At 42.3% G+C, this 141,558-nt stretch overlaps 9 protein-coding genes and 2 long non-coding RNA genes across 16 annotated transcripts in view; 6 read left to right on the forward strand and 5 right to left on the reverse strand.

Annotated features, from left to right (window-relative positions):
* Positions 1-706: 706 nt before the first annotated feature.
* tfap2e (transcription factor AP-2 epsilon) lies at positions 707-15,832 on the forward strand. Its single transcript, XM_037093216.1, has 7 exons — positions 707-991; positions 2,318-2,761; positions 4,896-4,950; positions 9,843-10,074; positions 12,428-12,546; positions 12,981-13,119; positions 14,862-15,832. The coding sequence occupies exons 1-7, from the start codon at positions 965-967 to the stop codon at positions 15,121-15,123; spliced, it is 1,278 nt and encodes a 425-aa protein (XP_036949111.1). The 5' UTR covers positions 707-964; the 3' UTR covers positions 15,124-15,832.
* A 4,479-nt stretch (positions 15,833-20,311) lies between these two features.
* psmb2 (proteasome 20S subunit beta 2) lies at positions 20,312-32,602 on the reverse strand. The gene is made up of 6 exons (XM_037093062.1): positions 32,472-32,602; positions 31,772-31,894; positions 31,562-31,632; positions 21,631-21,793; positions 21,163-21,212; positions 20,312-20,563 (listed from the first exon to the last, which is right to left on the reverse strand). The coding sequence occupies exons 1-6, from the start codon at positions 32,560-32,562 to the stop codon at positions 20,462-20,464; spliced, it is 600 nt and encodes a 199-aa protein (XP_036948957.1). The 5' UTR covers positions 32,563-32,602; the 3' UTR covers positions 20,312-20,461.
* An 85-nt stretch (positions 32,603-32,687) lies between these two features.
* On the forward strand, positions 32,688-34,390 carry cdca5 (cell division cycle associated 5). The gene has a single exon (XM_037093061.1). The coding sequence runs from the start codon at positions 32,836-32,838 to the stop codon at positions 33,622-33,624; it is 789 nt and encodes a 262-aa protein (XP_036948956.1). The 5' UTR covers positions 32,688-32,835; the 3' UTR covers positions 33,625-34,390.
* Positions 34,391-49,207: 14,817 nt separating this feature from the next.
* On the reverse strand, positions 49,208-53,134 carry LOC119016802 (UPF0500 protein C1orf216 homolog). 2 transcript variants are annotated; one of them, XM_037093060.1, is made up of 2 exons: positions 53,001-53,134; positions 49,208-50,550 (listed from the first exon to the last, which is right to left on the reverse strand). In XM_037093060.1, the coding sequence occupies exons 1-2, from the start codon at positions 53,003-53,005 to the stop codon at positions 49,470-49,472; spliced, it is 1,086 nt and encodes a 361-aa protein (XP_036948955.1). In that variant the 5' UTR covers positions 53,006-53,134; the 3' UTR covers positions 49,208-49,469. The 2 variants fall into 2 exon arrangements, with proteins under 2 accessions (XP_036948955.1, XP_036948954.1); XM_037093059.1 differs by lacking the exon at positions 53,001-53,134 and adding an exon at positions 52,695-52,969.
* A 16-nt stretch (positions 53,135-53,150) lies between these two features.
* LOC119016806 lies at positions 53,151-54,090 on the reverse strand. The gene is made up of 3 exons (XR_005074257.1): positions 53,654-54,090; positions 53,443-53,512; positions 53,151-53,346 (listed from the first exon to the last, which is right to left on the reverse strand). It is a non-coding gene; the product is annotated as an uncharacterized LOC119016806 (long non-coding RNA).
* A 4,970-nt stretch (positions 54,091-59,060) lies between these two features.
* Positions 59,061-71,355, reverse strand: LOC119017159 (claspin). The gene is made up of 24 exons (XM_037093636.1): positions 71,051-71,355; positions 70,049-70,166; positions 69,214-69,626; positions 68,925-69,077; positions 68,605-68,673; positions 68,433-68,505; positions 68,162-68,264; positions 67,438-68,024; positions 67,135-67,323; positions 66,870-67,033; positions 66,593-66,774; positions 66,417-66,469; positions 66,040-66,233; positions 65,414-65,951; positions 64,919-64,952; positions 64,676-64,757; positions 64,431-64,573; positions 64,180-64,341; positions 63,710-63,831; positions 63,375-63,502; positions 63,066-63,186; positions 61,847-61,926; positions 60,961-61,122; positions 59,061-59,596 (listed from the first exon to the last, which is right to left on the reverse strand). The coding sequence occupies exons 1-24, from the start codon at positions 71,075-71,077 to the stop codon at positions 59,468-59,470; spliced, it is 4,026 nt and encodes a 1,341-aa protein (XP_036949531.1). The 5' UTR covers positions 71,078-71,355; the 3' UTR covers positions 59,061-59,467.
* Positions 71,356-72,500: 1,145 nt separating this feature from the next.
* On the forward strand, positions 72,501-98,481 carry ago4 (argonaute RISC component 4). 5 transcript variants are annotated; one of them, XM_037092438.1, is made up of 20 exons: positions 72,729-72,746; positions 72,844-72,915; positions 80,951-81,122; positions 81,268-81,388; positions 81,738-81,919; positions 82,752-82,888; positions 83,835-83,969; positions 85,078-85,165; positions 85,347-85,494; positions 85,646-85,765; positions 86,595-86,756; positions 89,757-89,905; positions 91,053-91,237; positions 91,380-91,539; positions 91,819-92,002; positions 92,351-92,494; positions 92,760-92,894; positions 92,998-93,099; positions 93,857-94,056; positions 95,513-98,481. In XM_037092438.1, exons 2-20 carry the CDS (start codon positions 72,897-72,899, stop codon positions 95,619-95,621), a joined length of 2,652 nt encoding a protein of 883 aa, XP_036948333.1. In that variant the 5' UTR covers positions 72,729-72,746; positions 72,844-72,896; the 3' UTR covers positions 95,622-98,481. The 5 variants fall into 5 exon arrangements, with proteins under 5 accessions (XP_036948330.1, XP_036948329.1, XP_036948332.1 ...); XM_037092435.1 differs by having other exon boundaries at positions 72,501-72,915; positions 91,819-91,990; XM_037092434.1 differs by having other exon boundaries at positions 72,503-72,915.
* Positions 98,482-98,617: 136 nt separating this feature from the next.
* LOC119016543 (claudin-4) lies at positions 98,618-103,677 on the forward strand. Its single transcript, XM_037092440.1, has one exon. The coding sequence runs from the start codon at positions 102,959-102,961 to the stop codon at positions 103,646-103,648; it is 690 nt and encodes a 229-aa protein (XP_036948335.1). The 5' UTR covers positions 98,618-102,958; the 3' UTR covers positions 103,649-103,677.
* Positions 103,678-104,282: 605 nt separating this feature from the next.
* On the reverse strand, positions 104,283-106,138 carry c19h1orf109 (c19h1orf109 homolog (H. sapiens)). The gene is made up of 4 exons (XM_037092442.1): positions 105,665-106,138; positions 105,254-105,433; positions 105,056-105,174; positions 104,283-104,419 (listed from the first exon to the last, which is right to left on the reverse strand). Exons 1-4 carry the CDS (start codon positions 105,931-105,933, stop codon positions 104,379-104,381), a joined length of 609 nt encoding a protein of 202 aa, XP_036948337.1. The 5' UTR covers positions 105,934-106,138; the 3' UTR covers positions 104,283-104,378.
* Positions 106,139-106,179: 41 nt separating this feature from the next.
* cdca8 (cell division cycle associated 8) lies at positions 106,180-111,455 on the forward strand. Its single transcript, XM_037092439.1, has 11 exons — positions 106,180-106,316; positions 106,646-106,735; positions 107,856-107,984; positions 108,212-108,252; positions 108,359-108,434; positions 108,581-108,654; positions 108,737-108,819; positions 108,916-109,011; positions 109,951-110,080; positions 110,350-110,436; positions 110,563-111,455. Exons 2-11 carry the CDS (start codon positions 106,648-106,650, stop codon positions 110,590-110,592), a joined length of 834 nt encoding a protein of 277 aa, XP_036948334.1. The 5' UTR covers positions 106,180-106,316; positions 106,646-106,647; the 3' UTR covers positions 110,593-111,455.
* An 18,840-nt stretch (positions 111,456-130,295) lies between these two features.
* Positions 130,296-141,558, forward strand: part of LOC119016767 — a 52,880-nt gene continuing 41,617 nt past the window's right edge. Inside the window, exons 1-2 of the long non-coding RNA XR_005074251.1 lie at positions 130,296-130,372; positions 130,455-130,645. This is a non-coding gene — a long non-coding RNA (uncharacterized LOC119016767). The remainder of the gene's footprint in view (positions 130,373-130,454; positions 130,646-141,558) is intronic.

Genomic DNA, 141,558 nt, shown 5'->3' on the forward strand with positions numbered 1-141,558 from the left:
CCCCGTCTCCTCTCCATCCAGCACCGTCACATTAACCCCCTCAGCTGCAGCTTGACACCCGGCACCGACACCTCCACCTTCGCCATCATGCTCTGGAAATCTCGATCCAAGACCGACGGCTTGCAGGTAAAAGAAACATTACAGAGTTTTCTGTCCGCATTTTTGTATGTGTATGTTTTTTCCTCCTACGTCTACGTAGAAAGCAGTTTTCTGTGCGTAAAATGCTGCACATGGGGGGCCTGTTGCCTCAGAAAATCCTCTTGCCGGTTGTTAAACGTGTGGAGGGACTCGGCGTGCGTAAAATGTGTGGAGGGAAATTAAATTACTGGATAAACACCAGCGATTTTGTCACGAGGGGACACTGGAGATCCGTGCGTAAAAAGTGACTTAACTTGGACACCAAAATCAGAGACCAAGCGATTGCCTCGTTTATTTGTGATTCGTGTCAAGTAAACATATCAGATCGCTGATGTTTTATGATCTCCATCTGTAACAGAAAATCCCCCCAAAAAAGTTGCCATTTATTTTAAACGAATCAAGCAGTAAATGTGAAAGTGCGGCAGCCTGTGTGAGCCAACAGCCGGTAATTGAATGAAAATATCTCTTTAAGAGAAGTGGACCCTGTCGACCCCTCCCCTCATTCTGCCGGGTGCGCGCAAAACCTATAAGTAGTGCGCTCATGGAGAGACTGGAGGAGTCTGTACGTGTGCTGTTGCGCGCTTGTGTGTGTGCGTGTGTGTGTGTGTACCGGCAGCAGCAGCAGCTTTTCATCTGCGCGTAAAGAGCTCCGTCAGACAGAGAGATAAAGGAAAAGTAAATAACACCCCTTTGAATTTAATGGAGCGTTAAACAAGCCTGGATTACATCTCCGGAGAATTTTGGTGACATCTCTCGAGTCGTTGGAAGCCCGAGCGCGTCCTGTTGAGTTCTACAGTACAGGGGGGGACATTCAAGAGCGGTCCAGATGTTAATCCACACATATTCGGCTATGGTGAGTTTTGATTGAGAGTCTTGTTTTGAGATTTATTAATTTTTTTATTTTGGATGCTGATGTTTGTTTATAATTGATCGAGTGAACTCGATTTTAAGAAGAAGTTTATTTTCTGCACCGAGGAAACATGAAAGCAGATGCGAACAGTGCGCAAAATAAATGCAGCTAATTGCGATTCAATTAGGAAGAAAAGGGGAGAAAAAAGATTTAGGATTTGACTTTTTTATCCGTGTGGTGTCAGCTGACGGCTAAGAAGAGATATCTTTCTTTTGGGGATGAGAAATAAAAGCGAGTTTGGCGAATGTTTGGTCTCCGTCCTCTCCGCTGAACACATCCTGACACTTGGAGTGTTGCGGCGCGGCGCATCTGTCCGCGGAGATGCTCTTTGTCTGCGCGGTGTCACAGCGAGTGAGACCGGCTGACAGTGAAGGCGTCCATCCGCCGCAGAAACCGACAGAGGAACTGCGCGTCTCTCTGCGCTCTTTTCTTTCTTTTCTTTTCTTTTCTTTTTTTCTTTTTTTATTTACGGCTTCGAGTTTAAACTTTTTCTCGGACTGAAACGCTGAGCTGAGCGCGCAGCAGTGACTTTTATCGGTGCTTTTAACTTTGGCTCCTGCCTGACAGATTAATGGACACTGTTCCATCACAACAGCAGCATCGATCCGGGTGACCCAGCTTCGACCAACAACAACGAAAAAAAAAAAAAAAAAGAAAGAAAGAAAAAAAGAAAAAAAAAATCCAATTTTCCCAGGAAGTGTGTGAGCACAAATGTAGGCTAGTGGACTACATGTTATTCATACTGTTGCACGCAGGAGCTGAACTTGTGAAGTGAAAACAAAAATCATTTTCCTGCTGGATGAAGTTGCTCTGCTCTCCAGTTTCCAGTCCCGGGGTCAGTTGTGCTTTTGTTGACACGGTGGCAGATTATTTGCCCCCCTCCCCTCCCGGAGCAGCGTGCTGTTGGTGTGTGTTGTTGTGTGTTACCTGTCCTTTGTGCGCCTTCTTGGTGGCCGTGACCTTTCTGACACTGTTCAGCAGCGATGCCAAGGGCGCCTGCTGCCACCGCGCATCACTTCAAGCGCGGCTGCTGCTGCTATTTCTAACCAGCTGATAAAAATGGAAACACACTAATTCGTGTTTTTTTTTTTCTTTTTGCAGTTTTGTGTCACAATAAAATCGTTTTTGTATTTTTTTCTCTCTAGCTGTGCACATTCAGCCGTTGGATTTAAGCGTCAGGTTTAGAAATAACGAGCTCAGAACTGAATCTATCTTGACTTTTTTTTGGATGAAAATTTGTTTTGAGCGAACTTGTTTAATTCTCTGCAGGACCGCGCAGACGGACTAAGCGGCTCTTCGCCGAGTGGGCGCCTCTCCCAGCTGTCCTCCCTGAACCAGGCCGCCTACTCCTCGGCTCCCCCGCTCTGCCACACTCCGGCCTCTGACTTCCAGCCTCCGTACTTCCCCCCTCCTTACCCCCAGTCCTCCCTGCCATACTCCCAGAGCCAGGACTCAGCGTATTCCCACCTGTCAGACCCCTACCCCTCCATCAACTCCATCCATCAGCATCAGCAAGCGGCATGGCACTCGCAGAGGTCGCGCTCCGAAGAGGGGGGGCTGCTGTCACAGTCGCACCGGGCTCTGAGCCTCGACCCCCGGCGGGAGTACCCAGCTGTCCCTCGGCTGCTGCACGGGCTCGGGGAAGGCGCCGCCGCTCTCGGGGACGGTCCTCTCGGGATGCATCTGGGACATCACGGCCTGGAGGATCTTCAGGTGACTGTGTTTGTTTGTTTATTTTTGGGTTTTCCAGCCTTTGCGTTGCCGCTGCGCACCGGGAAGACCGTGCGTAAAAGTCGGGATCAGTGCGCACGAACATGAACGAAATCTCCTCTGAGCTTCTTTGATTTTATATTTTTATGACAACATAAATAAAATCTAAATAAGTGCAACCTTATCTTGTAATCTTGTGAAGGCCTTTTTTAAAAATCCGTGGATGTTGGCGGCAGGAAGGCCTTCAGGCAATTTATCCTCCATTTCTTATTTCTCCTTCAATCGACGCAATTTATAATGAAATCCTTTTTTAATAAACACCTTTTATTATCCCCTCATTATATTTTTTTTAATTTAGCAATTTTCGCCTGATATTTGATTTTATTTATGATGTTTTGAAAAACCTCCTGCAGACCTGAAGCCTATTTTATGTGACTTTCTCCTCCCCAAAAAAGTCTCAGGAGCTGTTTCAGTGTCTGATATAAAAAAACAAAAAGGAAAACAGTGATGCGTCGCTTCCTCCAGACTAAAGACAAAAAACAAAACAAAACAAAACAATCTTGTGAACTGTTGGAGAATAATGCCAGGATTTATATATTAATTTCTGAAAGAATATTAGAGGATTATTTTTATTTTCTCTTAAATTTCGTTCGTAAATTGGTAGATTATAATATTTTTGGATAAATATTCTCAATGTTCTCAAGTGTGGATTTTTGAATCCGTTTGTTTCTCACACTATGTGTCGTTTTTAAGAGTTTCTGATCCAGACTTCTCTCGAATCCATCTAGAATTTCATGCTTAAATTAAGATTAATGACTGGAATTTGTATTCTAGATGGACAACAAGTCTCTTCGGAAGTGTTATAGACGATATAAAATAAATATTCTATACCTCTGCATTTTTATTTATTTATTTTTTTTAAAGATTTTTGTTCTCAGGGTTGACACTCGCCACATGCACGCAGCATTATATTATCCGCTGTCTGTCACAGAGACAAAGTCTTTCTGCGGCCCCTTTTTTTGTCCTGTGCAGGTTTTTTTTTTCTGGGAGAAGAATAGTTTCTATGGTTTATTGAGCAGTCAGCTTCCCTGCAGCAGGTGCAGCTGCAGACGCTGTTTGTTGCCTCCTCGCAGAAAAAGAAAACACACCGAGACCAATTGATCTGCACGGTCATTAATAGAAAAGAAACGTTTGAGAGCAGCGCCAAGGCGAAGGAGTCAAACCCGGGCGTGTTGCTGTTTAAACGCTCCCCACTCGACAAGGACCTTTTATTTGATTAATGGATTATATCCTCCGCGTTTGAATCCTCTTATAAATTCAGCACAAAGGAGACATCCGAGGATCGCCCTGCAAGACAATTTCTTTTTTTTTTTTTTATCCTCAATGAGTGAAAAGATCAAATAAACTGCAGAAGCTTTCAATTACTCTGAGGACTGGCGAGCTACGGTGGCTGCTGACGACCATTTCTGTGAATCATTTATTTCGTTTTTACGCACATTTGAAAGAAGAATAAAAAGAAATATTCACATTTGATGGAAATTGATGGAAATTATTATTTTTTAAATTTCTATTTGAAAATAGTTTATATAAATAACCTGCTCTGATTAGAAACAGTGTCAGATATGACATAAATTGTTTAATTTTACTGTATTTTTAGTAAATAAGCAGATTTGTTGCACTGAAAAATTAAAGGAGGCAACTGTTCTTTATTTCAGAACCAAACATGAAGCTTATATATGACATAAAAATCAATATTTACTAGATTCCTTCAAATCCAAAACACCCAAGTGGCCAGAAATCATTCATCCGAGCTGCATGAATGTGAATAATCTGTTAAAAATGTCAGGAATGTTTCACCTGCTCTCCATTTTTGCACAAAGAGTCTCGACACTAAATGGAAACGAGAGCAGCAGACTGTTTCATTCACTCTGATACAGATCGTGTTCATATGTGCTGCCAAAGCAAGATGGAGGGTCCGTCTTGCTTTGGCCTGAGAGACACAAGCTGTGTGTGTGTGTGTGTGTGTGTGTGTGTGTGTGTCTATAAATGTATGTGTGTTTGTGTGTGTTTCTAAAAGTGTGTGTTGGCTGTGAGGCCGGTGGATAAATGATAGTGACTGTCTGTCTGTCTGACACAGGGAATGGAGGAAGGATCAGCCCTGGGCATCCTCGACCACTCTGTCATTAAAAAAGGTAAGAGGTGGGAGAGCTCCGTGTGTGTGTGTGTGTGTGTGTGTGTGTGTGTGTGTGACAGAGAGAGAGAGAGAGAAGAGAGAGATTGTGTGTGTGTGTGTGTGTGTGTGTGCATTTGTGTGTGCACCTATATAATTGTGCTATACGTGCTGAAGGCAGTTTTGTGTTTAGGGGCACTCCAACACCAGTCGCTCTCTCTCTCTCTCACACACACACACACACACACACACACACACACACACACACACACACACACACACTATAAATAATTCTGTTTTGCTATTTCATTTGAAGTCAAGAAGTCCTCTAATACTCAGCTGCAGACTTCACCCCAAAGGCACACATTCTTAATGAACTGTTCATGGTCATATGAGAGAGAGAGAGTGTGTGTGTGTGTGTGTGTGTGAGAGAGAGAGAGAGAGAGAGAGGGATTAGAGGGAAGAGGAGAGAGAAGTGGGGCAAAGAAGGGGAAAAAAAGGAGGGGAACGTGATAAAAGAGGAGTTGTGGGGAAATTTGCAGAGTATGATCACTCTAATATTACCGACTCGGAGTTGCAGGAGACACAGGGGCACGATTAGAAAATTCAAGTTGGATTTGTTGCTGGTGGAGTGCGATACTGTGAAAACCTCGCTCAGCCAAAAGGCATAAAAAAAAAAAATGGATAGATGCGGCTTGTTTGGATGTGTAGCGCTGTGATGAAAAAAAATTGAAGGTTTGCTAAGAAACAAGCGAAAACACTGTGTTGTAAAAATGGCTGGAAAATAAGTGGGGTTTGGTTGACAGAATCACACTTTTTATGTAAAGACAATAACACTTTGCAACAACCATAATTAATAAATAGTGCGTTTATAGATAATTCAACATGTTTGGCTGTGTAGTGCACCGGAACAAGCTCAGGACGGGTCGTAAAAATGACTGAAAATTAGATGGGGTTTGGTTGACAGAGCCACACTCAGAGTATGACTTGTATTTTAGGGAATTTCTTTTTATATAAAGACAATGATGCTTCATAACAACATTCATTAATGCATAGTGCATCAATAGTTAGCTGAACTTGTTTGGGTGCATAATGCTGCAATAAATAAGTCAAGGTTTGCCCCGAAACAAGCTAAAAACATAGCTACTGTGTTGAAAAATGGCTGGAAATTAAATGGGGTTTGGTTGACAGAATCACACTTGGATCTATGATTCATATTTAATCAATTTCCTTTTATATGAAGACAAAAATAGTGAAATCATAGTTAATGAGACTTAAGTTAATGTTATTTTACAGTTAACAAACAATGAAATGCTTTACAAACCATTTATTAATCAACTGTAAAAGCTTATAAACATCAGCATCATCTTTATAATGGCCATCCAGATGTTTGCAGATTAACTACGCAGTATTTAAAAACCATTTACAAGGTATTATATACATGAATAGCAACTTTAAATCGTGAATTTGTTATGTATTAATGATGGTTACCATAAAGACTTACATTTAATCCTTAAATCCTTAAAATATAAACCATCTTCTAGGTGCGGTTCTTCCTGCTAAACCCCATTCACTTTTCAGTCATTTTAACAGGACAGTAGGTGTCATCTTCAACTTGTTTTAAAGCACTAGTCTTAATGTTTTTTTTTTCCTTTTCTTGGTGATTAAATGCTTCATTTTAAACACTAACAGCAGCCGCTCACATACTGAATATATTTTGGCCTCCTGATTCTAAATATTTCAGTCAGCCAACCCCCTCACCGGCATGAACCTTTTCCCTGCTGCAAAGTTTTCACAAAAACAAGGATGTAATTCTCCAAATCAGGTCCCTGAAGAGGAACAGGAGGCTCACACTGCAAAATGTCTGGCGCGATCCCAAACTGCTGCCGTGTTGCTGCTGTGAACTAGCAGTCATTTGATGAAGTGACAGTGATTCCACTTGTTTGCCAAACGCTAAGAATCGATCAATTACCGCAGAGAGACGGCACTTAGAGCCGATAGCGGAGCAAACCTAAAGCCCTCATGAATACGAAAATCCAATAGGGAGAAGAGAGCGAGACAGGGTGTGGAGGAAAGAAAAAAAAAAGAAGACAAGGGAAAGGGGGGGGAGAATAAAGAGTGGGAGGCACAAGAAAGAGTTGAGAAAGATGATAAGAGAAAGAGAGAGAGAGAGGGAGGGGCAGGCGGATGACAAAGGAGAAAGAGAAAGAGAGAAAGAGAGAGAGAGGGAGCTGCTCTGTGGCCTCGCCGGCTGGATGATCTGGCTGCTTGTGAATGAGAGGATTTTAAGAGATTTCTTCAGTCCGGGGGAATCTGTGCTGCTCAGCAGGGCGTCACAAGGAGGCCACCAGTGTGTGAGAGGGGCCGAGAGTGGACAGTCGTACTGATAACATTTCATTTAAAACGAGGGACCGAGAGAAAGATTCCAGTGCCGTCAGGAATGCAGACAATGTTTGTGTATGTGGGACGCATGTTGCATATTCTTCCTAACATGGTGCTAAAATTTGACGCAGCAATCGTGAATTACTGATGTTTAAAATAATAATTTGCCTGGTGCAGATGTCTGCGTGTGCTGATTGTAATTACTCCACGAAACAACCCTTTAATATAACCTCCTTTCCCATGAAAAAGAAAAGCCGCACAAAGTGACGGCAGCGACTTCACGAGCCAGTATCTCATGAACTGATGATGCAGGATACAAAAAACATCATCCACTGCTGTAATTGAATGTTCACGTATTTGCAGATGGACAGATAGCAGTCAGCACAGCAAATACTGACCACTAATGACGTGCTCACATACTTGGTTTCTTCTCAAAAACAGAATGATAAATAATCTGCTCCTTAGTTATTTAAAAACAGTGTAAATTATGATTTTAGTTGTTGATTTTAGCTGTATTTCTAGTGAATAAGCTCATGTATCGGTGCATTCCTTCGCTTTGCTGTAAATGCAATCACCTTTATTGGGTTGATTATTTAAGTTAAAGGGCTGGTTCGTGTTTTCAGGAGGATCTTTGTTCCGTGTCGTCCTCATCTCTCTCCTCAGTACTCCTCTCCGCTGTCGATTTACAAATAAAGGCATAAAATAACCCCAAGAACACATTTAAAAAATGTCTATAAATAATTTGTTGATTTCTAAAAGGGGTGATGGATCCTGGTTGTTTAATTCTCTCTCTTGATATCTTTCTGAGCCGTGGTCGAGACTATAGACACTAACTCACACAAACCTCGGTCAGATAATTGATCACTGCGTCAGACTAGACTAACACATTCAACTAAAGAGCCACTCAGTCTCTACACTCTCTCTTCTACTTCATTTGAAAGGTGGGATGCATTTAGAGGCATCATGAGGCGTTCCCCCTCAATTCACCAACTGGATATCGCGATAACATCATTATCGAGAACAGTCCTGCTCCACACCAATGAAAATGACTGGAATTTTTGTTTCACACTATTGAAAAAGTGACCAACTACACCAATTCCAACAATAAAAACTGTTCTCAGAGAGTTTTGTGGATAGTTTAAATGTGATTTGTCAAAACAGAACAGTCCAAACAGAATAAAAATGACTCGTATAAACGATATGGACCATATGGACCGACGATTGGCCTCAGACTGCTGATTAAAAAAAACTAAAATACTAAAATAGACGTAGTGGAGAGGAAGTAGCAGAAAAATGGAAATATTCAAGTAAAAAACCTCGCAGTTGTACGTGAGAACAGTAGTGGAGTAAATTGTGCTTTATTTCATAGCTGGTTGTTCGAAATTTTGACCCAAATATTTAGATTTTTGTCATTCTTTTAGTCTCCTTGATCTCTAATCATTGGTAATATCAAAAATTTTAAAAAATACGGTGAACTGGTCCACTGTGGAGGGTTAATTTTTAATACAAACGCACCCAAGATTAGATAAAATGTCCGACGAGGAAGAGGAATGCGTGAAGTAACACCACTTTTGCGCATTTCACACAGCACTTCAGATTAAATCATCTGTTGTGGCATGAAAGACCCAGACCAAGTAATCACATCCCATGTAAACATTCAAGCTCAAATCTTCAATCCAAATAAAGAAAAGTTTTCCATTTAAACAAAAATACCAATCACCTCCTTTGTACTGACGTGGAGGCAGACGTGTGTCTCAAAAACATGGCCACCAAATGTATCTGCATGGCTGCCTATCATTAAATACAGATGAGAAATTATTTTGGTGCCTTAAAGGTTAAAAAAAAAAAAAAAAAAGTGCAATAAGGCACAAATGAATCTTTGTGTCCCCGTAAGTAAATTCGGTCCCCATACGGAGAGTGGCAGGTGGGGTTGGTTCGTTTTTCTTTCTTCTGTATTCAGAGGATTTCTGCCCACACAACGGCAGATTTAGCGGATTTAGGATTTAAGACCCCCAAAGCTAATTGAGTCGACAACAGTTAACACCTTAAAGGACGACGTCAGGACTGAGAAGAAAAGCCGAACAGACGTTGGTCTCAGTGCCAACATGAATCATCAGTCAGCGCCGCAACAGGCCTCATCGCTCCCAGATTTTGACTTCAGATGATTGACAGAAAAGTCGTGGAAAGTTTACCGCAGTGCAGAAAAGTGAGTGTGAACTGAGCTCCTCGAGGTGCGAAGTGGAGCTATTTGAGAATGCGCAGATGAAATGTAACCACCTGCAGTTCAAACAGCCCGAATCAACAAGCCGCGCGCCAGAATTAGAGCTGTCGACGCAGGGGAGAACATTACGCTGAATAGATTAATCAGTCGTTCTCGCAACACTTACTGTCACTTCACAAGACATGTTCAGATCCGTGTGTTTACTCGTCCTTCGTCTGGTTTTTGTCTTTGCATCAAGTTTAATGTTCCTCTCGATCCTCCAGGAAACAAATCATGTGAATTTTGTTGTTTTTCCGTCATTTCTCCCGCAGTTCCGATTCCATCCAAGCTGAACGGCTCGTCCCTCTCCGCCTTGTCCATCGGCAAGGAGGGTCTCGGCATGGGAGCCGTGTCCAACCCGGCCGAGGTCTTCTGTTCGGTCCCGGGTCGCCTCTCGCTGCTCAGCTCCACCTCCAAGTACAAGGTGACGGTCGGGGAGGTGCAGCGACGCCTCTCCCCGCCCGAGTGCCTCAACGCCTCTCTGCTGGGTGGAGTCCTCCGCAGGTGAGCGGAAGACGGGAGAATCAGAAGTCTAGACTAAAAGACAAAAACACACTTTAAATCAGTTATTCACAGACTTTATTTTGAAAGAGTTTTACCTCATTATGTCTCTAAAAAGATGTTAAAATAGAAAAGCATGAGAAGTTGACTCTTCATTTATTAACATGAACGCAAAGAACAGCAGCAAATCCTCACGTTTCAGACGCTGCAACCAGCAAATGTTTGAAATCTTTGTTTGAAAAACGATTAAGGGTTAATTGATAGATGGGAAACTGTTTTGCACATCAATGTTTCGCTGACATTTAATTTGTAATGTGGTTTTATGTTGTAACCACACGTTAAGTTATTTGTAGAGTGAACTAGATGAGTTAAAAAAAAGGTGATTTATTAACAGTAACAAGTAAGATAAAACAACATTTGTTGTGGTTTTATGGCGTCTAGAACAAAATCAGTTTGTAAACAGTCAACATGTTGATTTAAAAGTTCAGTTTGTAAGATAGTTGATTGTTGACTCTTATTCTCAACTTGGCAAAGTACTGACACTGTGGGTCAGTTGGTCGGCACGTCAGAGTTCAACAGTGAAAGCAATGAAATACAACTTGTCTTCATCTGAGTGTCAGAGTTATTCAGGGACACAGTAAATCTGAGGGGACCATGAGCACATGATTGACCGCGCTCTGGATGTTGTTGAAAGTCACTCTGGGAATTGGAGGAAATCAGTCACAAAAAAACAGCTGGAATCAAGCGGCTGATGTGATGCAGATCCAAAGACCGACTGACCTCGAGCGATCGTGTCATAACTTCATCACCGCACAAAACAGGAGAGCTCTGCAGTCCTTCCAGCGAAAATGGGTCCATACAAAACGCTTTAAACACATGACGGGCGCTCTGACAAACGATGACCTCTATCTTTTTTCCTGAGTCTTGACCACTCTTAACTTTAACTACACAGCTGATGACCCAAAAATGGGTCATGGGACTAAATCACAAGAGTAGCAATGTGGTTTAATGAACCACGGCCTCGGGGCAAGAGAGCAACTTTATGATTCGGGTCTCGGGCTGAAATACTTAAAAAGGGCATCATTAAAAGATCTGAGGAGTCTTTAATATCCAGTTCCTGCTCACCAGAGAGACACAGCGACCACACTCATAACAATACGTGCATTTAACTTAAGTATTTCTATTTTACTTTATACTTTATGCAACTTTTTAAAAGGGAAAATATCCCCTTTTTACTCCAATACAAGTAATTAACAGCTAGACGCACTGGTTACTTTGAAAATGAAGATTTTATAATGAAATAAATGGCATGTTCAAAGAAAATAAACCACCCAAATGTATATAAAGTAGATACAATTATCTGTAAAATGCCGTTTTCACTGTAAAGTATCTCTATAATGTGTCTGACAGGTAAAAAAAACAAAAAACAAGTAAAATAACCAAATTAAAGTCATTAAAATGGCACCTGCTCCTTCTCCCTCATTAAAATTACCAGGATTGGCTTCTAAACTGTTGTGATGTCACAAATCCTGCTGGTAGCTCCGCCTCTTTAAATTCTATTTTTTTTATTTTTATTTTATGAGCACAGAGAAATGTTCAGCTCTGATGCTGATGCAAAGTTTCTGGAGCTTCATAGTAACTTTGCAGCACTGACAGAAAATATGAAATGGCTCCATACAGCTTGTCCGGTGTAGTCCAAGTCTCTGGAAGCCCTTAGATCCCAAATTGATTAAAAAAAGGCGTTATTTACAGACTTTTTTAATCCTCACTGTAGCTGCTTAGCTAAAACCATTACTGCTCGCTAAGTGAGCGCAGAACTTCTTTTCAGATCAATTTGGGATCCCTCCAATCTGAGATCACGCTGGGCGTTTTTCTTTAGGAGAGCGCTGCAACGCTATTTTGTTTGCAAAGCTCCAGAAATGTTTTGTGGACCACAGAAATCAGCCCGACTTTAGTGTGTAGAAATTGACTCCATGTCCATTTCTGGGTGAACTTTTCCTCCAAGTAAATGGTGTGACTACTTCTTCTGCCACTGCTGCCTGTCGTGTAAAAAAACTGTGAAATATTAACACACAAATCAAAACATTCTTAAATTTACAAATGTAAACAAAGAAAGACAAAAGAACAGGCGAAAGGAAAGTAAAGCAAAAACTTAAGTATAGAAAGCAAAATAAATAAATAAAAAACACAGATAATACAAGACACTAGCAGTGTTGACAGGGAACAGACTGTACTCACAGGCACACCACAATACAGCTCATAAAGACAAACACACACACACACACACACACACACACACACACACACACAAGGACCCCCTCCTAAAAAACTGCTCTCTCTCTCCGTCCCCCCTCAGGGCGAAGTCAAAGAATGGTGGCCGCTGTCTGAGAGAGCGTCTGGAGAAGATTGGCCTCAACCTGCCCGCCGGGCGACGCAAGGCAGCCAACGTCACTCTGCTAACATCTCTAGTGGAGGGTAGGGAAAACACACACACACACACACACACACACACACACACACACACACACACACACACATACATACAGTGACCTGCATACACGCTGACAGAAAGAGACACATATTCACATAGAAATATTCTCGCATGAGCAGGCATGAATAAACAGTCATAACATGGGTGGCTGCATGCGTGCGTGTCCACACACACACACACACACACACACGTTGCAGAGTGTCGTTTGAAAAGCTGGAAGAAAAGCCAAAAAATGGGGTGAACTGTTTGAGCAGTGAAAGTGAGAAAAACGACTGCGTGACCCGACCCGACCCGTCCGGTGGATTGTGAATCGCTGAAACGCGGTTGTATGCAGCTGCATTCTTTTTCAGCGGACTATCCCTTTAAAGCTGTGCTAGTTTGAAGCTCAGTTTTTTCACTCTTCCTCCTCTTCCTCCAGGTGAAGCCGTCCATCTGGCGCGAGACTTCGGTTACGTGTGCGAGACAGAGTTTCCAGCCAGAGCCACAGCCGAGTATCTGTGCAGGCAGAGCGAGCCGGACCAGCTCCCGACACGGCGCAGCATGCTGCTCGCCACCAAGTGAGTGTTTCACCCTCGCCGCCGCACAGCTAAAGGAGCATTCTGCTGATTTCACATGTCAAAAATCTATTTCAAAATGTGTTGTGAGGCTCTGAGGAGTTTTGTTAAATCTGTGAAAATTCAAGTGGCATGAAGAAGAAAGGAACAGGGAGCTCGAAAGATGGATGCAGGCTTACAAAAGATGATATTAAGTTGCATTATGGGAAATGTAGGATTCAGTATTTGGGTGAGATGATGGAGTAACAGCCTCTACTGCATCAATTGATCATCCTGTTTTAGACTTTTGTTTGTTTGTCAGAACTTAAAAGAATGATAAAACTAGACTGTTAGGGTTATTAACAAGTCTATTCGTGCCATTTATTTCTTTATTTGGTAGCAAAGAGTCCAAGTTTAAGGTGTGTTTTTTCCAGATTATCATTTTATTACATGAAGAAAGTGCACTGCAAGAAAAAAAAAACACATTTGACCTTATTCAGTTCTGATTAATAGAATGTGGAGCAACAGCCTACATTATTCTGCGAGCGAGAACCAAGATTAGGTGATTTCAGAGTCACAAGGGACGAGACAAAGAACTGACAAAGCTGATTAAATCTGCTTCATAAGAATCGGATGAAGCTTTACATAAACAAATAACTGAATGCACATTATATTATATTGCATTATGGCAAACCAACACAGCAGTTTTGAACTCTTACAAGTTGAAGATGTTGTAGCTTTCATAGGCGCTTTTGAACACTTTCAATACAAACTGTTAGATTTCTAAATGTTTTATGCTCAATTTTAGGTTCATACATTTATCTAAGGTTACTACTCAAATAGATTTACTTGATTTAATGCTCAGAAAAACACATCAGTCTTATTATTCTGTCCCGTGTTGCAGCACTTTATATTCTCCCTCTGTCTGAAATGCTCCTGTCTCTTTAAGGCTCCGCCTCCTGACTACCCCGTCTGCTCTGATTGGCCAGCTGACACATGCCCGAGCCGGCGCAACAGAGCAGCTAAGCTAAACAAATTCTGACATGCCAAATTAGCCACTGGGCGTAAATGTGTGACATAGTGACAAAGTGTGATGTCACAAGTTCATAGAATTAAAAGGCGGGGCAACTGACGAGGCGTTTGAGGAGCAGAGTTTTCTGTGGGAGAGAGGAACTTCTGTTGGTGTGGAGTTTAGGCTTCTTAATTTTCAAGATCTTTTACACGCGCGAGAACTGAGGGAAAGGAAAGAAGCAAAAAAAAAAAAAAAAGCATACTAGGTCTCCTTAAATTCAAAATTGTTAAATGGAAAATTTAATTCAAATTAAATTAAATTGTCGGCCCCCTCATGGCCCCTCATATTCCAATGAAATTTTGTTTTGGGTGATAAAATCAGACAATTTGAGGGAACGTGATGACTGGTTCGCCTACCTAACAGAGTGTTGATTAAAAAATGGTGTCGGATGCTCTTGGAAAATGGGAAAAAGAGTGTTTAGTACTTAGCAAGTCAAAGGAGGAAGGAGGTCTCTGATTGGCTGTTGCTCCAATGTTGTGCTGTTTGTTGTTTAAATCACTGACAGAACTTTTTAAAAAATGATTTGAGCCACTATAATAAAGGCTTTTTAATATTTTTCCTCCCTATTTGACACATTTTCCTCATATATTCAAAAAAACAAGAAGACCAACTTATTGACAACTAGTTTATGGTTGCAGAATAACTCTCAGGGTTTCTTAGCAACAAGCTAACGCCTCGTCTCTTCTCCACTCAGGGAGGTCTGTAAGGAGTTCATGGACCTCATGTCCCAGGACCGCTCTCCACTGGGTGGCAGTCGGCCCACCCCCTGCCTGGAGCCTGGCGTCCAGGGCAGCCTCACCCACTTCAGCCTGCTCACCCACGGCTTCGGCACTCCCGCCATCTGCGCCGCGCTCTCCGCCTTCCAGAGCTACCTGATGGAGGCGATCAAAATGCTGGACAAAGGAGAGGGTGGAGGGAAGAGCCACCACGACAAGGAGATGAAGCACCGCAAATGAAGGGGGAGGACCGGACGGACAGACGTGTTAAAAAAGGTGGATGGATGAGAGGCAGGAAGGAAGAGAGAAAGAGGGGAGAAAAGGACTGACAGCTGCCCCTCTGTGTCTTTACCTTCGCCCTCAGGATAACAAAACTGAGACTTTTACCTCCCAGAATCCCCTGCGGCCCCTCCTGTCGTGGAGGAGGTTGGGGTTCATGATGATATCTGTACTGTAATGTGTGTCCACAACCACCTCACTCAAAAATGACGCATGGACCTCTCTTCTCAGTAGCTGGTTTGTGTCATGATGGCGTCTACGAAACATCTCTTCAGGATGAGTTCCCACTTTAATTTATCTCCCCCCCTCCCCCCTTCCTCGTTGATTTTATTGAACATGTCGCCTTTATCCGTGTTTCCATCTCATACTCACCTCACACACACACACACACACACACACACCTTTTGTTTTTGTTAGTTTTTTGGACTGAACTCATCTGGGAAGTGTTGCAAAGCCATATCCGAGACAACGACCCGCTCTTTTGCTCCTCTGGACCTCTAGGAGACTTTTAGCTCCGCTCTGATTGGACGAGCTGCAGCTTCCATATGTAGTTCTGCTTAACTGGTGGTCATGGGAAATTGAGTTTTCTGGGTGAGGCGGGTGAGGAGGAGTCAAAGGCAGCTAAAGGAGAATTGTTTTCTTTTATTTTGAAGTACTGCGTGTTGGTGACTTAAGAAAAATAACACAAATCATTTTGTACTTTCTGTGTATGTTTATTATTAATGTTATTACTGTTGTTATTATTATTGTATTACGGCATAAATGTAATATATTATTAAACAATTAAGAGCTGATCGGTCGAGTTTCACGAGTGTGTTTTTATGTTTGATCTCTTATATCGGGACAATAAACAGTAATGGTCCCTTCAGGTACTTTTAAATGCAACAGCCCACTTTAACGTATAGTTTTAAATCCAGAGGTGACAGTGGGCTTTTATTGTGCTCTTATTGTAAATGCTTCTGCCGTCTCTTTGTCTCAATAATGACAATTTTTAATGGTCCCCCAAGGCAAAGGTCTAATGTGACTTTACCAGGACAGTCACAGCGAGGGCTGCAATGCACATTTAATGTCATCACTGATTGATCTGTCAATTTCTTGGTTGTTTAGTCTATAAAATGTCAAAAAAGAAAGTGTACACAGGCTGACCACAGTGTCTTCTGCAGTCCAAAACCAAAAGATATTCCATTTGCACCGATATTAAACTGAAAAAAATGGCTAAAAAAAACAGTAAATGTTTGGCATTTTCAGCTGCGCTCTATGGATGGTCATGTTGATCCTTCCTCCACACTTTGTCCCAACTGAAATATCTCAACAAAGTCTAGGTTGATTAAAATTTTGTACACACATTAATGATTCAAAGAGGATGAATCCTACTCAGCCATCAGCACGTCAAAGTTTTTACTTACCCAGTAAAACTGAAACAAAATCTTTCTGGTTCCCTGACAGAGTATCCTCATGGTTTTGATGATTCTCTGACTTTTCCACTAGCAAGCGCCGTAATTATGAAAACTGTAAATAATATTTCAACAATAACATGAATAAATTGCATTCACTTCCCCCTCTTGATGAACTGTAGTAACTTGTTTATCTGACCAAACCATCAGGTCAAACTCTTGATTTGTCCAAAACTTAAAAATAGCAACATCGCCATCATCCAATGGCAACTGACGCAAATTAGCTGCTGGTTAACTCTGGTGCAGTTACTTTGAATTGTGTGCAGTCTGCGCAAAAATAAAATGAAATACAAATAATGAAAAATCCTCAGCTGTGTTTTGAGATGTGTGCTAATGAGCAAATGAGAGCATGCTAATGCACAAGATGGTAAATGTGGTGAATGTTAGCACGTTAGCATCGTCATTGTGAGCATATTAGCTCTTGTAGCATTCTAATTTACTTAAACTATACTTCTATTCATAAAACTATTGATTAATTTTCTGTCAGTCTATTTAAAGATAAATCAAAAAACTGCTTTTAGCCTTTGACTAGCCTAGTCTAGGTTTGAATGAGTTTAAAGGGACAGTTCATCCCAAAATCAAAAATAGTGGCCTACATATACAGTTATGTGTGTTTACAGAAAGATAGCACAAGTTTACATGGATAGTCAGCGTGGATCCACTCATGGACAAAAGGCTAGCAAGCTAAGCTGACTAAGCTAAGCTAACTAAGCTAAGCTAACTAAGCTTGATAACGTTACCGCTGAGTTGAGGACATCCAGCACATTCACTGGGTACAAAATGATCTGGATCTAAGCCAAACCTGCGCTAGTGTCAATTTATCATTAAATAGATCCAAAGAAAGTTAATCAACAAAATTTTTAATTTATTAAGCTTCAAAACAATAGGCTACAGTCATGCTAGCAGATATGTGAAAGGTAGGCTTTGAGCTAAATGTAAACATAGCTTAGTCAGCTATCTGCTTCCTTTTGTTGGCGGCGTATGGTCAAAAGAAAGTCGCTCCTACATCAGACTGCACACAACAAGGTCTGTGGAGTATATATATGTTTTTGGTGCCATCTAGTTCCTTTATATTCAAGAAAAGACATGCGCTATCTCTAAAACCCTGTGAGTCACACACAAAACACTAAAGGTAAGAGACAAATATGCGTCTTTGGGGCCACATGCGTCGTGCTCAGAATGATTTTTTTTGCGTTCACCTCAAGGGCCCCCTCCGTGCATGTAGGGGCCCCGGTTAGTCGTCGGTGTCACAGCTGCAGCCCTGAAACACTGTACCTGAGGAGAACGGAGAGGCAGCGGTGCGACACACACACACACACACACACACACACACACCTCAGCTCCCCTTCCCAGCCCATCTGTTTCTGCCTCTCTCTCTCTCCAGCCGACCACCCTCACCTCGCCTGCACAGTCCTTCACTTTATCTACTCAACACAATCACTGCTTTCCAGGGACGGCAACACAGACACGTGTCGCCTGCTCCTACACTCTCAAACATCACTCGTTTTCTACCTGCCGTATGTCCCTCTCTCTCTCTCTCTCTCTCTCTCCTCCCATCTCATTACCCTCCTGTGTCAATTCCCCCCTCATCCCTGCATCTCCCTCTCTTGTAACCTAACTCCCCTCCTCCTCCTCCTCCTCCTCCTCCTCCACCTCCCTCCCTCCCTCCCTCTCTCCCCCCTATTCTCTCCCTCTATCTGACACTCAGCGGGGCCGCTCTCCATCTCTCTCTGTGCCTCCAGGCAAACATATGCTGCTCTTCCCGTCAGATTCCGGTGTGTTTGAGAGAGGAGGGATTGTTTAATGTTTATTAATCACCTGTCTGTGGTGGAGAGAGGAGACGATGATAGAGCCACACACACACACACACACACACACACACACACACACACACACACACACACACAAACACACACTCACCCGGGTGTGATGTTACTGACTTGGCCTGGTTTTTCCATTTTACAGCTCCACATAAGTGGCGCTCATTTACTGTAACGCTGCCTCCACACAGTCAAAACACATTTTTATTTCAGCGGCTCCTTTTCAGCGAATCATTGTGGGTTGAAGTTTTTATTTATTTATTTTTTTTAAAGAAGATCATCCTCCTACAGGCCCCAAACCTACTTCAGTTACAAGTGAAATATTAAATTCGTGCACACATCTACAAACATTTTTTTTTAGACAATTCTTGTAATCAGCAACGTTTTCCATGGAATTACAAAAAGCTTGGACTTTATAATTACATTCATTCATAAAGAACATTCAAATATAGTTAATCAAATATTTATTTCATTGTAAACAAACAATTAATGTCTGTTATGTAAGTGTATGTATATGTAAAGGTAAATAAACAGCAGTTGTAAAACAGCCATCCACATGTTTACAGATGAGCTACTTTCTAAGTGATAAATACTGTGATTTATTAACTACTTTAGTAGTATTTTAAACAACAATCGGAACTGTTCGATAAATAACTGCTTAATAAACAGTTTATGAAGCATGTCTGTTAACAGTGACATCACTGTGAACTCAAGATAAATAATTATAAATTCACCATTTATTAATTGATTGGATATGTAATAAAGTAAACCTTCACAGTGTAACTATACATTTGTCTTGTTTTGAGGCACTTGCATCTCAACGCTGAGCTGTGACCAGCAAAGTTTGAAAATACTATTTTTCTTTATAGTATGATTACTGACATGTCGGGTGGCTTTAATGAAAAAACTAGTAGTAGTATATTATTTTGGCTAGTTTTGTTCTTCTAAGTGCCATGAGGGGACTTTTGTTATAAATTATATCATTCTCGTTAGAAAAGAGAAAACTGAGGAGCCTCCTTTAGCTGATGAAAACAGAGGGATGTGGGTGAAATCCCGTGAGAAAGCTGGTAAGTGGACCTTGAGTCGGGATTATTAAAACAGTTAAACACATGAAAGTAGAATTATGTTGCATCTATTTGTCTCTGGTCTTCCCGCTGATGGAACAAGCATGAACTCTGGTACATATCTAAATGTTTTGGAGTTGGGGTCGTGTGTTGGGTTTATGGCTCAAATTTAATCAAAATCAAGGTGTTGTGTGTGTGTGTGTGTTGGTGGTAAAAAAAAAAGTACATAGTTAAAGAACATGTTTCCCTGAAGCAAGGCTGGGTTTGTCTGACAACCCTGCTGCGCTGCATCACAACCCGAACACCTGTACAACGTAACCTGAGCAGTTGGCAGTCGATGCCAACTTTGCGCAGGTGATGTTTATTCATTTACTGACGCTGCATCCGAGAGATGTTGATACAACTCATACCAAGTTTTTTTTTTTCCAGGAGATATTTTGTTGTGTTTTAATTGACTATGTGCACACTTTTATATTATTCTGAAACAAATTCCCTTGAACACTGAATTAAATCAGCTTGTGAGCACTTTTGGTTAAAAAACAGAACCGAAACAGAACCGAAGACGATTACAACTTTATAGTAAAACCTTTGAATATTTAAATGTAGCTGGGTAAAATATGTTAAAAACTACTAAAACCATATGTGCATGCATGTTTTTATTACACGTGTTCAAGCATGAGCAAGTGTACATTACCCACACGAACACTCACCGAGTACAAGTGCAAAAGTACACAGCCAGAAGGCTGTTCTCTTTCTATGTGCAGATGAGTCGACTGGAGAGCAATGAGAAAGCACCACAGGGACAAAGAGCTTGTATCTCAACTGTGTGTCACTTTTTATTGGAACAGAAAGAGCAAGGAGGTCAACGGTACAAAAAAAAAAAAAAGAGGAGAGAGAGAGAGAGAGAGAGAGAGAGAGAGAGAAACGAGGGCGTCAGGGTTGGTGGTTGAGCAGTGAGCGGTCACTTGGCGCCAGAGGTGAGCTTCTCCAGGTCATGGATGCCCTCCTTGTCAATCAAACGCACGGTGAAGGAGGGAAGGTTCAGGATGAAGCGCTTGTTGAGCTGGAGGACAATGTTTAAATAAGGGCACAAATATAGATAAGATTGAAACAAAAGCAGAAGCCAGATTTAAAACCTACAGTGGGAAAATGATTTGATCAAAGAAATGTTTTAGATTTGATTCCCATTCAACGTCACTTTAAATCAAACTCCATGACACCCCAGGACTGCTCATTCTATGTATACTGTAATATATAATCACTCATATCCTGCTGTTCATGTGTCTAATAATTAACAGTATCTGATAAGTTCTACCAATAAATGAAACAATGCTGATTTCTTTCTGTTGAAAGGCATGAAGATGAATTTGTTCTGCTGTCAGTCAGTCTGATGACAGTTTGTCCGGCAGCTGTCCTCTCGTCACCTGAGGCCGGACGGAGGTCTGAGTCAGCGTGGACCAAACACACACTTACAGTAAATACTGCTCACGTTCTGCTCACATCTCGCTTTTGATGTAGATTCAAAGTAATAAGACTCGAGAGCCAAATTAGAGTGAGAACTTCACTGTGCCACTGAAAAACATTGGAGGCCACTTCTGCAGAGCATCACAATAAACAATTAAACGAGATTCTAATTATTTAAATTAAATATCTCGGACTCACCTCCTCAATGCACTTCTTCAGCAGATCCACCGCCTCCTCTCTGGTCAGATCTAGAAGAAATGATTTTAAAAAAAAAGGGAAGAGAAAACATTATTGACACAGAAATTAAAAGGATGTCAGAGTGTGGTGCTGAGGAGCAAAGGGATCATGTGGTGAGGAATAAAGAGACAAGAACAACAATCTAGTTTGTCAGACTTATCAGGGATAATTCACTATTAAACCACGGCAGAATTAACATACAAATTGGTGTCTTGTTCCTACTGTAATTATTTGCCATTAGGTTAAACAGCTACTTAACAACATCCCTCAGAAGGGCAGTTAGTGTACAACGTGACCAAAGTGCGAACCAACTCCATAACCTTGAATCGTATTCTTTACTGCTCTCTCTCGTCTTTCCAGTCGGTCTCTTGGGATCAATAAAGAGGGAAAAAAACCCCAAACATGCGTGGGGCATTTCTCTGTGCTGACCTGGTCTGTAGTGCCGGTCGAGGATGGAGAGAGTGAGGAAGGCTCCGTAGCCGTGGGCAGCGAAGGGGGCCTTGGCCAGTGAAGACAGGTAGTCCATGTAGTAGAGACCCGGGCCGTCTGTGTCATCGTAGCCCGCCAGCAACAGGTTCACATGATATGGAGTCTGGATACAGAGGAGAGAGAGAGAGTGGATTAACATTCAGCTATATCAATAAAAAGTTTTTTTTACAAAGTATTACTCAAAAGCCGATACAAAACTGCTCTGGGAAAAATGTTTGGGTAAGAATCAGAAAAGCAGCGACAGGTTGACATTAAACAAACAAGCCCACGTAGGAATTATGCAGTGTCGACAAAAAACATACAGATAAACAGAAAAATTGGAAATATCAGCCAAGATGATCAGCCACACCGTAATTAATCTATTCCTACTCTTTATGATCTAAAGGCTACCTGCCTGTATATTGAATATACTCGATATACTGAAGCTAGTTCCACATTGTTGTAAAACACTGTTGTGAACATCAAGTACACCTTTTTTTCTATCTGACTCACTTTTCAATATTGTGTCTTTCAGTCTTATTCGGGCCCAGCAGGGTGCCGCTAAGCCTTGCTTCCAATCTGGCCTGGTGGACACTCGCGGTATTGCAGCAAATCTTAAAAACTGTTGACGGGACATCGAGGACCGCAAACAAGGTCGACTTTCTAATATGATTTTTTTTTGCGGGGGAAACTTTATTCAATGGGCCACAAATCCAGGAAGTAAATGTGGAAGCCAGAAAAAAACTTTGCGCCAGGCGAGCACTTCTTTGGTATAAATCTATGATCGTACTGCTCCCTTCCTCTCACCACTACGTTTGGTTTTAGGGCGAGGAGAACTTCATGAATAAAATGGGTGGAGCGCTCCTTTACCAGCAGCAGGATCTGAAGATATGTAGACTCACCGAGCATCACACAGAACTGGATTTGTAAACAAGAATATGCTGTTTGTAGTTTACAGTCAGGTGGCACGACTTTCTACATTCTTCTCTCTAATTAGAAGCGCCAACTTTGCCATAAGCGTGTGTACCGAATCTCAACTAATTGTTCCTCTAAATAGTTTAATCATAGCAGCACAAACAAAAGGTGAGGGAGCACACGAGGGAGCGATGGAGGGAGACGAAAGGTGAAAGGGGCGACACAGGACAGAGGAGGTGAATGCCTGTTCGAGGGGGGAACCAGAGTGTCACTGGCAGTGTGACATCTGCTGGGAGTCAGCACCCCTGTTGCTCCCTCCATCGCGCCTTCCCTCCCTCTTCATCCCTTCTTTAACTCCCCCCCTCCTCCTCCCCTCTCCGCCGCCTTCACCCCGTGCCCTGGAGTAGCGCCAGGGCTCATTAAAAACTTCTGAAGTCGTTTCTCTTGCCTCTTCTTCCCCCCCTTCTCTCTTTTTAAATTACATCTTTTACGCTCCCAGCCTCTTCTCCCTTCTCTTCCTCCAAAACACTAATTTTCTCTCTCATCGTTGTTGCGAGCCACTGTACCATATTTTTTTTAAAATCCCTTTAAAGCTAGACAATTTCGGGGGATTTCAAAACAACTTATGGCCTAAATTCCTGACGAGGTGGAAGCAGCAGCAGTGTTTTTTTTTTTCTTTTTGATTAAAATGCAACAAGAAAAATATGATATTTCGTTCTCCGTTGTGCGGCGAGGCAAATATGATTCATATGACGCCGGGCGAGTTGAGATCTACACACCTGCCCTCTCATTTCAATTTATCTCACAGCCGACCTGCTTATTTCTCTGACTTGTGTGTTAGCGTTACGTTTGCCACAAGGGCAATGATGATCGCTCCCTGTGGAGTCAGCTTTAGTCTGTGTGTTAACGATGGTTGTGAGCGCGAACACACACACACACCTGAGGAAAGAGAAGCTGTGTGTTTGCGAGTGTGCACAACGGGCGTGAATCTCAGGGTGAATATCTTTGTGCGTGTGCGTGCATGTGTGTGTGTTTTAACTCCTCCGTGAGACTGCGAACGCCCCAGTGGCGTCACCCCCACCCACCAGACACCTGTCTCACTGGTTACAATGTAACAATAATATGGACTTGGCATCAAAATAACCTTCCCATGTCACCTTGGAGGGAACCAGGCACCTTGTTAACCCAGCCACCTGAACTCACACCCAGGCTCACATGCAAACAATACACATATGTTTTATCCCCCCCGCCGATGCCGCTCATCTCGCTCTCAGCCAAACAAGGCGACCGCCGCGCCACGAGACAAAAGCTTCACCTGTGAGCCGCGATACGAACCCGCTCCACTTGGTTATAAAGGAATAGTTTCAAAATACACTGGTTTCCTTTTTGAGTTAGATGAGAAGATCCTTACTGCTCTAAATGATTGTCTGTAACTGGCTAGCTGCTTAGCTTAGCACAGAGAAGTGGAAACTGTTAGCGTCAATATGTCTAAGACATAGTTATAATATATAACTATGATATAATGTAATATCTACACATCACATTTCAACATTTACTAGAGTCTTTCTGCTGTTCTGTTTCAGCTGCAACTAGCCAAGAACATAAACAAGTTGTCCCTTGTCATATTTTAGCCTGGTTCTAATTCTCTTTTCACAAAAATCCAAAAGTTTTATGCCTCTATGTTGTGTTGATAATTCAATGTGGTATCGAAAAAACATGGTATCAAAAATCAAAATAGGTTTTAAGGTTCTTTATCCAAGTGAGAAATTCCAGTATGGTGACAACATTACTGTGGATTAAAACAAACAAGACAGAAGTTGTTATTTCAACTTGCAGCTGCCAGTTATTTTCTTGATTAATCTTTAAACTGCCTGGTCCATAAAACATAAGAAAACTGTAGCCGGGTGTCTATTTTTCTTCAAACAACAGTCAGAAAGACAAATGTGTTTCATTAACAATGAAAAAAAAAAAAAATCCCAAATTACACAGCGACTTGTCACCACAGACAAACGTGCTTTGGGCAACCGGCCACCATTCACCAATTGTTATGTATTCAATAAAAAGGCAGTGTCATTCTTGCACTGTGCAGAAAACATGTCAACTTCTAAAAACTGCTTGAAACTTTCGAAGCCATGCAAAATAAATAAATAAATAAATAAATAAACAAACAAACAAATAAATAAACTCTGATGGGTTTCATACTTTATAATGCAGAAAAAGATACTTGGCGTTTTTCCATTTATCAACAAAAATGGAGTTTACATTTTCAGTGCACTGCTGTCACTTTAGATAATTAAGTTTATTGTTCAGATGCAGAAGCCTGTTTTCATTACATGTCTTTGTCACAAGTGTTTGATAACCACATTTGGGGGATTGATTGACCCCAAAAAATGTAGTATCGGTCAGGCTTGGTATCAATCTTTTCATCTGAATGTAGCAAAGAACTGAACAAGCATCTTTCCAAAAATGTTTAATGGTTCCTTTAAGACATCAGCAGAGTATGATTAAGAACAAAAAACGCTTCAGTTGTGACATAAATTAAGGTCAAAATCCTCACAAACTCATCCCCAAACTCCCCTCTATCACGTTCCAACACTCCCCCCCTTCCTTTCCTGCCTCCCTTCCTCCCTCCCCCTATTTTTGCACCCTGCCCCGGGGCTTGTTCTCTTTATTGGCATTTCTCCTCAATCTGCTGTATTAATTGTTCATCTGTGCAGGAGCAGGGGAGCCTCGTGCAATATGGCGCCAGTAATTATTTGTGCCCATTGTGTGCCCGCGCTAAAAAATATCTTACAAACCCATATGGGGCCAGCTGTAGATCAGCACGGAGGCTAACTGTTGCTGCCGTGGCCTTACAAAAAAAAAAAAAAAACTGAAAAAACACAGCTCAAACTTTACACTGACTGATCTGTATTTTTACAGCATAACAAACACTAATAAACAAAAACTGAGGACTGTAAGGCTTCTACTTTATCCCCCCCACCAAAAAAATTCCCATCTGCCCGCCACCCCTGAGCTTTGCTGCATCACTTTAACCTCACATCTCAGGCCTCCTACACCTACACAACTTTGACCAACAACATTGCTCTACCTGTCAATTCAAAATCAATTGAATTCACAAAATATTACAGCTCATCAGACAAGAAACTAAAACTTTGCAGTTGTTGTGCTTCATGGTGAATTTCATGTGTATCATTACTGATATGCATGCAGCAGAATCGAGGGCCTCAGGTGATTATGCTTACCGCTAGTTTTTATTTTTTCTCTCTCTTTGTCTCCTCTCTAAAGCTTGAGCGAATGCAGTACTCCAGAGGTTAGCGGAGTTGTTTTTGTGGATGGCGGGCTGGTAAGCACACACAGTCGTATGTGAACTGGGTTTCGCTTCCTTTGCGCCGACATGCTCTGCTGACTTTAGCTAACTACACCTCCCGGAGGTCTGCAGCCACTGGGGTATGACATCTTTCAGACTAAAGGACTCATCTGTAATTTATCCTGCAGAAATACGGCCATCAGAATTAACAATATACCACTGATTAATTTATCAGCCAGTGGATTTTTTAACCTAGGGGTTTGGACATGCCGGCGGGATCACGTGATGATTTTTTTTTTTTTTTTTGAGGGGCTCAGAATGATTTAAGGAAAAAAAGGAGAGATTTGATGTACAAAAGCAGATCATTATCTTTCCTTTCTGCCTGGGCTAAACTTTAATCTGCAATGATTTAATCAGATTAATTAAAATATATTCCAACATATGCAGCCAGATCCCCAGATGAGAACTGAGTGTAGTCTTGGACTACGGGCGCTTTTCAATGATTCCACATAACATTTAGTTTTAGTCAACAAATCTCTCTCTCAGTAAGCAGCTTGTGGTGTCAAAGTTTACCTATTGTATACATGTTTAATGTTGTTTTGTGTTTTAAAGTTGTGGTAATACAAAGATTGGGAATCTGGCTTTTAAATATGGATATATGTGTGGAATCACTTGCAGAGAAGTGTAAAATTTGATTGGCTGTTTTCTTTGTCCATTTAGTTTGTTTTATTTCATGTGTGTTACACATGTTTATTTTATATGTACTGTATTATATTTGTATGTGGTGAACATGTTTTTTTCAAGACAGCCTCATTAAAAAAGAAAGAGCCATCTTAATGGTCCTTCCATGATTAAACTAGAACAACACTCAGTAGAGCGCATACCTCCACCAAGGCCCAACAGGCCCCTTTAAATCAAGCACTCAAATCCAATATTAAATAAAATATTTAAATCAACTAGATCAGGAATTTTTGTTTGGATCCTCAACTTGTGCCACTTGTCACTCATAGACGCCAGTCACCCAAATGTGGCTGATTTTTGTCAACGGGATCAATGCAAGATTCCCTGAGAATTTAACAAAACTGCTGAAAAACGCCCCGTCCTGCAACGTTAAAGAAAGTGGGAAATAATTCCAAGAGCTGTCCCTTTATCGGGATATGCACCAAAAACATATGAGATTTATTCTGGGTGAGACTCGTCCTCCATCCAAGTTATGTAGAAATCTGTTCTGAAGTTATTTTGTAATCCCGACGACAAACTAACCAACGTACATCAGCAAAAACATAACCTCCTTGGTGGAGGGTAATCGTCATGGTCATGGAACTTTTATTTTCAGATCACTAAAAGATTTAATCTGTCTTGAAATGACAGCAGGAGTCGCATCAAAACATGTAGAAAGTAAAACACATTTCTGTAATTTTGATAGCTACAAAACGATACTCTTTGTATTGTTATTCGTTACTGAATAAACAAAACATTTCCAAAAGGTTTGGTGTGTTTTATGCACATTTGTTATACAGAAGGTTGAAGAAGGTCTTAAAGCTGGAGGAAAAAAAAAAGAATTCCAAAACTCACCAAATGAATACTCAAATAGTGAAATATTTGGGTCCAGTCCTACAAACTACTGATTATTGGTCTCGATTAATTAGGGATGCGACAGGGTACTTATTAGATTAAGTCCCCTCAAAGACAACTGATCAGATTCATCCTCATCCAGCACATCTGTTAAAATATCTAATTTCTAGTTGATAAAGCAACACACTCAGTTTCACATCCACACGGACAACACACATTACATATTCTACATACTCAAGATGTTCTGCGGGAAAAACACCATTTAAAAAAAAAAAACCTGTTTATACAACATAATTTGCAAATGTCCGTGTACTCTGGAGGTTGATGAATGTGAGAAGAGCATAGCTTGAGGAAGGTGTGGGCTGCAGAGGAGAAACTGCTACTGCTTCAGTTTCTGAGCACTCCTGAGAACGCAGCATTAGTAAATCCTGCACTCATAAAACCAAATTCATCACCGTGAGGCACAAAAAAAATAACGATACACTCACAGCTTATGGCGAGACATGAATATAAATGTTATCCTCCACAGCATGTGCAACCTTGACAGAATAAAACAATCCTGATCCTATAGGTCCCTCTGTGTGCATACTGCATATTGTATTTGTGTGTACGTTGACTCCTACTCGTTCTCACACTCCGGTCTGTGTAGTGTTGTCTACTGGGCCCGCTTGTTTCCCCCGGGACCCCCGCTCCTCCTCCTCCTCCTGCTCCCGCTCTACCCATATCCCCCGTTCGATGTGTCCCACATTCCCTTCACTGCCACACTAATTGTTTTTTGTAATTATTTTCACCCTTCTGCTATTGTGACAGGCAGCGGCTGCACTACTCTTAACAAATTAGCACAAGCGACACGACGCACTCTTGAACCGCCTTCCTTCTCAAAACACACCATACCAAGTATGACAAGTTAAATTAAATGTAATATGTAGGACTGAAACTATTAGTCAAACATGATCTTGTTCTTGTTTCTTAAAGAGAAGAATTACTGCTTTTCCTGTCCTATTGTGACTTCTCATCTCATTAATATCTTTGAATGCTTTGACAGCTTTGGCATGTTCTTCCCCTTCTACAGTTGCACAGATCTTAAAGACTTGAGCATGTTTCACACAACGGATTATGAGTTGAATTCAAGCACTTTCCAGGGTAACTAAGCTAAAAATGAACCTTCAATGCACACACAAGACTATACCAAAAGCCAGAGGACGCACGCACATTTTACCTTCATGACGCTGGGTTTACACCACACACGGAATAACGGAAAAACACACTTCACATTTTGGCACCCGTGTCAGGAAATCTAGCTACGATTTGCTCCATGTCTGGTGTGAGGTGCCAGGAAACAACAGAAAAGATGGTGACGGGATTGTTTAAGTTCAAATACTAAAAGATTTTTTGTCAACCTTCGTGACTGTGCAGATGAGAACCTTGGCTATGTTGGAAAAATCAAGCATTTTTTCAAGGCTATGGTATTCCCAAACTTGAAAACATAAATTAAGCATTTTTCAAACTTTAGAGTTTGTACTAACCCTGTTTGAGGCAAAATAAATAACATTTACTGGACTTGAAAACATTGATCCCCAAACTAATGTTGCCAAACTTTGCTTAAAAACTTCACCAATCAGCATTTAAGTACAGTGGTATTATAACTAAAACAAAATATGTAAACCAGTACTTTATTCACGGCCTATGTCTCCAAAATTCTCAATAAATACCCCCTAAATCTAGTTCTTGCTTGTGTGTCTTTCTCTGTACTGCTTGGTTTATGAGTGTTATTTTGCTTCTGTGGGGCTCTCAGGTCTCTGCAAGGCCTCAAGGACACATAATAATTTCAAAAAGCGCTGCACTTTTCAAGATGTGTTCAGCATAAATAAACAGGGCAGCTCACAAACATGCAGACAGATAAATTAGCTGGTTAACTTGCCTGGTTGTGGACCCAACCTGAAAATATCTGCACCTTTATGTGCTTTCTGTTTTTGCTTAGTTGTTTTGTCATAAGATGGGCACTGAAGGTCAAAATCATGGTATTCTGATAATATACCCAGAGCAACAGTTAGGGTGGGGGTGGGGACAGTGTTGTGGGCTCAGGTGGTGTCATGAAGTCTCAAAGGGAGAAACCTCTGTCGTCATTCACAACAAGCTGACAAATGTACCTGCCTCTGTCAAAATGCATCTACTAGTTCAGCCTAGATGTCTCTAGCTGATAACCACACGCACGCGCGCGCACACACACACACGTATAATTGCAAGCGACACTCAATTCCCACCTGATCTTCTGAGTAAAACAAAATCACAGCAGAGCCACACCATCAAATAAGCAAGGCCTCTTGTGTTTACCAATTGTAATTTCCCGTTTAAGCCAAAAATAAAAATAACCGTTTTGAGCTGATGTTAAAACACATTTTGATACGGATGAGTAAACTTGCAACATATGGTGACTGTCACTGCCATTTGAAGTGAGATTTACTTGAACTTATGGGAATTAATTTGTGATTGTATCATTTATTCCCTGAAGCAAAATGAGATTGCAAATGCTAAGAGATGGATGTAATTAAGTTAAAATAGAAATGAAAATATTCATAGGTATGTTCACTCATTACTACACAATGAACGCGCTTAATTCAGAGGGTGACCAATGGTACAGGGGATTAATTAGCTACCGAGAAATTATACACCAATACTGCTTTTGAAATCCTTTGTAGTGGGTTTGAAAAACTTAGTTAAAAGTTAAAAGCACACAGGTAAAACAAAACACACGTATAAAAATCCTGAGTATATATATCAGACAACACACAACAACACACACATTAGATTGTTAATTGAAACACCACAAGGACGTTCAGCCTGTTTACTGTGACTGACGATGTCTGGGCTCACCGTCAGCCTTACACAATTATATCTAAAAGTGTAGCACAACTTTTGCTTTATTGTTGCTCTATTTAAAGTTAACTAAATTAGTTACTGCACACTCCATCAACCTAGCTCTATCAATCAAACCCTTTGGTTTAAAGGAGAGTGTGAGCAAATAATATGGTGTGTGAGAAAGTGTTTCCCACACACACAGACTTCACTCAGCTGGGCCAAGCAGGTGTATCTGGTGAACAATACCACTCAGAGAAACACAGAAAGAGAGAGACTGGGGGGGCTTTATAAAACATACTGCTGGCTAAGCAAGTCAATATAGGTATAGAGGAACAGAAAAGGCACAACAGGACAGTGTGTGTGTTTTAAGGTGATTAACTAACACTATGAAATCAAAACTTTTAAAAAGATTCTGAAAATCTTCAGCAACTCAAACGCTGAAATAATCCCTTCATGTGTACGCCTAGTGATGCTCAAAAATGTGGAAAATGTGCCTCCCAACTCCAACAGTTACTGGTTATGATTATAGTCTCGTCCCTCATCAAACTACTCCATAAAACAGACATATTTTCTCAGAGCAGGAGAAAACAATTCTCACAAAGTAATGGTTACTATCGCTGCTTTATTGGACCCAGATGGCTTTTTAAAGGTCTGAGAGCAACGGCCAGTGCCGGCAGGGACAAATGATTTCCAAAAACAATTTCAAGCAAACAGACAAATAAAAAAGTGGACACAATTCTAATGGATGTGCCGAGTAATACAAGCTAAAAACAAATGCATAAAACTTAAACCATCTTACACTCTGTTACGTGGTCATTTTTATGCTTCGGCTACGCAGACTTGGCTGTTTATTTGATAAGTCAAAATGGATCATATCAGTCTAGTGTGTAAACCTCACAGGACTGCTATATCTCAGCAGTTTGAGTGAACATGAACAATTAACTGCATGCTGGATGGCATAGCTTTAAGTGCATTGTCATGACACTGATCTAAATTTGTCAAGTCATAGTTTGAGCTGTATATTCCAGTTTTATTTTAGAGAATTACCAGTAATTATGATGTGTAAACTATCAATAGTCTTCACACAGCTCATTGGTGAAGATCGTCCAGGGTTTTTCACTTGATTTAACTCCAACAACAGTTTAACAGTCTACTTCGTGGTCAAAGGTTTAACACATACTCTCTGTTATAGACAGTACAGGCTGGGTATTTAGCTGGTATCTGGATACTTACCCTGCTTCGAAGGTATTCTGCAAGGTTCTTTCTTGTGAAGTTTGCTGCTGCTGCTGGACTGAGTTCATAACCTGGTGAAATTGGAGGCAAAATATGTCAGCCAAGTGTCAGCAGGTGTGGCATCACTATCCGTGTCAAGACATTATGGAGTTAAACTTGGAGGTGAAGGAAGACCAGTTGACCACATGATCATCCTTTTGAGGTGCTTACCGTTCCTCATTTTGTAGAGCTGAACGTTTTTCTGGATGTACTCTGCGAACTGTACTGTGTCTCCTGCCTCTCCGACACACAGCATCAAGATCTTCTCACTTAGTTTGAACATCTTGTCATAGTCTGAAAAACAAATAACAATGTATTCATTAACCTAGTATTTTCAAGTATGAAGTATTTTAGTTGCTATTTACTAACTACCAGGGTGAGCAACGTTAAATCAGCAATTACTTTCACTTTCAGTGTCAGCAGTCTGCTTGGTCACCTTATGCTAACCTTGCTATCATTTGTTTTCTTTACAAAACTGTGAAACGGATTTAATTTTCGCCACGTATATCAGTGGACTGCATTTATTCTATACATTATGGTGACAGTTTTGGGCAGAAAGCTGTTTAAAAAGATGCCAGAACAGATTGAGAGAGATTAAACCGCAGAACTAACTCAGCTTAGTAGTTAGCTAGGTTTAGCTTTGCTAGCACACTCACTCTCGTTACACTCGCATGCTGTATAACGTTAACCACTAAATAGGAGAAGTTACGCACTACACTTCAGTATAAAGGAGGACAAGCATTACGCACAACATATCAGTAAAGTGACAAGGCATTCATTTCAACAAGAACTATAACAAAACAGCTAAGTTAGCAGGTGTAGCTAGATCAACCGGCTCAATGGCTAAAGCTAAGCTAACGCGTTGTCATACCGTGTTTCATCTGAATGATGCTGCTGGCCGCAACATTATCCGCAGCGACCAGGACGAAATCAGGTCCCTGTATCCCAATTAAATATTCCATTCTGTATAACAGCTACGCGCCGAAAGATTTCTATAAAAATCTGAAAGAGCACTCGTCTCCTTTCCTCGTTTGTGCAGATTACACAGCAAAAGTTTGAGATGAGTGTCGCAGCTTGTTGTCGTCACCGGAAAAAGCTCTTGCGCGCTTCCAACGCGACTCGGGCGGGCAATTTGAGCGGACTGCTGTTGGCGTGTCAGCCGTGTTGTGATACTTCTGTGTCGATTCGGAAATAAATCCAAAAGTAATCGGTGATTTCTCCGGAAAGAGGTCGGTATGAACGAGGGGGTGTCGGACAACATAATGGCGGATTCTAGTAACCTTAACGGCTCTCTGCGAAGACGGTCAGCGCGGTTGAGTTCTCCTCCACAAGCTAACGTTAAAGCTGGCAACAAAATGGCGGTGGCATCTGTTGCTGTTAAACGCTCCATCACGGTGAGAAAAATAGCCCCCAGAAAAACTGTAGCACCGTCGGAGCACAACAAGGAGAACACGCCGAGGCGGTCGGGGTCAGAGGACAGCCACAAGAAGCAGAAGGTCTCCACCCCTGGTCCTGTCCCGGGCCGTGGAGGCTCCTCCTCGGCTAAGAAGAAGAAGAAGGCCACAATGCCCTCACCGATCCTCCCCTCGACACCTCCGCCGGCCTCTCTTGCTCAGCAGCCGGCAGTGGATCCAGCGGACGCGGTGTGGTCCCAGAAGGTGCGCCGGTCCTACAGCAGGCTCAGCGACAGATCCCTCAACAGCCCCGACTCCAGAGACAACTTGTTCGGCTTTGACAAGCTGAACACCCCCGAGGTGGGCCGAAGAGTCAGGCAGTCCAAGACAGCCCTGGAGGTCTCTGGGTCCCTGTCTGGTCTGAACTCATTCACGACTTTGCTTGAGGCAGAAGACGGCGGTTCAGCTTCGCCCGAGCCGGACACAAACATCCCCGGAGTGGCTGTGGTGAAGGAGAAGAGGAGGAGGAGGAAGGTCCAGCAGATAGACGACACAGAGCTGGACGCCATGGCCGCCAAGATGAACGCTGAGTTTGACGAGGCTGAGGTGTTCGAGCTGGTGGTGGAGTGAATATTATGATTCACAGACATTATAAGACTGAAGGGGAATCTCTCCCAGCATGTTGTTTTTGTCACTGACATGCTGAAACACACTGACTCTGAGTGGACAACACTTTTATGTGCGCTTCATACTCGAAACTTCCAAGTTTTTGTATAATTCCAGCTCTAAATATTGTACATTTTCATCTTTTATGTGTTTTGTTGTGCATTTAAATGCTCTTAAAGTGGTTGTTTAGGTCATTATGTGATGGCATAAATGCATAATATCACATTAGTTTTGATTATGACCAGTAGTTGGTTGAGTATAAACCTAAAGCATGTTCTTGAATCTGTTTTTAATGGAACATTTATACAGATCCTGTTCCCTGTGATCATTAACCTTTTTATATTTGGGATATTTGGGAAACGTCCAAATTGCCAAAAGTGTAATGTACAAATTTGTTGTTCAGTGACGTGACAGCTTGATATGGATAATTCTCACGTGTATATAAACTGGTTTGTAAACTTTGAACCATTATTTGCAGGAATGGTCAGATCTGAGAGTAATAATGGGGTTATTTTTCTCTATTGGGGGAAGTTAAGTGGACAGAATTGGCATTTAGTTTTTTATCATTGTTCAGAATGTTTGAATCAAAAACAAAAGCGATGTGGGCAGAAGTTTAGAACCACACTTGAATAAGGTTTTATATCCACATCTAATAGACATAAAATTTCAGAATGACACTGTAAGATACTTGCTTGTAAATGTAAATAAATCCTCATTTAAATGACCAGAATTTCCAGTAGACTTAAAGTTCTTACAGTCACAACACAGTCTTGCACAACACTTTTGATGAACCCTTAAAGAAGGGTACAAATCATAAACTGAACTAATGATGGATGGGTTACTTCACACTTGATGGGTCATCAATTCTGTAATGATAATTCCCAGTTTATTTAACTGATGTGCAGCCAAATCAGCTGGGCTCCTCTTACATAACAGTTTATTTTCAGACTGTGCATTTTTGGGTGATGAAATGAAATCAGTGACAGAATTAACATTCCTAAATCGAGGATCATTTATTAAAGGTTAGCAAAGTCATGATGCATCCCACATCCATTAATGAACTTAATCACTGAGTCATGCAATTATTAAGCATTACTTTGCATATGATTTCTACCCTCATTGTAGTGTTACATAATTGGGCCAGAAAGTATTCCGAGCTGTAAAATGTGACTGCTGGGGAACAACGACACGTGTTCCTGATGATGTTATCATGCGCGGATCTTAATAAGGTAGCCAAACATGTCGGCTAACAACACATTCCTATACGCGGCGCTGGTCTCTGGTGACCATACTGGGGCAGACTGACTGACTGAGCCAGTGAGCGAGTGAGTGAGTGGGCGATCTGTCTGGATTTAATGAGAATGGTGGACAGGTAAACGCTCTCCTCCAGAGTCTCTTAACAGTGTAAGTGGATGTGTTGCATAATTTGCTCTAACAAGAGTGGGGGGGTGTTATCAACCGTCTGACTGTGCAGATTCAGATAAACTGTTTGGGTCTGTTTGGCTTCAGATGACAAAAGACTTTTCATGTGTTTTGCAGCTGACGTACAAACGACCTGAATAACTGATTGGAAAAACAAATACAGGTGCTTCTATACGGGGCAGAGCAGGTCCATGAAACATTTGATGAATATAAAAACAGTTGTTAATCGTGTGCTTTGGCCACCCAGATCGCAACCCAGTTGAACTATGAGAGACTTTGACCTGTTGTGTGAGACGGCGCTCCCAACCGCCATCATCAAAGTGTCGAATAAGGATTGACAATGGCATTAAAGGCGACAGGTTCACCCACAAAATAACAATTTGATCGTTATCTGCTATAAGTTTTGTAGTCCTCTCAACATTTCTGGAGTTTCGGAGCAAAACAGCGTTGCCGCATTCTTCTAAACAACTGAAATAGATGAAGACTCCTTTTAAAAATGTCAATAAAACAACCAAAATATACAGAGAATGGCTCCATACGGCTCATCCAAGACTCCCGGAAGCCCAGAGATCCCACATTGATTTGAAAAGATGTTATTCACACCCTCGATGCGTGCCAACAAGGCTGCTAAATATGGCCGACTGAAATATGAGTCACACCAGTGCACATCTGTAAGGACACCTGCGGACAATTCCAGCGGTTTTTCGTGGGAAGTTGGACCATCTACATCCATTATCATGGTGACTGAAATGGGTATCTAAAGCCAAACCAAGTGGCCTTTTTGTGCCTAAACTTAACCAGGACATGAGCACAGAGTTGTGACAAGAGAGATACAGAAAGACACTCACCTGACATTTATACTTGCGATTGGGTTGCGAGCTCATGCATCCACTACAAACAGGGCGCATGCTACTGCTTTTAGGTTAGCAGCTGATGTATGTATATAAAGGGTGTAAATAATGTCTTTCACATCAGTTTGGGATCTCAGGGTTCCGTTCCCTTTATTTCTTAGTGGTTTAGTTGTTGGTGTGAAGCTCCAGAAATGTTTTGTGGACAACAAATCTTCACCTGACTCTCCATCAGCGTGAGGTTGAGGAGATAACGACTGAATTTTGTAGTTTTGGGTGAACTGTTCCTTTAGCACTTTACATGTCTGCCCTCCTTTATGATATTCCACCAAGTAAAGTGTAGAAAATGCGAGATTTTTACTCTCTTGATCACATGAAAAGCATCACAGCTAAAGGCCAGATGTGGGACACTTGGTTCATGCTGATGTTAAAGGGGCACTACATAGTTTTGGAGAAGACGTTTAAACTCTGAATTTTGATATTTACAATGTTAACTAGGTAATAGGACAAACTCAAAAACAGCTAAATTTTCATTTTTCTTTGTTGGAAGCTAGAACGGTGGCGGGGTCCGCCAAATATAAACTAAGTGAAACAGTATGAAACTGTCCTGAGATGCTCTTAAAGCCCTGAACAGCTACACCTTTTTTCCCAGCAACATACCTGTGCATTAGGTTCACCTGTAATGAATAAATCTTTATTCGAATCTAAATAAGTGATCCACAGTGTTGCAGAGGATGCTGACGAGTATATCTACACCCGTTATACCAACCTTGGAGGAAAACAACTGCCTGAATAAGCTATGAAGTCGGTTATTTACATCTGCCGAGCGCACGTACATCATGCTGGTAGTATTCATGAGTGAGACGGAGACACGCGGAGAGATAATGAGTGTGTGGAGGTGCAGCAGCGAGTAAATCCACAATTTGCTCACGCATTTTAGGGTGCGCAAAGCGTGCTCTTGTTTTCTTCCTCAGGTGCCATTTCATGTTCATGCCCTTCATTTTGGCATTTCAGCTCCCTGGGAGAGGAGAATTTTTTTTGTTATTTTCTTTTTCTTTTGTATATTTTTAACAAGGTGCTCATGTCTGGGCTTGTCACCACGGCTGAGAGTTACAAACAGAGAGAAGTAGCAGGGGTGTTTTATTGTGTGTGTGTGTGTGTGTGTGTGTGTGTGTGTGTGTGTGTGTGTGTGTGTGTGTGTGTGTGTGTGTGTGAGCTGCCACAGCCAGAAACAGTTATTGATTTACAATGCTTCCACTGCCTCTGCTCAGGCTGGCTTTTTTATTTATTTTTTTTGTGCTTTTTTTGCTTTTGAGTCTGTTCATGCTGATTTTTTGGGAGGTTGGATATTTTGCACTCATATTCATGTGTTTTTTTTTTCTCCCCTCTTCTCCTCTGCTTTTTTTTTTCTCCCCCCTCTCCCTCCCTCCCTTCACATTTCACTCACGGCAGTTGTCGCTGGTTCAGCTTGACTGCTTCGTTAGGGCTCATCATTTGCATTCAGATTAATTATCTAATTACCGACAAATGTCCGGCGGCCACCCCACACTCCGGCTCGTCAGCTCTCAGCCTGTAATTATTTTAATCATTTACTTTCATCTGGAGCGTTCCTGCCATACTCCTGTGTTTAGAGGCCATTCTTAATTACCCTGCCAAGACACTCTTTTCATGAGAGGGAGGGGAGGGAGGGAGGAGAGAAGAGGGGTTGGTTTGAGGGGAGAGGAGAGCAATTGGGTGAGGGAACATGTGTGTGTGTGTGTGTGTGTGTGTGTGTGTGTGTGTGTGTGTGTGAGAGAGAAAGACCAATGGGGACATGATCCAGAGGCTTTGACAGCACAGAGGAAGCTCCCTTCTCTGCTGGATGCTCTTTCCTCTCTCTTCTTCTTCTTCTTCTTTTTTCCCCCTTCTCCTCTCCTCTCTCTCTCTCTACACACACCCACCCCCCCTCCCAACCAACTTCCTCATCTCTCCTCTCACCCACCCTTCCCTCCCCCCCATCGCCTCCCCCCTCTACCCTACCCCTCCTCCACGCCCCGCTTCCCCCGTTATACTTCCTCCCTTTTTCCCTTTATCGCAAGCACACACAGGAATCGCCCGTGGGCTTCAGTGCTCTGACTGCTAATACACTGACACACTCTTACACACACACACACATTACACACACTACACACACACTACACACACTACACACACACAGAAACAGGCAGACAAGAGAGTCATGCGCCCTGTTTGTGGCACTCATCAGGATGCACACATCTTTTCCACTATCTGCTTGGAATATCTATACTTCTCCCCTCTCTCTGCTCTGTTTTCCGTCTCCGCACCCTTCAGACCGACATCTATCTGCTGCCTTTCTCCTCCTCCTCTTCCTCCTCCTCTTCTTCTTCTTCTTCTCCTTCTTCCTCCTCCTCTCCCCGTGTATTTGGACGGCCTCTCACATCAGGCCTGCCGCTGCCCGTCCTCGGCAAAAAAGGGTCATCTCTTTCTCCCCCCGTGTGACCGCTCCATAATGATGCTCTCACTCAACCCCTTAAGCCACTCACCCTTCTCTCTCTCCTCCCCCCTCCCCCCTCCTCCCTCCTCCCTCCTCCTGACTGCTCTTGTTAAGAAAAGCGAGAGTGAGGGAGAATGAGAGTGAGAGAGAGGGAGAGATACAAGCTCTGTAATTGGGCTCTTGAATATTTAAGTCACTGGGGATGAAAGTTTAATGAAAAGATGATTATCTACCAGTTTATCACACCACTGTTTCATATTTCATTTTCGTATCCTTCGTTCCGAGCAGCATTGTCCGTCCTGGCAGCTGTGGATACAGAGTTTGTGATCCTGGCGTGTGCTGAAAAATACGGAGAGGAGTTTTTAAAGTCATGACACACAGGAGGCACTTTAGGGGGAATGGTGAGGGATTTTGTCAACACTCAGGCACAAGAGTGTTCATTTTCCCCACTTATATTCTCATTCCTAGTGATCCAGTGTGTGAGAGCAGAAGAGTATTAAAGTCTTGATACATGGGAGATACTTTGAGGATGAAAAGTGGGATATTTTGTCCTTTACTGCTCACTTTTCTTGGATTTAGTCACAGTGACCATCAATTATTTCCCATTTAGGTTCTCATTCCTTGCAGCTTTGTCCACTTGATACTGAGTTACGATCCGGCGTGTGTTTACCTACTATTTACCTACTTTGTCCCATGAATAGTTGTCGTTGATCTGTTACCCTCTTCGACAGCTGTGGACCGGGCTGTGATCCAGTGAATGTTGGAGAAAACAGAGATAAAAGGAGGTAAAGATGCAATGGGGAGACATTTTAAGGCTCTGAGAGGAGACACGTGAGAGATTTTGTCTGTAGTCCCCATTTAGATTCACATCCCTGGTGGCTTTGTCCATTTAATACTGAGTTATGATCCAGTGTGTGTTGCAAATGAGAAATAGTTTGTTTATGATAACGAGGAAACAAACTGAGGAGAACAGTTTGTCAACACGTGACTCTTTATTTGTTGATTTTTGGTTGATTTGTTCTCATGAATTATTTATATTCTTCCACCGACAACACATTAGTTCAGATACACTGTTGCATGAAGAGATGTAATTAATCTATTATCCTATTTGGCAGCTGTGGACCAGGTTATTATCCAGGGAATGTTGGAGAAAGAGTTACGCAGCATTATCTCTCCAAAGTTAGCTAACATTAGCCGCTACAATCAACTGGTAATTGCCTACAAGCAAGTTTGTAGCCCAGTATGACTTCTAAATGACTTTAAAGTCTGCGTTTTATACTGTATAGCCGACATAATTTAACATTAGCACAAGTACAGGGTTGTAAAGTCAGTGAATTAACCTAATAAAGCTAGCTAAGCCTAAAGTTTAAAGTTAGCTATGCCATAATATACTGATCACACCAGTCCAGTGGGGTTGAGGCACTTATAAATGACTAAAAAAAATTCTGAATTACTAAAGTCTGTGTTTTATAATGTTTAACCTAAATAGTATAATATTAGCACAAGAAAAACAGTCATGACTTTAGTGAAATAACTCAGTGGCCTAGGCTAAAGCTAGCTACACAACACTATCTGTCCAAAGTTAGCTAACATTAGCTACCATAATCTAATGGTAAAATCCTACCAGCCTAATGGTTGTAGCCTAGTATAACTTATAAATTATTTAATGTCCTACATAGTTTAACATTACCACTAATAGATAAGAGTCATAAAGTCAGTGAATTAACCCAGTAATACTAGCTAGGCCTAATGTCTAAATTAGCTAACAGTAGCCAACATAATCTACTGATCCCACCGGTCCAACAAGGTTTGAATCAGTAAAACCTCTAAATTACTTGAATTAAAAAAGTACTTTAATGTATATCCTACAAAGTTAAACATCGGCACAAGTACAGGATAGTCATAAGAGTCAATGAATTAACCTGGTAGCCTAGGCTAAAGCTAGTTACACAGCGTTGTCTAAAGTTAGCTAAAATAAGCTCGACCTACAACAGCTAATCTCACCCTCTAAAAAGTTAGCATAGGCTATATAGCATCATTTGAAGGCGCTGAAGACACTTTTTGAAGACAAGAATTACCACCATAAGACAACATATGGTCCTCCAATGCCTCCTGAACAAAAGTCGCTATTTTTTTCCTTTCCTTCCCTTTTTATTTATTCAATTAACAATTCATCTGTACATTTATTACCATACATTGAGATCCATATGACGTTTTCAAAGCTTTCTCCGTACTGCCAGGAATTACGTTTGAGTATAAAAGTACAGGAATGAACATACGAAATATCCTCAATTTGTATTATGTTAACACCAGTATGTTACTCCCATCCAACCAAATCACTTAACCCTTAAATTTAAATAAAATGAAATAGAATAAAATCAGAGACATCAGCCAGTAGTGGAAGCTATACGGCCATGTCGATCAATTGGACATACCGTTTTTTCAATTTAGTCGCATTAATCCGATCTTTGTTGTTTTTCATGGCGTACAAAAACCATGCAGACACAACATTTCTCAGTTCAGACATTAATTAAGAGATAAATTCAGTGCCAATACTTTGGCTTAAAGCATCAGATGGTAACGTAACCCCGCAGATTTCACCCCATTCTGTTGGTTTGTGTCACCTCCATTGACACAGTTCAAAGACAGGCACCAGGACACTCTTTCCTTTATTTAATCGTGTTGGATAAACAGACGGCTGTTTGTTATTCATTCTCATTATTCATAATGGTGGGGACATTAATCCCTTTTTTGCGAGAAGATGGCGTGAAAACGCCGCGCTGTGCCGCTCTGACATGTAGCACTTTTTGCCAAACCCCCAGTGGAATAACAGGCAGGACTGCAGAGTTTTTGAAGGGGATTATGTCGCGGACCGACACATAGCCTCAGGCCAGAGTTTGGAAAAAGGGGACGCAGTTTGGACGGCAGAGATTAGAGCACCAAGGTACGGTGCAAACAGGCCATTTTCCGGGCAAAGACATAGCCTACGCGGGGTCAATACGTGGTGCGACAATCTTCCTTGATAAATAAATCCTGGTAATAATAAGGAGACTTTATTTTGGATGCATGAAAATTAAGATAAGGTGTGATGCTTGCTTCCACAAGAGGACACACACACACACACACACACACACACGACAAAAAAGATTGAATTTTGGTCGGCGTACAATTTGCATTCTTTGTGTTATTTGATTAATTTTTGGCAAAGTTGTGGAGGATAAATTCATGAGATGCATTATTAAACAGCTTCGGTCTGCGCTTCAAAAAAAAAACAAAAACCTGAAATCCAATAACCTGTATGAAAGAGGCCTCTGGGGACTGTAGTGAGACGGAGTTAAAGAGTGTGTTAACCCTGCCTTATGAGTTTACTCGGCATTCATTTAGTCCCATAAAACTCCTTCAAAAAAAAGTGTGGATCTGTATCGCTCCCGCCGCTTATCGGTTTAATCCACAATTTCACGGCGTCGAGGCGGGGGGACGACCCGCGCCGCTTGTCGCTTTTGTGGACGGGGGTGTCACCGTTTAGCCCTATCTCTGCAGCTTGGGGAAAAAACCAGGGGGAGCTCCGTCTCTAGGTTCGGGGGTAAGGAGGGAGGGGAGGATAGTGGGGGGAAAAAAAAGAGCAAGTTAAATGGAAGTGACAATCTGCAAACATTCCTGCCGGCAGCTGCGCAGCATTCTCCATAGTTCACCACCCTCTGCATGGTCACCGGGGCCCCCCCCCCGCCTCCGCGACCCCCCGTGCCTGGCACACGCACCTGCCGCTCCCAGCCGTGCTTTCACCGACAGCCAGATAATCTATGGGCGGGTCCGGGGCCGGGGCTCCCCTCAATGCGCTCTTGAGAAAACCCCTTATGCGTGAAAGAGCCCCCTTTCTCTGCCTTTTGTCCGACACAGTTTTATGGGACAACATTGGGCATTATGAGGTTTGGGGGATTTTCCACGGGACTCTATAGAAGGGTATAATCCTTTCAGGCACGGGACGAATAAAAAAGTTTTAACCTGCTGTTTTCATATTTATTAGCTGGTTATAGCAGGCGAGGCAGCTGAACCATGAGCACACACACAGACACACACCCTCCTCCCTCTGCTCACACACACACACACACACACACAGAAGCTTCAAGTCCTGGAATCAAGCACTGACAAGATGTCTTGAGAGGGCCCCCCCCCCCACCATAATGGACCTGATTGCTTTCACTGAATGAGTCAAGAGAGTCAAGTGGGTGACAAACACTGAGGGTCATCAAGGCATCAAGTGCCGTGTGGTGGTTTTCTGTTTTAGTCAACAGGTTGATTCATCACATTATTAGATTAAAAAAACAAAACAAACATTCACGCTCTGAAGGAGGATGTGACCCGTCTTTGTCGTCTTTGTCGATTAAAGTTTTGACGACGTTTAGCTTGTCAATTCTGGCCTCGAGTTAAGTCAAATTAAGCCGATTGAGAGGCTCGGAGAGCGACTAGAACAATTTGATTTTCTGAATTAGCTGCTGATGAGACTGTGAGTTGTTTAAATTCAATAACAGGGCTCTGTAGGAATGAGCAAAATAACGCAAAATGGTGTTTAATAGTTGATTACAGTGAGGCATTTAATTAAGCAGGTAGATTTCCCTCCTGTGTAATTCATGTGGGAAGTTTCTCCTCAACATATCTTGTGTTATATTATTTGAACTTAATTGCACCAGTGAGGTCTCTTGAGATTAAAATGTTTCACATATTTCAGGAGAGTTTTAGCCAAAATGCTGACTTGTTTTTTATAATATTTAAACTGCAACACTTTTCAATACCCATCATTTCTGAATTGTATATTTATAATTAATGAAAGGCGTTACAAAACATTTATTATGTTGTAAAAATGACAGAATCACACTTAATGCACGGTCTGTATTTTAACATCTTTTCTAAATAATACCTAATAGTTTTTCCACAAAAAAAATAGTGTCATCATTATCAAATTGTACATTACAGTGATTAGTTAATAGTTACTGTTGACTAACAATTAAATGCTTTGTACACCATTTATTAAGCAAATATAAAGGTATATAAACATTAATAACTGGTAAATTACAGTTAAATAAACTTGTTTGGCTGCTGTAAAAAAAAAAGTGGAGATTTGCTCTACAACAACAAGCTAAAGATGACGCCTACTGTGTTGTTAAAATGACTGAAAATTGAATGGGGTTTGGTTGACAGAATCAAACTGGAGTAGGTTTTATAACAACCATCATTAATAAATGATCGTCCAAATGGTTATTTCACTGTTGACAAACAATGAAATGTTTAAGAAACCATTTACAAAGCAACTGTAAAGGTTTATTATAGTCATTCAGATGTTTATGAATGAACCACACAGTATTTGTTAACTATTTGCAAACTATTATAAGCACAAGATGCAACTTTACATCAAATAATTGCTGAGTAAATTGTTTATAAAGCTTATTAACATCTATCTGTCTGTCTATCTATCTATCTATCTATCTATCTATCTATCTATCTATCTATCTATCTATCTATCTATCTATCTATCTATCTATCTATCTATCTATCTATCTATCTATCTATCTATCTATCTATCTGTCTGTCTGTATGTCTGTGTGTGTTGTGTTGTTTCTCCTCTGACGACAGGTCTTTCTATCCAGTTCATCATACACAGGCCTCAGGGCCGCAGCCTCCCTTCCCCTCCTCTCCCCTCCACCCTCACCTCACCCTCACCCTCCCTCTCCCTTCATCCCTCCCTACTCCTCTACCTCCCTCTATCCTCCACCACCACCACCACCACCACCCCCTTTCTGTCAAAGCTGATTGTTTCCACGCCAGCAGAGTGCTGCGGGCGAACACACTGTCACACTACATCAGGCAGAGGGAAGAAGGAGAGAGAGAGAGTATGATAGGGTATATATGTGTTTCTGTGTGCGGGGGGAAAAAAAAAAAGAAGAAGAAGCTCCACGCAACAGCTAAAGCCGAGGCTGCGGCAGGGATTCCCAAAGTTTTTCATGTCAAGGGCGTCCAAATACCACAAAGACCACGGACCTCAGATTTTTGTCCCGAGGAGTCTTAATCTGAAAGGACTTTTTGTGGGACAGATGATATAACTGTCTGAAGCTGCTGCAGACAAGAGAGGAAGAATTAAAGTGTTACATGACATGTGAATGTACAAAATATGGCTTCATTCAGCAAAGAGAGAACTAAATTAACCTTGACTGTTGGTTTACTGTCGGGTTATTTATCCAAACTGGGCTGAATGACAGAGAAATGTGATTTCTCAGACACTATAAAGCAAATTTCTTTGCTTAAAGCTGTCATAAATGTGTCGCAGGTTGTACAAAAGGATGAGAATATGATATTTAAAACTGCAAATGAAGCACATGTTATGAGCAAATAGTAACAAAACAGTGATATATAGGTTAAAGGGCTGGAAGACATTTAGTTTGGGTAAATAATAACTTTAAATCACCAAAAACAACTCACTGACTTTGGTGGTTTTTTTGAACTCATGTTCGGTGGGTGCAGTTAACCCAGTTTTGTGACCCGTTGGATCAATTCTGACCCAATGATTTTTACTGTGTAGCGCAGCCAAATACATCCCAAACACACAGAACTTTACTCTAAATTTGATGGGACGCCCAACATTTTCAGAGATACTAAATATGTTGGGGGTTTCTTTAGGGGAAATGTGTATGAAATGCCAAATATTTCCCCTCAGTGTGAACAGCGTGGCTTCAGTGAACAAGCTGATGTGAAATATAAAGTGTATAATTTCAGAAAGTGAGCTGTAAGAGGATTTCTCCAACTCTGAAGGGTGAAAATTGCCTGTAAAGTGGATCATAAAGGCGCAGCCACACAATATCAGCTCCTGTGTTAAAGCTCCTGTTGGTAAGATACTTGAGTCTTAAGTCTCATTTAGCACGTCGTCAAATACTGATGCTCAAATATCAATCTTTAAAGGAAACTTCCGCACAACCTATGTGAGTATGAGTAAACTCACTCTGGGATTGTAAGGATGGACATTTATTTAAGATGTCTCTAATCTTTTTTGTTTGTTTTTCATTTTGAGCATGTTGGTCCTTTAAAAATGATAATCAACAATCTGAGGAAACAGTAATGAGGTAGATGAACTCACACCAATACATCCTGCAAGACGTATGAATAAAGTCTGTGACGATGACGACAAACTTTATTTATAAAGCACATTTAAACTCAAACTCTCTTTCTTTGTTTCTTTCACCAAAGAAGAGAGTAGTTACTAAACTTGCTATTTAACTTTAACACGTTCACCTTTGTGCTTTTTATCAGTGTTTTCCAACTTTGCTTTGTGAGCCCTTCAAACAAACCAATGTCTGTCACTGCTTGTTAGGTCCACAGATCCTTTTCTTTGTTCTGTCTGTCACAGAAAAAAGTTCAACAAAGATTGAAGGAAGGTCTAAAAAACACGAGTCTTTCCTGCTCTCCCGTCCCGTTAATCATCCAGTGACCCCTCTAGATGTACCCTGGTTGGGAGCTCGTGCATTGTAGCATTCAAACATGTCGTGAAAAACAATCTTCCCAATGGGAATCCTTTCATGGATCCCAGGTGGTCCCCCCTTGTTAAGTGCCCCTCTGCTCGGATGATCCAGGCGCTGTGACCGCTGCTGCCCCCTGGTGTCAGAGCTCAGGAACAGCAGCAGGAGGTGAAGGGCTGATCTGGGTGTCTGTGATGTGGTGTCGCCCCCTGGTGGACACAGTTTACTGCTGCTGTTTTCACAAAGAGGAGTGCGTGCGTGCGTGCGTGCGTGCGTGTGTGTGTGTGTCCATCTGATAAGTTTTCAGCCTTGAAATTTGGGAAAAGATTATTTTGTTATTACAGCGTAATCTGAGGTCAAACCAAGCCGATGAAGCGATGTTGGAAATACTTTTTCCCCGTCACCCTCCTGCCAAACTGATCCTGCTGCAGTACGGTCTAATCAATCACATCAGAGCATCTGTAGCCTCTTTTTTTTCAGTCATTTGTAGCCACATTAGTATTTTGAAGAGCACGTATAGCTCTGACGCTTCACCACAATTTTTTTGTGTTAAAGGGATAATGAACATTTTTGTCTTCATTTAAAGGTGCACTGACAAGGAATTCAAACTCAATAGCGGTGATATTTATTTATTAATAAGGTGATGATACACAGTTACGACCTGACTAAACAAACAAGCCGTCCTCGGGAGAATAAGGTCTCCAGAACAGCTTGACAAGTGTCTATTTCTAAGGATCCTGCAAATGCAAACAAAGTCAAATAATACAAAATTGTGTTTTCATTTTGATTTTCATTCTGATTAAAATGTCTTCCCCAGAACTACATAGTAATATGTGTTGTTTTGTTACGACTGCAGCTTATATTTATGCAGATTTCTACACTGAGGCGATATAAAGTAAAGTATAGAATTTTAATCCTTGATTATTGTAAGTGTTGCTGTGCAGATTTGTTACATATTATCCTTTTTAAATCAGCACAGAGCCTAAATTCAGTCAGTCAGTCAACCAGTTAGATTAGGCTGCTGGTTATTTCTGTAAAGGTGGTGATAAAAAACGATCTTTGATGGCAGAATTATTATCAGTCATGGCTGTATTTTAGTTCAAAAACGACAATATTATATTTTCATTATATGTAATGTTAGAAACAGTTAACACAATTCATATAAATATAATCCTATGAAAAAACATTTCAAACATTTTTTATAATTTGGTCACTGTTTGGAGGTGAAGGTGCGCCAGATCTTCCTCATGACGCTCCACATCTGGACGGGGGTGTCACAGGCCCAGCTGTGCGCACCTCTCCGCTCCCCAAGATGCTGAGCATTAAAAAAGAAGAAACACCACACATCTAACACCACACCTGTCGTTTTCTTTCCCCCGTTTTTTTAAATAGCTAAATTAGTGACTGAATTAGCAGGTTTGAGACAGAGGCGCAAACATGCGTGCGTAAAAACGCTTCGTCAGTGCGCCTGCAGCCAGCGGGAGTCCCGGATGGTTCAGGGTGAGGAAAAGTGGATATAAATAGTATGGAGTCACCTTTATCTTACCACATGTGAGGGTTTAATCGTTATTTAATAGGCACAATGCGTTATAAATCAGTTCTGATCCATTCATGAGAGAGAATGTTGGGTTGCCAGGGTGTGAAACAAGGTTTTTAAACTCGTCCATTTGCTGTTTTTAAACTCGCGTCAGGAGATCTGCTCAGTTTGACCTCTGAGCCTTTTAGAGAAGAGAGCTGGAAAAGAGCATCAGGTTAAAAATCCTGTAGATGTAAACAATAACCAGCCTAAAGTCCGCCTGATAAACTCTTATATTCATGCGTTATTTTTTTTTTTTTTTTTACTGGTGGGCTCGTTTATTTTAATTCTCACCAACCGGAGGAAACAGCTCATGTAGACGCCATCAGAGGATGTAACACTACAGGAACACAGCACCTAAAACACGCTCTCCTGAGGCGTTCAGGTACCTCTCTCTCTCACTCTTGGGCACATTTATCTCCGCGCTTCATGCGCCTTGTTTGGACGCATTTGTAACCCCTCCTAACTACCCTGAAATCACGTCTCGGTGGTTTACAAAATTGTCATCAAAGACGTGTTTGTTCCTCCTTGGTGTCCCCCTTTTTCTTTCCCTTTCTTTCCAGAGGTGTCTGCGTGTACGTTTATTCCGGTGTAAACATGTTTCATGCCTCTCAAACATCCACCTCCAGCCAGCGAACAAGGGATCAATATGTAAATCGACTCAGACTTTCCCCCCCTCTGCGCGACGCCTGCGTCCAGGACGGGCGATAAGCTCGAAAGAATAAACGGGAGTTAGTTAGTTTGGAGGCATAGTCGGGGATTATCCCCAAACTTGCCCCGGGGTTTGGCTCCGCTGCGCGCAACCGGACCGGCGTCTGTTCACCGCGGCCGGATAGGACCTGCAGGGCCCCGGGGCGCAGACTGACAGGCTCCCCGGGGCCCGCTCCCCACCACGACTCCCTCTGCGTGGAGATTACAGGGTGGCGACGCGGCTGGTATCTCTGCGAACACACACACACACACACACACACACACACACACACATATACACATAGAAAGAGGTGAGGTGACGTCGGAGCGCCCGCGGCTGCAGCCATGGCCCGCAAAAAAAAAAAAAAAGGCCTGATGCTCGAGCCTCACACGGCTATCACACACCCCAGCCCCGTGTGATGAGCCGATACAGACCAACTCTGTTCGGCTGACAAAGAGGCGATTGTTTGCTGAAAAGGTCAGCAGCCCTGAGGGCTCCGGTACAGCAAGTAGAGCTATGAGAGATAAAAAAAAAAAAAAAAAAACTGCCCTTCTTTTGGTCCTATCTGCACTGAGGGAGGCTTTGATAAAAACCTGCTCCTTCACATCAACATGCAGATCTGGAATTAAAGATGAAGGCTCTGGGCGCCAAAAGTGCTTTCATCAGCCTCGTACTTCCCCTCAGACTGATCTGGTTTAACTTATATACCTAAACTAACATTTTGGTTTTGAATGTGCAAACAAACAGGAACACACAACAGCAGCTCAGATGTATGATTCTTTTATTTATTTTATTTTCTCCGTACACTCTTTATATATATATATATATATACAGCATCTCAGGGTATAAATAATCTCTAATAATGTAAAATCTACATATATTTTCCTCTTTTTTTTTGGTACAGCAGGTGTTTTTTCTACAGACAGTTCAAGACAGAGAAGAACAGCGAACACACACACAGAATATTTTTGATATTAATCTCACAACAAACTGTTCATGATCTCCTTGGACATATCATAAATCATAAATCATACATTTTGGTGGAGGTGTAGTCTTCAGTTGATGTTTATTGATGCTCTGGATGGGACACCATAAAAGAAAATCAACATAAACACAAGGTTTTTTTTGCGTCATTACAATCAGAAACATGACAGGATGATGGAAACTGGCGATTGTCTTTTTGTTTTCAGGGGTCTTCAGGATAGAAGCAAACAGAACCAAAATGCTGTTTTTAACCACTTCCTGTTTCAGTTCCTCCCCTCCCTCTGCCCTCTCTTTATGATTGGCTGACAGCAGCAGCAGGCGCAGCATTGGCCACGGCGTTGGCGGCGCCCATGCGCAGCAGTTCCTTCCTTTGAGTGAGGATGATGTCGAAGCTGGACTGCAGGCGGTTCTGCTGCTCCTGGATGCGGCTCTGCAGGGTGCGGACCCAGCGGATCAGCGCCAGGCGGCGGTACATGGTCAGCTGCACCTGGTGCTTCTCCATCTCCTGGGCCTTGAAACGTTCACGATCTCGCAGCGTCCACACGGCGTCCATCAGCTCTGGCAGGTCGGCGTCGGAGTCTGAGGAGCCGTCGTTTCCATCTTGCTCTTCTGCTCCTTCCTCCAGGAGGTTTCCCAGGTTTCTTCCTGTCAGCGACTTGCGACTGAAGCTTCTCTGTCGCACAGCTGGATCTCTGTTGCTGTTTCCATCCTCCTGGTGGTTGGATTTGGGTTCCCCGACTCCGATGCGGTCCCAGCCTCCCATGAGCATCCCTTCGCCCGTACTGTCCAGGTTGAGAGAGGACATGCTGCCACCAGACCGGTAGCTAAGCTCAGAATCGGATTCGCTGTCTCCCCATTCTTCATCGTCTTCCATGAGGCTGCTTTTCCTCCTCTGCTGCTCCCTCTTCTGTCTCTGTTTCTCCTCATTCTGGCTCATCATCACCCTCCTCACCTCTTCTTCCATCCTACCTTCCTCCGCTCCGTCAGGAGGCACTCGGCCGTAACCATCGTCCCCGCACTCTATTTCAGGTAGGGGCTCCAGCGGGCTCCAGCAGGGCAGACGGGAGCGTGGAGACAGAAGCCCTGAGCCGTGGTGATACCCAGAAGACGGCGAGGAGTTTGGAGGGTCGCGACCCAGCGGACCTAAGTTGCGTGGGCGCACCTGGTTTCGATTCTCATCTCCTCCTCCTCCTCCGCTGCCTGTGTAGCCATCATCCCCTTTGCCAGGCAGGAAGTTGAAGTTGCCGTCTTTGTCGCCCTTCCTGTTTCTCAGCGAGGAAGAGGAGCCATTGTTGGAGCCTCCGTGCCCTCCGTAGGCCGAGTTCAGAGGCTGGTCCTGATGTTGAAGCATCACTGACCTCGACTGAGTCTCACTGAAAAGACAAAAGACGGAACATTCAAGACCTTAAAGAACCAAACTAGTGTTTCACGACAAGTTGCCGAGACATACAATCCTTAAGAAATTCGTCAGATTGCTTTTCTTTGTCATTTACGAAAAGAACATGAAGAGTCTTAAGGTTTTGGACTGTTGATCCAACAAACGCAGCAATTTGATTACGTCACTTTGGACTGTGGGAAACTGTGATGATCAGTTTTCACAATTTCCATAACATTTTATAGGCTAATGGCCAACACCATGTTGCCTTCAGCATTTAGTCAGTTGATTGAATTGAACTGAAATGTGTCTGCAGTGAGGCATCATGGTCCATACCATGTGACTGCAATTTAAGGTTACTGTCATTATTGCTCAATCCTCTGATTAATCTCAAGTTAAAATGATTGTTTAATCTATTGAATGTCAATGTCTATGTGCCCAGAAAGACGCCTTGACTACTGACTCACTGAAAATAGTGTCAATTGTTTTAAGTTTAACTTATAGAAAATAGACGATCTTGAATAAAAAATGTCAAAAAAATTGAAAAATCACAGTTTCAGAGAGCTTAAAGTTCACTCTTCATTTACTGTCATAAATAATGGAGAAAAGCAGCAAATCCTTACATTGAAGAAGCTGGAACCAGAAAATGACTAAAACGATTGATCGATTGTCCAAAAAGTTGCTAATAAGGTTAAACAACATATCATTTCAACTGTGTGTGCATGTGTAACCACCAAATAAGGCAAACCATCTCAAACACGCCCGTCTGTAACATTTTTGCTGCTTGATACAAAAGCAAAACTCTTACGGTGATCGTTTTATATGACAAACAAGTGAAGAATATTTCATAATTAAGTCAGATTTAAGAGTTCTTCATTCCAACAGCAATCCAAACCTCCAATCATAATCATTGTCAATCAGTTTTTCAAACACTAGGACCTATTTTCCTTGCTTGATAAGCACACTCCCATTATTCTAGAATGATCCATTCCTTCCCAACTTCTTGCATGTTGCACCCTACCCCTCCCTATTTTTCCTGTCTGTATCTCAACTATCATTATCACATAGACAAAAAAATCGTTCTGATGTATCAAAAACTGTCTCAAGTTCGTGGTCTTACAAACAAATCTGTTGAACATCTGCTTGTGTTTAGACAAAAATAACCGGCTTAGAAATGATATCGAGAGATCAAAAGCATCTTGCTGTCTTGAAGTTTTTCTTCTGAGGAAACTCTGAGTCATAACAGCAACAATCTACTGAATTCACACTGTCCTCTCCACCACTGCTCTGTTTTCCTGTTGTTTGTATCATGAGTTTGATTTCCAGACAAAACTCAACACTGTTCGATGGTAATCTCTCCGATCTCGGCTACTCCCAGAGGCTCTCAAAGTTCTCAAAAACAAGCAAAGGCTTTTTTTTTTTTTTCGAACTGCACCATCAGCCAACGATGAAGCTGGCTTTGATGGCAATTTAACAGCCTCTGTGAGTTGATTTTGAGCCGAAACGTGAGTCAAAACCGATGTGAGCGCGTCATCGGCAGCCTGAAATTGAACGTAGAAGAACAATTGGACTTACATGGATGAGCCAAGGAAACAATAAAACTGGAGGAAGATTAAATCTGGTTCACCAACTCACCCCACCCCAAACACACACACACACACACACACACACACACACACACACACACGCACACATGAACAGACACACACCAAAACCCCTTGTATTTAGGCTGGTCTGCACACTCCACTTCTATTAGCATCAAATATTTACATGTCTCCTCAGAATGGAAATTTCTCTAATCCTGACTTCAGGCTGCTGTCAATCAATCCCCCTCTCCTCTCCTCATCTCCTCTCCTCCTTTCCTTTCCTTTCCTCTCCTCCTTCCTCTCCTCTGTTTTCCCCTCTGTGCATGCGCGTTCACGTAGTGCTGAAGGACAGCGACCGTGGCGCTGTCGGGGGCGCGCACGGGCTGATGATAAATCACGAGGAGGGAAAAAAACAAGACATATTTTCACGAATTTTAAATATAAAATTAATCAATTTCGCAGTAGGATAACGCGTCGTCTGTTCATGGGTAGATTCACAGTATTTTAGTCATGGATCAGCATCAAAACGCGATGGAAAAAAAGGAGGAAAATATACCAAAATAGTCCCGTTCCTGGGTGGATGTGTCTTATCTGTGTAAAAAGATGTCTGTCTGCGAGACGACGACGGCAGGAAACACAGAAAAAACGACAAATGGCGCCCAACGGCTGCATGTCAACGGTTAAGCGATGAAATAACGTTAAAAAAATCACACAAGACACGACGGTTTAACGTCCTAATCCATCTAAAACCACTGATGTTTTAAAAACCTCCATATTCCCTGTTAAGGTGTTCAAATTGAATTTAAAAAAAATGAGGAAAATCAGAGTATTTCGTGTTCGTCGGGCGTTATGTAACGCTCACCCCATGTCAGTGCTGCTCGTCTCCGTCCCTCGTCCGTTAAAAACGAGCACGGAACCTTCCTATCATCTCCTATTTGTCGGTTTGCTAGAAGTCAAATGACAGGACGGTGGATTCATTTGCATGAGGTTCTGGTTTTGTTCTTACCTTTCTGTTGGTTTGCTGTTCCGTGGAAGAAGCCGGACACTGCGCCCTCCCAATTCTCTCCCCCTCCTCCTCCTCCTCCGACCCTCCCATGTGATGTTTATCTTCCTCCCTCCTCCTCCTCGTCCTCCTCCCTTCCCGTCCTCTCACAGTCACAGCATTGGTTCTGGCTGACTGGAATAAGACTTCCTGAACTGGGTTGGGACTGGAAGGGAAAGGGAAACCACGGAGGATGAGGAGAAACAATGAGAGCACAAAGGAGGGCTGGAATGTGTTTTATTTAAAAGAAGTGACGATGCACATTAATTAAAATGGTCGCCAAAGTCCATCATGTTAATGTGACAGGTTTCAGCCATTTTCAACTGCACTCCCTGTTAAAAACATGCATAAAACACAACACATAAGCACAAACATGTACATTAAAACAACCACTAACATGAGTACAATTTATCACAAAGCACAGGCAAAGACATTAAACCACATTTGTTGTCCTGATCTTTTTGTTCTTTTACTTTTTATGTACAGCAACAGGTCCTGCGGCCATATGACGACATGGTGTTAACCCAATTCCACGGTTACAACCCAAGTATGTTCACTCAGCCCTGTGGCAAAAACAACAAGTTACAATACTTCTATTGTGTCTTTATAGCCTATATATGGCGACAAAGAGCCCCTATTCTTATATTAGCAAGTAAATCACAAGGTTGCTGTAGGCTGTAACGAGACTATGACTAGCTTAATGTTAATGTAAAAAAAACAAAGATGGCAGCATTGAGAACTGCTGCTCTTTGCTAGCTATCCTTGGCTAATGTTAGCTAACTGGCCATTCCTCATCCACCTTCCCTAGTTACTGTTGCTAGGTTGGATCAGCTTGACAATAAGAAACAGAAGATAAAGAATTAACTTATCTAAAGTTTTGCAAACTTTAATCTGCCTCGATAATGTGCTTCAAAACAGACTTTTAGCCATTGTGTGTATTTTATGTAGTTTTAATGAAACCGTGTATAATTTTGTTTAACCTAAAACTAGCAAATTAAAAAAATCTTCATCCACTCATCCCGATTCAATCATGTAAAACATTTAACTATTGGACAGAAGCTTCCTCTACTGTTTGTGTGCCGGAGATTTCAGGTTTGGAGCATCACACTTACGTAAACTGCACATTTAACCACGAATCACTTCCAAACAAGCCGTGCTGTCCTAAAATTACGATCAGACACTTGTAAAACTCATATTTTCCTTCCTCCTTCGGCAATATGGAAACAGCCTCCGAGTGTCAGACTCATTCAGCACAGTGACTTATTTATTCGCTCATCGCTTTATCTGAAAGGAGCACTGAGGGACTTTCAACAAGCATTTTCTTGTACCACCCGCTGTGTTATATAATGCCTGATAATTGTATCTTGAAGCGCAAACATCACGGTGAAGTAAACAGTTTGGAGAACACACTTCTGAGCCGAGTTTTCACGCAAGTGTCCAAAAGTGCCTCCTTGCATGTAAAAAGACTTGCTCAACTTCTTCTTTAAAAGTAGATTTTTATATGAGGGGATATTATTATTATTATTATTATTATTATTATTATTATTATTATTAATAATAATAATAATAATAATAATAATATTTTGATATTCAACTTTTTGGGGGGAGTTGGGTGATTTTGAAGATTCTCAGTCATCCAGATCATGATATATCTAAGTGCTATACTGAGGCGACTATACTTGCTTGAGTTTCTTAAAGACGTTCCACTTCTGGATCAGAGCGTTTTTCAGCAAGATGCAAGATATTCAATTGTTGCGCCTAGTGAAGACACAACACTTGTGTGAAATTCTTGCACAGCCCCAAGTGACAAAACATCTTGAATCTTGTTGGAAAGATCCCTTTTCCAGACTGATGTCCCTCTGAAGGTCTGACCAAACCAAAATCCTTGTACTTTTGATGTTAATTGTGCTCCATCCTGCTGCTTCACACTCACACATAGTTGTTTAAATGCCATTAAAACAAACTTAAGCTGTGCGCAAGTAATGCTTCGAGTCGAAGACAAAAATTCCCAGGGGCCCCTCAAGCCAACGTTTATTACCACTGTGTTATAAACAGGGGTGACACAATTAAGGTTTTTGAAAGTTAATTTGAAATGAGCTTTCAGTGTCAACTACAGAAATCAGAGTACACCGAGCACCAAATGTAGATCTGCTTGCTGAGTAAATCTCGTAAGACTCGCTGCCACACTGACAGATTGTACTGAAAGTCATCTAATGAAAAACTCTGCTGAGTGTCTCTGTCGTGTTTTCGTTTACCTCCGTAGATTTGTCTCCGCTTCTCTCCTCTGCTGTCTGTCTGTGCTTGACACACTCAGAGGGACTTGGTGGTGCATTCAAGTGCGCGTTTTAAACCCCTAAATCTAGAATCACTGCATAGGGATGTGTGCGTCGACCGAGGACAGCACTGACAGGGACATCGTGGTGTGTAACCTCTTAAAAGATGTTAATGACAGTGTCAGGTCATACATGTCTAACAATAGCAGAGGCGTCAGTACAGAATAACTTGTTAAAAATTGATGATCTAATTCAATCGTGACTTTAGAATCAAACATTAAATCGATGTGTGGATTTGGAGAATCGTGACACCTCTATGAAAGATGTATAGAAACAGGATATAAATATCAATAAAGAGGTGCAATGTTAAAAATGTATAAAAAAAAAGTAAGTATAGTAATGGTGTAAATTGCATTTAAAGCTACAATAGCTGAAGGGGCAGCAGCAGGTTGTAGTAATGTGCATAAACATTCATTAAAGGGAAACAGTGAAAGCGTCACAAGTCTTTAATAGACATGTGATAGACAAAGAGGGAAAAAACATCATCTGTTGGTTTCATAATGTTGGTTTTCGCTTCACATTCTTCCTATTGAATTCAACAACTGAGGTCATGCTCATGCTCTGGTGTGTGTCGCACAGCATTCTGGGAAATGGAGGAAATCACACGGGTGGATTTGAACCAGAGCTTTCCTGGCTCGCAGAGCGTCGGAGGACGATGATTCTTCTTTTTTTTTTTTCTTTTTTTTTTTCTCACAGCGTCACAGGTGAGCTCAAGGCGTCAGTCCTGTTACCCACAATGCAGCCGTGACAGACAACGTCATACTTCCAGGTCCAGCAAAAGGAAAAAAAGGGGACGACTGCAGGAGTTTCGTTGCAGTGTGATTTTTTTTGTTCTATCTGCAAACTGGTGACTGTCTGCTTTTGTGACTGTCAGTCTCAGATCTGAGGGGCACAGCAGTTAAATGTGTGTGTGTGAGAGAATGAGTGTGTATTCATGCATGTCTAGAGGTAGATGTGTGTGTGTGTGTGTGTGTGTGTGTGTGTGGTATAGAGAGGCTACATCAGACAGACTTAACAAGTGTTCTCTGCCTCTCTCCACCCTGCTCTCATCCCCCTGACATGTCGTCGCTGGCGGCACAAAAAAACCCTTCTTCTTCTTCTGTCTCTCACCCAACACACACACACACACACACACACACACACACACACACACACACACACACACACACACACACACACACACACACACACACACACACACACACACACACCCCTATCTCCCCCCTCCCCTCCACCCCTCTTCTTTCTCCTTCAACAACATCCCCATTCAAGTGCATCAGCTCCAGGCGTCCTTCCTCCCTCTCCCCCGTCCCCTCCCCTCCTCTCCCCATCGTTCACGAGTAGCCTAAGCACATAAAAAATACATCAAACACAGCCGTCCGCCCAAGGCCTCGTCACACGCAAAATCATCCCTCCCTCCCTCCGTCTCTCTCTCCCCTCTCTAAAAAAGAAAAACCCAAGTTACAAAAGACGACCACAGAGGACACTGATAGGAGGAGAGATAGACTGAACTCTCTGGACTGAGGGGTCGTCTGCGAGGCCTCCTGAGGGAAGAAGACAGATTATTATAATGTTAACACTCTCCCTCCACCACCACCACCACCACCACCACCACCACCCCGCCCTCCTCACAGAGTAAAAAAAGGAGCATGACTTACCTTGCGCATAATAAGACCTTGTTTGAATTGCACACAGCCCGCAGCGCCGTGACCCACTTCCCTCAGTTCGGCTCCACATCTGCTCCAGCACCAGTCTTCGGCTGTGACAGTGGCCCTGGGCGGCCGGCAGCACCCAGGGGCCACACTGTCAGATCCTCGGCGCTGAGATGCACAGAGACTGTAAAAAAAAAAAAAGAAAAGAAAAGAAAAAAAGAAAAGACAGATAGAAGCCTGCTGGTCCTGCAAGCTCACAGCCAGGCGTTCTTTAAAAAAAATCAGACAAGACGTGCTAAATTGAACCGCTAATCCAGCACGAGGGTTTGCTTTTTGCACACTAATTACACACTTTTATTTTTAGGCATGGACGTGAGCAGACACACGTACAGTGCACACGTCATGACACAAGCTCACACACACACACACATATATACACACCCCCCTTTGGGGCACTACAGCTCATGTTTCTCTTCAATTATTCCACCCTCTGCCCTCTCTCCTCCTCATAATCTGAATAGAGCCAGATCCGTGTCCTCTAGATATTTAGAAGCTGGGCCTCGATGCCAAAACATGTAACCTTCCTCTTCTTTCAAGTGTGGAGTGAATTGGGAGTAAAAAGGGAGAGGAAGAGGAGAGAGGAGGCGGAGGGGGGGTGGCGTTAGTGCGTTGACCTCGTAATTCCCTCTCGGGGTTAAACAAAGTTGTGGAATCTCAGTTATGGTGGAGCTGGCGTTGATGCACGGAGAAAAAGAAAAAAAGGAGAATTATGCCAAAGTTGCGCTATACTTCTCCCAACTTCCTATTAAATTCTAATTAGGATTGATTTCTTGACCCTGCAAACAGACCCCCAGGATCTGGAGTCAGGTCTTTATCTCCATTAATTGCATCGTAATGGCTCAAAGATAATGATGGACGCGGCTCAATGCAGAAAAAAATCATATTATTTCTCTGCCTCTCGGCTCTTACAGATCTCACAGAAAAATCCAGTGATGTTCTGAGACTCTCTGCTCAAACAAAACTGACAAAGGTAAAAATGTAATCAGTGCGTTAACAACACCAGGATTAAGCCAGAGTGCCTGCAGGTGAAGCAGCTCGCTGTAGGCGGGGCCCACCATGGGGTTCATTCCAGGACCCTCCTGGCGTTGGCCCCTAATGATGTGTAATGGGGCCTCCTGCGCCCATTCCTAACCCCGGGACCTCCTGCTAATCACCGTGGCCACTAATGAGATGGAGAGACATGAAAGGGCTCGTTAGAGGACCCTCCCTATAATGCAGGCCTATTAATAGCCGCTTACCAAATCATTAGTCTCTAAACTGCAATTACGCTTTAAACCGGGAAGAAAAAGTGAAAGAAAGAGTGAGAGGAAGTCCAGAAGTGTGGAGAGTTACGGTGAGAGGACAGGGGAGAGGTGGATTTCAGTCCTGCCCTGTCAAAAACCTTGATGTTTCCCCACAAACAGGAATGAAACCTGTGAAATTCTCATTTGTTTTTAAATGTGTCTTTATGATCCAAGCTGTGATTCACACTTGTTTCCAGTGGCCTTTGGTGTGTGAGACACTTCTCACTTTTAAGCTGAAGTGGAAAATCAGAGGAAACGTTTCATGATAAGGTGACAGAAAGAACATCATAGAACTCTTTTACCTGGTTATAACAGCTGAATGAGGCCTTAGTTGCCTACCAAACTGTTGAAAGAAAGTTGTTGATGAGATACATTTATGACCAGCAATCCATCGAATACTTCCACTCCAAACCACAATTATCATCCTTTAAACGGCGCTAGATAAAATCAGGAAAATAACAACCCTTTAAATACATATCAGACTGTCTACACGTCTCCCGACCACCTCTAAGTATCACTGACGAGAGAATACAGGAAGCAAGGAGAGCGATGTCTTAAAATACACTTTTATTTACAACGTAAAACAAATACATTTCAATCATCATACAAATATCCCCTATCATTAACAACCAAATCAATCCTATTTACATGATAAAAACATTCTTGGTGGACGTCTGTCAGTCCAGGCAGAAATGATTAAAAAGTGAGACAAAAGTGAACAGCTGATGTGTGTGTGTGAGGAAAAACATCAGCAGATGAGTCAGTGGTGCTCTCAGGTCGCCATTTAAAGGCAATGTAAACATACAAGTATCTGTATTTGTGTTTCACAGAGGGATCTTTATCATTTCCCCCCTCCTCCTTCATCTTGAGGTCTTACTGGTGAAACATGTGATGAGGTCAGTCAGTTCTGATGATGATGATGATGATGATGATTATCCTTCTGTTAGTGTGTTTTGACCTCAGTGGCCGAGGAAGCTGAAGATGCTCCTCTGGGGGCCTTTAGTCTGTCCAGCAGGTGTGTTCTCCCTGCAGACCCTCTTTGCTGCCGGGTTCACGGCTCCCACCGGCCCCCTCTTCTTCATCATCATCTGAGGCGCAAGCACATCCAAAAGTTTAAGACAAATGCAAAACTATGCAAACTTGATAAGCGCTAATAAAATGACTACAGGCAAAACATGTGTTTTGTGGTTAAATTAATAGTTAAAACTAAATTAAAGGGTGTTAATGGTGAATCCTGTGATAAAACAAACTGCCCAGCAACAGACACTCTTGCATTTATATCTCATATCATCTAACAGGAGCTGTGGGCTTTGGCTCCACCTAGTGTCGTAAATGTAGAAGACATCAGAAGAAGAAAAGATATGCACCCGTAACCCTCACATGACTATCACACTGAGCAAATATTTTGTTTGTGTTTCTTATTTTAGCACAGAGATCAGAGGTGGCTAAAAAGACACGACCGGAGGCACCAAAACACATGACTGATCATTTTCGGGAAGTATTCTAGAAGTATGAAAAGAGTTTTAAAGAGTGTCCTCCTCATTTACACAACATCTGTCTGGTGGACTGAAGAGATGAGAAAGTAAATTGATAGCTCAATTTTGACACCAGAAGAACAATAAATATGCCAACAGGATTATTTAATTTCCAATATTTTGATGTGGGGATTGCTTGAGAGCTTTCCAAGATAAAAACAGATTATCTTAATAAATAAGGCATCTTTGAAGGAGAATTTTCAAATGTAGGGCCGCACTATATGGCCAATAATAATATATTGTCATTAATTTGACAGATATTGCAACTGTGATATGATTCATGATAATGTGACATTTGTTGGAGTCTATAACCAAAAAACAATATGTTCCCTTTGATCTGGAGATCGAGATTTGTACTTAAGATTTGTTTTTAATCAAATATTTTAACAGCGTCTGCAATTTCAACTACACCTCAATATATTGCGAAGCCTCATTTGAATTCGAGCACAGCAGTATTCCTAACCTTTAAAACTTTAGGATCAGTGCGAACACTTCTCAGGAGATGAAATGTTTTTTTAAAGCCATATTAAAAACACATTTTTTAAGCAGACTGTATCTTGTGCGGAGACTTCTTTTACATTGAATTTGTACTTCTGTAAAGTTTTGGCAGACTTGTCTTTGTCTGACATTTCATTGGTTTGTATTACATTATTCTTTTATGTCCTGTACCTGTTTCTCTTGTGTTTTGGTGTCATGTTATTGGCTGTTACGTGGACAGAATAACAATAAATTCTACTTTGACCTTTCTTTGATGAGTGAACATCAATATTCAAGTGAGATAATACTTTTACCGAGGCCCCTGGTGCATTAAAGACATTTTGTATTTTCAGCTTTAAACGTCTTCGGGGATTTCATGATTTGATTGTGATGCTTTGAAGCTCGTTCTGCCTCTATTCAGCGAGTCTCATATCCCTCACCTGTTTCTGGGGAGCATCTGAGGTCGAGCTGTCCTTCTCGGGAGACAGAGTCTGAAACAGGAATCCTCGGCTGTTTCTGGGCGCCAGAGGATTCCCTTCTGAGATTGACGCCAGCTTCTGGAGGACGGAGTGAGGCTGACTCAGTAGCGAGCCTCTTCTCACCTGGCAGGGATAAATAAAACATTAGTCTCAGACTGACCTTGTTCACTTCACAGAGAATATGTAATGAACTCTGCTGGTTAAATATTTAAAAAGGCAAGTGGCCAAAATCTCACTCTGCACCATTTTAGATCATTTTTAGTGAGGGGGTTTGTTTTATAGAAGTCAGTACCGAGCACAAAACTGATCTTTATGCTCCACTGGCCACACTAGCTGGCAGCTAAAGCTTTACACGTGACGGCTGCCTGTCTGCAAAAATGACAATGATAGAGGAAACAAACCTCCTGATTGTAGCTTGTTTTTGCTAGGTATGTTACAAAAAGAATAGGTATTCCAAAAAGAAACAAAGTTAAAATCATATTGAAAAATAGTCTTAATATTTTATCAGTTGTTTTTGTCCTTAGACGTAACCAGCGCTCCAACATCCATCATCAAATTCAAGCATTTTCAAGGAGCATTTTTAAACTTTTTCCAGCAGCTAACACCAGTGGTAAATCACAAATTATATCGATTCATACACTCAAAATGATTATTATTTCCGATCATGAACTATTAGTAATACAGCTAGGATGGCAAAATATTTGAATGATCCTGTCTCAAACTGAATTGAAGCTTAAAATTATGTGATAAAATGAGAAATCCACGATGAGTAGTTGACTACCCATAATATAAACCATAAGAAACATAAGAATAATAAGTCAGAAAAGCAAATGAAACCAAGATTCACCTGTAAGGGCTGTGAGGGTTTCTGGAAGGGGTTGAGAGCTGCTGAGGTCTTCCTCTCTGGTTGTGGTGCCACAGAAGATTCTGTGTGTGGAAAAGTTGGGAAGTTAGAAAACAAAAAACAAAAGAATAAATGCTTCTCTAAAAATAGCAATCAGGAAAACTTGTGGACAACATTTTGAACCTTTATCAGATTGCTTTTGTTCAGTGGTTCTGTGCATTTGTCATCTTGAAATGTTTTCTTATCTTAACACACTTGTGAAAAGGGACTTCCATAATTTGTTTTGAAAGGGAGAGGAGGTCAAGTGGTAAAATAGCTCTTTCATGCTGTTTTCTGACTAACTTCCTGTTGTAGAGCTGTGTTTATCATTTGGATCTGAGGATGTGAAACGGCTGTTAAAAAAAACCTCATTAATATGATGCGTAGCCACTCTATATAAGTCACATTTCTTCATTCCAGGAATCAGAATCAGAATCAGAATCAGAAAAAGCTTTATTGCCAAGTACGATGTTACACATACGAGGAATTTGTTGTGGTGATATTGGTGCATGCATCAAATAACTATTAAGTGAAAATATAACAAATTAACAATATAAACTATTTAAAGAATAAAAAATATAACAAATTAACAATATAAACTATTTTAAAAAGTAGAAAATATAACTATACAATATAAATATATATACACAATCTGTTTTTTGGGTAAAAGGATAAAAGGAGCAGACCAGCTGGCAGTGAACAATTACAAGAACACACGAATGCCACAACTGTCGGGAAAAACGCTTGTTGTTTAGCAATGACAGTGTTGGCAGCACTTTCTGCTCTGTGTCAGGGTTAGTTTAGTTTACTTTGCTGGGACACAAGCCAATGTTTTGTTGCAATCACAGTGTTTGAGTGCGAGTGTGTGTGTCTCTGTTTTATCTCCTATACTCTGTTGCACATCAGGTGGAGTTACTAACAGCCTTCTCAGTGCAGAGCAGAACAAGAAGCATAACACTGAGTAACTAAGACTTTAAAGATAAGACGCTGCTAAAAATCTGTGTTAATCACACCTTCACAACCATCGCTTCCAACTTCTAAAAGCTCAAATAGTTTGAGTAGTTTCAGATTTAGATGTGCTCCCAAACATTCAAAAGACCTGCTTTCTAAAACTATTATAACTGGACAAAAAAAAAAGAAAAAAAAAAGCCAGACTTCTTGTGAGGCCTCGAATCAAACGGACCTTTTCTCTGCAGGGTCTTGGCAGTGAGCTTCTTGGCAAGCTTCATGAAGTGACTGTCCTCCTCTCCAATCTTCTCATCATCTGCATCCAAATCTTCCCCTTTCTTGGCGTTCTGTTCAGACTGAGAGAGAAGACACACAGAAAGGAATGAAGACAAAACAACAACATCCCTCACAGCAGAGGAGAGGGGGCGACTCAACCACACAGGTCTTGAGCGCACACACAAATCAACACTTGAAGTCAACACTTCAAATAGACTTCCATTAATGGTTCCTCACTGTTCACTGTGTGCAGGTCTCTTAATATTACCTGTTCTCTGAGCCACTGTTCCCTCTCCAGTCTCTCCTTCCTCCTCTGGACCTCAGACAGGTCCACGTCATCTTCCTCCTCATCTTCCTCACCCTCTGCTCCCGTCCCGTCCACGTTGAAACCATCATCTGGAGGAAGAAGTTAGAAAAACTCAATGGCTTGTTGGAAGTTTAGTAAGGTTTGAGGAATATAAACACAAGATCTGATGGACTGAATGCTCAAAACATAGACCTCCTAGCTTGAAAGATACTTGAAGCTCCCAGCCTGAGATTACTTTGTGATAAACAGTTTTTCCCTCCATTTTTCTTGTATGTTTTTTTGGTTTGTACACTCACCTATATTTTTCCAACGGAAGCGTCGAGCTCGTCCCGGACCGTCAGAGTGCAGGTCGCCATCAGCGAGGTAGCGCTCCTGGTAGAGCCTCAGACGACGCTTGTCATCATCCATTATCTGCTTCCTGTAGGAACATTTCATCTCAGTTTAAAGATATCCAAGTTTAATTTTAACTACCGGACATTCCTGTTACAATTAGAGCAACGCTGGAGGAAACTCTCTGATGTGTATTAATGCAATTTGAGCTTGAGACAAACCTAAAGACCAGCTGAACCATGCAGTGGATAAACCACACAGCAAAACCCATTTCCAATAACACGCAGACACCCTGCAAACTCCCAGGGAACTCCAATTCTGATGTGTTCTTGTACACCATTCGTATTCTTTTATGTATTTACTGGTTATACAGTTCTCCAACGGTCAAATGTGTTACTGAAGGAGGGCACCAGATGGATTAAGATCCATTACTCACATGTGGATCTTGTTGACCTGGTCCTGTAGCTCTTCATCAGAGGGGAGGTCTTCTAGAATCTCCTCCTCCTCGTATTCACTCTCTCCGTCTCCGTCCTCATCATCGCTGCCCAGGTCGCTGCCTGACAACTCAGCCTCCGAGTCCAAGTAGTCGGTCAGACGCCTGTGAAGAGAATGAAGGAAACCATTTTAAACCCTGTGTGGCAGCGTGGAGTAGCTTTCTGTACAAGTTATATTTGATTCCACACTTACATTTTCTTCTTCTTCTTCTTAACCCGATGGGATGCGAACACTCCCTGCATCTCCTCCTCCTCTATATCATCGCCATCCTCCTCACCGGCTTCAGCCTCATCCCCATCTGCATCCTCTCCATCATCGTCATCATTGTCCTCCTCCTAAACACATAACTTATTTGTCACTTGCATTATAAAAAGACACACTGTGTGGAACTTTAGTAGCTAATTCATAACAGAGACAGCGGCATGCGTTGATTTTACCTGTTCACTTTCGACATCTGACAGAAGTCGGAACTCGCAGTCCTCTTCCTCCTCCTGCTCTTCCTCCTCTGGCTTCGTTTTACTTTATACAGACAAAAGCACTATGAGAATCTTGCAATTTCATACAAAATATTCCAAATATTACAACTTCAAGACTTTAATAAAAAGGAACTGTTGGAGTCATGAGAAAAAGTGGAAATATAGATCAGACATGGGATATATTTCAAATTCTGTGTACTGTACCTGTCTTGTGTCTGTGAAGCTGAACGAGAAGAACCTAAAAATAGAAGCAAGAGAAACAAATCTAAACATTGTGCAACTGGAAGGAAAATGATTAAAAAGATGCTCATAACACACTCAAATCTCAAAATCAAAATGTTGTGCATCAACCACACGTCCTTGAGAACAGGCTCTTATCGACAATAGAGCTGTAACGATTTGTCAATTAGTTAGCTGCTCTATTAGTCTTCTAATTCAAGTAAAAAATCTTCTTAAATGTGAGGATTTGGAGTTTTTCTTTGTCATTTATGAGAGTAAATAAAGAGTCTGAGCTTTAGACTGTTGATTGGACAGAATAAGCAATCTAAAGATGTTTCATGGGCTCTGGGAAGTTGTGACGAGCATTTCTCACAATTTCAACATTTTATAGACGAAACGCTTAATTGATTAATCAAGTAAATAATTTTCAGTTTCAGGCCTAAATAGAAAATAAAGAGGGGAGGTAGCAGACTTCTTTACCTGGACTTGGAAATTTCCCTGAGCACAGTCCGAGCAGCTGATCCATGGTATTATCAGATTCTTCATCCTCTCCTCTTTCTTTACTCTTCTCCGTTTCCACCTGCTCCTCTCCAGCCTGTGTTGGTGGAAAGGCTCCCGAGCACAACCCGAGCAGCTCATCCTCCTGTGTAGATCCAAGACCTTTGGTCTGACTCGAGCCGCTCTCCGCTGTCCCAAAAACGCCCGAACACAAACCCATCAGCTCCCCCATGTTGGCGTCCATTGCGTTTTCATCCAGGCTGTCCAGGATCAACTGTCTCTTGTGAGAGCGAGGCGCACCGGGGCGCGGCCCCACATTAAGGAAGCCATCTGCGTCAAGTAACTGAGAATGGGTGTCGTCTTCCAGGGAGAAGCGACCCTGAGAGTCTCCTCCCAGACCAGGACCAGAAGCTGCTCCACCCAGAGGCCCTGAATCTGCTCCTGGAGATGGAGGTGCATACAAGTCTTGGGAGTCCTCGACAGGGAGGCAAAGAGAGGGCTCGGAGAGTTTTCCTGAACTCTGAAGGGAAAATAGATTAAAAATTAAACCAGTTCATTTTGAAGCAAACAACAGTAATAAAGGCTGAAATATTTTTTTTTTATCCCACCTTGGAGGCAGAGCCGAGAAAGCTGGGCCTGAAGAGGCAGGGAGATGGGGAGCGGAAAATTGAGGAATTGGGGATGTTTCTCCCTGCGGAGCGCTGATGACTGACAGGCTGGTAGGAGGTTATCATAGATCCAGCAAGTTCGAAGCTGCTGTTGTGGCTGTTATCTTTCACCAGGGACAGAGAGTCGTCCTCTTCTAGAGACGAGAGGGATGACAGAGTGAGAAAAAAACAAGACAAAAAAACAAAAAAAAATACAAACTTTGCAAAAGTGTCACATTTTAGTGGAGCAGGCATTGTCGTCACGTAGTGGATATACATTAGTCTCTGGAGTGTAAATAGATTTGGATGAAGTGAGTGGAGTCTTTCACTGTACTCACCCATTTTATTGCTGCTGTCCTGTCCAGAAGGACCAGACCTTCTTACACCATCACTGAAAAGATGAACAGAGCAGGTCAACCTTTCACATTTCGTAGACTTTTAAATAGGAAAATAATCAGCTGATAATTGATCAGGAAATGTTCATTAGTTGCTTTAAAACTCAAGTCACAATTACCCTGTGCGAGAGCATGAGTTGCCCGGGAAGAGCAAGAGTGTGCCATCTGTGCTAACTGGGTAAGGAGTGGGTGAGGGTCCATTCAGTGCTGCAGGAGAAGGGCTCCTGACACTCTGGGCCACACTGCCTTCCTCCTCCTCCTCTGCTGCACCTTCATCACCTCCCAGTAATTCATCCAGACCCTGGTAAAAGGGAAGATTGTGTTTGATGTGAATACACAGAGATAAATGTGAAGATAGCTGGTCCAAAGCAGCAAGAAACAGACAAACATTCTGACCTCTTCTTCCTCAGAATCATCTGTCATATCTTCCTCCTCCTCTTCATCCTCCCCACATTCTTCATTGTCAAGGCGATTCAGCTCGGCCTTGCGTGCCCTCTCCTCCTGTCTCCGTTGGGCCATGGCGAGCTGCAGGCGCTGCTTCAGAGTCAGCAGCTTCTCTCCTATGAAAAGATGACGTTAGTCATGTCGGGAAGTCAGCAATCGAAATTCTCTTATTTTTGATAATCGCTGCCCTCTGCATGCACGTCACGTGAATACATACCTGGTTTGGTCACCACAGGCTCCTCTGCTCCCTCTTTAACAGTGACAGTGACTGACTCAGTGTGCAGCTCTTCCTGACCGGATGGCGTGCTGTCTTTACGGATGATGTTAACCTGCAATGTCCGCTCTCCCTGAGGACGCGTGGGTGCCTTGACATGACGAAGGAAGCGGTTCTTCAGGGCCTCCAGACCTAGTATAAATAAAAAGGTAAATAAAAGATCTAAATGCAGTGGTAGATGGGTTTATTCTGACCCACGACACATTCTTTCTGTCAATCCCTTCTTCTAAAACTTATAACACTCACCAGGGTTGAGCTCTGGAGGCTCGAGTTGAACAAAGGCTCCATCATCTGGGCACAATTTAACAACAGGTGGGGGGTCCAGTCCAAGCTTTTTAAGCATGGCAAATTTGTCCTTCTTGGGTTTAGTGTGTTGCTGTGGTGAAGGCTCTGCTGCAGCTGGATCAGTGCTCCCACACTGAGTGGCTAAAGGCTCATACACAACCTCAGATTTCGCCTCTTTTTGCAGAGCATCAGAATCAGACGTTACTACAGTCTTGCTTTGTTCTAAAGACGCAGCAGAGATTTCTTCTCCAGGGTCATATCTCACTACTGCATCTGTTGGGAGCGACTCCTGCAGACTCTCAGAGAGGTAAAGCATCGGTCCAGATTCCTGCTCGGGATCTAAGCTCTCAGTGGCTTCTTGGCCCTCGCTGAGTCTCTCTTGCTGCGGGGATGAGGTGGCAGCAGGGTGATGTATAGGCTGGATTTGAGTGGAGGACAGATCCAGAGAGGGAGAAGAGTCCTGCTCTGTGGATGGCTGCACAGAATCACTGGGTGGATCAGTGGGAGGTGTCGGTTTCTCCAACATCACGGCTGAATACTTGGTGGATCTGAAGACAGATTTTCATTTTTTTTATTTTTTATTTTTATGTCAGCCTTGACACACTGTGTTTGTCAGAAATAAATGTCAAGATGCAAAAACTGTTTAAAAACAGATAGTAACTTTTGACTAGCTTTTATGACTTACTTCAACAGTGCCATGGCAGAACCCTCTGGACGGGCTCTCTTCTTGAAGAACTGGTCAATGGTCTTCGGCTCAGGGATGTGGTACGGCAGACCAAGTTCGGACTCTACAAAAGTGTCAGAGATGAAGACATATGATTCCTTTTTAAAGGTCTGAACCAAAGTTTTCAGGTTATGATCCATAACTTAATACACTTGGGGATTAATTAGCTAAATCAAAAGACGGAGTTACAACGACAGAATAAAGAGAATAGAAGCGTTTCTTGTCAACTGACCTCTGACCAGCCTCTGGGACTCACTGTGGAGCTGCTTCATTGCCTCTTTGCTGGCTCGTGCAGCTTTCCTCTCCTGCAAACATCACACACATTGAGCATAAAACCACTTTCTGGCATTTCATATAAATCTGACAGCACTTATAATACATTTAAGAATTTTAAAGCTGCATACCACACGCTGGGGCTTCTCTGCTGCCACTTCATCCTCCTCGTCATCATCTTCCTCATTCAGGAGAGGATCCTGCAGCAATATTCAACACAGATTACAGAAAGAACCGTCTGGAAAACATCTGCAAAACACTGTTCAACTCTATTTCAGCACAACATTTCACTAACATTTTAATTTTTTTTTTTTTAACAATTTCTGAGACAAGGAATAAAGAGCTGTTTTGATTTAAGTCTAGAAATCTAAATAAATAATATAAGTTACAGAAAAAAAAACAAAAAGCAAAAAGCAAAAAACAACAAAAAAAAACCCAAACTTTTTTCTACCTTATGTTTTTTCATCCTCTGCTTGACAGCAGCTCTAATGGCCTCCAGAGACTCTTCTTCCTCCTCTTCCTCATCACCCAGACCAGTGTCAAACAGGTCGTTGTCACCCAGCGGACACCCACTGTCATTCAGAGCCCGAGCAGGAGGCGTGTTCTGTGGACATGGTAAAACGTTGTGTTCAACTACATAATAAATTCCACATAAAGGATTCATAATCTATTAAAAAAAATGTCCTTGATGTAGTACCGTAAGCAAAGAGCTATAAAAACAAAAAAATAACTTCGCTAACCTCATCTGTTTCAGAGAATCTGTCTTTCTTCTTCTTCAGTTTTTCCACAGCTTTGCTATGCTTCTCCTTTTTCTCCCGATGTCTCTGACTCTTCTCCCTCTTCTTCTGCTCCTTTGTCGATTCCTTCTCCTTCCTCACATCCTCCTGTTGCTCCTGTTCAGGCTCACTGTCTTCGCTGTCAATAGGAGCGTGGCGTATTCTCTTTGTTTTCTGCCCTCCTTTCTCTTTCCTCTCACTCTTCTCTTCCGCCTCTCCAGTCTCCATCTCATCTCCACTGGAAGCGGATAAGACAAGTGCTTCAGCCATGTGAACACTGTTATCTGCAGCTGCGCCCTCTTCCTCGCTGTCACTGTCTCGGATGGCGTTACGATGTGGCTTTCTGTGAACTGTGATGTCTTCATCATCATCAGAATCTGAAAACAAAATAATAATTTAGAAAGTCTTGTTGTTGCTGTTTATCTTTGTGTTTTACTTGTGTTTGCTCCTTTACTACCCAACGAAGGATATAACTTCAGTCTTCCTTTACCCTTTTTTTTTCTTACTACACTAGTTATCTTTAAGCACATGCAGTTAAGTCCTTGAGACACCTTTTTTGTGTTTTATGTAGCATTTATTTTTTTTCACACAGGTCTATCTCACAGAGTTTCCTTTAAGTGAGTACTGAGGATCCTGCCATTCAAATAGTAATGTGACTGTTGCATTCATGGTAAGCATTGTGATTAAGTGTCCACCAACTGCCTCAACTCTAAATTTACACATTCTCTTTTACAAAGCCAAAGTGCCTCAGTCCTGCCTGTCTGTGGCTGGATTATCATCTATTGTTGTGTTACTTCACCTGGAAGCTCTTCTCTATTGTTGGCTGTCACCGTCACCATCTCCTCTGCTGGAGAGCCCATCCCGCTGTCTGAATCGCTCTCTGCTGCAGTTGGGGGCACAACTGGGAGCCCTTCTGCCTGTGGACAATAACACAAAACAGAACTTACACATTATGACATTTATTTTCTATAATACTGAAGCACAGCAGTCTGTTTTACTGAGGATAAAACACACTGGAGGATCCCTATTCAAAAGTAACACAACCTTAATGTGAGGCACATACTAATGCTAAATATTAGATTCCAGGGCTACTTATTGTGCTAAATGTGATTTATTTCTATATTTTTATGTTTTCATTGAATACAAATCTGCTGGGTATTGATTCATAGTTAAAATGGAAGACTTCCTCCAACTGACTGCTGCTTTTTTTCTAGGATATCAAAGTTAAAGTTTGTGTCCGCATATGTCAGAAAATACACGTAGAAAAAAAAGGTAGTTTCTCTGCAAAGTTATCTTTAAAAGTCAAGGTTCAATTGTGTGACTTTCTGCAGGGAAATGGCTGTTAAATTACAGCAGTGGCGCCTTGCAATAAACCAAACAATGAGCACAAAACGCTGGCTAACGACATCGCTTCCGTTGCTGTGTTTGCAGTTAACTTAGCTTCATGAAACACCAGCACACATAAAGAAAGACAGAAGACACAAGCGAGTCTTCCCCAACATCACAATATGTTTAAATATAAGATTTCAACAGTGGTCGACGAAGCTAACAGGCAGTTAATCGACGTGACCAGGCCAAGGCACAACCACCATTACAGCTGGCTAAACCCAACCGAGCGAGCTAGCTAGCCGGCTAACGCTAACGATATCTGCACCTAGCTTAGCACATTTAAATGTTTTTGAATGCTTTTAATCGTTCCAGCCTTTCCCCATCACTTCTAACTAACGTGTACTTCATTGACAGCGTGGTACGTTCATGTTAGATAGACTTTCGTGTCAGTTGTGTGAAAGTGTTTCCTCACCTGGTGTTGAGAGTGGACGAGGCTCATCTTTGTCCGCCGGCTAGTTTACGCTCTTCTTGTGAAATAAACCAGCGCGGACAACCCTCCGCCGTATCTCAGCAGCCACAGCAGACGTCGAGAAGTTAATGTCCGTGCGACAGAAGCTATTTCAGTCGTTTAAAGCACATTTAGAAAGTGTTTAGCCGAGGTGCTCCTCTTCCTCCCGCCCGTTCCTACACACCGAATAGAAAATTTGATCTTTCGCGCGCCGTGACAGCTGGCCCCGAGTCTTTCCTCACCGAGGTGTCAATCGACCCGTCCTCGCTCTCCCATTGGTGCATTTGGCAGCGTTTGTATCCGCCTACTGTGACGACACAGCTTGGCGGGAGCTGATTTTAAATACCGGAGATGCCGAGGCGGGCGGGGCTGAAGGGTTTTAGTAGAGGTGAGTGTTTACTGGGGAAGTATCATCTCCTATCATGCACGAAATCCTGAAATATTACACTTGAATTTCTTGAATTTTGACTTTATGGTCAAAGCCAAATCAAAAGATCTGTATTATGTTATTACTACCTTTGACCTTATGTCAAATCAGTTCCTTCAAAGATTAGTTCATCATTGTCTTCCTGATGAGAAATCTCACCTCAAAATCACCTCCAATGTGAAAAAACTCTGTTTACAATATCCTGACCTTTCACCTTAACATCAAATCAATTCCTTCATAGGTTAATTGTGTTTTCATCTTCTTCCTGATGCCTCCTGATCATCTCTGTGGCAAACACTAGTTTGTGATACTCACACATTTTATTTAGCAAGATATTCCTCACAGAAGACTTTTGGTATTTTCAAAAAATAAATTAAATTGCTAGAAGTAAAAGCTAACATTGGGTTATAAAAAAACTGCATTGCTGCCGCGTGATTTAAACATCACCACCACTAAGCCTCTTACTACACAATTACAATACCTGTTCTCTGTAAATTGATCAATCTACAAGTTTGACAGTTGGAGTTAGAATAGTTTGTAACTAAGGTAAAGAAAGAAAAGAACTGTGTTTCGTTGTTTCTGAAACACTGACAATACACATCTATTCTATCTATTCTATTCTAAGCTTGATGAAAAAATGTTTCCATTGTAAATCAAAATTATGAAATAGAAAGTCAAAATTATGAGACAAAATGACAAAGTTATGAGATAAAAAGCCAGAAATAACGAAGTAAAAAGTCAATATTATGATGTAAAAAGTCAAAACTATGGGGTAAAATTATAATGACTTTTTTAATGTCATAATTATTTAGGCAAAATTTTTCATCATTCTTTTGTCTTTACCTGACATGTGTCAACATGTGCCACACCAACTGTGTGGGTGGTCAGGTTTGGTTCTGTATGAAAACGTTTCTAAATCTCATTACACTAAAATTATGAATCATTTGTGATTACAATAATGGTTGCTGGTAATGTAATAATGACCCCCACTGATGTATTATTTAACTGCTTTCATGATGATGATGTTTATTCATGATCATTTCCACTGTGTCCTATCATTAATATGTTGAAGGAACCGCCTCCCCCCCGTCCCTCCACCGACTGCGATCATTAAAATTTGATCGACCAGTGCGGTACAGCAAATTACGCATGCGCACAGCGAGCTGCTAGGCTTCTAACTGGCGCATGCGCACTTACAAATCCCCAGAACCAGCAGCAGCGGCGGTAGCTCAGGTCAGTCAGTCCAGTCAGCAGTCATCCACGCAACTATCTATATTCCCTTTTCTTAAATTAGCCACTTTAAGCTTCGCGATACCGCCCCCAATTTCAGCGTCGGTACGGAGCCGCCAGGCCGGGACAGAGACGGAGAGAGAGGCCTCGGCCATGGAAGCGCTCGGACCCGGTAAGACATTTAAAAAAAGAATCGAAGAGCCGTTAGCAGCGGGGAGAGCGAGCCGTGTGTGGGGCGCGTGTGCGCTAATGCGTCGCTTCACTGGGGGCCGCGGCTGCAGCGGAGGCCTCCGACGTCCTGACGGGAAAACAAACCGAGGCCCAGCCCGTGTGTCTGTGTATATGCGTGTGTGTGAGTGTATTTACACCGAGCGGGGACCCACGTTTTCCGACTCTCCGCGGACGGTTGGGGTTTTAATCGGGTATCCCGTCATGTCTGCGCGGTTTTATTTATCGGAAGCACGCACAAGCCCGTCGTGTCGGGGCTGGCATTGTGTGAGTGGGGATTTAACTAGGACCTTCCTTCCTCCTTCCTTCCGCGTCGTGGTGTGTTTACGTTGATGTTTGTTCGCGATGTGTTTTTTCTTCTCGACCTCATTTCGACACCGAAATCGCGCAGTTCTGTCGAAATTTGACAGAATATCGCACCTGTGTCAAAGCCGTGGCACCTAGAAAAAAAAATTGTACCATCGCCATCAGGAACAGCGCGTCTCCTCGGGGCTGCCCGCGTCCAAGATGACAGCGATGGGTGGGAAAAAAAACAACATAAACGCCAATAAAACACATGTTAATAGCGTTGAACGAGCAGACGTGCGTGTTTTGCGGCTGTTTTTTTCACGCCAGTGTGTGAGGCTTCCGCAGGGATGAATGGCGCTTTTTTTTCTTTTTTACAGATTGTGTGGGCCAGCTTCACATTATTCATCTCCTATATGATAACAAAGGCACTTATATTGCAGCGATGCGGTGATAAAGCATGCGGAGGGGGGAAACCCACCACACACCTGTACACCCACTGATACGATGCCTTTGTGTTGGCTGCAGCACGCAAAATGTGTGTTTACCTCGCTTTCTTCATTATATTCGCGAAATGCACCTTTACATACACGTGTAATTGAATGCAGCTTGCAGAGGAATCAGTGAAGCAGTTGTTTTTTGTGTGTGTTGAATCCACACAACATGCACTAGAAGCAAAAGGTGGTGACATTGGGGGAAAACATAGATGCATAATTTAAAGGGGGGGGGAATTTGCCCAGCTGCAGTATTTAAAAATAAATGTTGGACATATGCATGATGATGATTGTGTGTGTGTGTGTGTGTTTGTGTGTGTGTGTGACTGCAGGAATGATTGGAGATGACAGTATTATACAACCAGCCACAGGTGTGTCTGTGTGTGTGTGTATATGAGCCAAGACTGCCTTATTGTCACACTTAATCAGTGTAAACCTTGATGACAGCAGCTGCAATATGGCCAGTATTACCAGATACTAACTGATACTCACGAATGTTTCATAAATGTGGATACAGCTTTGGGATTGCAGACTTTGATAAATACAGATGTGTTTTTTGTCTGTCTAGCACCAGTGACGGGCCTTTCCCGCTCATAATAGCCTGCAGTAGCATGCATCTCTATGAGAGTCTTGTGCAACAGCTGTATTAAGTGATTTCCATGCTGACAAACAAGATCATGCAGTTTCAGTTCTTCAGTCAGTAGAGTAGCATCAGGAAACTCTTGTTGTATTGCTTTTTTTTTAGACCTGATATTTGACATAACATCCAATCCTGTATAAGTAAGAAGTCTTCACATTGCAATTTTTAATGATAATAAAAAAAAGTCATTTGTTAGCTTCCTTTCGTTGAGTTGTAGAGGATTTCCTTTAGATACACATACACACGACATGACTTCATTGTGGTTGGAAATCTTAAAGCAGAGCCGCCCCCCGAAGGTTGTGATGAAAGACGAGGGTCTTCACAAAGAAGCTTGTTTGAGTGGTTGTTTTGATTCTTTCTCAATTCATGAAGTGCGACTGTTCAAGTGGCGTTCAGATGCAAACAGTGGGCACTAGAGCCCAACCAGTTGACCAGTATATCAGCAGGTGTACGTTTGTTGCCCAGTGTGACAACTTTCTGTATCAGAAAACGATGCTTGAAGTGATTTATAGTTTTGAATGTAGTTTACTGCTTCAGTTCAGACAATTAAGTTATTGTTAAGTTATCTGTAGTTGTAACATATTTTATCGTGTGTATCAGTCAATATATTGATATCAGAATGTTTTACCTCCCAATATCAGTGTTGAGTCAACTCCAAAAACTACATATCGATCAGGTTCTAAAGATGATATCAGGTCAATAAAACCATAAACCTAACTGGAAATTGGAGCAACCACAGGCATCTTTTTTTGTATTCTGATCTCTGAAATAAAATTGTAAATATCATTGTGTCGCCGGCAACATATACACCAATACAGATGTATCAGCCAATGATATGCAATAGTTGGCAGAAATTGAAGCAGGATGTGATGGCAAAATAAATGCCATTATTCTGACACATATTGCAATATGGTTCACAGCTGGTGAGGATTATAATTTTTAAGCGATTTTAACTGAAAGATAAACTGTTAAAATAATGATGATGTGATATTTGTTGGTGACTCTACCAAACAAATATGTTTTCTAACATCTGGAATACAAATTTTGTAGTGCAGGGCATCTGTGCGACAGCACTACAGTACCTCAGTGTAATAGGTCTTCATCACACATTTTACCTTTTTTATCTAAATATTTTGATATTGCACTTCGACATTTTGTGATTTCCATATTATGTTGATTAATTAAGCAGTTTTAGCACACAGATTGTCACAGGAAAGACCTATATTCAAGTCAGTTCGAACTAAGTGGTGTGAACTGAGGCAAAGATGAGGCTACTTGGGTTGTATCAGCGTCAGTGAGAAATATGTGATCATCTTGAAACACATGACTCCACTTCATGAATGATAAAGAGACGGGGCAAAAAAGAAAAAATCCCGGAGGAAAATTTGGGAATGTTTCAGGACAGTCTCAGTGTGTTGTGTGTTAATTCAGCAATCATATGTACTGCCAGTCGTGACAAGCATCCATTGGCTGATTAACATGGACTGCACAGGTGAAATACTGTTTGAGCCGTGTTTTAACTCGGCTCTTAAAGTCAAAATGAGCTGCTCCTGGAGAGTTAAACATTCTCCACACTGAGGGTGGGATATTCCCTCCTTGTGAATGGCCCTTTCTCAGTACTTCTACTTTTCCACACTCGAGTGTTGTACCTTAATCCAGGTGATTTGCTGGTGCGGGCGTCAGTGTGCTCCCTGCTCAGTGCAGTTTGTCTCTGACTCATCACCAGGCCAAGCCATCATCCTCATGCTTAGCTTAAGCCCAGCTGTCTCACTGCTTGATCACACCGTGGTTACCAGGGACACACGTAGCATTAGTGGGCGCCACGGTGCACGAGTAGCAAACCGTTAACTATGAATATTAGTGCACCACTCACGATATATTAATGGATATAAAATGTTGGATCAGTGAAGAGATAAATCGGGAAGGTGATAATCTTTGTGCCGTGTTGTGTTGCTCCGTGAAGATGCTGGCGATCCAGTCGGAGCCAAGCTGGAAGACACACTCCGACTACTTAAGGAGCAGAAAGACTTGTTGGCCTCTGGTGCATCTGTCATTTTCTGTGCCAGGAAAAGCTAATTTCACTTCCTCTGTGACTCAAACTAGATGCAGCTCTGTCTGACTTGGAGCAGAAGCAGAAAATTATGGAGGAAGCGTGCTTGATGAGTTGTTTAAATTGGGGCCTGAATGCCACTTTTGATAAGCCAGTATCAGGTCTCTCTGTGGGATATTTTAGCTCTATTTAACATGTTTTATTGATTACTTATCCTGTCAGAAATCACACTTTTCATGCCAAAACGTAATACTCGCATACTTCAATAATGCACAACAAGGACTGTGTAAAACAAACCATTTGCATTGAAAATATACATTTTAAAATCAAGTTTTATTAATGAACACTGAAATATACTTGTGGGATTCATTCAGATGACAAAAATAATCACATTTATGTCTTTCATTCTGTAGTACTGTGAAATGTCGGTAGGTCATGTGATGTTTTTCTTGAAATTTCCCATATTAAGAGCTTTTCGTGAATTTTTCATGCTCGCTTCCCTGAGACCATCTTGTCCAGGTTGGGGCACTAAAATATCCTCATTTACATGAATTTAGGCCAAGCCGTGTGTGTGTGTGTGTTTTTTTTTTTTGTTTTTTTTTGCTAAGAGACGGTATAAATACTGAAGTGACCTCATGTTTACCCAAAGCACTACTCTTGTTCCTTATTTCTGTACCAATCTGTGTAGGTTTTTGTTTTTAAGCAATTAAGTTGGAGCCAAGAAAGATAAATCAATGACTTGATTTCTACAAGCAAAGAAGTGTAAAATGCCAACCTGTCTGTGATTTCAGCCTCTTGAAAGGAATTTTAATGCATTTCTATTTTTGAATATCTTCTAGTTTTAGACTGATGCTCCAACAAAACGACATTTGAGGAAGTTGCCTTTGGCCTGTCTTCTCTGTTTTTTGATGTTTGACTAAATGCTCTAATCAGAATAATCCTCAGTTGCAGCCCTGCTTTTATCTTCTCCACTGTTTGTTCTTTCACTTCAATGAGCCAAATACATTTGTAGCCATTCCCAAATTCACTTGTTGCCATTTTGGTTTGCACGGATAAAATAACCGGCGATGTTGCTGAATGAAGAAACTCAATTAGAGCTGAAAGGACTGGTCTGTTTATCGAGCAGTTTATTGATGGGAAGTTAATCTGCAACTATTTTGCTAATCAAATTAATCATTCCGGCTTCCCGTTTGTTGGAATGTGTTGCCTTTCTTCATCTTATGTGATATTAAACAGAATATCTTCTGGCTGTTGGTCAGACAAACAGGCGATTTAAAGACACAAGCTTCAGCTCAAGGAATAATTTCTCAAGGACATTATACGCACTCCAATAATTGAGAAAATAATTGTCACCTGCAGACATAAAAACCTTGTGGTTTGTGGTGTTGACTGTGGTTAGCAGTGGAGGGAAAGGTGGGCTCGGGCATCTCATGTTGAGACACACACATTGCTAAGTGTAGCAGTGTGGCAGCTGAGGAGGTTTATATATAGGTACCGCTCTGTTTTTGGTGAAAGTGGGAGAGGAAGAACTCGAACACACTGAGCCTCTCACACATTAGGGGGTGGGCGATCAGGCCAGAAAGCAGTTATCACGATTTATTTAATCTCAATCATGATCCACAATTTTAAATGCACTCAGTGTTCTCAATTTTTTTTATTTGAATGGCCTAGACCATAGCTAGCTTTGAGAGAGCCTATGAATTTCTCTATTTGTACCATTTAAAACAGTATGCTGCATTAAAGACGGTTCATTTTTGATGCAGTGTAGTCATGTTGCATTGTTTACAATACGGGGAAGAAGTAATTGGTCCAATCAGCTTACACATTTATTTGGCTACATAGCTCTCTTGGGTTGTTCATGTGGTGCAGATCTGCTGGCTGGTAATGGGACTTTAAATAGGAAAAATAGATTCCTTCAAGATTTAACACGTCAAAAAAAGAGGGTATCTGCAGCTCTTAATCTTAAAAGTAGTTACATTTTGTTTCCTCAAAGAGGGTTTCGAAGGTAATAAAAGGCATTAAGTGCAATTTAACAATTTAATTTTTTTTTTTAACAAAGATACCAAATGTTCTTTGGTCTCTGCTTTGCCAGGTTTAGCTGCTTTTGTCTAATTTTTGTATCCTTAACATAAACTTAATATTTGCTGGTTTTGGCTTGTTGTTCACATTTCAATCTTAAATCGATATGAAAACAAATTTAAGTTGTAACATGAATCACCTCGTAGTCATCTTTTGTGATTGGGTGAAAGAGGTTTTGACTCAGCTTTGTGCTAATTGTTGTGATAATAGTTGGCAGTTGTGGTATTATATCCCGATTACTTGTCCATCCCATGTACAAACAACAGGGGACAATGTTTCGTGTAGACATATATCTTCCTGCACGCACCATTACCACGGTGCACCAAAATGGAGGCAAATGCCTGCTCTTGAATTGGTATTGAATTGCAGTGCACTTGAAATGCTTTACTGTGGTTGTGAGACATAATGTAGAGAGACACACACACACACATTTCAGCTTGCAGCACAGCGTAGAACACTTGGTACGCCTTTTGTTGCCATCAGTAACAAGGCCAGTAGGACAAACGGGATTGAATCATCAGATGATTTTAATCCAAGTCGTGACAAAGAGAAGCAGACGTGCAACAACTAGCTTCTCATGGGACGTAGCTTGAAACTGTATCATAAACATATTGGTGTAAAAAAGCTGAATGATGGTATGGTCAAGCTTTATTTGTATGATAGACGAAGAGGAGGAGGAGGATTGGGGAGCAAGAAGAAGGGAGAAGGGGAGGTGTTTTGGGGCCCAGGCTAGATGAGGGCATGTTAGGGAGCGTGTTTTCAGGAAGCGATGGGGAGGGTCCCGATTGTCCGTGCTCTCGCGCTTCACTTGTTAACTGGAGCGTGTGGGTGCATGGAGTTCAGGAGGACCCCCACAGTCTCTTAGCTGTCAGTTGACAAAAGCATTGAGCAGCCTCTTCCAACCTCCATCAATAACACCAACTCAATGTTATTTTGATTTCATTTATATATGCATTTCTTTTCCTCTCCATTACAGGATCACTCTGCTTTTGTCCTGATGTAACTCAGCACAAAGAGGATTCTTCTAAGAGCATTTTTCTGACGCTTTGTCAGAGATCAAGTAAAATATGACGGACAGAGCAGCCATCACAGTGCCTCCTTCCCTCCATGTCAGTGTTTATTAGTAGTGTTGATATGTGAGAGGTCCATTGCTGCCCCAGGTCCTTTTTTTAACTGCAGCTTCTTATGCAGCCACACCTGCTTTGGTTACCTGTGTACACATGCGTGCGTATCCTATACAAGATGCATGTGTGCGGCGTGTACTGCGTGTAACGGTAATCCCAGACTCTGTGCGGCACCCCTCCATATGGCCCTGCTGCTGTCTGTCTGAGAGGAGCTCGGTCTTTGTCTCCGCATGAGGGGTGGGCGCCCCGTGTGTCTGGGTGGAGCTGGGGGGCGGACCGACAGATAATTGGAGGTCATTGTTTCGCCAACCCCTTGTTGACCCATGTAGGTCAGGGGCCGGAGTTGCGGATCAATCAAAGAGTGTATGCTGGCCTCAGAGGCCATTTCAGTGCATTCAAGCAGGTGTCACTGATGAGATGGTTTGCTACAAGCTTGGCGTTACGCCGCGCACATTCATCTTTGTGATTTGACATGTAATGCAAAGATAAGCGCCACCCTTTTGTTCACATAAAAATTAAACGCCAGACATGCTTTATTTGAAGCTTTAACCCATGAATTTCTTTAGAGTCTGATGACTGAGTGGGAGAGAGTGGCTCATGCAGGATTCAAACATTTTGACATGAATAAAGTTCCCGATATTCTTAACCAAAGAAGTGAGTTGTAATTCAACAACGTCAATAAATACCCTTGTTATTAGTGATGCACGATATGGATTTTAGCCGACACCAACATCTGTAACTAGTACTTCTCCTTGCCAATACTGATAAATTAACTGATTTAACGTTTTCTATTTTAAAAAAGTTTGTAGTCTGTAGTTTATGTCTACCTGAGGTTAAGAGAAGATAATATGTAGTGAGCAAATGTGGCAAAGGTTCTAATAAGATTTGTTAAAGCTTGTAGACTTTCTCTCCTGTTCTCTTAATCGCTGTAGAACATGTATTACACATTGCAATTGTACAGTCTTCCTCTGCAACTCTTGTAAAAAGCATTCACGCCTGAGGCCTCATGTCTGACTCTCTTACTGCGCTTGTTGCTTTCCTCTGTTTTTCTCTGTACTTACTGTTCTTTCTCAAACCAAAATTTAAAGATGCATACCACCACCTCTTGTTTTAGAGTGTGTAGATGCAGAGCTCTTGTTATTTGCTCCTCTAATTTGATGATGTAAAATTCCCAATATCGGACCAATATGATGAAATTCCTACTTAAACTCTAAGGTGGTGGTAATTCACACGTAGAAAGTCATGTAAAAAGGTACTTGTGGTAGATTTTAACAGTCTAATCACTCTCCTCTCTCTCTTCTCTCCAGGCCCTCCTGCCCCGACCTCTCTGTTTCAGCCTCCGCGGCGTCCCGGCCTCGGCACGGTGGGGAAACCCATCCGGCTCCTTGCCAACCACTTCCAGGTCCAGATTCCCAAGATTGATGTCTATCACTATGATATCGACATCAAGCCTGAGAAACGGCCTCGGAGGGTCAACAGGTAAATCAACTGGGTCTGATGGGTTTGAGCAGAAAAGGAGGCATTTTGTTTTACTGTAGTATTACATTGCATGATCCCTTTTTGTTTGTGTGTTTGTTTGTTTGTTTTTTTTTTTGCTTACTATCCTTTTGTCTCCGTCTCGTAGGGAAGTGGTGGACACCATGGTGCGGCACTTCAAGATGCAGATCTTTGGAGACCGACAGCCTGGCTACGATGGGAAGAGGAACATGTACACGGCACATCCACTGCCGATTGGAAGAGACAGGGTTGGTATTCCAAATATGAGGCCATGTCATCAGCTTGTATGCAGATTCATTTGTGTCTCTTCTTGAAAGGTCTGTAAATGTTTTTGTGATGCTGGAGAAGGAAAGAGCTGCAGTGGATTCATAATGATTATAAGACTTTCATTCACATTGTTGCTTGTGCAGTAATCGAGTTTTACATCAGAATTAAGTACATTTTCCCCCAGTTTTGGCCTCTTGGTGCTGACTCATCTTTTTGTCATTTAAAAGACAAACTGAGTCATCAAGGACTCTTTCTGTGCTGCCTCTCTTTTTCAAAGTAAGCTTTTAAAACAAGTATGTATTGCTCATCTCTGTTCTTCAATCCCTCCAGGTGGATCTGGAGGTGACCCTGCCGGGGGAGGGGAAAGATCAGACGTTCAAGGTGTCTTTGCAGTGGGTGTCTGTGGTCAGTCTTCAGATGCTGCTCGAAGCTCTTTCAGGTCACCTTAACGAGGTCCCTGAAGACTCCGTGCAGGCTCTGGATGTCATCACACGGCATCTGCCTTCCATGAGGTACCCACACTCATCACCTCTGCCTCTTCACGAATGCACATCTGTTGACAGTTAATACTTTTCATTTTTTATTTTTCTGTATTTCTCAATTTCCTGCTGTCTTGTGTCATCCTGATCAAATCTTATTGCACAATATAATTGCAGTGTTTGATGCCTTACTTTGGTCCAGTAATGTTGCAATGTGCAACACTCTTAACAGCTGAACCAAAAGACACGCCAGTCCTGACTTATCTGTGTCCAACTCTGAATTAATTTTAAAATGCCTTGACTTTGGTTTGGATATGACATCACACCAACAAATTGAAAGCTTTCTATGGGTTTAGTGTTTCTCCTGTGCTTTGGCTGTGTAACCAAGTTCTAAAAGGTTTGACAAACAGACTAATCAGTGTCATAAATTGGCTGATTATAGAAAATAATCCTGTGAACAAGTGGTGTAACGGAACTTCCTGTAGTTGATCCATTATCTGTTTGCGGATCAGCACGTGTGTGAACTGTGGTTTAATTGCAAAATGTAACTGTCTTAATCAGCTTAATTGTCTAAGATCTTAACAGACAATCCATGGAATATGTTCTTCCAGCTGGTAAGCACAACAGTGTAAAACCAACAGATATTTGAATGAAGTCTGGTGGACAAACCAGAATGCTAGCCAGTAATTAACTAACCAGTAATTTCATGAAATGTTACCTTTGACTCAAAACTGTGATGCGATCCAACCCTCACCATTTGTGATCCATTGCAGGACTTGACATTTCAAGAATCGAGGTGCTTTGAGTGGTGATTATTTGAGTCCCTTATTAGTCTGTTGTGTTTTTTATAATTTTTAATCAACAGGTATACTCCAGTGGGGCGTTCATTCTTCTCCCCTCCGGAGGGCTATTACCATCCTCTGGGTGGGGGCAGGGAGGTGTGGTTTGGTTTCCATCAGTCTGTCCGTCCTGCCATGTGGAACATGATGCTCAACATCGATGGTAAGACTTGATCGGAGCTGATCGACCTCAGCTGTGATTTATTGCATTCACGTACATTTTTCTGCTTCAGGATGTTATTTATTGTGGGTGTTAAATGATTAACACTATGTGAAAAAAACAGTTTTATTTACGCCATCTGCTGCATCCTTCTTTGTCAGGACTTGTCAAGAACAGTTGATACATTCCCTGTTAAATATGGAAACTGGCTTTAGAACTTGATCTTTTTCCAGCCAAAAAAACTTGAACCTGTCTCAACTTTTTGCTGCAGTTCTGTCCTGCTGTCAATCTCACGATTGTTACTATCAAACAAAGGATGAATTCCTCAGAGATATCAGATTCCTCCCTCATACTGAAATATTATAAACCAAGCAGAGTTATGGGATTTGATAAGCCTTTAAACTCCAATCTATTTCTTCAATTCAAACTTCCAGGATCGTATAGTCGCTCCTGTACCTGAAACTAAACATCCCCAACAATGCATACATTGGTCATTGCAGTTGTGCATTTGTCTTTTGTCTAAACAGCAGTTAAGTCAGTTGAAATTGTAAAACTCAGTATTTCACAAGGCGTTGTTGTGCTAACGACAGTTCCTGAATCCAAGAGTGAGGCAGATGTCCTCTTAAGACAAAGACCCAAAAAAATCAAACAATCTTCTTGTATGAGACGAAGACAGGAAGCTTACTGTCACATGATTAATACACACAACATCTTGTGTGTTACTTTGTCTGTATGAACTGATACTGACAAGAATCAGTGTATAGTTAGTCTTCTGGAAATTTTTTGAGCAGTTGATAGCAGCTGCTGATGAGATCAGGACTTTCATTACAGCATCAAAAAGGTGCTTCAAACCTTCTTGGGTCACTGCTTCAACCTCATTGACTTGTTTTTAGGTATTATTCTATGTGACTGATTCGCTGAATAACATTGCATCTGTTGTACCCCTCAGTGTCAGCAACAGCTTTCTACCGTGCTCAGCCTGTGATAGAGTTCATGTGCGAGGTGCTGGATATACAGAACATCAACGAACAGACCAAACCCCTCACCGACTCCCAGCGTGTCAAGTTCACCAAGGAAATAAGAGGTGAGCACTCAATACCAGCAGTAATGTTGACATTTACCAACCAGCAAAGCCGGACCAACATTAACAGACATGCACACATTAGATACACAAAGTCTGTGAGTCACTGTGTATCAGATTCACCAGAGAGATTACAGAAAGGTGTGGGCCTGAGGGCTCATGCATGTTGTAAGAACTAAAGAATCTACACCCACTGCCGACACGTTATAATGCTGGATACCCACTGCACATACACAAGGTTTGTAAGGTGCTGGAAATCCTTGAAAATGCTAGAATTTGAATGGTTTGAAAGGTAGAAATGTGCTTGTAGTAATCATCTGTTTTGAGTGAATTATCTCTATTGGCGTGGCCAGGTTTTATAACTTGAAACATGAAACTTGTGTGCAGCAAAAGCTGTTTGAAAATGTTTTGAGTGTATATACATATGTACGGTAATTTACCTCAGCTCCAAGGTGCTGGAAAAGCTTGAAAAAAGTCCTGGAATATAATTGAATATATTTCACCACGACTCTGAGATGTTGGGAAAAGCTTAAAAATCGTAAATTGTATTAAACAAGAAGGTTCAGGAACCCTTAAGCATTGTGTTTCTGCCTTTTGTACAGAAACTAGGCTGTCTCAAATAAAAAAAATATGACCATGAAATTCTCACACGTATTCATGACGGATCTCCTCAGGAGACCTGTGCTTTTTTCATGACTCAATTTTTATATGCGGGGGAAAAAAAAAATGTTATTCCAAGCAGCTCCAGTCTCTGTTTGCCTTCTTCAGTTCAGTTACACAAAGAACCTCCAGATAAACTTGACTGAATGGCATTTTTCAGATTTGAACCATACTCTACATTTTCTTTGACACGAGAGAGCGTACTAGTGTCCACGCTTTGAGACGGTTTGTGACAAACGTGTTAAGAGGAAACTGCAGAGCTGAAACACCATGAACCCAATTGTCTGCCTTGTCAGCATTCAACTTTATCACAGTTCTCAAAAATGTCAGTAAAGTAATGGAAAAGTGCACTTTTAATCCGACTCAATTTAATGATGTTAAAATACGAGATTGCAGTTGGTCTTCTAATGTTACTGCTTCATCACATCGTTTCTTGCATGTTTTTAAACAGGCTTGAAAGTTGAGGTCACACACTGTGGTCAAATGAAGAGGAAGTACCGTGTGTGCAATGTAACGCGCCGACCTGCCAGCCACCAAACGTAAGTGCTGCTCACTCATCACTTTGTTCACCCTTTTGCATCTGCAAGGGAAACGATGCATGTGTTGTGTGATCTACCAAAAAGTCACAACATAAGCTTTTAAACAATTAATCTAGCTTTGGTCATATTTTCCTCTTTTGTTTTTGCACAAATTTCGCCCACACTTTCCATGTCTTCACAGGTTTCCCTTACAGCTTGAGAACGGCCAAGCCATGGAGTGCACAGTTGCTCAGTATTTCAAGCAGAAGTACAATCTACAGCTCAAGTATCCACATTTACCCTGCCTGCAAGTAGGGCAAGAACAGAAGCACACCTACCTTCCCCTAGAGGTGAGAAAGAGGCTGTTTTCATGCTTGAAAATCAGTCTCTTAGTTTTATATAGACAAATAAAAGCCTTTTCATCTCCTTTTTAATCCAATGCTGTTCCTCCGTGATTTGTTTTGTTTAAGTAATGAAATGTTTCTTCTGCTCCTCCTGTAGGTCTGTAACATAGTAGCCGGCCAACGCTGTATCAAGAAACTGACAGACAACCAGACATCCACCATGATCAAAGCTACAGCTCGCTCAGCCCCCGACAGACAGGAAGAGATCAGCAGACTGGTGAGTGCCGTTTACCTCTCGGGGTGGTGATAAGAAAGGCAGCTGTTAGGCTGTTCACATTTGATATTACCATCAGGACCATAAACGCATCAGTTCACACCTGGCATTACACTGGTCGCAACATGCGTCTCGAGTGTCGTCTTGTGGTCAGATAACACTTCGCATCTCTATATGCAAATATACAGATGCATCACTTGAACTAAGCGATGCTACATTTTAAACGCAACGAAATAAATTTCTTCATGTATATCATTTGCCGAATTAACAAGATGGGCCAAGTAGTTAAGAATGTGCTATAGACAGCACTTCACAAAGATCATAAAGTTTCTTCTAATGCAGCAAATCTCAAATCTCAAAATCTCAAAAAGTTTTTTTTAAAGGAGGCTGGGGAGTTGCTCCACAGATGACACAAAAGTGACCTGTATTAGTTACTGTGTAAAATTTGACATATTTACCATCAATAATATGATGTTTTCTTGCATGAATTTGTGCAAATGGTAGAATCAGTGTGTGTTGGGAGGTTAGACACACTTTGACATGGAGCAGGCAGGCTGGTACAGCATTGCCTTGACACAATGACTCTTTATACATGGAAAGAAAAAGCTTGATGTTTTGAATTTGATGCCAAATTTACAAGAATGCTCGAATGATTTAGATTTGCCATAGCTGTTTCACAAAGCTTGTCCTCCCTCAGCAACTCTTTAAATCACACAATTTGTAAGGGAGTCTGGCAATGATGGGGTGAAAAGTTCAATGGTTAGATATTCCTTTGTTTTCAATCCTTTTCAATTCTAATTTCATCATCTGCCCTTTACCGTCTCCTGCTCAGGTCAAAAGTAACAGCATGGTCGGGGGCCCGGACCCTTACCTGAAGGAGTTTGGCATTGTGGTGCACAATGACATGACGGAGGTGACAGGCCGTGTTCTCCCAGCACCCATGCTACAATATGGGGGCCGTGTGAGTACAGACACCGGAAGGGACTGTGGCAGGGTGAGTACTGGGGCATGGGCTGCACTCTTGGGGGCGCAAGCCAAACTGGGGCCACACAGGGTGGAGGGAATCACAGAGTGAATGCTGGGACATGGGGGCAAGATGCAGGTTGACTTCTGAGTAAATTTGAGATTAAAAACTGTTGCTGTTTGAGCTCATGCTTTTTGACTAAATTATATAGAGTTGCAAAGTGGGAGGAGGTATTTTGGGCACCTTGTGGTTGCGAAACAAAAGTCCCATTCGTATCCCCGAAAGACCATATTAGATGACTCATAGTTTGAGATTCTACGGCTCAGATGGAAATCACATTCCCACGGTTGAGTCACCAGGATAGAGGATTTTGGAGCGTGTTTACTTCTGACATGTTTACAGACAAAATATAGGATAGTAAGCAGTGAGAAAACAACACAAATAGTCCAAAAAAAGGTGTAGACAGACTGAAGCCACAGCTTACAATGCCTGTGCTTTTAACCATCCACACAGTTGAACAAATGTGTTAGAAAATACCTGGTTGCTTTGAAAAGAACGTCACAGATAACCAGAGCCCTTTGAGGAGAGAGTTAGCTGCGAATACTGGCAGTATTAACTGCAAACTGCCAAACGACTGTCTGTACATCTGTCTCTCTGTATCCATGCATTTAAATTGCCCACTTCCTGGAACTGTCTGAAGTCTCTGTGAATCATGTGACTGTCAGCATTTTGAACTTCCGTTGTTGTGACTCTCTCTACTGAAGGGCTCCAGAGATATCAAACCATGCATTTACCACAACTCCCAAGGTGCATTTCTGCATGAAACAGACAATCACAGGGTTAAATTCTGATAATCAATTTAAATGAAGTTGTTACATAATTTCAGGTTAATTTTAAATTCAGCATCTCTGACGCAGTGCTTTGCTCTCAGCTGCACCGACGAAGCGTTTTGAACAACTCTGATTTGTGCCTCCGACTGGCTTCTTCTCCCTAGCAACAGTGGCCGAGGCTCATGGGTATTTTGAGCGTTTGAGGAATTCTGAGCGTCTGCTGTGCCAAACTGATGGGGAAAAAACATGACTTCTCAGAAATCTTGTTGTTAGCCATAACAGAAACCCCAAAGGGCGTCAAATTATCCTGATAACAGAGTCCCCTGTTTCTGTGTTAAGTAGAATAGAGGATGTCGTATATTTAAAAAAAAAAAAAAAAAAAAGAAAGATCCAATGGGGGGGGCAAGTACAAAGCTACAACTCCTCTGATTTTGCATCTCTATACTGATTTGAATTAATTCAGGTGCTTACTGGATGTAGCATTTAACTTGAATTCATGGACACCCATAAAACCTGGAACTTGCCCCATCTTATAACCCTGCAGTGAATCTCTGCGGTCTGTAAAGTGCATCTCTTTTAAATACTCTTCCTTCACTGACGCATCTTCTCTTAAGTGTATAAATATGTGAGTGCACATGAAAGCTTGGCCTTTCAACTGTTGTATTCAGTAGAGCAGTAGATTGTTAGTGGAGGAATTTGAGATGAGGAGCAAGTCACTCCAGACTGCTGAGATTCACCTCTGAATCTCAAATCAGCTGTTTAGAGAAATTTGATTGGACAGTGTCGTTGGAGGATTTTTGAGCAGGTCCTGAAAGAAAATCATTTGCACCCAACATGTCAAGAGAAGACATAACTGGGTGCGTTTTTTTTCAGCCTTTTTATTTAAATGTCTTTTACATAAATAGATGTCTTTTACTCGTACAATACAGCCTGGTTGTTGGGCGTAAGAAGCTGATTTGGGATTCAAGGATTGTGTAAGAAGAGTGAATGTGCTGCCAACAGGAGAACCATAAGACTCAGAGCCACCCAGCATTAACGTTAGTCTTTTAGACCAACTTTTAAAGCCCTTGGAGTCAATGTGACTTTATCGTTCAAGTGAAAAGGTTAATATAAATACCACAGGTGCTGAAATAAAACACCCCATTCAGAGGCAGCGAATGATGCTGCAAGGATATGATGAAACTTTAATGATCCCTGTGGGGAAATTTGTTTCAGTGCATGGGGCAGCCTTTTCTTAGACTCTCTGCTTCATTTACGATTGTGCTTCTCTGAAATGCCCTTATGAGCCGGTGCCAAGCTTAAATCCCTTTATTGGCTCCCTGAACTATACGTTGGTTAATTTACCCAAGATCCTATCACAACAACACTCTCTCTCTGAAAGGTTTGGCCTATTGCCAGTTGGGATATCGGGTCTAATCGGCTTCCACTGAAATGCCTTTAAATGTAGACTGCAGGCTTTTCTTCATTGGAATGAATCGAATGCACACACCGTCCCTTTTAAAACGACATGCTGGTGTTTGTGCACACAAAACTACATCCAAGTGTTTTATAGACGTGTGAGATGGGGAGAAGCAGCAGTCTGTTTCAGATGAAGCGTGCATAGTGATGAGGTTTTCATCTTACTGACAAACCTGTAAGTCATGTAACTGTGATCATGTTGAAGTTATTTTACTTGAGACAATGTTACAATGAGACGGAGACACTCTTAACGTTTCTTTGCGTCCAGCTCTCGGGTAGTTCATTGTGGTCACTTGTTTTAGAGAATAAAAGCTCCTAATGGCCTTTCGCAAATCTCGTTAACTTAATTGAAAGCCACTGCTCTTTGAATTTGTATTCACAACCACGCTCGAAGTGGGAGCACTCACCTAATGATGTGCCCTTGAATAGATAGACTAGACTTGTTCGTTGTTCATGTCAGGACTCCTGATACGGGAAGCTATAAAACCAAGAATATTTATGTGAAGGGAGCGTTATTTTTAAAGAAGTCTCTGCAATGCTGAACATAGACTGTGTACATACAGTTAAGAAGACTATTTAATGAACAGAACATCATTACATGGTGAACTTTTATGATTCAATATTTAGATTTTCACATTTGTAGGCATTGTGTTTGTCTGTATGTGGTAGAAAAATCAAACGTGTGTGGCTGTACTATCTGTTGTATTGGCTCATCCAATCGGTGAGTTGACTAAGAGAGTAGGGACTCTCTCCGCAGAACAAAACCGTGGCCACGCCCAACCAGGGCGTGTGGGACATGAGAGGGAAGCAGTTCTATGCCGGCATCGAGATCAAGGTCTGGGCTGTGGCCTGCTTCGCCCCACAGAAACAATGTCGAGAGGACCTGCTCAAGTGAGTTGTGGAATCAAACTGTTTTGTGTGTGTACTTATGGACTTAAGGATGAGGGATCTGTGGCTCCAGGTATGCTGATGTCGGTCCCGTCACACTAAACTGTATTGAAAAGTGTTGAATATGTTCCTTGTTATTGGATGGTGCATCCTACTGACTTTGTTGATCCGTGGATATTTCCCCTAGCCCCACCCTGAGGTCCACAATTGTGGTTTTGACTGACCCGTAAATATTAAATGGACTGTAATGAGATTTGGTTCTGACATTCATGTCCTCCTCGGGAATAACTTTGGTGATAAATTACATTTTTCCTCCAGCCAAATCATACATATTTTGAATTTGTACAATACTTGAGTTTATGATTGAGTATGTGCAGCCTCAGATGTGCCAGTTAGCAACTGTTAGCATGCAAACACACCAAACCACATTTTAAACATGAGAATAATCATGCCATTAACACTATATTATTTTTAAGGAGTTGCGTAAATGTTCACTACAGTGGACACTGTGCATTAACAGAATAAAACATGATGGTTGGATCCTCTTATTCTGAGGAAAACACTGGTCGTTGTGCACCAAGGACTATATTCTGCTTATTAGGCCTACATTTAGATATAATTTGAGGACCATTTTAGATATTGCTGTCTCATAAAACTAAGTTTAGATTATGTATTCAATTTAAATAACACAAAATAAGGCAGAATATACCCTGTGGTGCATTTAGTCGGTCGACAGATGTGTTGTCACACAGAAAAAACATTTATTTAACTGAAAAATAATTATATTTCCTGTCGTCTGGTTTTCTGAGAATAAAATGATTTGACAGTTATTCTAGATGGACCTGGTGCATCTCCTCTTTCCTCTGCTGTTTTTGAAGTTATGATGCCATATCTCAAAATGACAAACAGATACAAGATGGAATTGAGGACAAGGCTTTGGGGGTTCTGCCATTTGGTGGTTGGGACATGGCACTCCAAAAAGTGTATCAGTGTATCCTCACAAAGCAGTTAGTGAGGCTGTAGACACAGCAGTACCTGTAGTTACACTGGTCTTTCATATGTTAAATGTTTTTATCCCACTTTACATTTAACTTGATTAGATGTTGCTACTCATGTTAACGCTGCTGATTTTTCTAATGATTTTCAATAGGAGCTTCACTGACCAGCTTCGAAAGATTTCCAAAGACGCTGGGATGCCCATTCAAGGCCAGCCATGTTTCTGTAAATACGCCCAAGGAGCTGACAGCGTGGAGCCCATGTTCAAACACCTCAAGATGTCTTATGTAGGTCTGCAGCTGATTGTGGTCATCCTGCCTGGCAAAACACCAGTCTATGGTAAGAAAACCATAATGGTGAAATGAGGGAAAAAAGTGTTAAAGCTTTTCAGACATGACGATGAAAGGAAGAGGGTTACGTGTGTAGGATTTAAAGTCTTAAACTCAGTTATTTTCTGATGTTAATCCTTTTTCGTCTGCAGCTGAGGTGAAGCGGGTGGGGGATACTCTCCTTGGCATGGCAACCCAGTGTGTGCAGGTGAAGAACGTAGTGAAGACGTCCCCTCAGACCCTCTCCAACCTGTGCCTCAAGATCAACGCCAAGCTGGGAGGCATCAACAACGTCCTGGTGCCTCATCAGAGGTCAGAGTGGATTTTGTTATTTCACCGCTGCAGTCCAGAAAAGGAGTCTGGAATGCTTCTTGGCTTTGAATGGTGTAGATTGGTCAGATGTTTTTGGTAATCGTGAAAAACACTGAAAGTTTAAGTGATCATCTGAACAGTTTCATGAAATATTTTATTTTATTGGAATATATTTTGTATGATTTTGGATCTTTTTTTTTTTCTCACATAATTTTCTTCTTAGTCGTGCTGTTTCTTAACTGATAAATGATAATGATGTGTGTCCTGTCTGTGGTTCAGGCCGTCTGTGTTCCAGCAGCCTGTCATCTTCCTGGGTGCAGATGTCACACATCCTCCAGCGGGTGACGGGAAGAAGCCGTCCATTGCTGCAGTGGTGGGCAGCATGGACGGCCACCCCAGCCGTTACTGTGCGACAGTGCGTGTCCAAACATCCAGGCAGGACATGTCGCAGGTAACATCGACTGTATGTACATTTAAATTTTCCTTCTATTGACCAACTGTGAATTTTTAACCTGTATTGATTGTGTAACTCATTTAGAATTAGTCTGTTTTATTCAATACATCAATTTGACTTTGATTTATACTTCGTATTGATAATTTGAATCTGCACATGGACTTGTTGTTAATCGCAGACCATTGTAATGAAGTAAAAAGTGCAATATTTGCCTATGAAATGTAATGTAGTACATGTATAAAATAGCATAAAATGGAAATACTCAGTTACCTGAGGAAAAATACTTAAATTCTCCTACTGGTTTTAGACTGCCCCCCTGCTTTCTGAGTCTACATAAGTTGTTATTATCTGCTCCAGGAGCAACTCTTCAGCCAGGAGGTAATCCAAGACCTTACCAACATGGTGCGAGAGCTGCTCATCCAGTTCTACAAGTCCACGCGCTTCAAACCCACAAGAATCATCTATTACCGTGGGGGCGTGTCAGAGGGACAAATGAAACAGGTGAGAGAATCTGGCAAATTTCTGCCAGTTGTTTTTTTGCTTATTTCTTCAAAAATGTTGCCATTTTGTGATTTTAATCGTATGGAAAAGCAGCTGTGGTTCATTATGAGAGGATTCTTTTAAAACTTCCATTAAAAAATGAGTCTGCAAACCATCAAATTAAACAAATATGTGAAACAAACATGGGGAAGCAATATGCAGTATCTGTAGATGCCATTCATCTGTGTGTAATTTTTTTTTTGTTTTTTTGTATTGCATCTATCAGGTCGCGTGGCCGGAGCTGATAGCCATCAGGAAGGCCTGCATCAGTCTGGAGGAGGATTACAGGCCAGGCATCACCTACATAGTGGTTCAGAAACGCCACCACACTCGTCTGTTCTGCTCTGACAAAGCTGAGAGGGTCAGTAGGAGTTCAAGATATGTGGTATTTAACCACCCTCTATTGTACAAGACTGTACTGTGTGAGTTTTAACAGTCATTATTTTATTGATCACCGTCTGCAGGTCGGTAAGAGCGGTAACGTCCCAGCAGGCACTACAGTGGACAGCACCATCACACACCCGTCCGAGTTTGACTTCTACCTGTGCAGCCATGCTGGAATTCAGGTGAGAGAGAGAGTGACGCTCACACACTTGTCAGAGCTGAGGTTTGAATTTTTACTTTTCTCACCCCAGCTCTCCAAGTCTCTGGCAGATTTACACCATAGAACATAGAACAACATAGAAATTATGGTCACAATTCATTATTTCAGCTGAAATTGTCCTCAAGGGTACGACAATTTTGCTCCATGGTTACAGTGATAATGATGGGTAATGACACTAAATGCCATGATTTGGATGTTTCTTTGACCTATTTTTGGCTGTTATTTAAAGTGAGACCCTGACCACAAACAAAAATTTAAAAGATGGCTGTAGATAGTGAAAACAGACGTGGTATGTGCACATTACAGCATTTGTTTCTTGCTCCTAAGTTTGGCCATAAAAAATGTTCTGTCTTGTGCACTAGTGAGCTTGATACTGCACTTTAAGATATAAGAATTCCTGCTTCTAAAAAGAAATTAGGACCGATAAAACATGCCTCATGCTGGTTTGTCAGTTTAGCCAGTGAGTGAGTCTGTATCCCAAGCATCCCAATTGTTTGAGTTTTCAGACGTAAGCAGTGCATTTAGCTATTGTGAATTGGCTTGTAGTGTTTTGAACTGGAAGAAATAAACCATCCAGTCATGTACTGTATCTGAAAAGAGCCACTGTCGATCTATTTCTGGAAATGAATAAAAGATGGAGGCTGTATGTGTCATCAAGTAAACATAGTGCACATGGCGTGATTAGAAATAAGAACATGCTGTGTTCTTTCTCCCTTCAGGGAACCAGTCGTCCCTCCCACTACCACGTCCTGTGGGATGACAACTGTTTCACTGCCGATGAACTGCAGCTCCTCACCTACCAGCTGTGCCACACCTACGTCCGCTGCACGCGCTCCGTCTCCATCCCAGCACCGGCCTACTATGCCAGGCTAGTGGCTTTCCGAGCCCGCTATCACCTGGTGGACAAAGACCACGACAGGTGAGGCAGCACCGGGGACTCTGTGGGTTCAGTTTAGGGGCACAATTGACGTAACTTGTCTGAACCTGAGTTGGACCAAAGTCAGAGTTGTGTTTTCACAGCTGTCAGGTATTAAACGAACAGCAATTGTGTGCCTTCGGTGTTGTTACACTCGCACAACAACACAAACTGATTGAGACAGCAGTAGACCAGCAACTGACATGTTCAGTGTGGTTATAAATTAATTTTTTGTCAGTGGAGTCTGGTAGCTTAAGAGAGAGTGATACAACAGCTGTTTCTTGTTTAACAACTTGGAGTAATTGTCTGAGTCTGTCAGTGGCAGAACCACTTTAGTTTCACTTAATTTTTGAGTTGAAGCCATTGCAGGCTGTTTTCATGGCTGCCGACTAAGGTGATCCACTTTGAATGACTAATAGGAACCAAAGTCGTGAATTGGCAGAGACCAAAATGTGAGAATACAACGCAAATCTAAAGATATTTGCCACAGAATCCCACAGGAGTTGAAAGTAAAGTTGCATTACATTTCCTCTGAGTTCTGAGAAGTTGAAATTATCGTTGACTATTTTTGTCAATGGAGTCTTTTGGCTTTGTACAGTGATACAAAGTCTGTTTGTGGTTTGGCTGAAAAGATAATATTCTTTTACAACAAGGTCTATCTCTGTGTGGATCCATTCCATAATGTTGTCAGACACTTGAAATAACAATCTGAGGCTGCTGGTAGCAAAAACAAGCACATTTATTTGACTTTATATGACAGGTTCTTTTTGTCTTCAATGATTATGTTGCAGCCAGTCTACTGAACCGGTTCCAACACCTTTTTGTACATATTAGTCATTTAGACACCAAAATATGTGAAAATATGACCCATATTTAGAAATGATGCCACTAAAATCCCACACGCTGGTCTTTTATAAATGTTTCAAGTTGGCAGCTCCTGTGTTCCGAGAGGTAAAAATTAATATTTTTATGAATGGAGTCTGGTGGCTTTGAACAGAATGTTACAGCAGCTGTTTCTGGTTAATCACAAAGGATCTTATTCAACGTTTGAATATATTATACGGTTTATAAATACAAATCATTAGACAACAAAATATATGACAGTATGACTGGGTCCTAAAATATCAGAATTGCCCTTTATAAAAGACCCCGTTTGTCATTTGTATTTAAAAAAAAAAAAAGTGTACTGTATTCTGGTTTGGATTTGTTTGTTGAGCTGGGTTTCTGGTCTAGTCTTTTTGTCTCAGTAAGCACTTTATTTTTATAAGTGATAATATATGAAATAAAAAGGCCAGTAGAGGCTCATGTTTTTTCCAGAGGCAAGAGATTAAACCACTCACCCACTAGTACACGGCTCATGATTCCTGTTTTCATCCCTGCACCCTCTATTTCCTGCATTTTTGTGATGTGATATCTGCCCTGACAGTCAAAGTAAACTCTGACTTTCTCTGTCTCACAGTGCTGAAGGCAGCCACGTGTCGGGTCAGAGTAACGGACGGGACCCCCAGGCGTTGGCCAAGGCAGTTCAGATCCACTATGATACCCAGCACACCATGTACTTCGCCTGAGCTCGCGAGCACGTCAGCCAGTCCACCCGCGGATTCCCTTTTCTCTCTGTCTTTTTATCTCTTATTTGCCAGTCTCTCTCTCTATCTCCTCTTCTTCTCATCTCTCTTTCCTTGTAGTCTGTCTCTTTCTCTTCACACTCAGTCTACTCATTTTTCTGAATCTGCACCAAAGCGGCTCTTGGACGGGAAAAATCTGCTGCGACTCGATGTCCAGCAGGTTTTTGTTTTTAAAGGAACAATCTCCAACCAGCGTTCCCAATTGAGCCGCCTTTCAAACCAGCAATCAAGCACTGCGAACCCTGAGGGTTTCCAGTGTGCAAAAGAAAAAACAAACCATACACGCATACTACAAGTTGAGCCATTATTTTAATTTTTTTTTTCTATTTGAATGTCTGCACTCTTGTGTTTGTAAGATACACTGAGCAAGGGAGTGGATTGGCACAGTCTGTGTCAGCGCAGCTCTTTAGCTCTCCCAGCTAAGCAGGACTCTTATCTACTTTTACCTCAAAGCCCCTTTGGGCAAAATCTGTCACAAGGTCTTGGGTTTATTGGGTGGTGGGGAGGGAACTCTACAGGAAAAGAGACGGAGGGGAGTCGACCTTTTGAGAATGATATATATACATATATATATTTTCCTTTTTATGAGCGTGTGTTTTAACTTTTTCTCCTTTACCGTCTTTTACAAGCGAGGTGACCTGGGTGTCATGCCCATAAACTACTTTCCTCCCATCATAGCGAATACACAAGTCTTTGAGTGAATGTGTGTGTGTGTGTGTGTGTGCGCGCATCTCTGTATATACATGTACTGCTGTATGAGAGTGTGTTTGTGTGTGTGCATGCGTTTCATGGCAGGCCACTGAATTGTAAAGGGAAATCAAGGAGATAACTGCTGTAAATGCCTCAGATTTGTTGTTTTTATATTCACACATACAGTACATATAAGCATATATTTACATCTATAGAGCAACTTTGAGACATATGACTTAAACAGGCCTCGTGGAGGCCGGTGTGGGTATTTGTAGCAGTCCTGGTTTGCTTATAAATTGAAATGTTTTGAATTGCATTTCACTGCGAGCGCAAGTTTAGTGGGATTTGCACCTTTGTGCCTCAGAACACCGTTTTAATCCCAGAACAAAGGTGATTTAAATCATTTCAAGTGTAAGTGAAGTCAGGTCTGATGTGTAGCAGTAGTAACCGTGGTCTGGCCTGTGACTGGCTCAGCATTGGGACCTGTTAAAAAGGCAGAAGGCATTAAACGCAGAGCATGGTCTTATCAACCTTGCTTTCTGTGTGAGAAGCAGGATCTTATTTTTCTTTGGACCTGATTATTTGAAAGATTATATGACGACACGGCTGGACGTTGCTTTTCTTTTTCTTTTTTTTTTTTCTTTTTTTAGTAGTTTCAAGGGCCGGAAACCAACGTAGTTTTTTGAGGTCTCCCTTGTTAATACTGGCCAATTCATTGCACTGACCCGGGACGCTAGGCAAGCAACAGAGGGCACTCTCAATCTCTCGTACCTTTATGCATTTATACATACGAATCAACAAAGCAGATTTGTAAAAGTTTAATATAAGATGTTTTGTGGTTATCTTAAAAAAAAAAACCTGTTGTTTAGAATTAGTAGTTTACCATTGATGTTGTTGTTGTTGTTATCGTTGTTGTCAATGTTGTTACTATTGTGATGAAATTTTACGGTTGGCAGCAAAGCCAGTTATAGTTACTAGTGCGACTTCAGGAATAGACTTCAGTTGTTGAGCTGCAGGTTTAACGGGGTTAGAGCTTTGGGTTGGAACTTTCTTTTTTTTTTGTAGCATTCTGGTTATTGGTGAGAAGGAGCAGTAGGCCCCAGGATGGATGAATTCATGCTTCCTCTGTAGGTTTTTGAGGTAATGTGTAGCACTCCGACTGGTAGGACAGATCTGCCGCTGTGTACATCACTCAGGTGGTTTGGATCAGATAGATGGAGACAATCAGGGATTGTAATCAGAGTGAAACTAGATTAAGGGATTGGTTCAAAAACGGTCTGCGAAAGGCAATGAGTTGAATTTTTAGACTTTTTAAAAAAAACGGTTTCTATTCCTCTGTGTGTATTTGAAGTATACCCATCTTAAAGTCTCTATTTGACGGTGTTTGTTTCATATTTTTTATGCATTTTTAACACTGGATTAAATGAATTGACAATAAGCATAAGCACTGCCCTTGGACCCCCTGTACAAACACTCAGCACACTGTCCACCATGATATCTGGTGGCAGTTGCACAAATGGTGCCCCCTGGTGTTGGAGGGAGAGTTTTTGGAGGTAGAGGTCGACGTGCACGCCTCATCAGGGGGGGACAGCTCAGTGGAAGCCCTTTTGTAATAAACCACCCGTAAAGCAACAGGTTTACTATGAAATGAGTTTGAGCACCTGCCTGTTGGAGGCGTGGGCGTTGGCATCGGGGAACAGAGAAGCAGGAAGTGAGGGAGCAGCGGGGCGGGGGGATTGTGAGGGTGTCGTCGAGGCATTGCATGCAATAAGTTTTACTCTTTGCAGATCAATTTTTAAAAAACATGCACTAGTTTTACCAAGCCAAGCGGGCTGTGATTGAATATTCATCTGGCATCTCTAACGGGGAATGATTTTGTTTTATATCCTTCACAATATTAAACTCCAGTCAGATCAGTGATCACTCCCTGTGTTTTGTAACATTGCGAAGCAATATTAACCCAGTTCTAGTTTTCAAATGTGGAGAAACAAAGCTATAATTCTACTCATTGTGGTTGTTGGTCTACTCTCGCAAATTGTGTCTCTGTACTTTTTTAATTTTTTGTTATTTTTAGTTTATTTTATTTGCTTGTATCAATCAGTGGGAATGTGCATTTGGTGGAATAGTTATGTAGGCTTTAGACAATTTTCTTTTTAAAGTAACAAAGTGTAGACTTTGCTCGCCTGCATGCCAGAGTATTGTCCTTTTAAAAAGAAAAAAAAAAAAAGAAGAAAAAAACCTTTTTGGAATCATATTTATTATGAGAAAGAAAAAAATATTAAAAGCTTTTTTTTTTTTTTTTTTGGTAAATGTTTATCAATTTAGTGGGACTGTTTTAGGCTAGCAATATTTGTCCAGTCTCTCTAAGATGCATTTTAAAGATTCCTACACAAATGTCAGTAATTTGGGAGGTACACTCTGTTTTCTGAGGCGAGGGGGGATCGGCTCTTTGCGTCGTGTTCATATTCAAACGAGGTACTTTCTTCAATCGCGGACCCGTCAAAGACCCGGCCCCTCTCGTCTTCCCCAGGTTACTGTAGCGAGCGTCCATTTTGTCTCCTCGTTCCTGGTCTGTACCTGTGGCCACGCCTCTCGGTGGGGGCTCTCCTGTCACCATGGCATCAGTGGAGCAGGATTACCTCTTTTTAACCTTTTTAAAAAAAACTATCCATAATTCTTTCTGTGCCCCGATAGAAAGAGAGCATGAATTATTTTTAAATTCCTCTCACTTTGATATATTGTTATATCTTAACGGATTTGTAATTTGACATTGTGTATTGTGTATTTTTATTTTATTTTGTTTTTTTCCTTTTTCTGGTTCCTTATTTTCGGGGGGTTGTTATAGCTCTGCTGTTTTGTTTTTGTTTTGTTTTTTTTTCTGCTAGTGGTCTCTGAAGCTGTGTGTGATTGTCTAATAGCAATGAGAATCACAGAGTTGGAACATTCCAATTTCTGTGAATGGAACGTTCTGATTCTGTGAATGAACGTAGCCCTTTCTGTGCGGTTGTGGGGGCGGGGCATGTTCTAACCCCGCCCCCCAGCAGAGGGCCATTCAGTCGCTGTTATTGCTATTATGTGACATGTTCAAATACCTTTTTTTTTCCTTTCTTTTTTTTTTTTTTTTTTTTTTTTTTTTTAGCCTGCAGGGAATTCTTGTGTTAATGTGCAAAGTAATAAATTGGTATTTTATGCCTATAACACATCTGGTGTGTTCTTCTCATTGATAACAGATGATGTGTTAAACTTTCCTCACAGAGCTGCTTGAACGATAAACACCAAAGCCTCCACATGCACGCCTTTAGTCACTAGATGGCATTCTTTACCCAAGTAAATGAGATCACATGATCACTTGAGAGCAGTGAAACATTAATGATCTGCCATATTTCCTCACATCTGCACTTTTTTAAGAACAGCTGATGCTTTTTATCCCAACTTACTTTCATATGATGTGAAACAAAGTTCCTTTTTTAAAGGGTGAGTCTACCAGTTTTACACATGAAAGTGTGCCTGCACGTCTTGGGGAAAACTACTACGTATGTTGGAAAAAGTAGTATAAAGCCTAAAGTGCCTTCAGTGATGTCACATAGTTCCTAAAGTGCATTGTGGGTATGGCAGGCACGTTATCAGATTACATGTAGCTTTCTCTGGAGCCACAAAAGGCTTTAGTACTTCTAGTAGAAGGTAGTACTCTCCAAAACCTTTTTAAACACACTTCAGTGTGTAAAATTAGTGATGCGTACACATAAAAGGATATCTCCAACCAATTTTACAAGTAGGTAAAGTAGTAAGTATATTTAGTCCAGCTTGTCTGTCACTGGTGCTCTCTCTCCCTCTAAACTCTAGAGAGCCAGCCAGGTGAGAAATAACTTTATAAATCAAAATACAGTCAGAGCAGGTACAGCTCACATAGCTGTTCAATATTTGATAATGTTATGATCAATTATATCTGATAAATATCTAATGTAAGTGGACTACTACCAGCAGTCCACGCACACACACAGAGGTTTCAGGCTTAAGAAAATTCAGAAATCTCCTGCTTCTCCTACTTAATGCTTAAAGTGATCCACATGACATCATTTACTATGAAAGATCGAATAGAGCAAACTGTATAAAATGAATGAAATTAAATTATTGGTATCAGAGAACATTTAGTTGTGAGTAAACTTCTGTTGATGTCTGACCTTTTCATGGAGGTATTGAGAAAGCAAAATTCATTAAAACAGAACTTTATCTTGCATTTTCCATAAATGTGTTAACATTCACATTGGACATCAACATTCAAGTCTTGACATTGTTTTGAAATGAGGTTTTTTCAATACTTTCCTTTTTCTGTCTGTAAGGCACCACTGAATACCAACAAACCCCTATGTGGTGACATGACCACAACAACATGGTGTAAACAGTTCAATAAAACTCAACCATTCCTCTCTTTCAAACCAAACATCAGGCTGCCTGGTGTTACCTGCGCTGTAACTTCACTACAGCTCTGTGTTGTGCCTCTACAGGCAAACATCTGTCTGTTTGCTCAGACCGGTCGGCCATCATTGGTATGTGTCACCTTCCTCTGCTCCCCCCTCTTGTGTATCATCCCCTCTCCCGTTTCCTGTTTCCCCGGCCGGTTGTCATGGCCACAGTTACCAAGGAGAGCGGAGGCTACAGAAGAAAGGAAACCTGAACCACCGATCTTGATGCCACGATATTTAATTCATCGGCACAGTGGCACACCAAGGTTCAGTGTAATGCAGATGGAGCGAGAGCGGCCTCGGATAGAAGGGAGATTTCTGAATATGAAGACAAAGAGCTGCTGTCAGATCCCTCTGTTACATCCAGGGGATAGGTTTTTTTTTTTTCTTTCTTTGCTCCTTTGGCTGTTTATCTAAGAAGATATTGATTAAAAAAAAACATAATAAATCCACTAACACCAACCTTGTTTCAGCAAAAATTTGACTGAAATGGAAGAATTCAGGGTTTTCAGGTATTTCCTTTGTCTGGATGACACACTGTTTGCAATAATACAACACATGTGACTTTTCTTTTTTACCTGTGCATTTTTTTCTCCCGTGGCTTTTGTGCATTTCAACCATCACTATTGTTAGAAAAAAAAAAAAAGCCTCCTTTTGTGAGGCTGTTTCTCCCTTTTCACTGCGGACAAAGACGGGCCAAGTGAAAGCTAAATTTTGAAAGCTCCTTTAAAAACACATGTGAGTTTGTGCGGCACGAAGCGACACAAAGTGTGTAATCCTCATTGTAGAGGGCCCCCCCCCATGTTGTCTTTGTGTTAACTGATCCACCTACGGACAGCTCTCCATCCTCGTCCATCCCTCCCTCCCTTCTTTTGTTGTCTCACCCTCTTTTGCCCTCGCACCCTCCCTCCCGCATCGCTGGGGGATTTTTTTTTTTCCTGGGGTTCAGTGTTTCTCTCGCAGGTTTGACCGTCAACAACCGAAGATGGAAGGGAGTGAGCCAATGCTCTATTTTCCCAGAAGTCTCATTACGCGAACCTGATTTTTTATTTATACCCTCATTGGAACTGCACTGACCCATTTGGGCTGCACCGGAGGAAGCGGTTGGGTGGGGGGGAGGGCGAAGTCTGAAGTGGCCTCATCAAGGCTTGGACCTCAGCGCCGTTTTATTGTCAACAAGGAGACACTTCAGCCAGCAGCAGCAGCAGCAGCAGCAGCAGCAGCGTCTGATGACGAGTCCTGCCTGCTGTTTTCCTCTGGAAACCTGCGCTGCGTTTTTTGGGATTAGAGGAACAATTAAGCCTTTAAAATCTGCTCTGGAATAACCTCTGTTGATTGACTCTCGAGCAGCTGACTGTTCATCTCCACGGGATGTTCGTTTCATTTACTCCACGGGAGCTAAACACTGGATTTCTGTCAACCAAGAGGTAAAAAAAAAAAAAGCGATCGTGTCATGACTATTTTCAACCTTGAGGTGACAGGATACACTCACAGCAACTTCAGTGGCCTCGAATCCAAGTATCAGGTTCTATCGGTCTGATCCATCTCGGTAAGGCTACACCGAACCAGGAGTGTCACGCTGAAAAGGACCCCGCAGCTCAGCAACAGTTGAACCAGAGCTGAAGCCAAGGAGCCACTTCCCCAAAGAAATTTGAGGAAAAAAACCTGGCTGAGATCCATTTCATTCACAGGGCCCGGACTGCGAAGACCGATCGATCCTGCCTCTGTGGGGCTGCCACAGGTGGCTGCACAGCTATCGGCTGCTCAATAATGCATTGACTCGAGCTCGGGAATGGAAAGCAGGAGAAAGTGTGTGAGCGTCTGATGCTTTTGGAAAGGTGGATAACCGTCGCGAGAAAGCCAGCGATCGCTTCTGGATAATCGAGGACACGAGGAGGTGAAGAGAGTGAGCAGATGTTGAAGAGGAAGAGGAAAAGAGAAGAAAATGGCTGCTGAGAAAGTGACACTAGGGCAAAGACTGTAAGAGGCTTGAGCAAGAAAAAAAGGAAAGGGGGCAAGTAAACCAAAGGAGTAGACTTTAAAGACTAAAAGAAACTTTAGAACATCAGATATCCCATAAGAGGCGACAAAAGCAGACAAAGAGGAGCCACACAAAGGGAGGTCATCATGGTGAACACTGGCATGCAGCTGATCAGCTTCACCTGTGCGGTGACCGGCTGGATCATGGCGATCGCCGTCACCGCCTTGCCTCAGTGGAAGGTCTCGGCCTTCATCGGCAGCAACATCCTGACCTCGGAGATCAAGTGGGAAGGCATCTGGATGAACTGCATCTACCAGACCACAGGTCACATGCAGTGCAAGACATACGACTCCATGCTGGCCTTGCCTCCGGACATCCAGGCTGCCCGCGCCCTCATGTGCCTGGCCATCTTCATGGGCTGGCTCTCCTGCACCGTGTCCTGCTGCGGCATGAAGTGCACCACCTGCGCCGGGGACGACCGCCGTGCCAAGGCGGGCATCGCGCTCTCGGGCGGGGTCCTCTTCATTCTGACCGGCCTGTGTGTGCTGATTCCCGTTTCTTGGACTGCTAACACCGTCGTCCAGGATTTCTACAACCCCAACGTGCCCTTGATGCACAAAAGAGAGCTGGGCCAGGCTATTTATCTGGGCTGGGCGTCTGCGGTTATCCTGATGATCAGTGGAGCCGTGTTGAGCAGCACCTGCCCCCTCATGGAGAGGGGTGGCCGGTACCGCAGGGGCTACATAGGCCGGAGCTTTGCGAATTCGCCCGCTTCGGCGCCTGATCCCCCAAAACCCATCACGTCTAACAGTCTACCATTAAAGGAGTATGTGTAAGAGGAGGATAAGGAAGTGTTAAAGCTGTCAAAAACTCTGGTTTTTCCAACATTAACCCTGTCTTAAGTTTTAAGTCTGTGAACTTTAAGCTAATAAATTGAAATCTATATATTTATGAACATAATTAACGTATATTTTGCTTATTTTGTATATCTCTTTGTCATGTTCAACATGTATTCTGTTTTGTTTGAAATTTTGAGTTTACCTGCACTGTAATTTATAGTAGTGCCTGAAGAAAGCCCATTGCCTATAATGTCCAATCATCAGCATTCACAGAAAAGTATGACTGTTACGATGGCTCTTATGATGGCCTCTGTTGTGAAGATTGCGGTGATTTCTCATGCAGTTGTTCTCTGACGATGTCATTACCTCGAGTGTGCCTACATCAAACGTGTGAAATAAAAACAAGTCGCAAACTCTTCTACAGCTCTCCCTATCCTTGTCTGTGCTGGTTGTTCTTGAAAATACATTTGGTTTGGGACATTTTGACCACCACAGTGATGAGGTGATTTTCATTATGTCATCAGTCAAGTGTGAGATATCGCCACAGGTTCCTTTTTTTGTGGAAAAGAAAGCATCTTCTCCATTAACAGGAATTGCGTCCATCTGAGTTTAACATGTATGTCTGTTAACCATCCTGCTCTTCTTGTCTAGCCTCGTCGCTGAATGCAGTCAGATTCACAGGATGGATCGTGGTTCCACTCCAGTCCACAGTCGCTTTTTACTTTTTTCACTGGGACTTGATGAAGAAGGAAACTTTGCAAAGTGTATCTGAAAGAATACACAAAAATGTCATTAAATTTCCCACAAATCGTAGGCACCATTTTTCTAACATGCACCCACAAACCTGACCCGGGATGTTAATCATCATTAAGAATTGAACCGATTCAAATGGGATTGACCGGCAATCGGAGATGGGCATGAATACACCTTCTTATATCTATAATATCCCTCTTATCAAACATATCAAAATAAAATACTGGAATACTATGAACTGCTGCTACACCTCTAGTCACCGTCTTCACAATCCTCTTATTTAGTGCCTGTCTCTTTAAGACCCCCCTCCAGAAATGCCCAGTCTGCTCTGATCGGTCAGCTCTCACAGGCATGAGCAAGCTCCGCCCACCTGTGTTTCTGCATCAGCTGTGCTGGAGTTTTTACAACCACAGCTGTCCTAGGGGGCAGTGACTGTATATGTTGTGTCATCACAACCTTACACAGGTTTTCACGGCTTGTTCAAAAGCGCAGTTTCTGAATTGTTGTGCTTAATAATCCAAACAGACATAAAAATCTCACTTTCCACCATATGGGCCCTTTAAACTTAATCAACTTGTCATATATAATAATTAATTATTTGAGGAGAGTGACATGTCAGTGAAGTTATCAGCATTATGTCAAACATTTTACCTGTGATGCGGTCTTCTGCACTGGGAGACTCGAAGGATTTCCATCTTTTGGGAGCAGACTCTAAAAGTGAGAGATCGTCTGCTCTCAGTGTCTGCAGCAGAGTCTTCCTCCTCAGAAATCTGAACACGAGTTGAGGAATAAAAGACCCCGAACTGAAGGCAAACCCAACCCAATATGAACATGAACATAAAAGGATACTGTTCTCGATAGTGCCGCTCTGCGTCCTGCAGCCACTCCAGCATGTCAGAGACGGACGGGGAGGTGACTGAGCGCTCGGTCACTGTGAGCAGATCCAGACTGTCTGTGTTCTCCTCGTAGAGCTGGAAGACTGCAGTGACCTGGTTACTGATGGAGTCTCTGACAGACTGGAGAGAAGACCTGAAGCGAGGAGGGAGGGATGGATGAATAGACAGCACAGGTGAAACATCTTGCAAACTCTTCTTCACATGGAGCATATTGCTCAATAACTGTGTCCAGTTAAATCATCACTCAAAAAATGAGGGATAACCAGTCACATCAGCTAGATGCCAAGGTATTGGAAACAATCAGAGAGGTGAGTCTATGCACCATCACTTCAGTTTAACAGTTTTTGCTTGCCAAGCTACTTACATCTTCTCGTTGAGTTTGCAGAGAACTGTATCCGTGGCTTGTACGAGCTTGAATCGCAGCCGTTCCTCCAGGTCGGGGAAGTCTCTGAGCGGTGTGTTGGACAGCTGGACGTTGGAAAGCGCTCTCCACTGCTCTGCCAAATTCCCGAGAGACGCCATCAGAGGGCTGCACTCCGCCAACACGCCACTCCATACTTTCTGATTGCTTTCAAGACCCTGGAAGCTTTTCCTCAGGGCTTGGTGAAGTGATAGCAGGGCAGGTTTTGACATTTCAGGCGCTGATTTTCAAAATAAGCTGAGCAAAATATAAAAACCACGCGTGCTAAATAATTGGATACTTGTGTTTAAATTATTTCGGTTGTTTTTCGCCAAACGTTACCCCTTAAACGGTTTCTGTAATCCTTTAAAGTGTGGAAACATCAGCTGCTAACGTGATCACATTGCTACCATGTTGCCTGGACTTACTTCCGCCCTCCTGATGTAAACACTGACGTTCGGTGCTGTGATTGGTCGAGAAACCTGTTGCCGTAGCTCAAGGCAAAAGAGCGCTCTGATTGGCTGACTGTGCTTGTGGCCCCTCCTCGCGCGGAATTTTGAAAACGGCTTTGTAAAGGAAGGTGGTCCGGTGTCCCGAGGAGGAAAAACATTATCAGGTATTTAAATTTTGATAGAATACTTCTCGCCACGGTAAAACTATAATATTGAGAGTGTTGTATTAAATATTGGTGTGCGTGAAGGAGACTGTCAGTAAAGTAAGTTAGCCAAATTGCGGAGCAAGCTAGTGATCTGGCTAACTAACTAGCAAGTGACGTTAGCACCAACTGTTAGCTTGCTAACGTGTTGGCAGATTCTTCTTAAAATGGTGGATGGGCACAGTTACATCCTAAAGCCACGACGTGTAACCCGTTGATATAACTATACAGTTTTGTATAGCGTTGGTAAATTGACTTAACTATATTCTCTCCTTTCCCTATCCATGCAGACATGGCTCCCAGGAAGAGAACAACCAAACGGAAAAACGACCAGAAGTCGGCCAAGCTGGAGGCTTTTCTTCAGGACTTCGACAACGAGGGTAAATATATTTTACTTATGTTTTTGAGAGACCACTACACTGCAGTATAAACACATAAACTCGGTAAACTAATTCCACCGACCACCAGTACAAGTACGCTTGCTGTATGTTGCCAGATCTCAGGAGAGAAAAAGCAAGCACGTCTATGGAAACAAGTCCAAAAGAAACAACTTGGGGCCGACAAAAACGCCCCAAACAGGCGTCTTTAGTGTGTGTTCAGTCTATGCATGAACTGCAGGGAGAACTATTATAACTACATTTTATTCTGTGAAATATAAAAAAAGAAAAGTAAATATTTTTACCATTATTACCCATGTAAACTGGCACATTGAAGAACATGTGCATCCATTGCCCATTTCTCTTACAGTATCTGCAGAGTGCCTTTGTAGAAACTCCCACTTGAGGGGAAATCTAGTCCTTCAATACAGTCGTTCTCTCACCCTTTTTGTATATTTTTGCTGATTTTTTTTTTGCCCTCTTTGTCCCCGGCACTGTGCACCAGCTGGCTGAAAACCTTTCATAAATTGTGCTGTTCTGATTTGAAATCTCATCTGTGTGTTGTGCATGGGGAAAGGAGCCTGAAAATCTATATGAGCCCAAAGACTGCGCAGCACTTGAGAAGGAAGTCCAAAAAAGGCCACCCACCACCACCAGTGGTGCCCCCAAGTCATGAAGAAGATCCTTTCAAAATGTTGAATTATTACAGAGGGCGACTCACTCATAATTGGCATTTGAGAGTAAAGAGATTAGAAGGATCCAGAAATAAAACTACCACCGTTTCTCTTTTGTGTGTGTTGGATCCTTTCAAATTGGTTACATCTGACATTGTATAGCTGCAAAATATACACACCAGTGTGCCCTGTGATGGCAATACTCTATTCAAAATATGTTTGACCCTTGTGTACAACAATGTCTTGTAACTTACTGGTAAACATACTATATACTGATATTGATATAAAAGTAACAACCCAAAATTGGGCGACAGTATTGAACTGGTGAATTTTTTTTTTTTTGGATCTTGCTAAATTATAATCAGGTTGTGATTATTACTGCTTATATGAAACCACTTTGGACTATCTGTCTGCTGGCATCAACAATAACGGCTGTTATGTTTTCACAGTGGAGACCAGAGTTGTACAGCTGAAAGAGAAGATCAACCAGCTGTTGAAAGATGTTGACAACAGCTACAACATGGCACTCATTAAGCTCCCCAAGGCTGTCAGGCAAATGTGCTGGCTGGAACATATTAGTAAGTTGACACAAACTCCCTCACTCAAACCCCAAATGAAATATTGCAGTTTTGCCAAAGAGGCTTCTTTTGACATCTCATAAATGAATAACTGTTTTTGTTTTTTGGAACATTTGTACATTCTTGCCTTGAGTAAGTTCCATGACTCCTTAGACACGTTATACGTAGTTGTGACACCAGCACCTTTAATCATCACTAAATGAAAATCATGTACCGTCTCTGTGTAGAGCCTGAGAAACCAAAGTCACCAGAAGTGGATAACACAAAGGTGAGTTGAGGATCTGTCTATCTCATTTCACGATTCGCAGTGTGCCAAAAAATGCCAGAATTTCTTTGGCTCACACAGTCACATTTTCTGTGGTAAACACTCACAGAGAGAAGAAGAGGTGGCTATTGTTAACAGCATCATGGCAGAGGACCACGCAGTGCTTCTCAAATCAGTCAAGAAAAGTATGTTAAAACAGTTGTTTTCTGAAAGTATTCTGAAATCAAACAAGACTATCAATACAGATTAACAAATCCCAAGTCTTATATCAAGTCAAGCATTTCATCGTTGGAAAATGAGTAAAAGTTTGACATTTATTCTCTCTCTGAAGCTACAGCCACAAAGAAAAAGGGTGGGGCCAAATCCAGTTCAGAGGATGAAAACACCCCGAGCACAACAAGGAAGGTAATGTCAACACAGCTGAGTGTTGTCATGTAAATATACATTCAGTCACTTTACGCCACCTAACTGCTTACTTCTAATTCAGGCGAGAGCAACAAAGAAACCTCCAACTACGTCAAAGAGGGCAAAGGCTCTGTCTGTCAACAAGCAGAACGCCTCCATCAGAAGGTGCGACCGTTCTTTTTGTTTGTTTGCTGCCTGTCTACGTCTTTCTCATGGTCAGTTGCCCGATAGCATCACGCTAACATGTTTACCTGAATTCAGATCATCCAGGAAACCACTGGTCACTCCTGCCAGGAGTATGCTGGATTGTTCTATGATGGGCGCTACCCCTCTCGTCACCCCACGCTTTGACCCAAGGTAAGCAAACATTATAATATAGTATATAGCTAAAGCTCCACCCTTGTAAATTGGGAAAGGATTTATGATGTTCTTTGCTATTTAGATTGATTAAATTCTGGAGCCACCACGATTACCAGAATGAATTTTGGCAATGCACATTTCTGCAAACAATGGACATGAAACTTTAATTTGTTTGTTTCATTGGGATCAGTTTCCCATTCTATGTTGTGACTGTTTTGTTTTTACTCTGGTTGGGTTTAGGCACAAAGTCCACTTGATTAGAGTTTGGGAAAGATCAGGTTTTGTCTCAAAATACCTGTTTTGGTCACCACAAACACAACTGGAAATTACCCTGAGGTCTCCTTTTGAAATATGCAGTGGTGTCACGCATACAAATGTTGAGATGTAGAACCTACGGTCACTGGCTTGGGAGCCTTGTTGCCTAACTTCACCACTATCTTCTTGATCTCCTGACAACGAAGTTGGGTCATAAAACTGTAGTGTGAACGTGCTATCACATACATTGGAAATGTCAATATGGTAGCCTACGGATGACTCGCACAGATGTAAACATTTCAATGCTTTGGCAACATTTTATTCTGTGACCTGGCTGATGAAGCAGGGTATTCTGATGATTGGGGTTTAAATTTTCCTTCCAAATAAAGGAATTTTTAATCACTTTATGTGGGTAGAGAAATTCTAAAGAGAGATGGGTAAATACTTTTTCAGTTAATGGCGATAAAAGGATTAAAAAATGCTAGAAAAAAAACCTGTATCTTCAAGTGGATCTATATGAGTTTTACATTATTTGGGCACCGGAGGCTAGTTCGCTTAGCCATCTCTAGTGTCTAACTCAAATAATTTACTCTCTCTGATCTTGTATTTTCTTTTCCAAGTCTGAGCTATAATCCACAGTCAGGCATTCATGATATTCACCATGTTGCTTTATCTCCTCAGGCTTCCAAAGACCCCCGCTGTGAGAAATCCCCGCCACAAGGAGAGAGTCTACAGCATTTCGGTCAACGGCTCTCCCATTGCAGCAGGAAATGAGGACATTATCATCAACGTCCCCATCGGCAACGGAGAGGTGAGCGCACAGTTAGCTGGCTCAGACTTCAAGACATTCAAGTATCACATTGTTTTTTACCAGCAGTGTCAGCATCAGAAAACAAGGCTACTTTATAATCATATTAGTATTAGAAGTATTTTTTCTCTGTCATCTTTGTGTTCGATCTGTATTTGTTTTTGCAGTGGATTATTGTGTTTGTTTATCCTACAACAACTGACAACACTTTGGTGTAGGCTGCTGTAACAGGCTTATGTACTGACCTGATGTCTTGTAATGTGTTGATCCAGAGCGTTCAGCTCCTGGCCAGTCAGATGGACTCAGTGGACCTGTCGGCACTGGACGAAACTGCTCTGAGGAGCATTCGGCTGCTGCAGGTATATTGATCACTTGTGTAGGACAACATTTCTGTGGAGAAACTGTTTAGCTCCTGTTCAGGTGTGAACTATTTTGCACATGATTTATTTCTCATCATTTCTTTCTTCTGTTTTTCTTCCTGACAGAATCGCCTCACAAATCTGTGTGGGATCTGAGTGACCTAACCGTCGGCTGTCGACATTACTTTTAAGAAATGTATTTGTTATTTTAAAACTTGTTTTTCTTTTTTTCTTTTTTTACCTATATGTGAGATTCTAAAAGAGTAGGGAACTTTTGAAGTTTGGTCCTCGGAGCTGAATTTCATAATTTGTGTGATTCTTTGTATGTACAAAATTGCTTATTTTTCACTGTATTGGTTGGAAAATCTCCTGAACATCCAAGAAACCCTCAGGATACTTTTCAACTTTTATTAAACTAGTTGTTGCAGAATGTTCACAGTAATCAAATTAATAGCTCTAAATGTAAATATTTTTTACCCTTACAAAGACTCAAAAATGAAAACTCCACTTGTTTTCCTTTTACTTCGAACCAACCTTTGATTTTATGTAGTATTCATATAGTTACTTTTAATTTAACAGGTACTGTGTAACTCGTATTTTGTGCAGGACTAAAACACTTCTAGATCCGACAGATTTAAGAAAACTTAGTAAAGTAAGAACAAGTTGAAAATGAAAAACCCTGTTCTTCAGGTAAAAAAAAGGATTAGTAGTTTAATTACTGTAAAGATTCTGCAACAATTATCTGAACGTTTTGAAGATCATTGTGATTTTTGAGATGCTGAGTGAGTTGTGTGAGTCTGTAATTTTTCTGGTTGACAAGTCCATCTTCACCTAGCTGTACCTCTGCATGTGGACCAGTAGGTGGTAGCATTTCACCACAGAAGTTTGCTTGTCTGGAGAAGTCAGACCCTCCTGAGTGTTGTGTCTTCTTCATGTGGTTGTAACCCGTCCTCAGTGATAAAGCTGTCGCTCACCTGACAAAGTAAAATCTACTACAGTAAAATCTGCTTGTGCACTGGCTTCTTCTTCAGCTTCTTCTGATGATGACTTGTAATTGTGGTGTTCATTCTAAGATCCATCGGAGTACTAAACCTGTGTTTAACCAAAGTGCTTAACCACATTTCATGCTTATTGCTCTCACTCACAGCCACAGAAATACACCTGCTTTTTCATGAAGATCCATGCATTGTTCCATGAGAAATTAGAATAAATTAAAAATGCCTCAAGGTTAAAGGAAGTGAGGGGGAAAAAAATACATGGATTCATCTTTTCTGCACAGACACACATCCTCCCTGCAAGTTTTGTGGAAATCTGTGCAGTAGTTTTTGTGTGATCCTGCTGACAAACCAACCAACCCACAGACAGACAGACGGGTGAAAACGTAACCTCCTCGATTGAGGAGATAAACGTGGTTCTACAGTTGCTACCAGTGATTTCCACTCTGCTCGTGTGTGTGTGTGTAACTTTCATCTATAGATTAACACAAACTCTTGATTTTGCTTATGTCAGAAGTTCCTCCTGTCCTTTCATGACTTTGTTTACACAGAGGGACATTAGCGGGTCATGTGACTTGCTGTTGGCAGGAAGTGGCAGCCTGTCCCGCTGCTGGCACGCAAACCTGCACTCTGACCTTCGGGGACATCATAATGCTGCCAATTAGAAGCTTGTTAAGCTTCGTTAGGCCTGATGAGCTCGTTAAGGGTTTCCACCTGGGATGGTGAACTGGGTCAGACCGGGCCTCACCTTGGGCCCGTACAGACATGCAGAACTCTTTGCTATTCCTGCTGGATTCTCATGCATCATATGCTACCAAGCCACAGCATGGGAACTCTGTGCCCCCAGCTCAAAGCGGGGCCTGGTCCCATCCATCTGTATCCATCTTTAAGCGCTTCATCATCTGCTGTCTCTCGCTGTGCAAACTGTGTAGCAGAGGTAAAACCCAAACTCCGAATCCCTACAAACGACAGATGTTGTGGTCAGCGGTGCGTGCAGTTCAGCTCCCTCGTTAGCGGAGCACTGAGCCCTCGCGCACCTGCTCTACATATCATAGAATTTTCCTAGTTTTGCCTCTCAATGGATTGAATCCTTTTTTTTTTTATTCTCTAGGTGGGTGGAAAATTGCCATTTTGCACGGATGGCTTGGTTTTCAGTAAGCACGCAGGCAGCGGCGCAGTGACAGGTGCGGTATGGATGGGGCGGATTTTGAGGTCACAGAGCAACACTGCTACATAAATCATCCGCTGAGATGTTCAGGATGAGGGACTGGAACCTGAGATAGTGGGAGGGAGACGCAGTACAGCTTCAACACTGCTGTGTAGTTTCATATCCACCTGCTTCAAGGCAGTCCAAAGAAAATTAGAGATTTATAGCAGCGCATTCCTGCAGAAGCTGAATTCAATAGTACTTTTGAAATTGCAATAAATTACATGGCTGCGTGGACTGTGCCGTGTTCTCCCAGTGATAAATCCTCTGAATATTAATGAGCTCTACAAAGTGGTTTAGTGTCTTTCAGCTCTTTGTTTTGGTTCAGTCATCGAAATCAGTTTTAGCTGGTGGACATCATGTAGCATTTAGTTGCTGTAAGAGCCAGAAATGTTGAGTTAAAGATGTAATATGTGGAGCAACATGTTGAGTTGTATAATTAAAATAGTCCAAGTGTTTCCAACAGTGTTCACATGAGGGAAATCCATGAGTGCACTCGAGGTAAATGGTGTGTTTCATTTGGTGGCCTGTCATTATAACTTCCAGAGAGTCAGTGAGTCGGGAAGGAAATCTGCAAATATTACCTTATCCATGAACATCGGAGTCATGTCCATAGATTTTCCTCACCAATGGTGGTTGTTTAATAGTGTGTCTGTTAATTTGTGTTTATTCACGTCACTTTGCCCCAAACAGCCAGTTCACCCATCTGTACATTATCTACCCGCAGCAAACAACATAATGAGGGTGTGAGTATCTGTTTGTTTGAATTCAGATCAACTCTCGCTGAACTCAGCACTCACCAGAGATTTCTATTCTCTCTGCTCTTTCCCCCCCTCCTCTCTGTAACGTTACGCTCATGAGGTAAACTACATTTCCCCCCATGTCAGTCGGCAGTCAACCTGACAATGGAGGTCACCTCTGCTGATCACTGCTGCAGTCATGTTGATAAATAGGAGTGAAGATAAATCTACTTTTTACAAGGCAAAAGTAATGTCTGATCTCTTCTTCTGTTGGTAAACATGTCTGGATCAGAGAGGAATCAGAAGTTGTGACTCCAGGTGTTTATTCCTCCAGAAGGTCCGGCTCTGCACTCGACTTGCTCCTTTTGAGATAGCATTGATGTGCTAAACAGTGGCTATTCTGCTTAGCGAATGAAAATTGCTGTTGCCTCAAGTAAAATTATTGATTCCTCTGAGTTATACATGTAAAAAACAAATATCTGGTTGTTTATAGACATTTTGATACAGAAATGTTACATATTACAGTTTATCTTAAAGCTTCCTCAGCGTTCAGTGAACCATTTCTGTAGCATTTTGTCTTGTTGCTCTGCAATACGCCCCCACCAATCCCGTCTCTAACCTCGCCATCCCTCACATTCTCTCTTATTTTGTATTCCCAAAATCTGTTATCATTAACACAAGTGTCTGATGCATGAATGTGGCGTATTTCTCAACAAAGCTGTTCCCTCCCCAAACTGCTGGATCCGTCGGTTAATTGAGCCCCCAGACCTGGGGAAACTGCCAAATTTCCTGCCAAGACGAATGAACCTGGCAGAAGCATGTTCTCCTAGAGAAATTAATTCTCTGGTGCGTCGAGGCCTCCTACAAATCCCATCCGTCAAGCGCCCTGCTAATCGATTTATTCACATGCCCACACCTCCGTCTGCCACTGTCTCTCATTCAATTCATACCGAGCCGTCCAGGAGGTCAGGACTCATCTTTCCCTAAGTCGGTTTGTCAGCATAAACTGCAAAAAAATGTCACTGAACGCTTTGTTCTGTCCGCTTCGGTGATGGAGAGTTAGGTGGACGCGAGCTGACGGTAAAGTGAAGTGACAGACGGGAGGAAGAGTTAAATGGGACTGAACGGCCCCCACATGATGCATTCTGGGCATGTGTTCGTCTGTTGGCCAGCAGGGTCCTGATGGCGTTTTGATGGGCGGCCCCTCTGTCGCTCAGGCACCCTTGATGATGGGGCGGGGTGGAGAGGAACATCTGCTGCCAAAAATTCCTGTGGAAATTAAGGCCTGGAAATAACAGGCCGAGGGAGAGGCAGGAGGTTAATGCCATTTGCTGATTGCACAGAGATAAGCTTTTGCTTTAGAGGCCCCTCGGCGGTTCTGAAATACAGACATTTGTCTGCGAGAGACGTGGCAGCATTTGTTTGTGCTGGGTTTCCAAAAGAAGTTAGACATGAAACCTGTTCTGGGATTCAAGAAAGAGTACTTACATTTCTGGATGGTGTGTGCACGAGGTGTATTGATTTGTGTGACTGTAAAGATTCTGCAGATGGCGTGGTGCAGATGGGACAAAAAACAAAAAGGAAGAGCTGTCGCTGATGCCCGGAAAATGCAGGTTTATATGTTTGCCAGTGGAACTGAAACTGAAATTCATGAAACAGTCTCGTGATTCCTCCGATGATTATAAATAACCTGTAACAGCAAAAAAGACCATCAAAAAAAGAACTGACTATTTTTTATTATTATTGCCTCTGCTCAGGTCCGATCACATACACCAAATCGAGTATAAATACAAGATCTCAACTCCAAGACAAATGCACTTACCACTGCCACGCCCTAGCAAATATCTTTACAACAGATCAGACCGCTTTTGTCCAAAGGAGCGACTGCAAGTTCCTCAAAGTCACTTAAAGACTTACAGGTTGTTGTGTTGTGTGTTTGCTCTTCAAGGGCCGTGTTCCAGAGATCTATGGCAAGTCCCCCAAAAATTAAGATTAAGACGCTGTTTCAGTCATTTTGGAGAAACGCTGGTTTGCTGGGAAGCTCCACAAATGCTTTTTGGACGACGAAATGTGGAGCTTTTTTTTTTTGCACGTAAGCAAATGAGCATTTTGAGAGTCAAGGGCACAAACCTGCACTTTCCTAACAGGGCCGACCACAGCCTGCATGCAGAGGCTTTTAATGCGGACTGCAGTAACAGCGTCGGCTCTCGTTTGAGCTTTTTTTTTGAGCTGTCATTCATTCCTATGCCGGACCCGTCTGAAAACAAGCTTTTGGTTGTTCTTATTTGGTTAGACGAATATAAAATGCAAATATCAGGAAGGGGCGACGGAGCAGGGATAAAATAAAGTGAATTCTCACCCCATTCATTACCTCCTCCAGAGAAAGAAAAAGGAAAGTGACCATAAAATGAGCGCCGGAGCAATGGCCAGAATTGCCTCTGAGAAATAATTAAAGCCTCTTTGCAATGCTCCCCAGCCTCCGGGAAAAAGCCCCGTCTTCTGTATGGTCTACAATTGATGTTTGGTTTACCAGCCTCTCTGTATAAAGCAGACCTTCAATAAACTATATCACCCTATTTGTGAGAGTAATACAGCCCAGTGCGGTCCTCAATTAGGTATAAATGACACAGCAAATTGGAAAATTAGGAGGAGAGGGAAGGATAATGTGCTGCAAAACAGGCTAAAAACCAATTCATTAGGAGGCCAGGAAGGAAGGAGACAAAGGGTCCGTCTGTGTCCTCTAACAGAGAAAAATCCCACTTTAAGTTCAGACGCCTTCCTGTTCACCTTGTCACAGGCTGATCTTATCACTTAATATGACTTATACGTACGGTGTGGAAGCCAGTGAAATCTTCTTTATTAATTCAACGTATTTTCCAATGAGACAAACATAAATCGCAGCAGAAGATAATACACCATGCTGTAAAAAACAAAAGGTAACCACGGGACAGCGATGGGCGAACACGTGCTGCTCGCTGGACTACCGTAATGTTGCTGACAGCTGAGACAGTTCGGACGGCTGAACGTCCTTCAGCTGGGTGACCCCGGTTGAGTTCGTCGTGCTGGCGACTCGCCGCTTTGCTGTAGTTCCCTTTTTACTGCCCCGTCGCAGGCTCAGAATTACCACTTTAGTACAATGAAGATTGCTCAAAAGAAGCAGAGAGGTCGGACTCAGGAGAAGCTGTTCGAGGATGAAGCATCTGTTTGCACGAAAAGAGCTCAAACTAGGCTGAAATACATACATTACAGCATTACAGCACTTTCCTCCTGCTCACAAAACAATGACCTGCGAGTTAAAGGTGCAGAAAGAGATTCTGGAGAAAAGGGAGTTGATTTTTTTTGAGTCCCACTGATGTAAAGGACTGCTGTGCAAACTCTTTAGTCTTGTTTTAATGAGCAGACTCTAAATAGGAAAAGGTGAGAGAGTTTTTTGTGAGCGTGAAACAAAAGAACTCAAAGAAATGTGAGTCTTTGGTCAACAGCCGAGCTGTCGCCCCGCCTTCCCACATCACGGCTCAGCTGTTCAAGTTACAGTTTGTGCGCGGTGAAAACAAAATGAAAAGCCGAGCTGACAGCTTCTCGTTGAGTTGGGAGCTCTTGTGGTATTTTCAGAGACGGACCAGCAAATCAGCGTTCATTTGCTGCAACATTTCAGATCACATCCAAAAGTCCACATTCACTCTTATGCTCTGCGGCACTCCTACAACAGGTCCCTTGTGAGTGATGTTACGGGATGTGCTCACAAACCCGTTCTCTCACCTATACGAGCCACATGTGTTTGTCTTTAACCATCTCCACAGACAGCTGCTCTTGAGGCTGGCTGCTGCCAAGGCGTTCGGCCCACAAACAAACCTTCTGCCATCACTGCGTCTTGTTTACTTGCTGAACATGGTGCGGCGGCGGCTCCCCGTCCAGGTGTGCACCCTTGATTCTGGGCACAAAACAACGCAGAGATGAAGTTAGCGGCGATTATATCAGTGCCGCGAGACTGCGATCGCACACACACACACACACACACACACTGGCCCTTGGATCATTTGAGGAACACCTGTCTCTCTTGGATTCACGGCGGCACACACCGACGCGATAAATCAAGTTGGGGGGATCAATTTGTCTTCATTTCCAGCCTCTCTTTTTATTAGACGCAGTGGTGAGTGATATGATTAGGAGGGGAGCCTGCTTCAAGATCTGCCGAACAATGGGCCCTCTTTCTCCACTTCACATAACACACATCACAAATTTCAGAGCATGAAACAATAGCGCCTCTTCACAGAAGAGAATAGGATGTAATCTTGGTAATTAACATCCTTTTCTATCACCGAAATGTGCTGTGAATATTTAATAATTCTTTGCTTTTCAACAATTCTGCTGATGGCCGGGCTCTTTTTTTTATCCCTCACCAGCGAGATGAATGAAACAAATCTCATGCAGTAAAGATATTGTTTGAGTCAAGGAATACACTGTTATTATAGGGTGGATACTGTGCATGTTTTTTGGCAGATTTGTGGAAATGGCAGCTATGCTTTAAGGCTCAATTCCCCGCCCCTTTTCTGTGTTCACCTGCGTCCCATCAGTAAATCACTCCTCGTGTATTAAGTCCTATCTTCCTGTCTCACCTTCCCTTCATGTGTTTCCTGTTTTTGGTTCCTGATTCCTCATGTTACTTCTGGTTTGTACTCTTTTTTTGCCTTTGTTCTTGGATTTCTTGACTTTTGTTGTCCGTCTTTTGTGGCCTCTATCATTTGGATTTTGGATTGTCTCGCTTTTTAAGTTACCAGCCTGTTTGGCTACACAACAGCTAACAACCCACCAACTACAGTGATGCATCAACTATCTAATGGGCAGCTGTTTTTCAGCATCTTGTTATTGGAAGGTTGCTGGTTTGATTCCCATGGTCTGCAACTCCAAGTGTCCTTAGGCAAAATACTGAACCTCAAACTGCTCCTGATATGCTGGTCGGCACCTTGCATGGCCGTCACCACCATCAGTGTGTGAATGTATGAATTACTGTTGTTCTTTGTTGCCAAATTCACCAATGTTGGAGGTGCCCACTTTACTGATTCCTCAGCAAAATGTATTTAATTTCATTTTTTTAGTTGACAATAATAAGAGACGATAAAGCCCTGCACTCAGCATCTGATTCCATGTAACTGAGAGAATATAGCATTTGTGATAATAAACAGGGAACACCATTGTCTTTTTAATAAACAGCTGCACTGCAGAGAAATAGATCACAATGAAGCAGAAGTTGAGTTGGAGGGATGGGCGGAAAACAGTTTGGATCAGGCAACTTTTGAAAACTCCTTCATCGTCCTTTAGAAAGCAGTTTTTCTGGTACAAGTCATCCGTCAATAAATCTCTCCCCATGAAAAAGAGGGAGGCGTTTGACTTTTTTTTTTTTCACTTTGGGTGTTTTTCAGCTGAACACGGTGCACCTATTGATTCAGTCTCTTCCTTCGTTACGGTTGTTCCCTCACTGAGAGAGATTGAGAACGAGGGGGAATGAAAGGGGGATGTCAGAATGAATTTTAATAAACAATGCCTTCGCTCGCTTTAAGAGTCGGTCAGAACCTGGACAAATAAGAAACCCAAATTGTCGACTTTCCACTGGATGTAAATGAGAGAAGTTTTTGTGACTTTAAGGACTTTAAAGCCGCGGCAATTGATTTTCTTTTTTGCCACCAGAACAAGTCGGACATTTTAAGTGTGCTGGGGGGGTTTTATGTAGATGGGAGAGCGCTGACAGGCTGGATTCAAACCGGGGATGCTAATGCTCAGCAGAACCCGGTCGCCGGGGTGAATGTTGTTGTATCGTTCTACAACAGATGTGTTAAAACTTTTAATCAGAAGAGAACAATTTTTTTTTACCTAAACAAACTAAATATACAAACGTAATAATGAAAAATGTTTGTTTTTACGATTGAATAAACAAACTGACCTCAAAGTACAACACAGTTTCATACCGTTCAACTTTGTTTATATGTGGCGGACCCTGCCACCTTTCTAGCTTCAGACAGTGTTCTGGGGACCTTATTTTCCTCAGTTTGTTTATTCAGTTATCAAAAAAAAATCTCTGAATTTGTTTTATTACCTCAGTAATACTGTGAATATTAAGTTTGAATTTGTTCTCCAAACATACCATGTTGACATCATATGTTTATGACCCAACTCTCGTATCTGGTAGCGTTAGACTAGAAGTCTACCAAGCCAGCGTCTGTGGTTCAAGACTGCATTTTTACATCTGTTATGCGAAACCGCTGGATATTATTTGACGAGGGACTGTGATGATTTTAACCTCTCCAAGTGTTACATCACTGGATGATTTAAAGGAAAACTTAAGACAATCATCAGCCATGACTGTGGCAACCAAAACGTGCATTTTTAGCCAAAACACGATCATTTCCAAGTGGTTGTTGCACCTGAACATAACCAGATCATAAGCACAGCGTTGTCAGAACAATTGAACACTGAACCTAAAGAAGTGTTAAGTTGAATAAGGACATGTAAAGTTGAAACACGTCAGCGGTGTGCAGGGACTCTGGCCTGCTGAGCAGCCGAGGTAATCTGCAGAGCTGAGTGATTTATCTCTGTGGGTTCATCGCTAAAAGGTAGTCATGTGACACTGTTAATATAAAAAACATTGATTCATGCGGATCCAGCACGTCCGAACACTTAGCACGACAAGTGAGTTTACAGGCCTACACACACACACACACACACACACACACACACACACACACACACACACAGGAGTGAAGACAGGCTGCTGGCCCATCACTCTGCCGACGTGTCTGCGGTCCAGGAGTGTGTGTGCGTGGAGCGGAGAGAGTAAAACGCTGACCTCGCTGTAAGAAACACCGGCGCGCTGTTAGCAGAGAGCCCGGCTCCCCTGTCACGCATCACAGAGCTGTCGACCTCCAGACCTCTGCGTCTGTCCGCTCAGTCGCAAAAATGTGCGAAGCGTTTTCAGAGTGCTCGACCCACAAGTCTCTGGTCGCAGGTGCCCATTTTCCTCGCCTGTTTTTCTGTGGGAAACATTAAAGCCCGACAGAAGCACATCATGCCTGTTAAGTTGCTGAGTTGCTGATTTTTTTTTTCCCTCTTCTCCCGCCTTCCCGCATAATCAGTACATCGCATTAACAGTGACGGGTCGGGTGTATTAATTTGAGTATTCTCTCCTCTGTGGCCTCTAAGAAGGACAGCTGCAGCTGATGGAATAGATTACCGGAAGCGTCCCAAATGATTCAACAAATGGATTTGAAAAGCTGCCTCGTGCCGACATTTTCTTGCATTTACACGACACTCGCCTTGCGCCTCGTGTCTACAAGGCGATTCTCCATCTCCCACGTGTCTGACACTCCTTTCAAAAACAATGCGGGCACTGCGGGAACATGCTGATTATTTGCATCACGATTGCTTTGCTTTCTTTCTGACACGACGGCGGCAAGAGAGCAGATTCAACGTTCCCTCCGGCGCGCTATCCGAAGTTTCACGGTGATCACAGCCACGCGGAGCTCATTCAAACCGACTGAGCGCGGCTACATCGTGGCTGCACCTGCCAAGGGCTTCACTAATACAGCAGCTCAGCAGGTTTAACACAGATTATTTGCTGGTATCCCTGCTGAAAAAAAAAACAAAAAACCCCTTTCTCTATTTTCCCTGTTCTCTTTTCACGAGAGCCGACAGTTGACACGCTCGGCTTCATGTAAAACAAGTTCTGATATCTTCACCGCAGAGCCCGAAAGAATCAAATCGTTGAGGAAAAAGTTGAAGTAATCTTTTTTTTTTTTTTTCTCGTTTCAATTTAGCTTTTGGGAAAAGTGGGGGGGGTGCTGTGTAGAGCGGTGATGTGATTTAAATTGACTGAGGATAGCGTGGTCTCTGGCGTGTCCTGCTCTGAGACTCTGCTCATCTCTCTGCCTCGGCGCCGTGCAGTCAAACTGCAACCGGATCCATTTCTGTCTGTGTTCTTGTGTCTCTTTTTCCAGCTACACAATCTCAAATAAAATATATACCTGCATTTTAGGTTGGAACGTTAAGAACTTTGTATTCCTGCTGTTCCTTCATCTAAAGTGGGTTTTCTGAAACGTCTGGCCCCTGTCTGTCTGTCCCTCCTCTGAAGCATGTTGGTTTTTATTGGGCAGCTTCTGTTGCGGTAATTAGCTGTGACTTACTGCCTCGACTGTTAGTCTTGCTTGCCTTTTTTTTTTTTTTTTTTTCCCTCACAGTGGAGTTTAACATCGAAAAGTTTTGCTCAGTTTCTACCTGATGAAGAGAAGGCCTGCAGCTCGAAGACTGAGCTGACATCTGGATCAGGTTTCTTCCTTGTTTTCTTCAGAGTTTTTCTTTATACCTACTGTGAGTCTAAGGGTAGAGGGTGTCATATGCGGTCCTGGGTGATGATAGATAGATAGATAGATAGATAGATAGATAGATAGATAGATGTGAGGTGAGCTGTTCCACTTGCTGCTTCATCCAGATTCTCAACACTAGTTTAACAGTCAGCAATGACTTTGGAGATTAATTCTTGCTGGCAGTACTTCTGGGCAAACTCCCAACTCCCGTCTCCCAACTCTGAATCTATATAGCCACGTATCCACCCACATGTAGGAGCACATTTGAGCAACATTTTTAGATCATCAGCAAAAAGAAAAGTGTGAGCGTATGTGTTCTCATCCTCGACTGCTAGGGAGATAAGCAGCGTTTGCGCAAGATGAGCAGTAGGTGGCGGAAAGTCTCTCGTCAGGAAAGATGCACTCAAGGTGCCGTTCGTAAGAAACATTTATTTTTGAGTCACATTCCCAACTTGTCAACTCTTCTTTAGGGTGGGTCGGTCCGACATCCCAAAGCCTCAGTTTTTGCAAATTGAGCTGGTAAAAACTAAAATGGTGGAAGGAAAATTTTCTGTTACTGACACAACATATCTTTTTTATTTTTTGGGTCTTTTGAGCCTTTATTTGACCGGACGGCTTAGAGAGCGACAGGAAACGGGAGGAAAGAGAGCCAAAGGCCAAGAGCTGGATTCAGTTGGACTCCCCCAAACGCAAAGAACAAACATAGATAGATAGATAGATAGATAGATAGATAGATAGATAGATAGATAGACAGATGTATGTTTGTGTGGTCTGACTTGTATGAAAGCGACTGACTCCCATCCAAAGATATGGAGCCGATTGGAAATAAAGTTCTTAAAGCGATGCAGCGCAGACCGACATCGCGGCGACCTTGCTCTGGAATGACGGGTCGTTCCGCTCTCCGCACGAAGGCGCCGCGTCAGAAAAATTGCAGACGATTAAAAAAAAAAAAAGGCCGAGCTGGGAAATAAATCACTGCCATATTATCACATAACTGCTAATAAGACACAAATGAAAAAAAAAAAAAGTAATTTCGGGAGGGCATTCATCTGTGCCGACGAGAAATTATTTAAACCACTTGAGGACTTGATGTTACAGAAAAAGGAATTTTCCGAGAGCCGGAGAAGTATTTGTGTATTGATCGGAGGCTGAGCCCTATAGCAGTTACTCGATCGATGCGTGTCAGGGCTACAGTACGTGAACAGGCACATTAGGTGTCAGACGGAGGTAATGAAAGGAAACTGTTTGCTGTCAGATATGACCTTATTACCCGGGCCGAGTTTAGATAGGTCAACATGTCCGCAGGTTATGAGTTAAGGTGTAATCATTAATCGTAGCTCAGCCTGAGAGGGGGGGAAAAGCACTTTTACTACAGGAAACACACCTTTATTACAAGATTAAATGCATTTCTAATCTTCTGATGATACATTATCTTGTTACAGGGGCACAAACAGGGTTAGGTGCAGCTCCACGTTCACATTTCTTAAATAAACTGAACAGAAAACAGTCAATTTCTGATTTGTGGCCTCAGAATTACAAAACAATATTCGAATATTGCTCGCAAGCTATTCTTTGCATGTATTTTATAACCGGGCGAATGAAAAATCTCTCATATGATGTATTCCTTACCTTGCTCCCATCCTTATTTGTCTCCAATCCCCCGGTATCTCGGTGGCTATATTACACAGCTGAGTCTATCTTCGAAGGAATCGAGGCAATAAAAGCTTTTATTTACCCTCATCTGGAGCACACACCCCCAAAAAATCCAGCGCATAATACAGACGGAGACACTTTCAACAGGCAGCCGGCAAAAGGTTCCCCGGTCCCGTCGCCTGGCAGGATTTTCTTCTTATATTCGTTTATTAAAAAGTCTTATTCCTTGTCACTGTGCATTGAACATTATTGCGGCAGATGTCTTGGAGGCAACCGTCTCCCACGAGCCGCCGCAGCTAATGGAGGGAAGGCATCGAGCAAAAGAGGGAATGAAACTTCAGGTTGCTAAATCAGGTCTCGCCTTTGACCACTTAATAATGAAAAGCAATTACAGGCAGGCTTAGCAAGGGAGTTTGTATTTCTTTTTCTTTTTCTCTCTTTCTATTTATCAAAGGACCCCAGTTGTCCTGGATCTGTAATGCATGCTGTCAAGGATAGTTTTGAGCTTTGCTTTTCTGTTTTGGACTGAATTCAGTCTCAGGTTGCTGTTTTTTTTTTTCAGAGCGTCTTTGTGCAGCGATGATGTTTCCCCTGTTGGATTTCTTACAAAGAAACAGACACACAGTCACGTTTTTTCCAATTTTAAAAGGACTTTTCATGTTAGTTTAGTCTGTTAACTAAATAGAAACACACGTTTTCATCCGTCAACATTTAAACAATGGGGGTAATAACTGATTTCAATCATGACTCCTGGCTAATCAAAAATAGGCAGAGGTGGAGTGAGGGCGGGGCTGAAACGAGTTTTTATTCTCAAAGCAAACTCTGTTCAATCCTTGACCTCGGGTGTTTATTCCACCAGGAGGCCAAGGCTCTGCCGGTGGCTGTCTCCACCAGAGCTCGCTGGCTCCAGTTTTCCAGCAGGGTCACTCGTTGGTCTTCAACTCTGCCGTCTTTCCATCTGCTCCAGTCTGTTGGCACAATTACCTTCTCAGCATAATGCGTCTGATATTTGCACAGAATCCCCCGAAAGGCTCCGGATCGGGATCTGTGACTCGTGTTGGCTGAGGTGAAGTCTAGCAGTTCCCCTGAATCATATGATGATAGACTTGGTACTGACTGAATTTTAAGGGTTTCTCATGTTCACCATCTTAGCATAGTGTGTAAGCATGCTAATATTTGATTATCAGCACATCAGCATTAAAACGGCACAGAAATATTTTTATTTTGCGCAAATTTGTGATAAACCAAATAACAGGATGGATTGAATTTATGCCCTAGATGTAAAGTCATGATGGCTCATGATGAAATCTTTAGAGTCAGTAGGATTCATCCAGTGGAGACCACAAACGTCTCTAAAATAATATTTCAGTGTGGGGTAAACCTCTACCATGATGAGAATTGGTACTTTGTGTTGCATTTCTGATTCTACCACCAGAGGGAGCCGAATGATTTTGGTGTAGAGCCCAATTCTGCCTCCACCTGGTGACGTTTATTTTTAAAAAGTCATTCACAGGTTAAAAACATCGTCGGTGAGCTGTGAGGACAATCTTGGATTCGGGGATGCTTCAGGGCACCGCAGAAAGATCACAGAGTTCGTCCTTAACGCAGACTGGCAGCTTTGCAAAGAAAGTGGGCTGCAGCGTCGAAGCCCCCTGGGTGACCTGTGTGTAGCACCTGTCTGTAGCCCTGAGTATATTGCGTCTATAGTCATTAACACTAAGGCGATAACTCCACCTGGCATTGTGTTAAACTGTGCTACTCCTGCTGTTATCGCTGCGAACCTTCGCTGCGCTGCATAAATATTTAATCCCACTGTGAGAGACGCCCGGGGTTAAAATTCTTGGATGAGCGACTTATGGCAGACGGAGCTTTTGGCATATTGCGATGACGCGAGGTGACCTTGTTGCTTTTGGCATTCCTTTACAGAGATAAATACATTAAAAAAGTGAAACAAGCCACTAGAAATCGTGTGACAGCCACCTCGGCGTTTCCTGCGAGGTGTGATGGATGGTGCGAGCCCCTCGCAGCATGCCTTTTTCTCGAGCCTTCCATGGCGGCTCGCTGGCGAGTGAACGCAGTGAGGCAGCATGTTGGGATGAAGGTCATTTGAAGCCGAAGTGTCTAATTTACTGTGTGAAACACGAGTTAAACTGAGCTCTTGTCAGCGGAGCAAAGACAATGTAAAAATGCTTGCAGCGCCGCGGCCTGTGGTACAAACCACCTATCAGAGACTCAGTCTGCAGGAAGGGAACAACACCCCCGGCTGATGTTCATCCAGCGTGTCTTCCACACAGCAGCAACATGCTTCGCTTTCTAGGTTACGCCTCTTGAACTCAAACACACGCTTTACCTTGATGGCACATCCTCTGTGAAGTCACAAAGCTGCAATATAAATAGAGACGATCGCAGTGCTCGGTCCCACCAGAGGCCTCCGTCCGAATATAACCTGCAATTTGGTCCCTTGAAAATATCTGTTATCGCAGCCTTTTATTGTCCTTGGACTGTTTCCGCGAAGTACAGCCCTTTCTTCCCCTCCTTTAAGCCCGGATGACTGGGATCTGTGCCCTTCATGTAAATATCCCCCCGCGACGTGGTTTCAGAACAAAGAGGAGCCGTATCTGGTGAGCAACCCTTACTCTGAGCCTCGGGTTGAGACGTTCCCAACGGGGCCAATCTATCACCACGTGATTTATAGGTTTTAGACTCGGGAGGTGTGAGAGAGACGGAGAAAGACAGAACGTGAAGGAGCGGAGGTACGAATGGAGGAAAAAGGAAGTGGGGAAAGACTGCAAGAGAGATACGCAGTTTAAGAATAATAATTAACATCAAGTCTGTCTCCCCCCTATAAGATGCTACAATAACCTCTCATTCATTACTGTTGATGATGAGCTTCATTACAAATGGATCAACATCTTAACGTGCGACTGTGAATGAATGACTGCTGCAGGTGAAATACCAAAAGGGCCCCACATTCTCAAGGTTTAATTGTCAATGGCAGTTTGATTAGTTTTATAACATCACGTGCATTAATAAATAACATTAAGTGCTAGTGAGAAAGGTTTTCACCTTTTGCATTTTAGTTTGTTGCTGTTGTGGTTTTGTTTTGTTCTAGATCTCAGAGTTTGTAGATATCAGGCCGTGCACAATGGTTTTCTTAATAAACACGTGAAAGTGTAATTTCATGCACTTTATATCTCAGACATTGCAAGGATAACAATCAAAATATGTCCCCCCCCCCCCCATCTCCCCTCTTATCTCATCCTTGCAAGGTGAAGTAGGTAAGATTAGCATCTGTAGTTGAGAGACAGAGGGCATTTCTCTTGAACTAGATGTTCCCTCACTGCGAGTGCATTTGCTCTCCAACTTTAAATGCAAACACACTGACAGACTCCAGTTTATATAAACACACTCGGTGCAGCAGTCAATACCGTCGCCCACATAATCTGCTGTCCTTCCATCCTGACCTCCTACACAGAGTGCAGACCGCCCGGCTGTGACCCAGAATGATGGCGGCGCTGCTATCAGTCCCTGTCAGGCCACACAGTCAGGCCGGTTTCCACTAAATCCCAGTCAATCACTGCCCTCTGTATCACGCACTCCCAGATGGCAGTCAGCACCTCAGAGCTGTCCCAATCCATCATACGTCTGATTCCGCGAGGCGGGATGTGTTAAAGGTTTTGTCGCGGTGGGCTTTTTACTGCTCGGCAAACCCACAAATCTGCCAGAGAAAAGGTTAGAGGTTACTCTGCCTGGAGCTGGTGACCTCTGACCCGGCCCACTTCACTGTCCATTACTCAAAACTACCTCTCGCCAGGCTATATAACCTCTGCTCACCCCCGATGTTACATCCCCTCTCAGCATGTTCTATCTGTCCTTCTAAGTGCCTGCACATTCAACCATTCATACACACACACACACACACACACACTATATGTACACTCATACACACTGCTCGTTCAGCCATACTGGTGTGAAATACGTTTTTTTAATTTATTAGAGATAGTCAGTAGCATAAATGACAAAATAGATGTGCAGAAGAATTGTTAGAAAATATAAATGGAGATAAACACTTAAAATGCATTTTAAAGAGGTTATACTATACAATTTTTTTGGTCCATACTTTTACTTGGGGGTCCTTCTAGAATAAGTTTACAGACTTTAATTTTCAAAAAACACATTATTAATCTCATATGGTGCGTTACTGCAGCATCCCTTTTCACGCTGTGTCTTGAACGCTCCGTTTTAGCTACAGAGTGAGACATCTTGCCTCTGTTCAATCTTTGATGACAGTTGTGGATGTGCATTATTTAACGTGCAGGATGTAGCCAATCAGTGGCAGAGTAGGGCGGGTCGATGCTGAGCAAGGTAGTGTGATCTAAAATAACGCCGCTACAGCAGTAGCAACTGTATGTCTGCTGACCAACTGGAGTGTAGTTTATAATAAATACATAAAAAATATACATCTAAATAACGCCTGTGATGCACATAAGTTATGGAAGGAAAGTGACTCTGGCAGTGAAGGAGCAGTGTTTTCTGTGTGAGAGAGTTACTCCCTTTTGCATATGTGCACAAAAATGTTACATAACACAATAAAGGAAAGGTAAAAACCCCAAAAGAATAATAAGACCTCTTTAAGAGTTTTTGGTGCATCTTGTATGTCAGTTTCAGTTTGTTGAGACCATAATTAAATGATGAGAAAACGGTGAAAAAAAGTTTAATACAACAAAACTTCTTACAGCTAAGAAACATTAAAGGCAACATATTACGCTCTTTTTAACGATGATTAGAATAGATTTACATTCTTTAATGCTCAGAAAACAAATGAATGGTTATCTTATCGTTATCAGGCATAAGAAGCAGGTACTTATTGGTTATCGGTATAGGCTGAAAAAAAAAGAAAAAAAAATCAATGATTCTCTTGCTTCCTGTCACCGTGCAAAGCAAAGATAACAGGCTGCTGGTGACAGCTTTAAATTCACCGGACAAAGAAAATGAGTTGTATCGATCATCTCAGTTTACTCTCGGCTAGACAGCAAATAAGTCGATAATATTTCCATAAATCTTTTACAAACTATGTTTAAGCACAAGGTAGCGTGGCTGTGTCATTTCCATACAAAGAGCGAGAAGTTCTTCCAGTTCTGTTACCAATAATATTAGCAGCGATGTAACACATGAGAGTACTCAACCTACACAGAAATGCAAACATGCAAGTGCTGCATACATTCATGAATGCACAGATTTTCCATCAGCGCCTCATATCATTAACCCGGATATGAAGGTCCCTCTCCTCAGGCCATTTATTATTTTAATAAACGACCAGCCTGACCCTGCTGTCACAATCCTTCCCCCTGTCCCAGTTCACCACATAAATATCCTTGGAGTCGTGCCTGCACACAAACACAGGAAGTAAATCATCTGTGAGTGAATAAGGTTGGGGACTGATGGCCTTTCAACTTTCTCTGACCTTTTGTTTTTTGGGCAGGTTGCTGTAAGGGCGTCCTCCTGGGAACTCGACGCCCTCTGAGCATGAATTAAACACGGTCCCATAATAAGATGGATAGGGGATACAGAGGGATGTGCGGGGGAATTTTTATTATTAATTGGATTGGAAGAGTTCTCCGCGCGTCAGCAAAATGTCTGCGTTCCTGTCGTCTCATTACTGTCCAGCTATTTCAGCAACTTCCTCCAGATGCTGGAAGTTTTCCGTTCTGTTCTCTCACTGTCCAGGAAAGTTTGTCGGAGATGATTAAAAGGATGTTTTACCTAAACAAATAAGTTCTGCCAAAGTTTTAAAGCTCTTTTAGAAACTTTTTTTTTTGTCAGTTTCAGAGTTGCTGTGGGGTCTTGGGCTGATTAAAACGCACGCTGGTCTCCTGTGGTGCACCTGAAAAGCCTTCTGCTCTTTAATTCAACAGACAGTCTGTAGAGTCAAGTGAGGACAGGTTGGAGTTAGAGAGACACAGTACATGTAGAATACATTAGCTGATATATGAATTCATCAACAAGTCTAAAAAAAAGAAAAAGAAAACTAATTGGCAAAACAAGCACAGATGTGTATAATCAGCTTCTCAAATGTGATGATTTGAACATGAATTTAATATATTTAAAGGGGCAAAACTGAATTATAACGATCAACAGAATGTGAAGAAAAACAGTTTTAATGTAATGAAGTCTGCGTATTGTGCTGCAGAGATATCTAGTTAGCATGCTAACTAGTTTATGATATCTGAAGTTAGCAAGCTAGCCAGCTAGCCCTGTCCTGTGCTAATCCAAAGCTTGTCTGCTATGCACTATAAGCACTGACACTCCCCTGGCCCCTGAGCTCCAAACCCTTACCACTAGCTTCATGGCCACCTGAGCTAACGGCAGCTACATTTAGCAGCAGTTAGCGGTCACACAGGTGATAAACTGCCCCCTATTTGTTTTGAGTATGAATTCGACAGGTGGTCGATTCTTACATACTGCACCTTTAAACACTCACCTGGTGGGAAGTGTTCACTATTTTCTGTCACTCCAAACTAACTGATTGATCAGTCAAACAAGAAATGATTTAGTTGATCAATAATGGAAATAAATGACTGTTACAGTACAGGCTGGGTTGTCATGTAATCCATGTGAGGACAACGTACATGTTGGACATGCAGTCGTGTCATTAACAGCCTCCCTGTGTGATGCAACAGATGTGCAACAAACACTATCTACATAAAGCTTCTGCTGTGTTATGTTTATCGTAGTTTGTTGTGCTGTATACAAAGAACAAACAAACAAAACACAAACAAAAAACACAGCTCACCTGATATTAAACTTATAAAACTACTCAACATGTGTTCCGTGACGTTCTACACAGCATTAAACATGTTTTGCGGTCCGTTATGATTAGGACTACAACTCCCTTGATGTGTAGCCACACAAGCTCCACTGATTGAACAAGTGATTTGACCTGGTGCACGACAGCAGCCTCTTGCTGCCTGTTCCTCCTTGATGAAGGTCTCAGACTGGAAGCTTGGACACATTTAACAGATTCTTACTCAGATTGAGTGTGTTGAGCCTTTTTTTTTTTTTTTTTCAGTTTTCCTAAAAGATAAAAGTGGGTGTTGGAAGTGGTGACTAGCGGCTTGTTAGCTAGCTAACAGCCACTGAGGAGGAAATTAAGAAGAGGGCTGTTGGCAACAAGCATGCTAGAAGGGGACCTATCATGGCGTGGATGTAAAGCAGATCACCCGCATGCAGTGAAGGAGATGAGCTTCAACCACAAATAAAGTAAGCTGGTGTTAGTAAAATGTTCTGTTTGTATGTCTGCTAGCTGGTTTTGCTGCTGATGTTTAAATGTCCTGCAGTGGTTGCATGCAGTTGTGGTTATAGTGGTTATGGTTAGCATCTCAGATGTTGCTTTTATCGGTTATTCATTCACCAGTTCATGTATCTTGTACAGGCATCGATACTGTAACATATAGTAAAGGCTTTTCCTGTAGTGTATGTTAGGTGGACTGTTTGGTTCCAGCTCTGATCTGCCAGCAGAGGTAGTAACTGCACTAACAGAAGTGAACTGATGTCTGTGTGGAAGTGTAAGCCGGCAGCGCTGGACAGTGGTGTGCCGGTCTGACGACTAAACAGATCCTTCACTCATCACGTAAAAAACAAAATATTCCCCACAATGCAACCCACGAAGCAAAGTTACAGGATCCAACAACAGTAATGTGGTAGCAGGTGTCTCACCTGGCAACTTATATGAGGAAGAAAAGCAGAATTTGTGCGTGGTGAAGTGTTTGTCATCCTGTCTGTCCTGCTGACTCACACTTCTACCTGGAAAATAGCATCTGTGATTATGAAGTGATTTTTTTGCAGAAAACTGTTAAGTTTGTTCCTTCCAGTATTGTGTTGCTGTAGTTACTGTCTTTGGCAACTTATATGTAAAATGAAAAAAAAAAATCACCAAATTTAATGGGGAGAAGTCACAGTGATCATGTCAGCCCCTCCCTGTCGAGTCTTCATTGAATTCCCCCCAGGAAATCAGCCCTAATTCTCCTTCAGACAGGGTCCGCCATTTACTGATGCAAAAAATATCTATCTTTGTCCCGTTCTGCAATACATGGTGGGTTGAGAACTCAGTCACAACACAAAATAACAGCATCCATGTGATGATGATGAACAGTTTTCTGAGTCATTTTTAGACTGACATGCTGAGAAACACGCTGAAAAAAAATCACACATATCGCAAAGTTATGATGTGTACCGTCAAGCATGCTGTATGAAATGACACTCTGCAGCCGGCCTTACTCTGGTCCTCGTGTTTTAAAACGGGACCAATTTTTATGTCGCACTTCTGCACAGAACACTATAATCTTCTGTCTCAACCCGCCAGTTTCACCGCTCAGCATTAACAGGCCTCGATTAACATACGGACGAAAGACGGCGTGAAACTTTCAGCCTAAAGAAGAATGTGATATTCTGCGTCGAAAATAAAGAGTGTAAAGCTGAGAATGTGTCCGTTGGAGACAAGATGTACGAGTGTAAGTGTAAGGAGGATGTGTTGTTTTTTTTTTTTTTTTTCAGAGGACATGACAGATTGTGGGAGTTGTGTGAAAATCTGCTGCTGGAGTGTGAAGATTCATAGCTATAGTTGCATTTTTTAAGAAAAAAAAAATTACAATAATACAACTTTTTACTTCATTATACTAATGCGGACTCTGTAAACAACAGATGTGATTTGTTAGAAGTTGTCGTCTTGAGAGGGTTTTCTCTGCTGTGCACAGACACAGAAGAATAAACGGCCTCATCTCAAAATTTTTGCCTCTTTTACGACCGTATTGGGGGAAAAAAACAAATGTAACAGGCACCAAATGTTTGAGGACTCATTAAGTGGCCCAATCACAAAAACTAAATAAGAAGAATAAAGTGAACAAACAGAAGAAAAAGGCCTTCGAGGGCGAGAAGAAGAGAAGTTCTGTCTGTCCGATGTATTGATTTGCATCAGTGCAAAGCGATTTATTACCTGCCTGTCGGTCTCGCTGCAGTGTTACATCAGAGTGTCTGAATCATTCACAGCGCAGCACTCGGTCCGTCTCCTGTCGCAAAGCCTGCCAGGTCTAACAACACTTCAGATTCTTCCCTTCTTCAACCTGAGCAAAGACTTCACTTCCTGTGAAACGACCTCTGACAGCTTACTGTCCGTCTGTTACTGTACAAAAGAAGAAAAGCTGTACTCGAAAATAAAACTCCCCTCCACCTGAGTCGTTCCGGCCCGTCTGACCTCGACCTTCTTGATCTGCATTGGTGCAGCAGTCTTCGTCTTCTCTACGGTATCAGCTGTCTTGCCTGTCTCACTACGAGACAAACTCCTCACCTCTGCCATGAAAAAAAAACAAAAAAAAAACACCCCTCAAGTTTGTCTGTGGCTATTTTACCCAGAAATCCTGATTAGCTAATACATTCCTCTGCACCTGAGTAACACCTGCCCGTCTGACCCCGTCTTCTTTTTATCGAGCCGCCCACACACTCGCTCAGCCCGTCGGTGGACGGAGGGTGACAGCTATCTGCTCGTTTATTCTTCATCCTTCCATCACGGTAAGGAGGGCAGAGGGCGCCGGCGTCGGCATCCTCGCCGTTGATAAATAAAGAAAGGCAGCTTGTTGGCGTATCTGTCGGCTTGTCTTTCTGTCCGTATCTCTTGAAGCCCACCTGAGGACTTCTACATATGTATCTATTGATCTGCCTGTCGGGATGTTTTCGTGCTTTTCTTGACTTTATCAGTCCGACTTTCAGACCCTGCCTTGCTATCTTTCAATTTTTATTTATTTTTTTTTAGAGATGCACCGATCGATCGCTCTGTTTTTTTGGCATGACCTGCGACTGGCCAATCAGGGTCAAATATATCCGACTCCTCGTCACTCACATTTACACGCACGCTGTCTGAACCCCCAACGGAACCTAAAGACCCATTTCTTGTCCTCTGCTGCCCGCGTGTTTCGACACGGATGTCCACGCAGTCTCAGAGCAGAGACAGGAACGTTGCTTGAGTTGACGACAAGGCTGAGATAGATGTTTCTTTCGGAAAAATTAAACACCGTAGCCAAGGGTTATAATTCTAGGTAACAACATGGGATCTCTGTTGTCAGAACCAGAGCTGACTGCAGTACTTGATGATGATGAAACAGCCTACAGGTTTGAGGTGGAGCAGGGACAATGTCCTGGTCCTTAACACCTCTAAAACATAATAAATGACAACAGAAGAACTAGAGGCAGAGTACACAGTTGGAAGTGTGAGGATGTTCCTGGGAGTCCCCATGTCTACTGACCTAACATGGACCACCAACACCTCACTGCCTGTAAAAAAGGCCTAAAAAAGGAAGCTGAAATAGGTCAAACTCCAAACAGAAACTGCTGCTGAACCTCCACAGGAGCACAGCTAGAACGATCCTGAGGAATAGCGCCACAGTGTGGCAGGCCACAGATCAGACCCTCAGCACATTGTCGGGGTGGAGCTCCCACGACTGGACACCATCTTTGACGACAGATTTAAAAAGAACGCAAGCAGCACAACCAGACACAACACACAACCCCGGCCAATCCCTGCTTGACCCACTGCCGTCTGGCAAACGTTTCAGGCCAGTAAGATCCAGGACAAACAGACTGAGGAGCAGCTTCCATCCCAGAGCTGTGGCCTTTCTCAGGCATAATAAAGCAACTCAAACTGGATCAAACATTTATTTGTCTCTCCTCGTCGAATACTGTACACATTTTTTTTTTGAAATTAGGTCCCATGAGGTCCACCGGAAGGGGCGTAACTTCGGCTCTCTATGTCAATATTGTGTTCAGAGCTTTAAAGTTAAGGTCAGGACCGTTGTTTCTGATTGGGTCTTCTAACCCGGGAGCCTTAAAATGTCAAACACGGCCTCGCACCTTTTGTTCATGAAGCCTCTTGTGGTTTATTGACCTTTAGTTGGAATATAAGAATATTGACGTGTGTTTTTTTCTTGATGCATTGTCAATTTTTGCTTGACACTAAAGAGCGATAACAAATTACTCAGTATCGTTCTCTTCTGTAATAATATTTTTTTTCCTGCCGCGGTGCTTTGTTGGGTTCCAGGAACTCTTTAAGATTCAAACCACAAACTGTTTTCTAACATTTCAAATGTTGCTCCATCGTACTCTCAACATCCTTTATCCCAACCTCCAAACAACAACCCTCTTCTATGTCATCCCTCTTCCTCCCTCTTCCCTCCTCCCCCCATTTTTCCTCTCGCCTGTCGCCACCTCCAGACTACTTATTTACTAATGATGTGCTGTAAACGCTTACTCTTGTGTTTTTCACACCGCACTCTCCATCTCCCCTCTTCACCTCGCTCCCCTCCCCTCCCCAACCCCCCGTCCTCCTCTCCCCAACCCCTGACTCCACCTCACCTGACCCCCCTCAAGGTGAAACCTGAGTGGCTTTAATTGGCCGGTATCAATTAAATTCTGAAAGCACAAGAACTCACAGGGGACATGTAAGTGGAGTTCGCTCCAGCCTAGTTATCTCCACTTCCACCTCCTTCCTCCTTGGACTCCCGGACCTCGGCAGGAATTGATGTCTCTCGCTTCCCCTCTCCAGCCAAATCTTCCCTTTCATTACATGGCCATCTCTTTCTCTCCCTGTTCCCGCTATCTCTCTCTTCCTTATCCATTCCTGCCGCCACTTTTTAAATAGATCCCCGCGGCAGTGACTGAGCCAGGCACGGCCTCCATCATGGGACCAAGAGGAGGCTAATGCCTTTTTAATGAGGCCTCGGCCACAATGTGACACAGTAAAGTGGCAGGAATCGGTGGCTGGTGAGCCCTTGGTCCAGGGTATTTATCACCTAAAACCCTCTGATCCACTGTGCCTGTGGGATGGAGGGAGGAAGAGGGAGGTAAACAGAGAGTGTGGGAGGCAGGCAGAGGTTGAGGAGGAAAGAGAAAGTTATCGAAAAGCCGAATAAAGCCATGGAGAACGGGTAGTGGAAGGACACAGACGAGTAAGAGCCAAGAAAAGAAAAATGACTGGTCTTCGAAAGGATGCGTTCCTTATTTCACCCTCTTCTCCCCCCTGCTACTCATCATCGTAAGTGGCTTGCACATGTTACGCATCCCACCACCGATTGCCCCCTGGAAGCCGCATAATGTGAAATCATAATAAAAGCCATAATGCTCCGACAGTAATTAATATTCCTCCATGCATATTGCCGCAGAGCCCAGGAGAAAGGCACCGAGAGTAGTTCGCCTCCAGTGAGGGGAATTCACATTATTATATTCCCACTTCATCCAATATTAATGCCCATTGGGCCCAGTATTCTAATATGAGTTCTAGTGAAATGGCCTTAAGTGGCTGAATGGCAAATAAGATAGATTAGCAACAAAAGAATATACACCTATTTCGTTATTAGCGCGGATGATTGAAAGTAATGGGCAGGATAAAGGTGTGAAATCAAAGAACCTTTGAAATATGAACTAGTGGAGTGTCCTTTAACTCCACCGGTGTGCTCACTTAGGACTTCAGTGACGATCTAATATGGCTCCGCGCCACATAAAAAGAGTGTGAGGTCCAATAAAACGGCTGTTGTAAAAAAAAAAAGAAAAAAAAAAAAGTCCATTGCAGTTACTTTCCAGCGGCACCAAACGTTCTCTCACACAAGCTGTTCGCTGCGGTTCCCTTTGCAGTCATATTTCTTAAGATATTATAATATATCAAACCTTATCCTTATTACTCAGGATTCAAATGGAATACCCAAGTACTAAAGAAATTCACAGGAAAACGATATATTCATGTTCTAAATGTAGGGGAGAAAATGCCAGATATTTTTCCGACCTGATTTGTCTGCATGCTGATACATATAGCAGCATGCAGAGCATCAAGTCTCCCTGGTATTATCATTAACAACATACTATTACTTATATTGTGATGGAGACATATGATGTGGCTCAAAATGTCCACATTGCCTGTCCAAAAACATGGAAAGTGAGTAGTCATCTGTGTAAAATTAAAGCATCATCTAAATGGTATGAGGTGTGACTCTACAGTAACTTACAATATGATAAGATTTACGATGGGATGTATCCCGATACAGAGATCCTGTGATGATCGATACTTTGCTTGACAATCATTAAACCGTAAGCAGCGATATCTGTCTAACAAAGGAATTTAAAAATAGCCCTATGATAATAATGTATTATCCATTGGTCAATTTAACAAAATGTGACATGTAGTTAGATGAAACAATGTCCAGATAAAAGCTAAACTGCAGAACAGTTCTGGAGTTAAAATGTAAAATGAAGGGTACAACTTTAATGGCTCAGGGTTTTTTTTGTTGAGTTATTTCCTGTTTTATTTTGTAGTTACATCTTCATCCATCTTCTTGTGACTTTCGACTTCCTGTCTTTGTCTCTTTCCCACCCTTTTCTATATATTCCTGTGTATTTAAGCCTATGTTTTCGTCCTGCATCTCCTGTATTTCCGCGTCTGTTCCTCAGCTTGGTTTTCGCCTCGTGTTTCTTGTGTCACCTGGTTTGTTACTTTTAGTTTCGCTCTAGATTTTAATTCTCAGTCCTGTTATGCCTAAGTCCTGTTAAGCATAAGGTAATTAAAGCATGCTTTTTGTTACGTCTTCCTGCATTTGGGTACTCTTTTGATGAACTGTGACAACGACTCTGGCCATCTAAACTCCTCTCAATCTGTATAAATTAAGTTTATAGAATTTGAGGTGATATAAAGGTAGTGACTCTGCAAAGTCACACTGCCAGGGGAATCTGTTCATGTTTAATAAAAACATCGATATTTGGCGCCAGTGTAGCCATAATCGTATCACAAGAGGAAGTGATACGATATATTGCTGTATCCATATTTTGTTCTGGCCTACTAATCGGCCAGCCACAGCGGCAGAAATGTTAATTCTGAGCCGATGTCGATATTTCATTTGATAGCCCTTATCAGCTAATATCCATGAAGTGCTGATCTTATCTTGGATCCCTAAATGGAAGTGATGCCAATGGCGAAAACCGATGCTGTGCACTCGGGGAAAAAATGCTTAGTTGTTGTTGGCCGCTGTGTCTTGTCAGCACTGTGTGACTGTGCTACAGATATACAGAAGTTGCTCTTCATCTGTTTAATTTCTGACATAGTAGCTGCTCAAGGCCACAATTATTAATCAAATAAAATCTCAGGATGAGAGTAACTTTTTCAAGGTTTAGCCATCAGGCAGTTTTTGATCACCCAAAAATTTACATACCCTCTAACTTTATACCTTATAACTTCACCATAAGATTTCTCCTGTGCACCAACAAGTTTATATTCTATACAGTTATATCCTCAAACTACTAAAATCCAAAGCTCCACTCCCTCTGACTCCTCTTAATCTCAACTCTTATTCAACTTAAATCAGGGAGCTAATTGATTAAATTAAAACGAAATGAACTGAGTAACCTTCACAGCGAGGACATAAAGAAAATGTTTTCACAAAGCGAGGCGCCACACTGTTACTGAGAGAGAAGCAAGTGGTGCAGAAACAAAAAACAAAAAAGCCATGAGGGCAAAGAAATGGCCTGTGACAGCTGAAGTTGTTGGTGCAAATCTCGATGTGAAATGACTCAGCAACGACCATCAGGACGCCCTTGAGCAAAGCGGTGGAGCCGCTCAGCGGTCGACAGTAGACTGCTGTGATTGTATTAGAGGGATCACAGGTGAGAAAGTTTGTAAATGTGCTGCTGGGAGAGCGATGGAGAAAAGAAATAAAAAGTGATGCGTGCATAGATGCAACGCTGTCGCTCCACCTTCCATCCTACATTCTGAGGGCCTGAGAGTTCACTGATTTAGATTCACATGCGAGGTAAAATCAGCTAGATTAGGTTGGCGCCCTAAATTTGTCTCAGAGCTGCAGATTACATTTGCTCCAGCTAGAGTTTTGAGCGGCACGGCGACGCCACATGAGAACCCGCTGTAACGCCGTCTGGTGTAAAATGAACCGTACCACGTCTTCAGCCGGCCGGATAGACAGTGTTAGTATTGGTTTTTGGATAAAAAGATGTGCCCTTCAGTTTCGTGCTGCAAGCGTATGTTCCAGACAGTCATAAATGTTGTATGAGTCTGTGGAGGGCCTGGGGAAAGGAGAGGAGAGGAGAGGAAGTAGAGAAAAAGAGGAGGAGGAGGAAAAGGAGGAAGAGAGAGGGAAGCGCAAGTGACTAATTGGTGGCGGTTGCAGAAAATAGAAGCAAAGGTGCTCGTTTGGATTGGATTCAAGGCCGGGAAGTGTGCGGCGCCTCTTTAATAAGCCTGTTTCTATGTGCGCGTGTGATTTCCCATGTGTTGTCACTACAGTTGCGTGTGTTATTTTGGGATTCAAAGACTCCTAAATGATCTTGGACTCCTATCAGAAACGACTGAAATGTTTAGACACGACTCCGATATGAAAGGGAGCCACGGAGCGACTCCTCCCGAATCAAAGAGAGTTTCATCAGCTTTGGACTGCTGCAATGAGTGTTTGAGATTGTGTACGGTTTGTGTGTGTGTGTGTGTGTGTGTGTGTGTGTGTGTGTGTGTGAGAGAGTGCGAGGACATCAAAGTGATGATCTGCCTTGCATGACCGTGTACGCTGCACGCCGTAGGTTTAATCAGCCACTCGGAGGCTCAATAAGTTCTGCTTGTAAATTAAAACAAAGCTATTTACATCCATTTACAATTCCGAGCAGCTCATGGATTTCACAACAAGCTCTCTGATTTACCCATGGAAGGCATCAATTTATCTCAATTTGTTCAGGTGCTCATGGGCTGTTACTGGGCGGTCGTTTTTTTTTTCCCTTCTTCCTTCTTGCTGGAAGTGTGACATGTTTGGAGAATCCCTGAAAATCTGTTTGGACAAAAGCCTGCTTGCAAATCCAGTCATATTTTTATTTGAGAATTGAACAAACTGTTGACAGAAACAACATCAACACAGTGTTTATTTATTTATTTTTTTTAGCCCTTCCGTGCTTCCAAATATTTTCCTTTTTCATGTTTTCATTCAGGGCTGCAACTATCACTGTTATTGTTATTATATGAATGGTGGAAAATGTCATTATCATTGTCGATCAGTTGTCTGTCAGTGTTTCCCAAAGCCCAAGATGACGTCCTCAAATGTCCACAACCCAAAGATCTTCCATTCGTTGTCAAGAACCCAGAAAGTATTCACATTTAAGAGGCTGAAATCCGAGAATTTTGGCTGTGTTTGTCCTGAAGAAATGACTCAAACTGATATATATCGATTAATAAAATAGGTAGCAATTAGAATATAGTTCACCAAAAACTACTAACTAGTAACCCCCATGCTTGAAAAATCAGTGAAACATTTCTCGAGCCTCATAGCAAAACAGAGATGCAGTATTTTCCTCAACGACCGAAGTAGATAAGAATTTGTTTTACAGGTAAAACTGGAAAAAAAAAAAAAAAATCTGCCTTGATTCGAACTTCCAGAAGCCCTGAGATCCAAACTGATTTGAGAAGACGCTATTTACGTCCTCGACACACGGCGGTGCTTTAAAGCAAGTCCTCATCTACTCCAGTTGTTTAGGAGAATTTCTGCGATGACGTTTTGCCGTGCAGCTCCACAAATGTTTTGCGGACTACAAAATTTGAGGGTGAGAAGATTGTGACTCAGTTTTTATTTTTGGGTGAAACTTCCCTTTAGTATTTTAACATCTGATGGACTATTTGATTAATCGGGACAGATTCAGTCGCAATTTTTACTGAAGCCCAAGATGTTGTCTCCAAAACACAAAGCTCTTCCCTTAAGTACAACACACTAATGTTTCCCTCGGTGTACTCTCTCCCTGCGTGCCTCATCAGTCATTATTCTAAATTAATTGCTGGAAAACTAGAAGGGGGGGAAAAAAAAAAACCTGTATCCAGAGGCGGAAAAGTCACCAGTCTTGGCAGAAAAACAGAGTTTCTCTCCGCGCTGATGTGAGGCAGTGATGTATACGATGGCTTCCCTGTCATTAATCAGACCGCGGCTTGTCTCTCTCTGGGATGGCCCCCAGTCCAAGGCACCCCGGCCCCCCCTGGAGGGGCCTCGGAGGGGGCTCTGCGGTGCTCCCCCTCTTCCTATCTCCCTATCCTTCCACCCTCCCCCACCTGGCAGCTATCTCCCCTCCGGTGATGAGGCTCTCCCTCAGCGGAGGTGCCAAAAAAAGGGGCTGGTGGTGGAAGCTTGGGAGCAGAAAATACAGAAGGAAAAGCGGTAAACAATAAATGGGAAAGCAGGAAGCAGGAGATTAAAGAGATGGAAAAGGGAAGAAGAAGAAGAGGAGGAGAAGAAGAAAAAAACAGGTAGAGCAGGGTTGGGGTATCAGGGTGCCCCTCTCTTTGTTATCCCCCCTGACTCCCCCCCCCTCCATCTCCACTTGCTCCCACAGACAGAACACACTGGCCTGTCTTTAACAAGGCGCCTGTCCTTGGGAGATTTCTCTCATCATCAATCAACTGCAGCCGGGAAGTCACACAGGGCAGAGAGCGGGCGAGGGAGATTGAGAGTAGAAGAGAAGGAGAGAGAGAGGCGGAAAAGAGGGGGACGGAAAGAACGAGAGAGATGGAGGTAAAGGGGGGGGGGAAGGAGGGTGAAATTGATTTAATTAAGAGATGGAGGAAGAAGTGAATGAGGTGAAGGAATACGTTTCAGAAAAAAAAATAAAAAAAAATCTGCCGCCGCGCCTCTATTTCTCATGTCATACACCGCTGACATCAGACTCATTGAATATGAAACAGGTGCTACATGCAGGGCCGCGGCACAGCAACATGTTGTGGTGGAGCGCGGTGCACCATCAAGGCCGACGGTGTTGCTTTTGCTCCTCGAACATGCCAGGTAAAGGAGCGTTCCCACTGATTTATAGACCCGCTACATGCTCCGCTCCCTAATCTTCCGTTGTTGTTGTTGTTGTTGTGGCTGCTCCCGTTTTGATGGTCGTGCCCAAAAGAGTATCCAAGTTTTTAACGTCCTTTTATTGCCGCACGGTCGAGCCAGTGGAATTAATTGTCCGATGAAAAATTACCCCCAGCGTTTACAATACGTAACGAGGTTGGACATCTGCCAGCATGAAAGAGACTGTTCAGGTTCTGGAGAGTTCTGCTTCACTCCCCCATACATGTTTTTTTATGGCACATTTTAGCTGAATTACTAAGATCATCATCGATG

Source organism: Acanthopagrus latus, chromosome 3 (assembly GCF_904848185.1).
Source record: "Acanthopagrus latus isolate v.2019 chromosome 3, fAcaLat1.1, whole genome shotgun sequence".
In the NCBI taxonomy this organism is placed as follows: Eukaryota; Metazoa; Chordata; class Actinopteri; order Spariformes; family Sparidae; genus Acanthopagrus; species Acanthopagrus latus.

What these genes read in the sequence shown, in the direction of transcription:
- LOC119017159 (XM_037093636.1), bottom strand. Translation starts at nt 71,077, where the DNA reads ATGAGCCTCGTCCACTCTCAACACCAG. An exon ending in AACAGTGGCTCAGAGAACAG is followed by an intron (nt 63,187 to 63,374) that starts GTAATATTAAGA and finishes CTTCTCTCTCAG; the next exon opens with TCTGAACAGAACGCCAAGAA. An exon ending in CAAGACCCTGCAGAGAAAAG is followed by an intron (nt 61,927 to 63,065) that starts GTCCGTTTGATT and finishes TTCCACACACAG; the next exon opens with AATCTTCTGTGGCACCACAA.
- tfap2e (XM_037093216.1), top strand. Translation starts at nt 965, where the DNA reads ATGTTAATCCACACATATTCGGCTATG. An exon ending in ACGGCCTGGAGGATCTTCAG is followed by an intron (nt 2,762 to 4,895) that starts GTGACTGTGTTT and finishes TGTCTGACACAG; the next exon opens with GGAATGGAGGAAGGATCAGC. An exon ending in AGCATGCTGCTCGCCACCAA is followed by an intron (nt 13,120 to 14,861) that starts GTGAGTGTTTCA and finishes TTCTCCACTCAG; the next exon opens with GGAGGTCTGTAAGGAGTTCA.
- ago4 (XM_037092434.1), top strand. Translation starts at nt 72,699, where the DNA reads ATGCGCACTTACAAATCCCCAGAACCAGCAGCAGCGGCGGTAGCTCAG. An exon ending in AGGAAGAGATCAGCAGACTG is followed by an intron (nt 85,766 to 86,594) that starts GTGAGTGCCGTT and finishes TCTCCTGCTCAG; the next exon opens with GTCAAAAGTAACAGCATGGT. An exon ending in TGTCGAGAGGACCTGCTCAA is followed by an intron (nt 89,906 to 91,052) that starts GTGAGTTGTGGA and finishes GATTTTCAATAG; the next exon opens with GAGCTTCACTGACCAGCTTC.
- c19h1orf109 (XM_037092442.1), bottom strand. Translation starts at nt 105,933, where the DNA reads ATGTCAAAACCTGCCCTGCTATCACTTCACCAAGCCCTGAGGAAAAGC. An exon ending in TGCAAACTCAACGAGAAGAT is followed by an intron (nt 105,434 to 105,664) that starts GTAAGTAGCTTG and finishes TCCTCGCTTCAG; the next exon opens with GTCTTCTCTCCAGTCTGTCA. An exon ending in GAGCGGCACTATCGAGAACA is followed by an intron (nt 105,175 to 105,253) that starts GTATCCTTTTAT and finishes ACTCGTGTTCAG; the next exon opens with ATTTCTGAGGAGGAAGACTC.
- LOC119016543 (XM_037092440.1), top strand. Translation starts at nt 102,959, where the DNA reads ATGGTGAACACTGGCATGCAGCTGATCAGCTTCACCTGTGCGGTGACC.
- psmb2 (XM_037093062.1), bottom strand. Translation starts at nt 32,562, where the DNA reads ATGGAATATTTAATTGGGATACAGGGACCTGATTTCGTCCTGGTCGCT. An exon ending in CATCATTCAGATGAAACACG is followed by an intron (nt 31,895 to 32,471) that starts GTATGACAACGC and finishes TTTGTTTTTCAG; the next exon opens with ACTATGACAAGATGTTCAAA. An exon ending in CAGAATACCTTCGAAGCAGG is followed by an intron (nt 21,794 to 31,561) that starts GTAAGTATCCAG and finishes CTCTGTATCCAG; the next exon opens with ACTCCATATCATGTGAACCT.
- LOC119016802 (XM_037093059.1), bottom strand. Translation starts at nt 52,810, where the DNA reads ATGCAGCCGTTGGGCGCCATTTGTCGTTTTTTCTGTGTTTCCTGCCGT. An exon ending in CCAGGAACGGGACTATTTTG is followed by an intron (nt 50,551 to 52,694) that starts GTATATTTTCCT and finishes TTGTCTTTTCAG; the next exon opens with TGAGACTCAGTCGAGGTCAG.
- cdca8 (XM_037092439.1), top strand. Translation starts at nt 106,648, where the DNA reads ATGGCTCCCAGGAAGAGAACAACCAAACGGAAAAACGACCAGAAGTCG. An exon ending in GTGCTGGCTGGAACATATTA is followed by an intron (nt 107,985 to 108,211) that starts GTAAGTTGACAC and finishes GTCTCTGTGTAG; the next exon opens with AGCCTGAGAAACCAAAGTCA. An exon ending in TCTCAAATCAGTCAAGAAAA is followed by an intron (nt 108,435 to 108,580) that starts GTATGTTAAAAC and finishes CTCTCTCTGAAG; the next exon opens with CTACAGCCACAAAGAAAAAG.
- cdca5 (XM_037093061.1), top strand. Translation starts at nt 32,836, where the DNA reads ATGAACGAGGGGGTGTCGGACAACATAATGGCGGATTCTAGTAACCTT.